General features: G+C 37.1%; 4 protein-coding genes across 4 annotated transcripts; 1 reads left to right on the plus strand and 3 right to left on the minus strand.

Moving 5' to 3' along the window:
- Positions 1-3,887: 3,887 nt before the first annotated feature.
- Positions 3,888-10,212, minus strand: LOC139142928 (uncharacterized). Its single transcript, XM_070713125.1, has 4 exons — positions 10,157-10,212; positions 9,238-9,403; positions 7,822-7,963; positions 3,888-5,317 (listed from the first exon to the last, which is right to left on the minus strand). Exons 1-4 carry the CDS (start codon positions 10,210-10,212, stop codon positions 5,175-5,177), a joined length of 507 nt encoding a protein of 168 aa, XP_070569226.1. The 3' UTR covers positions 3,888-5,174.
- A 12,733-nt stretch (positions 10,213-22,945) lies between these two features.
- Positions 22,946-54,854, minus strand: LOC139141967 (potassium channel subfamily K member 18-like). The gene is made up of 3 exons (XM_070711749.1): positions 54,559-54,854; positions 53,606-54,054; positions 22,946-26,732 (listed from the first exon to the last, which is right to left on the minus strand). Exons 2-3 carry the CDS (start codon positions 54,051-54,053, stop codon positions 25,546-25,548), a joined length of 1,635 nt encoding a protein of 544 aa, XP_070567850.1. The 5' UTR covers position 54,054; positions 54,559-54,854; the 3' UTR covers positions 22,946-25,545.
- An 11,510-nt stretch (positions 54,855-66,364) lies between these two features.
- LOC139141968 (TPR repeat-containing protein DDB_G0287407-like) lies at positions 66,365-108,552 on the minus strand. Its single transcript, XM_070711750.1, has 11 exons — positions 108,526-108,552; positions 107,233-107,344; positions 105,583-106,065; positions 104,473-104,575; positions 98,762-98,889; positions 93,826-94,038; positions 87,922-88,134; positions 87,159-87,359; positions 76,992-77,213; positions 76,184-76,358; positions 66,365-71,618 (listed from the first exon to the last, which is right to left on the minus strand). The coding sequence occupies exons 3-11, from the start codon at positions 106,060-106,062 to the stop codon at positions 71,431-71,433; spliced, it is 1,923 nt and encodes a 640-aa protein (XP_070567851.1). The 5' UTR covers positions 106,063-106,065; positions 107,233-107,344; positions 108,526-108,552; the 3' UTR covers positions 66,365-71,430.
- Positions 108,553-139,020: 30,468 nt separating this feature from the next.
- On the plus strand, positions 139,021-143,167 carry LOC139141419 (D-beta-hydroxybutyrate dehydrogenase, mitochondrial-like). The gene is made up of 5 exons (XM_070711045.1): positions 139,021-139,524; positions 139,980-140,114; positions 140,932-141,084; positions 141,795-141,928; positions 142,390-143,167. Exons 1-5 carry the CDS (start codon positions 139,128-139,130, stop codon positions 142,744-142,746), a joined length of 1,176 nt encoding a protein of 391 aa, XP_070567146.1. The 5' UTR covers positions 139,021-139,127; the 3' UTR covers positions 142,747-143,167.
- The last annotated feature ends 1,012 nt before the right edge of the window (positions 143,168-144,179 follow it).

Here is a 144,179-nt window from a genome sequence, read left to right on the forward strand (position 1 = left end):
ACTGTTTCGTCCCTCCAGGTAAAAACTTTACCAGATTCAAAATATGTGCTGCACATAAGTGAATACAGTGCAACGAGGACGGTCGCCAAACAGACGAGGTAGAAGAAAGTGACTTTGAATTTCGCCATGATGGCGGATGACGTGTGTCTGTACATGACACGCAGCATGTTAAATGTTCCGAGCTATATTAATCAAAATTTTTACTGAGAAAAACTTTCGACACTGGTACAGGGTTCGTCTTGTAAAGTGGCATCAAATACACAAAACATCGAACGTACAACATATATCCGTTGTTTTAGTAACAAAGAAAGCCCTTTCGACAGAAATGAGTAGACTTTATAGAGCAGATCACATCCGTTGAAACTGAATATTGTTGGCTCGTAGTAATGGTACACTCATTTATCTTCCTCGCTGATGAGAGTACTTTATCAGCATTTGGTTCGTGTTGAAATGCTATCTAGAATCAAACATGTACCCAAGCAGCTGACGATGTAATCCAGAGAACAAGCATATGGTAATCGAATGATTGATTAGTCGGCGTCCAATCTGCTACTGCCATAATGGTCCAACGGAATTCTACTGATCACTCGCCCATGGTTAAATGTTCTACACTGATAAAAATTGTGCAGTGGTAATTTCTAGAAAGCTGCTTTTAATTTTTATTTAGCTACAGTTTTGTTGTCTTTTGTGATATATGATATATCGTCAAGATAATGTGAAATTGACAGCATTAAAATAGAATGCTCTTCGGGAACAGATATGCTGACTCTCAAATATCCAAAATACTTCGTTGGTCTACCTTTATGGGGTCTCATCTTAAAGTTCTTTGAATAAGAGATATTTTCTTACTTACTTACTTTGTGGAAAATAGAAAACTATTTTTTCCCAAAGAGTTAACACAGTAATGGCGGCCATTTTGAATTTCACGTATGGGTAGATGTTGGGAAATTTGTTTCTCTAGTTCGAAACTCCGCGTGGGGACCCCTGATTTTTATTCTTGATTTGTTGAAATTGGTTAGAAAAGGACTTAAAGTTTCATTGGAGACAGTTTTGAGCAAACGTTTTGAGTCTTTCGCTTTCGAGGAGCGTACAAACTTAAAAGCCTTCCTCAAAAACATACCAGGATACGATGAAAAATAAGGCTACAAGTCTTGCATGGGTAAGCTAAACATGCAATAACCAACTCATATACCACGAAATATAAAAGCAAATTGCGAGAAATCTTCCATTAGGGTTGTTTTCAATCGTACACACTTCACGCTTTGGCGCCTATGTGGAGATTCAAAGAATAGAACAGACGACAGACGCCACACATATATTGGAAGTTTCGGGTATAGTAAACATCTATTACCTGGCCATGAGGGCTATAGCGCCCGTTTATTACCTCGTGTGTTAACAGGAACACATCGCTATTTCCCGTGGTCGTCGGTCGAGGGATATAGCAATGATTTTCTGGTAACACACGGCCACGAGGGGTAATAAACGGACGCTATAGCCCGAATAAACACACCACACGCTCATGTGGTATTATGTTATAGTTTTTAATGTGTTTTGTCCACAGTCCATTGTGACAAGTTAACTTGGCAATATTTCCACAGAGGTTACAGTTGTACGTAATACCACTTACTTTCAAAAAACATTCTAAGCATACCTTGCAACATCTTTGCTTGCACTTGAATCTGTTTCGTCGATGAGCTGTTCAAGTTCCTACGCTGTTGGAATGTTGGAAAATGTTTTAGAGAGAGGCTCGTCGCTCATCCCGGACGCACATCACGAACACGTTCTAGTCACCCGCCACTGTTGCAAAGCTGCAGACGACACTACGGTCACGTGACCGGACACTTTCCAAATTTGGTCAAAACTATTTCAATATATACCCTCTGACGTCACTTTTGTCGATTCAGTGGGCACTAGACGTATCTATTTTCTCGTCAAGTGACGTATTCTGGCGAATCGCGACATGGAATGAGCATGTGGCCTGTTATAAATAGCGCTAAGTGTTGTGACTGTGACCCTTATGACTGCACATCCATATCACGTCACTTGAAGTCGCATCAGCAAATTTTGGCAAACGTGAAATCCAACATGAATTTGAGTTCCGTGGAGTCTGCGATCAACAGAAAGGCGATGTTGACAATCTAAGATTCAGATTCCCGCTTGCTAGCGACGCAACTCACCTACCATGATCACTGTCGCCAAAACTTCATCAGTGGCACAAGACATAGTCTGTTAAGATCTATGCAGCCGGTTTTATGCATAGTTTCACCGAAAGCATTTCTGTGAACGTAGGAACGAACTTTATACTATAAGTCCTCTCCTTTATTCTAATCAGATTCAGCAAGATATATGTCAGAAAAATGCCATGGATGTATATGTTGTTATTTATATAGACAATGGTTACGTGCATATCTCCTTGTCTAGGGTTCTTGAGTATCACCATATATTGTAAGGGTTTATTAAACTAAATACATTTTGATTTTTACACACTGGCTACGCGCTTTATTGAACACGGCCCAGTGTCGACGTTCACGCGCAGGAATTTATTGCTCTAAGTGTTCAAAAATCAAGGTAGAAGACGGAAAGAGACAAAAATTTAAAGTCAAATGCTTGAGGGTGACAAAAAACAAACTCACTTTATTCTTGACTAAAAATTAAGAGTTCAAGTAGTATGTGCCTCGAAAGTGTGAAAGACATACTTTTGCTCTAAGTTTCCTCAATGAATCTTTTAACAATTCTCGTACCACATCAAGAATAATAGTTAGCGGCAAACGTGCAGAGTTTGGTACAAGAGAAACAAATAACCTTACATTTTTAAAGGGAAAAATACAATTTTTGATTTCCGACAAACGAAGACGGTGAAAATATATCTAACTATACTAAGAGTTTAAAAATTAGCCCATAAGTGGGATATCAGGAAAGTATGTACAAGATTGAAAGTCCAAATATCTGTCCCCGGGGTGCATTCTTCCTTAAAAATGAACCTTTCGAAATACGAAGTGAAGTTGTTTCCAAACATTCTATATCTAAGACCTTCAAGGAGGACACAGGAGCTTGATTCATATCCTACATGTAGGACCGGTACTTAATATGTGTCATTGCCACCGAACACGGTGAAGTGGAAGAGAATGCCATACATGTATTGCACATATGTTTGGTGTGTGCAACAGATGTTATAATTTTTTTATATTTCTCTCTCATTAACAGGCGGAAGGTTAATCTGGCGACCTCTTTTCTTTTATATCGTACCGTAAGTATTGAAACCTGTGACATGAATGGTACATTCTCATTGGATGTGTGGGCACAATTTTCGTATCATCAATCAAACACATACATTTTCTTTCATGCCAGTAAAGTGAGAGTAAACTCGTGTTTATTGTCAGAGATGTATGACACATTTTTCTTTCTGATTGAATTATTAGTATGTTGCATTATAAATGTATGCATCATCAATAAGAATACATAAAGATTTCCATTTAGAGGTTGAGGTTATCCAATCTTCAAACGATTTGCTAAATTTGAGAAATCGTCCTGCCATCTCCAAGACCATGAGACAGAAAATAAGGGCAGTTGACGGTTGTGAAACGATTTGAAGTTTTCAGCACTTAGGTCCCGGGGCAAGTATTGGGCCGTTCAAAACAATGAATTATCTGCGAAAATCTGAATTGGTTTATCATTAAAGTGTGTATATAATGTCCTGATATTGGCAAATGCTTTGACAGGAAATTTTAATAACGTTTATTCCCATACAAAGGCTGGGGTACTTTCGGTCGAAATTTGCATCAAAGATTGAAAACAATAAACTCGAGAAATATGCCTTAATGTTCTTTTATTGCAGATACTAAAGGTAGTTTTCGAATCGAAATTGAAAGATTTAACTTTTGGCCAGACGTTTCGCAGAGATACTTTAAATAATCCTTTTTAAAATAAAGAATAAAAATCAGGGGTCAAGCTGCATTTTCTCTACCAAATTACGGACCAATATTTACCAACTCTTCAAATTCAATATGGCCGCCATCCCTGTGCTATTTCCACGGGGAAAATAAACATTCTATTTCGACAAAAGTAAACCAGTAACACCTATATTGAATCCATAAGCGTCAAATGAGCTCCCCCCCCCCCCAACAAAAGTGGTAGACTAAAGAAATATTCAAATAATTTTAGAGGCCGAATTTCTGTTCATGAGGCAGATTCTCTAATTTTGGGGATCAATTTCTTTGCGACAAATGTGTCACTCTCAGGTAACCTTTAGCTTTCATATCAAGATATACTCTGTGAAACAAAGCCAAGATGTGTCTTCGCTAGCATGAAAATGCCATCATTGGGTTAAGAAATCACTCATCTAATAGAAAAACTCATTCCAATCTATCTTTGCTAACTTGCTTGCTCGCTCGACAGAAACCACATGTGGAAATACATACTACATCTAATCAATTACAAAAACAAATAGTATAAGGTATACGTGACTGTGTACCGCTATATACTTGCCACGTTATACGAACTCTTACATGATTATATACACACAGAAAAGATTTGCAAAACCATATGAGTCAAAATGAATATTGGAATACTATCGCCAGGAACTGTGCTGCAGATTCAGACGTCCTAAGTTACAACAGTATTAAGGAAGTACAATCTGTATATGGGACACCCACTCAATCTCGAGGCAGTGAACAGTACAGAAGGAGGCTAATACAAAGACACAAGGCAACAAATCACAGTGCTTTGAGGTGAATAGTATATCTATGAGACCTTAGGGAAAGGGTCTAGCCAATCAATGAGTTGTAAATGGACCTTGTACAATCACAAATACTGATCACCATGTGGAGGTATATTTGTCTAGGACATAAATGGTAAGTCATATTGAAACAGGATTGGGTAATGTTATATTTTCTCAGCCGTGTTGTGCCACCAAATACTAGTCAACAGCGGCACTCACACAAATACTGCTAGACAGTGTAGCATGCTCCCACTCTGGTGCTTTGGAGTTCTATTGAAGTATTAAGATTATTACGAAAATGTCATGTGTCCCTATTTATATACATTTCAACTCAGATTGCTTCAAACAAGACGTTTACAACGAAAGGGTCAAATATTATTGTTTTGGACTACTTATTTTACAACTGGAAGTGTGTCGGCGTCCTTCTTCGGATAGAATGCAATTAATGATTGCCATTCTAGCAGAATTTTTTAGCAATGTCTCTTATATCGGGGAAATCCTCCACGACGTCGAAATTCTTTCCTCTTTGAAATGCTCTTCTCTCGCGAAACACAAACGTCGACCAATTTGATTTCCCAATGCCGATGAATACTTTGCTTCCTTAAAAATAACAACAAACGATATCACTGTATGGCATATCTGGTAACAAAACAGTATTACAGCGGAAAGATCATATATACACACACACACACACACACACACACACAACACACACACACACACACATATATATATATATATATATATATATATATATATCAGTTATAGTCAAGTAATAGTGATGACCTCGTTCGGTAGTAAATCACAGTTTCACGCTGTTACACGATCATCAGACAACTGCTTGTGTTGCTCTTGTCAGCGCATATGGTAATTCACTGATGGATTGCATACCATCTATCCGCATACCATCTATCTATATATATACCATATATATATATATATATATATATATATATATCATATTTATGTATAGGATAAAGCCCGAGTACGAGGGCTCTTCTGCTATATAAAGTCCAACCTAACGATAAAATGTCGAGGCCGCAGGCCGAGACATTTTATCGTAGGGTTGGACTTTATATACCAGAAGAGCCCGAGTACGAGGGTTTTATCCGACTTAAAAACTATCGCCCCTAACTGATATATTTTCGTTTTCAATGTGTTTACGTCAACCGTCCCCTTTATCAATGTAACATGTTTAGGATATGAATTAAAACTTTTATTTGTGAAATAGCCTTCCAATGTAATGGAACATCCTATAAATGCCCTAGGGCACATTATATAAATGCCCTAGGGCACAGCAGATTTTGTGTTGCAGCTGGTTTCCGCTGTGTTACCAAATTTGAATATTAAAACGTACCAGATGTCTACAGAATATGACATGTTCACTTTTGATTGGACAGTACTTTACTACAGCGCTGTCATTCGTTTCTGGAATTTGGTGACCAAGGCTTTATGAGTAGATAAAACACCCTGAATTGAGCACTTTGATTGGTCAATCAACAGTAGATAGTTTTTAAATATATATATATATATATATATATATATATATATATATATATATATATATATATATATATATATATATATATATACCATATGCACTTAGAAGAGGAACACCAGCAATTATGTGATGATCGTGTAACAGAGAGTAACTCTGAGTCAAAACCGCAATTATCAGACACATATATACGGTTGATACGGTTTTACAGACAAAACATGTCGCAATGACAGTGAGACAATATATATATATATATATATATATATATATATATATATATATATATATATATATATGTGTGTGTGTGTGTGTGTGTGTGTGTGTGTGTGTGTGTGTGTGTGTGTTCGACTGTGGTTTTCAGGTTGGTTCAGGTTGTCCCGAGTGTTGTCGGTTACGTGGTTATGACATATTCTTTTATAGAGTATTACACACGTACTGATCTGCTGGTTCAAATAGTTTATTGTATTGGAAATCCAAATCCAAAGTAAATACATTGACAGCTGACGGCCTAAACATTCACAACTATAGCTGCTCCCATCGTCTTTATTCAAATTCCAACACTTGTGGCGCCTTTAATTTACAGTCACACTATAAAAAAACGTAAACCCATTCTCTCAGATTTGTGCGTGTGTACACAGACAAATAGAAGAAACAGACTAGCAACGCGGCATGGCTTTTGTTCCATGGTCGTCTCGGTAGACTAAGGCCTTTTAATATTAAAATGAGCATCACAGCTGTTAAATTTTTTTTTGAGACCTTTGTTCGTGATTGATAATTGCGTGAGATTATGCAAAAAGTTCGACGAGAGGGCATCGTGCTGCCAGTCGCGTAGCAACCATACTTACTTTGTGAGCTCTCAGGGCAGAAACACTGCTTCACGCCAATCAAAACATAACACGCCTGCTGTTTCATAAACATGTCCTTCAATGACCGACTTTTAATAGACGATATGACTGACCGTAAACCATTGAGTAAAACCAGACAGTATCGATAGAAGATTTTCAAATTTGGTTGAAACACACTCATTATATATTCATAAAAATGTGAGAGGAATTTTTAAAATGGTAAAACTCACTTTCCCGAAGCTCAAAACTTTCCCGTTTTCGCCAGCACGCCGATTCTACTCAGCACCACATGACAACAATAACACAAACTTTGCCGAACATACTTTAGCTTAAAAAATTGTCGAAAATCCGGAAACTACCGAAGGGTGCATGGTCGGCAGTCTTCGGAAAAGCGAGGCGAGAACTACCTGAGGCGAGGCGAACATGGATGACTTACGTAACCGCTTCACGCCTTGAACAATACCCGTTGCCAGTCTCTTTCTATTTGTCTGTGGTGTGTAATACTCTTTAAAGGAATATATATATATATATATATATATATATATATATATATATATATATATATATATATATATATATATATAATATATATATATATATATATATAATATATATACATATGTATATACATATTATATATATATATGTATATATATATATATACATATATATATATATAATATATATATATATATATATATATATATATATATATATATATATATATATATATATGTATTATACTTTGTTGGGTTACTTACTTGCGCAGATTTCCTGCTCGATCAGAGATATGAAATAATCATCGTCACCAAACGTATCAATATCAGCATTGTGTAGATTTATGACGTCATCAATTGTAATGATACTTGTCAAATTATGAGCAGCGAATTGGTTCAAAACATTCTGAATGAAAACAAAGGTTTGATAAATAATGCAGTTCCAAGTCACGTATAACAATATACTAGAAATGCCAGATGGTAACTGATAATGAGCGGCAAATTTGGTATTCCCCATGGGCTTTGGTGAAGAGGGTTGTGGTGGTAGATTGCGTGTAATTTATATTGGCAAGGTGTTCTTGGAGTTCTGTTGCATCTTCATTATAGAGGTCATCGATGGAAACATTTGTCTGTATCTTAATTTTTGACTCGCTACGATGGTTTTAGATATCTGTCTTTGGGGACAGGAAGATGAGGAAGATACGTGGGCTTGTCGGTTGTTTGCTGTAGACTTTGCCGTTGTTTTAAATGACTATAGTGATGGTAAGTGTTTGGTACTTGACAAAGTACGATGGTTTCTGTGCAGGAAGTAAGGAATTTTGTGAGGTCATGAGTTGTGTACGGCCAAGGGAATAGTCGTCAAGGGTGTGTCTCTAATTTCCCCTTAACGGTCTTTACGTATACAATAAATTTTACAGATTCAACTTTGGTTCCCATGGCTGTATAGCTTGAAGTTGGATGACGTTTTCACCGTTGAACTTGAAGTAATTTCTCGATAGAATGAATTCTAGCATTTCTACATTGAGATCTGCATGGGCAACTTAATTTAAGGTCTTCTTGTCATATTTAATTCCATAGTGATGTAACTGCATAAAGGACAAGTCAGTTTTGTTTTCCATTTGGTTACTAGGAAGGGTCAAAACACCTGGCGTTTCTATCCACACTTAAAATATTTTGAACTTGAATATGATAATAAACGATGTACCTGTCTTGATGACACACCCTTATCTTTAAAATAATAGTATATTCACATAACTTTGTTGATGCTTTCTTGATTTCTAAAGGCTTCCCTATGTCTCACAGCTACAAACAGCGTTTTCCATTTGCCTTGTCATTAAAATTTAACCAAATCACTCATATGTTGAACTCTAAATGCAGAAGCAGTCACATCTTATGTCTGGTCTAACATTCAAATCTGACTGATGGGTAGCTATCTAACTATCTAGCTATCTATCTAGCTAACCATCTGCACTAATTGTCGTAGTAATGAAACGTTAAATCTTGCCTTGTTCATATCTAAGAAACCTTCAAGTATAATAAGGTTATTTTAAGCAGCCGTTTCGTGTACAAAGTTATTTTTATAGTTACAGCTTGAGAGGTTGAAATAAAATTGACAGACTGCAGTGAAAATTTTGTGAAAGTGCCCGGAAGTCACACAAATAAATAACTTTCGAAACTTACCTCACGAGGTTCTCCTGGGGCACTGGCCATGAAAATGCAACCTGTTTTCTCTTGTGACATAATCGACGGAATGTGTAATGCTATGCACTCCAAAATTCTGTACTGCATCTGCAAAAGCTCACGGCACTTGGGATCAATGATACCCGATTGACTACCGACACGACAGCTACAACCGTAGAATGATAGAGAAATGGGAGCAAGTATAAAGCAAATAACTTAGTTAGAATTGTATTACTCAATACGTAGACGGAACATATGCTCTTCTTTAAAAGTCGATCGGAGCCATCATATGCAATGTTTAAACTTAAACACGATTGGAACTAATTTGGAAAAATTGGATCTTCAAATTTTTCAAATTTCTCAAAAGTGTTAAGTGCCATATTGCTGAATGTTGCAATATTACAAATTATTCATAAAAAACAAGTGTTGGGGAAACTTAAAAAGAAAAGCATATAGCTTACATTTGCAGGTTAACCATCCAATTATCCCAAATTAGTTCCAATCGTGTTACTTGGGTTACCGACTGTCGGGTGTAATTTTTCGGTTCTGAATACAACTTTAAAAAATTTGCACAGCAAACGATTTGAAATTTTTTTCAAGTTCAATTGCTTTGCACAAATGAGTAAATACCTACAAATTGTAAATTTTAGTGCTTTCTTTAACATTTAATTTCTGTATATCAACTGTGAAATTGCTTTTTCGTCTTGACGTATAACGACAAGAATAAAATCCCATACTTTGCCCAGGAAGTTGACAAATTCAGTTTGTGCATATGTTAATGATTGTAATGTAGCAGACGACAAAGGAAATAGAAAAGTCACACGAAAACCATCGTACAAAGGTTTCACATCTATCCCTTAGTGACATTTAGAATGGTAAGAATAACGCAACCTTGCATTGATAAAGGTGATATACTCACAATTCGCCCGTCTTGTTCCTCCAATGAAAACCTAATATGGGTTTCCCATCGCACATTCTCGGTAAGACGTCGACAACAGCTTTCTGCAAAAACGACGTTCTCACCAAACGTCGGTCGATAGCGCATGATATCATTGCTTCGTTTGGTAGGTGGACTCTTTCGAAACCTATAGGTAATACCATTACTACGCAACTCTCGTCAGCAGTTTCCTCCATCGCACGCCATGATTCCGGTATCGATTTCGGGAAAGTGACCAACTCAATATCAGGGATGTCAACATTTTGCCTTTTACGTAGCCAGTTTCTGCTCTCCTGGTAATACTGTGCGATTGGTTTATATGCATATCTCGCCCAATGATAAAATGTCCAAGCGGTTTTAATGTGCGAGCCGCATCTCTCTCTGAAATCCTCCATGCTTACAGCCGGTATAAATTGTCTGAGTACGCTTACATTGAATGTTTCCTCAAAAAGAACCTTTCCAATATGATATCTTGTACGATGATGCGTGAAATCCGATAAAACAATAGTTCTGTTTGTGTAAACTGCAAATGCTATGGCAATTTTAAGTTGTCTGTATTGAAAATTCGGTCCGCCTCCGCTATGCAGTATAGGTAGTAGGAAACGGTTTTGCATTGCTTGGCGTAATTTACGGGGTAGCGTGTACGAGTAATTAATTTGGTGAACATATTTCATAGATTTTGTTGTTGTTATTCCATCAGAATCCGTTGTGGCTGAGTAAGAAGTCCGCCCCGAAGTGAAAACTGATGAGAGAGCCTCAGGCATGGTTGTTGTCATGACGTCCGCTACAGGGATATGGAGTAAGGGGTGTGTAGTGACTATCTTACCGGTAGTAACCGAGGGCATGTACGTACTTGAAGATGCACCTTTCTTACTCCTCGCTGTCGAATTCCAGTTCTAAGATAAGAAAATTTCAGCATCGCTTTGTATGTAAACACTGTGATAAGATTACTCAAATCTACAAATGGCGACAGCCCGAAAATAGCGCGTATATCACTCTTGATCCCTGAGTGTTGACTTCGGAAATAAGTTCCATTTCAAAAGCGTCAAGAATTAAATGTAAAATATGACTGGAAATCATCAACAGTCCTTAAACTCTGTTCATCCCCATTTATGACGTTTTCTTTCAAAAACTCATAAAAAGGCTGTAGCATGCAGACGTTCATCTATTACAAGACACATGTTGCTGTAAAAATTTCACACAAATGGTGTTGGTGTGGTCACCTTGTCCATCAACTCTCTCTCTCTCTCTCTCTCTCTCTCTCTCTCTCTCTCTCTCTCTCTCTCTCTCTCTCTCAGAGTCTCTGAAAAGCAGCGAATGTAATCTCAAAGAGGGACTAAAATGGCAAATGAATCTACCTGACGTCACATGCAGTCTCGGCTCAAATCACTGTTACAGAAGGTCCCATTTACGGTAAATACCTTTCTTTACAGCAATCAGACAAATTTCAGACAATTCATTGAGAGAGGGTCAGTACAAACAGTCCGGTCCTTTCAAATACGCATATTTCAGAAATGTTCGGCCGTTCGCTGTTCAGGCGACTAGGGCGTTCCTAGCCAAGAAATATCTTTCGTCTCGAGGAGATTGTAAATAAAAAATCGTGGTTCATAGGGCAAAGTTACAGAACAGGTGAAAGTATCCAAGAATGTCACTTCAACCTTAAGATTCAACATGAGCTGAGCGATTCCTTCCGACCTGAAGATTAAGTACCCAATTACTTATAGGTATACAGTCACCTGTAATCTAAATATGCCCATATATGGTCAAAGGGGCGTATGAAAAAATAGCCAAAAGATACAGCTTTAAAGGCAATCGAATAAAACTGTCATAGCGGACACTATTTCAAAACGATTAGATGCTCTCTTCTTACCTTCTGCCGGTTGTTTGTCGCGACGGTTTCGTCCCTCCGGGTAAACACTTTACCAGATTCACAATATGTGCTGTATCGAAGTGAATACAATACAACGGGGACGGTCGCCAAACAGACGAGGAAGAAGAAAGTGAGTTTGAATTTCGCCAAGGCATGCAGCATATTAAATGTTCCGAGCTGTAATGGAAGTTTTAATTGACAAAAGCTTTCGGCACTAGTACAGGGTTCGTCTTGTAAAGTGGCGTCAAATAGAAGAAAACATTGAAAGTACAACATATATCCGTGGTTTTAGAAACGAAAACGCCTCTTTCGACAGAAATGAGTAGACTTTACAGAGCAGATCGCATCCGTTGAAACTGAATATTGTTGGCTCGTAGTAATGGTATACTCATTTATCTTCCTCACTGATGAGAGTACTTTATCAGCATTTGGTTCGTGTTGAAATGCTATCTAGAATCAAACATGTACCCCAGCAGCTGACGATGTAATCCAGAGAACAAGCATATGGTATTCATCGAATGATTGATTTGTCGGCGTCCAATCTGCTACTGCCATAATGGTCCAACGGAATTCTATTGATCACTCGCCCATGGTTAAATGTTCTTCACTGATAAAAATTGTGCAGTGGTAATTTCTAGAAAGCTGCTATTTATTTTTATTTAGCTACTTGTCTTTTGTGATATTTTTCGTCAAGATAATGTGAAATTGACGGCATTAAGATAGACTGCTCCTCGGGAACAGATATGCTGACTCTCAAATATTTCCAATACTTCGCTGGTCTACCCTTATGGTGTCTCATATTAAAGCTCTTTGAATAATAGATATTTTCTTAGTTATTTTGTGGAAAGTAGAAAATCATTTTTCCCAAAGAGTTAACACAGGGATGGCGGCCATGTCAAGTATGGGTAAATGCTTGGTAATTTGTTTCTCTGGTTCCAAACTCCGCGTGGTGATGACCCCTGATTTTTATTCTTGATTTGAAATTGGTTAGAGAATGACGTTTAAGTCGTCCACTTCCGAGGCGCGTACAAGCATAAAACCCTTCCTCCAAAAGCATAGAAGTGCATCATGAAAAATAATGTGACAAGTCTTGCATGGGTATAATAAGCTCAACATGTAAAAAACAACTCATATACCAAGGAATATGAAAGCCAATTGTGGAAGGTTCAAAGAGTAGAACAAACAGCGATGCTCTTCTGGTAGCATATGGCCACAAGGGGTAATAAACGGGCGCTATAGCCCGAATAAAGACCAGATTATAGGTGTTATGACATTTTGTGTCACAACAGTCCATTGTGACAAGTTTACTCGGCGATATTTCCACAGCTGTTACGGTTGTACGTGGTACCACTTTCTTTCAAAATATTCTTGGCATATATACCTAGCAACATCCTTGGTTGCACTTGAATCGTTTTGTCGTTGAGCTGTTCAAGTTCCTATGCTGTTGGAATGTAGGGAAATCTGTTTTAGAAAGAGGCTTGTCGCTAATCCCGGAAGCACATCACGTTCTAGTCACCCGCCATTGTTACAAGGCTGCAGACGACATAACGGTCATGTGACCGGATACTTTCCCAACTTTGGGCAAAACTGTTTCAAAAAATACCCTCTGATGTCACTTTTGTCGATTCAGTTGGGACTGGACGTATCTATTTTCTCGTTACGTGACGTATTCTGGCGAATCGCGACACGGAATGAGCAGGTGGCGAAGTGTTGTGACTAACACCCTCATGATTGCATCAGCAAATTTTGGTAAACGTGAAATCCAAGATGAATTGGAGTTCCGTGGACTATGCGATCAACAGGAGGGCAATGTTGACAATCTGAGTTTCAGATTCCCACTTGCCAACGACGCAAGTCGCCAACCATGATCACAGCAGTCGAAACTTTGGCAGTGGCGCAAGACATAGTCTGTTGAGATATATATACGGCCAGTTTTATGCTTTGATAGATAGATAGATAGATAGATTTATTGTATTTCTAGGCCTCCGGCCCCTATACAAAGGAGTTACATTCCAGATGAAATAATTACAAATGAACATTTTCAAATAATTATGGAAAAAAACCGCCAATATGCCAGGAACAAAACAAGATTAATTTACATAACATATCACTTCTTTACGTAAATGAAAAGCCTTATAAATGTATGTGTATATCTGACGTAATAATTCTTTATCAGATGTGCGTAAAAGGCGATAAAATTTACAAAGATTAGGATGTATAATAAAGTCACTGGGAAGATATCTTATTCGTAAATCTGTGTAAGCAGGGCATTCAAATAAAAATGGTATTCATCTTCAACCTTGTTTGATTTACAAATTTTACAAAATCTGACACTACATTGAGTACCACTTCGTCTGCCTTCTTCAACGTTTAATGGCAGACACGCACAACGAAAACATGCAAAAATTTGGCGGAATTTGAAATTACAATTCATAAACAAATATTTTTCAGGTTCTAAAGCACTCTTAAAACAAGTATACGAACGCATTTTTTGTTTTCTATTCAAATTTGCCCACCATTGCTGTTTAGCAACATCTTGGACTCTAGTAAAAAATTCATACAAAAACCTTTCCTTGTTACCCACTTCCTGGGCTAGCCATACGTAACCAAAACCGTATGAATACAAAATATGTTTTATTGAAGTTGCCCAGTTCTGCTTGCCAAGAGAATTTAAATTATATAGCATGACGTAAGCTTGGCGTGGCAACCTATTTTGTGGCAGTTCAGTTAACTTAAGCCAAAATTTCACACAGCGTTGCAGAGTTCTGACAAAAATGGGTAATCTACCACATTCTCCAAGCACTGCTTCATTCGTTGCACTGGAAGGCAGACCCAAAAATAACCTACACCATTTACGTTGTACCTTCTCAGCTTTGTCATAGTATTGATAACCCCATATTTCTGACCCATACATTAAAATGGGGAGAATCATTGAATCAAATAACTGAAAATGAATTTTAAAAGGAAAACCATTCAACTTTTTGGAAGAAGCATATAATGCCGTTAACGCTTTGTTGGCTTGGTCAGTAAGTGTCGATACTGCTTTCCCCAAGTATTTCTAGATGAAAGTAACAAACCCAGATACTTATAATAACTTACAACATCAAACATTTGACCGTTTAAAAACCACTTTTCAGAACGTGCTCTATGGCCACCTCTGCGGAAAACCATAACTTTGGTCTTATCAATGTTTACTTTCATTTCCCATTTTTTACAGAAAAGACTTAAAACATCAATTAACTTTTGTAGATTTACAACACTGTCTGCAAAAATGGCAACATCGTCAGCAAATAACAGAGCAAATAAATTATAAATGTCTTGTGTTAACTGAATCCCCAAATTACCAGAATTTACTAGCATGTCGTTCAGTTCTTCAATAAAAAAGGTAAAAAGTATTGGGCTCAGCATACAGCCTTGCCTAACCCCTACAGGACAATCAAAATATTGTGATACATAAGACCCTGATTTAACACAAGACTTGACATTTGAATACATAGAATGTAAGATATACAACATTTACCTGATACACCAAGAAGTGACAATTTATACATAGCAAGGAATGATTCACTCTATCAAAAGCCTTTGAAAAATCTACAAAAAGGCAATAAAATTTTCCACCAGGTCTACCAAGGTATTTTTGGGTAATCGCATGTAGAAACAAAAATGTTATCGACAGTGCTGTGGTTCTTACGAAAGCCTGCCTGATAGTCAGACCTTATGTTATTGGACTCTGCCCAGATAGATAATCTTTCGTTTAAAATTGATGTAAAAATTTTTCCAAAAACATTAAGCAGTGAGATTCCTCTGTAATTGTTAACTTCGTTTTTATTCCCTTTTTTGAAAAGAGGGATAATGACACCTATAGCCAGTCCTCAGGAAAATCTCCTGTGTCAAAGATACTATAAATAAAATGAGAAGGAAAGGAGTAATAACAGCGGATGAAAATTTGAAAAATTCACCCGGGATTCCGTCAACTCCTGGAGATTTAGCAGATTTTAATCTTTTTAAACTTAACAGTATTTCATCTTCTGTAATACATTTATTTAGTTCTCCGTCCTCGGCTTGCATTTGAGAAGGCGATGAAACTAAATTACTTATAGCATCTTCGACAGTTTCACGAAAAGACTGGTCACTTACATCAGTGTCACTACATTGTACATAAAGGTTTTTAAAATAATCATACCATTCATTTAAACTGATGACATTTGAAGTATGGCCTTTACGGTTCATACATGTCTTCAAAATCTGCCATATGTCTGAAGAACCACCTTCCTTGAAAGCTTGTAACAGTTTCTCCTTAATGGCATCTTGATAGTTTGTTTTTTTAACTCTACAAGTCGCTTTAAAAACTTTCTTTGCTGTCAAATACTCTTTAAGTGAAGAATATGAGCTTGTTTTCCGAAAGTCCAGTTTTATGCATAGTTTCAACAAAAGCATTTCTGTGAACATAAGAACGGACGGTAATACTACAAGTCTTCTCCTTTGTTCGAATCAGATTCAGTAAGATGTACGTCAGAAAAATGCCATGGATGTACATTTTGTTATCCGCTGCCACCAAATATGTCACGTAGCGTGGTTGTGAAATAACTATTGTCGGGGTACGTGCACTCTGTGGCGTAGGGGCAGTAGACGTATAAGAGACGGCAACAATACACCGAAATATACTCTAAGTCGTAGCACTTTATTCAGCTGAGTAACATAAAGTTACACGGTAAAACTTCTATGTCTCACACTAGTCTAATAATAGGCATCAGTCACAGTCAGTGTCGTCTCGAGCGTCGCAACAGGTTCCGAACAGGTTCTACTCTAACACACTAAAATGCAGAGTTTATATTGGGTGAATATCTGGCTTTGTCATGACTTTGGTATGCGTCTATAATGAGGAACGTCACTCAAATCTAAGTACAAGGTTAACAGGATGGAAGTATCTCTCCACGCCGAGTTTGGCTGAGACTATCTGTCAACATAACGCAGGAGGTCTTCCTTAAGTGTCCGGTCGGTGTTAATGACTTAAACAGTTGTCAAAACAATACGTTCACTAAGAGAGGATGGACTCTCCTTCAGAGGTCACGAAAATAAACAAGAGAGAGGATTCTCACGATGTACTGTGAGCAGGGGTCACTGTCGGTCATTCATTGTCAGTCATACAAACTAAATTCAAGTCATAAAATATCATATAATATTAACTATCGAGTGGCTACGTCACAATATGTATATCTGCTTGTCTACGGTTCCTATCTCTGCGAGAGTTTCACATAAAACTACATACATTCTGATATTTATTACATGCCTCGATGTGAGTGCAAATCAGTGAATTGATTTGAATAGAAACATCTGGGATGTTAGCGGACCGGTGAAAGATGTACTAACAGGTCTCCACGGTTACCCATTCCAGTGAAGCCTTTCGACGTTTTGGACGTCAAACTAGACGCTTAACGCTAGATGTAAAATATCCATGCGCGCACTGCTATTTTGACTTTCGTTAAAATCTGTTTGATGCAGGTCGATAATGGTAAAATTGTTTGAAAATGCCCTGCATGTAACTACATGTCATATAGAATTAACTGTGAAGGGGCATGTAATAAAATATTATTGCCTGAATACATGGGTTTATGTGCCCTCGAAGCGAGAGAAAATTTGCCCGACACCAGGAGGGCAAATTGTTACTTGCTCTCGGGCACATAAACCCGTGTATTCAGGCAATAATATATATATAGTACACACTGACTACACACATTGAACACGGCCGAGTGACGACGTTCACGCGCAGGAATGCATTGCTCTGACTATTCGAAAATCAAGATAGAAGACGGAAAGAGAAAAAAAAAATTAAGTCAAATGCTAAATGGTGACAAATGAACCAAATCCATTTTAGTCTTCACTAAAACAGTAAGAGTTGAGGTAGTATGTGCCTCGAAAGTGAAAGACAAACTTTTGCTCTAAGTTTCCTCAATGAATCGTTCAAGTACCATATCAGAATAATAGTTAGAGGTCACCGTGCAGAGTTGGTACAAGAGAAACAAAAACCCTGACATTTTAAAGGAAAAATACAATTTTTGATTACCGACAAACGAAGACGGTGAAAAGATGTCTCATTTTACCTCCCATAATTGAGATGTCAGGAAAGTAGATGTACAGTACAAGGTCGAGAGTCCGAATATCGGTCCTCGAGGCCCATTCTTCCTTGAAAAATAAACCTTTCGGTGATGTTGCTAACTTTGGTTGTTAACCACGATGCATGTCGTTACTTGAGCACCCTTGATATTACCGTATTCAGAGGATTGGCGTGTTTAGGGTATTTCACCAACAGTCGAGCAGTGGCATTAGACGTTGGCATGCAACGAGTAAACCTTGAAACCATATGCTACGAGAGAGAGAGAGAGAGAGAGAGAGAGAGAGAGAGAGAGAGAGAGAGAGAGAGAGAGAGAGGGGGGCAGACAGACAGACAGAGATAGACAGCGATAGACAGACGGACAGACAGATGGAGGCAGATACGCAGACACACAGACACGCATACGGAGGTGCAATTTTGTCGGACCAAGTAATGTTAAATTCGCCAATGTCATTTCAATCATGCTTCAATTATTGCTTTCACATCAGCGGAATTTCAATGGCCCCAAAGTACACACACGTACCACTATATGAGTTGCATTTCATAAGTCTACTGATGTGTCGTGATGTTTAACCTTACCCTTGTGGTAAGAAATTAAACAAACAACTACCTGAAGATGAAATGTACATAAAGACACACAAGAAACCCTGTGCGGAAAGACAGTGACAGAAATTGCAACATTGGGTATCTCACCTGCCTAATGGCCTGTTCTTGTGAATATTGTTGAGGGTAGCACACTGTAGATCAACTTTTTAGTATTACATTAGCTTTCGGAGACAACAGTCTCCTTCATCAAATGTACTAGTGGAATAGACAAAGAAGCAAAAGGCCTGTTGTGACACATGGATGAGAAGCCGGACAGGTATTGTAGATAATTTGAGGTATTTAACTGAAGAACAGTTAACCTCTCTACGAATCGCTATGGAAGGAAAATTTGTCAACGTAGAAAATAAAAGAGATACCAAAGAAATCAAAGAAGAACTCGGAAAGGTGAAAGAAACAACTAGAAGAGGCTAGTGTTTCTATTTAGGAACCGGAACAAAAGGACAATGAACTTCAGAAGAAGGTCCAAGGACGGATATTGAGCAGGACAGACAGGAGGGAAACACTTCACAGCAATAATAATCTGATTTTCCTCGGTATCTCATAGGTAATGAAAATTAAAACAGTGACGACATAAAGTTAAGGGTTGTGTAGTGAGCTTGACTTAAGGATTATATTATTATTTGCCACGACTTTACTTCAGAATGCTTTTGACTCATCCTCCGAGAAGGAATTGAAATATAAAATATAAAGACATATTCAATATATTTTTGGCGGGAGAAATGTACGAAGTTCCTCATATATATTTTTACGAAATGCATTGCTATTGGTAATGCATCAACGGCAGCAGTTACTATGCACAAGGGAAAAAGAAAACGATTAAAGAGGTTATTCAAACTTTTAGTTATGCGATCCTTATGTCAACATTTTAACACGATTGGAACTAATTTGGGATAGTTTGATGGTGAAGTAATGTCGGTTCAATCTGCAAATGTAAGCTCATCTGCTTTTCTTTTAAATTTATGCACTTGATTTTATGAGTAATTTGTAATATTGCAACATTCAGCTACAAGGCACCTAACACCCTTGAGAAATTTAAAAAAAATATGAAGATCATCAAATTATACCAAATTACTTCCAATCGTGTTAAATACAAAATACAAAGCGCAGTATTCACCAATATCTAGGCTTTCAGAAAATATGTACCACCATGGGCATCTTCGCAAGCCATGGTCTCTTGTCCGGGCAGCTGGTAGTTAGTGGAAAGTAACTGAGCCGTGCGAGCGGACGATGTTTCCATGGTTACGAGATCAGGTTTTTGCATAGAATCAATGTTTTGATACTTGCTGCCATAAAATGAGTCTTGATGCAAATATATGGAACTACAAGATCTTATGCTTTGTACTCATACTTGACTTTGAAACTTGTAGAGAAAATTAACCTTTCTTGTTTTCCTGAACGTCTCAAAATTAAATATTCCCTTGGAATTTATACAGTGACAATGGCAGCAACTTTTGATTTTCAAATATCTAAAAACGTTAATACAAGATTGGACCTAATTTGAAATGATTTGATCTTTATAGTTTTCGAATTTCTCAAAAGTGTTAGGTGCCCTATAGCTGAATGTTGCAATATTACAAATCACTCATAAAATCAAGTGTGTAACTTAAAAAGAAAAACAGATGAGCTTACATTTGCAGATTAAATCGACATTACTTCATGATCCAATTATCTCAAATTAGTTCCAATCTTGTTTTAAGTGACTATCTTCCCTAATGGAAACAATTAGATAAATGACACATAAGTTTTGAGGTGCCCAGTATCTGGGAAATATGCTGTGGTTAGCGATTTCCCAAATTATACCTCACTAGGATGACACGGTCGGTAAAGCGGAGGTCTATCTTGTTGACAATTTCCTTTTGATACCGTGACTGTGATCTTACCAGTACCTCTATCTCATGGCTGGAGGAACTGTGGTTGTACACGTGGTTGCCCATGTATTACTATGCTGCAATCGGGTTTTTTGTAGATAAAACCTTCAAAGGCCACTAGTTAGCCTTCCCATCATTACGATGGACGTAAGGTTCGATCAGCATACCGTAAAGTTAATGATTCAACTGATCACGGACGGACAGAAGATAGTCGTTCACAGTATCGCTAATATCTTGTGTACGGCAGATTTGGCCCGAAAGCTGTTGCATGGTGTAGAGAGAGTAGGTTGCCATGGCAATTGCACCGTGAAATAAGGCTCTTGTCGCAAGGAGCATAGCAGTTATGAGTGGAAGCCATCGATGCCGGTTTATTCATTAAAGAGTGTCTTTTTTCTGTCTCCGAACTCGGCTATACGAGTACATCGAAACCACTTTGTTTTCAAACTTACCTTTTTTGTATGCTACACTGGGCCTAGACTGGAAGACCCGTCGCTCGAAGGCGCTCTTTCAGTCTACACTGGGCCCTTCGCCGTGTACGACGAACCTACAAGCGACTGTGGTACGGTCAAACGACCGAGTAAATCATCATATACGTTCAATTATTTCCACTTTTTACACTTTCGGTGACAGCGCCAACATTCGATCAGAATGAAAGAGTACGAATACTATAAATTTAACAAGAGGATGTTCATTAAAGCAGGACCAAGATAACGTGTAGTCTGTATAGTCGTGAGAGTTACCGAACGTGAAGCAATTGAAAAGTCCAATAGTGCCATAATTAAAAATAAAGGCTTGAAAATAGCATTAAAAAAATTCTCACTGTCTCTGATACATGTACACTTAAGGCTTTTGAGAAAATCATTTTGATTGATTCAGATGTCCTCAGAGAAGTTGAATAAATTTTGGTGAGAAATGACACATCCATTTACTCAGTAAATCTAATGTAACATCAAAGTTCAAAATGGCTCATTGTCCAACTTGATATAACTCAATTTAAACAGAATTTATCGTAAACGCGAAATAGCCCTTTTTTGACAAATTCTCTTCATCTTAGTCCTTCTCACTCGGAACGTTATAAGTGAAATGCATTTTAACAATGTTATTAAAGTAAATGAAATTCAGGGAGAAACAAAACAGTTTCCATTTGAATGGCAGACTCGATCTGCCTAAGTCAGCATATAATGTAAAAACCGACACGAGCCACGACATCTGAGCAGCAGCAACAAGATCTTGCTATCTCTGTAACAACAGAAGCAACGGGGCATCATAATCATTGGCGGCGCTTTTGGCGATGAAAATCCAAGATACTGCAGTGCATTTACATCAACTGTTGTAAATATTATCCGAGTCGACAATATGCGTGTTAAGGTTCAGTTTGATCGCTTTACTCTACAATCTCAAAATTGGGCCATTTTTCTTGGTTTGCTATTTGTTGCCTGTTGTTTTTTTGTTCGTTTATTCTTATCCTTTACACTACGGACTATCTCTGAGTGCAGCCTTTGCCTGTACTTGCTCGTGCTATATTTCGCCCATTTCCAGTGTATCCTAATTTCCTGTCTAAACAGAAAAGTTGAATTAATTTTTGTGTTAAATGACACAGCCTGCGGCTAGGGCCGTTGCTTCAATAATATCAAAATACCTAGCACAAGCAGATGATAGTACATTTCTATTCTTAACGTTGCGGTAGTCAGCAACCAGCTGTTACGTGGCTTTGACAAAACAGGTTTTAATCTTCTCTTAAAATACACTTTGACAATCAATAACGAGGAATAGGGCAACAGTGTTGTCACCGCTGGTCACCATGTATGATTGTTACTTTTGTCAATCTCATTTGTTAAGAAAAAACCTAATTGTCTCTGTAATAGGAAGAAAGACTATTCTGTAAAATATAAAAACAGACTTTTTAATAACACATTTCGAAATAAACATTTTTCACACAATCAAAAAATATCCATTCTCTCTTTAAATATCGAAAAAAAAGATACAGAACGTTTTTTCTGAAAAAGTAGGATTGAAACTGTCTGCTTGAATTAAAACTTGTACCATGAATCGAACTGATTGATAGCTTGGCAAAGAATAGTGCTATGTTTAAACACAAACTGACTTCATGTTACGACCTGGTCGTTTACTTCGACTTCCTTCTTGCAACATAAGGTCGGAAAGCTGAGTGCCCACGTTCGCAGCCTGTCTGTTGATTACCTGCATATTTGAAAGTACGCATGTCTGAGTAAAAACAAGGTCAATCCTCTCTCTCTCTCTCTCTCTCTCTCTCTCTCTCTCTCTCTCTCTCTCTCTCTCTCTCTCTTATATATATATATATATATATATATATATATATATCGTTCAGTCACCTGATCTCTTTTCTGTCAAATATCCTCGTGTAATAAGTTTTTAACAGCACCATATAAACAACATCAAGGTCTTGTAAAAACCGATGACATCACGTATTTTTTAAATTTCTGCAGAATGAAAACAATCTGAATAAAGTCAAGAGTGTTTTAACTAAACAGATAAACAAAATTATATATCACAATTTCACAATGCAATTGCTTGACAGACTTTTTCAACGTTAATATTGTGACAAGAATCATTTTGACAACGTATGTTGTCGTAAATTGTCAGCCATTTATACGTGGTAAACTGTAGTTTAACGATATAAAACTCCTCGGTACAGAACATATTCAATAAATCAACCACTTTTGTTTTGGGAGAACGGAACCAATGCATTAGCCCGCAACACATTGGTTGGTACCACAAATGTTGTTTAAAGATCATGGCATCGGCGAGAATGGCTGCATCAAGGGCGCCTACACGAACAGTTGAGGTAGGTCCCTTATTTTGATCACAAGCGGAAGATATAGAGAAAGATATAGTCTACGTAAGCAACTGCAATGGCTATATGTTTCCAGTACTATTCTAACCTAAGCCCCTGTTTAAATACAACACACAGTCGCTACAAAGCGAAACACTAACCTAGCTAGTTAAAGTAGGTAATTTCGTTGAGCATATGGCATTCACAAAAGAAAACAGCATGCAATCTGTCTATGTGTGCATAATATACAATTAAGATATCTTTCTTCTGTTATTTTTAGCAAAACCAATCTACTTTCCATTTCAAAAATGTCAATAAGTGTAAGTTGTTTTCTTTCCACTAACAGAAAGTATACATTTCAAATGGCAAAATCAACAAGGCAGTGCCCCGCTAATAGAGGCAATAATATATGAGGCATACGGCAGCATTCTATATACCTTTTCCCGTTATCCCACAATGCATTGCAGTGGCTATATGAAACACCATATATACACTCAGAACAACGAAAACATACTGATTTGTGTTGTACTACGCATTTATACAGAATAATGACACAGATTTGCAATGCCAAATAATGCCCCTTGTATATTCCAACCATCAGCGACGAAAATATAGGTCGGGGTGTAATCTGCCATAGAGTTCAGTGAGTAACATACCCTGCGCGTACCATGTTTACCACACGGCTAAGAAGTTCATGGTGTAAACGTACGCTTTGTATACCCTAGCGCGCACTGCATCATTGAACCGGTAAAAGAACTATTGCGCAAAGGTACTTGCACACATGCCCTTTGAAGTCGTCGCCCTAACATATTCGAATTTGACAATGAAATGTCAGAAAAACATTTGCTCAAATATTGAACCAGCATATATCTATCCCTACCGACGACAAATACATCAAAAGCTTTAACTCAGCTCTTGTCGAGACTTTAAAATCATTCACAGCTAATTCACCGCTACTCGAGCGAAGAACTTTTGAGGGCAAAACACTCTATTGTTTCACAGAAGACATTTTAACATAAAATCGGATAACATATCTTAAAATTAGTAAATGACTCTTAGACTATCATCTTTAAAATTATTTAAGTTACAGTAATGTTAGTGCAATATTTGACCCCCACGGTCATATTTGCATAATGTTCGCAACCTGAGGCATCTTGGGATACAGGGCAAAGATAACAGATAACACGAGATCGGCTTGTAATGAGTGTTCCCCATCTTGAATTTTCGCTTGTTGGTTGAATATTGCATGGCGGAGAAGTTTGATTGGCGTAAGCCTACAATTTGACGAAACATTGTGGGTTAAATGAGTCCAGTGTTGATATGAGCCAAAAAAGTGACGTTCACTCGGAGCCTTTGCGGAAACCTAGTTCCATCAGTACTGCATAGTGCTGTCAACTTTCCATAAATAAACATCGCCGAAATCCGCCCCTTTATTGTACATGTAAATTTTACATAGATTTTAAGGAAGTGTAGCTATATGTATTAAAATGTTCCGTTCTGAGCCCTGCCATGATTCGCGGAGCTGTTTCCTCCACAAATGATTCGCAAACGAAAGGGGATAATATTCTAGGCTTAGACATTGCAAAGAGCTACGCGAAATCGTCGCTTTTTGCCTCGGTTCTTAGATCATGTTCGGTGTCGTCAGAATCATATGTTTTTCTGACCTTTTTCGCAACAGAAAATACACCACGTCAGCTAGAGTTTCGTACAAACAAGGTGTAAAAAGTCTGAGTGTGGAAAATCAGATTTCTAATCGGCATTTACTATGAATAATTGTTTGGGGTTTTGAGAACAGCTGTGACACTAATCTGGTGTTGTGACTAATTATACCACTTACGATGAAAATGTTTTCTCTAATACATACAAATAATGATGTAGTGTAAGCCTCACTGTAAACCCAGGAGACTTACGCACTGAATGATATGGATCGGCGTGAGTCCCTCTGGGATCCAAGGTCCCTGTAGACAGACAATCTGTTCATAAGGTAATATTTCTCACACATCCTGGCATATCATTTTGCTTAACAAGGCATCCCTTGCGGGTATTTATACTGACGTAATTGATAATGACCTATATATCTGTTGGCGCAAATAAAACGGAATCCTACGATTTTGTCTGCCTGACGCCCTCGTCCCTGCTGAACATCCTTCTTCCAAAGCCACGAATTCTGTCCTGGGAGAGACTAAGGCAGCTGGACATCATAACCATGCCTGTGATAATAAAGGCAGCAATCAATGCTTGCTGAGATATTGGATCTTTGACGTTGTAAACTGGTATCAGATCACCGAATCCTACCGTTGTAAAAGTGATGGTACAAAAATAAATAGCCTCCGTGTAGGACCAGTTTTCGGAGGAGGCAAACACAGCGGCTCCAATGCATATATAAAGTATGAGTAAGAGAACCAGAAAGGTCAAGGGTACATCCTCCTTCCCTTTCATGGTCCGAAACTTTACGCTTTTTACGCTCAAATGTGACGGGTCTTCTACGATGACAGACAGGCGCTGCTGTTTCAGATTGCTGTTTACGCCGGAATTCCCAGAATCGTTCTGCTCGTTCTGGACGGAGCGGCAACTCTCCGCCTCTGAGGCAACATCGTCGACGTCCTCCTCCTCCTCCTCCTCAGTCTTAGGAATGGACTTCAGTTTCTTCGTTTGAACTCCAATTGTTCTGGTGGCAGTGCACAAGTCATTGGTGACGGACTCGCCCGGGTCCCTTACCGATGAAGTGTTCCGAACATCGTCCAGGCTTTCCGCGGCGCTGTGATAAATATCGCCGTTGAGGTCTCCCAACACCACCTCGTCGTTGGAGATGTCACCCCTCTCCGTGTCGATGCTTTCGGAGATCGTCTCCACGGTGCTTCTCCGCTCCGTCCGCCGCCGCTGCGTCGGCACAGACTGGTCGACGACGAGGCCTTCATCCGCCATACAGACCTCATTTCGGTACACGATTTGCTTGTAGCGTAAGAGCGACAGATCATTGTCGAAGGTTGTAGGTTGGAGGCCGTCTTCGATCGCCTCCCTCATCATTTGATTTTCAAGTTGACCAGCGGCACTTGGTATGTCGTATGCCGAGTCATGTCTCTCCTCAAGACCATATGAGCGTCTTAGCTTGTTACGAAGTCGAGCCTTCCTAATGATCAGTACGCTCCGTTTATAAATGTTTCTTAGGGGCGTTGCTATTAGATCACCCAATTTCGCCAGGTATAAGAAATACAAAGGAATTCCAATCACCGCATAGAAGGTGCACAATAATCGACCAGCTGTAGTTCTTGGAGTCATATGACCATAGCCTGTAGAAAAAAGCACGATAACAATTATTGAAATGTTACGAACTGAGTAAATATTCTCCCAACAATATTAAAACTAGTACCCGAACTTTTATTTTATTTTGATAAGTTAGTGTATCTTTACAGTTTCCAGTGTAATGAACAGCCGGATTGAGTGTAACGCTGTACATCTTTGTTTTAATCTCTGGTCATTTTTGGTATTTTAGGATTACCAAATTGAAGGACAGTTGATATACAACGCGCGATCGGTATTTTCGCGTCATATGCATTTATTCTCCCCAGCCCCCGTCGCGGAAACGATCTCACAGACACGAATAACTTAAAACATTGGTCATGAATACGCAAACCCCTGGCACTTGGCTTGTCAATAGATGATTGTAGGATTGAGTTCCAGACAAGCCTGTTAATTGGCCAAGAGTTAGCTGCTTGCATGGCATAGTGAGAAAAATTCATTTCTCGCTTTGACCTACTTTTCCTTCTCAGCTTATCATCATCATATAGCCTCCAGCGGCTGATTACAAAATTGCCCAGCATGAAGACTGATTTCATTACCATTGATTTCTGAGGCAATTGAAAAAAACTGTGTCAGGTCTCCAAATTAGATTATATTGATTTTTCGGAAAGGCTGGTTGAAACGATTTTATTTGTTCTCGGGCGTGGAGTGAAATTTAATTATGTTAGATCCCATATCAGGCATTTCTATATCAAACCATTTTTAATATAACGACAATATAACGGCAACATATTTGGTTAAGGAACACGGTCTGTGTACTATTGTATCGGTTTACCTTCTCTCAGTAAACACTCCATATTCCGGGTAGTGGCGATGGGTACATTTTAGTTAAAATTATGCGCAGTGTCAAGGAAGCTTTAGGTCAATCGCTTTTTGAAACTTATTATTCTTATTTAATTAATGCAAAACAGCCAATCTTGTAGAAAATAGCCCTAGTTTCAAACTCCGAAAGTTGCCGTTAATAATGATAATCTACTAATTAGAATTAATCTTCCACGCCGCTACATATTACCTGTGACGTATTTGTTTTGCACAAAAACATTCTGTATTTTGTTTTGCACAGCAGGCTACGTACGTGGCAGGAAGCAATTATCCCGCGAGATGTCCGTCGCATTTCAGGGACAGCCAATATTAAATGTTCTATTGGCACCATGTCCACCTTGATACAATTAGTCTTCTTGCTAAAAGCCACAATTCAATTCAGATTAAATTTATTCCAATTTTCAAAATATTAAAAATGTATACCTGGTCAAGAAGAAAATCGTAGCGACACTGTTCTCAGTTGATTTGGCTCTCAAGGTAAATTATTTTATTTCGTTTTTTAACCTTTCGACGATCTATTAGATGGTAAATATCTAATTTCGAAATATATTTCCTTATAAATCAGATTTGCGTTAAACTGGCCATTTGTCGCTTCGGAGCATGCGCGACAGCTACTAGTATACTCTCTGACCAATGTAGGTTTCACCGTGACGTTCACCGCACCGTTTGCAGGACAGTCTGCTAAAGTCTATTGCTTGGGAACTTCAGACTGTACTCTCCAATATTTCTAGCAATGGCCATATCGAGATACAGGCTACTTTGACCCCTATCAAAGAAAAAAAGAGGACCTTGCTTCGCAGATAAACAACCGATGTATATATTGCCGCAAACCCAAGGACCTGGACAAAGCGAGAATCCTCTAAAGAACTTTCAAGCAAAATCCACAAAGACGCATTTTCGTTTAATGTAACAAGTGATCGAATAATTCTAATAGTTTATTACCTGCCTCGAATGCTTCAGTTTGCAAAGTAGGTCGCCTGCCATATGGCACAAGAAAGCTGTTGGAGCTATTTTGTTTATTATATCACGTTCAATGATATTCAATGTTATAACATTTTGTAGAGTTCAATAAACGCTCACGGTAATCCGCTTTGACATGCTTAGCTGCATATTCATAGCTGTTTGTTACTGTTAGAGGTTGGGAAAGGGTCATAAGGTAAATGAACTTTAAAGTCCTCGCTTTCCACGAAATCGGGGCATGGACACTGAATTTGCACATCTGTATACTAGGTAAATCGTCTGGTTGCGAGGGTGTTCTTATTCTTTTGATCACTGAGCTCAAATGATTGAAAGCTCTTTACTATATATGGCATGGAAAACTCGATAATTTTGAAGGACATTTCTTAACCTTTCACAACACATCGACTTGTTTTGAGTTGACCCCTTGAATTTATAAAAACACAACAAAACATGGAAGGGTATCTTCCATGAAGGAAGTGACTGAGACTGCGTGCTCTCATCTGATGAAATGTGTCGCTTGCCTCCACAAGTGAAAATCTATCAAACACGACACTGACTGTATCGTAGACAGCGACAAGTCAAAGGTTGAGGTGATTGGCATTTTGCTTTCAAGTTGTTGCGACGACTCCGATAACAAGCTGTGAAAAACCTGCCAAAGCCTGTACACCCACACACGCCAGTCAATCTCTTTTGAAATCTCTCCTCCAGTTGAAAGTGCCAAAAGCGATTGTAAAGGGAAGTGGTGAAACTTCAGACGCCGTGCCAGGCTTTAGAAAAAAAACTGTTGTAATCGGGAAATATTGTCAATTTTTCATCTATTTGTGTCACAAATTTCTTCAGGGAAATGCTCCTTGAACCCAAATTTCACTTGTGGCTGAAATCTTTTGTGGGTTTTAAATTCGAAGGCACATTTATCTGAAATGTGAAACGTTTTGTATACCTCACAGTCAAGTCAAAATAAATCTAAAATATTTTTGTAAGACTTCCTGACTTCCAGCTGAGATGAAATCAGCCAATGATGCTCAAAGGATACGTCGTTTTTTAGACGAGGGTGATCATGCATATTTGTAGATTTTTAAGGGACATAAGCTGTAACTTGTGGCAAGTTTTTCAGTATTCTGCTTCTGTATATCAGCTACCGTGTCTGACCCTAATCCGTTTGTCATGCTGAAATTCAAGTATTATTTTTTGTCAACACAGCTTGTATGAGTGTAGTGATCATTGTTTATTGTTTACAAATGAATTCTAGTCCGGACTTGAATACAATTTTCAATAATAACAATAGAGATTATAATCATATAGGTTGTGTTGATTTGCTAAATACTTGGCATTAAATTACAGTTTAGGGATTCAATGCAGAAAGTGCAAGGAAACCACAAAACAAAAGTTCTAAAAAATAGCCAAAAATACAGTTTATGGAGGTTTAAAAGTATACAGTCAGCTGTAATCTAAATATGCCCATATATGGTCAAAGGGGCTTTCCTTGGCATTCAAAATGACCGTGCAAGGGCGCTGTTTTTAAAGCGGCCACCCGCTTAAAAATCTGTAATTGGTTAGATTTTCTCTTTCCATGGTAACTGTGGCAAAATTGGAACAGGTGACACTGTACCTTAAAGTCAAGCGACAAGAACACTTTTGTGCACATATGCTAAACATTTCTTATAAACAATTTTATTAACTGCACTGATTAGTTCTTAATATTATTGAACATTTTATGAGATTTTATTTATATCTTGTTTTAAACGGTTTTGTATTTTTATTGACTATGTATACTTTTTATTGTTTTGTTTGTTGTAAAGCGCTTTTGAATATTATATTGTAGAAAAAGCGCTATAGAAATCTATTAAACATTAATCATAAAACACATTTGGCAGACCTTATGTATGTTGGTGAATAACTTCATTTAGTGCCATTTTCATTTCCTTTGAGGTAGAGTACGCCTGGAGATAGATATTAGAACTTTCAAACTTTTACAATGCATTTGGTCCACCGCCTGCGAGGGCTCCTTTTGAAGCTCAGGGATTAAAGAAAGTTTTCATTATCTTATTTTTGTGAAAAAATCGAAAATTATTTTTCCCTAAATTTTAAAACAAGGATGGCGGCCATTGGAAATTTTAAGTGTTAGTAAATTATTAGGTACTTTGTTAATGCCAATTTTTTTTGCGGTGATCCCTGATTGTTATTCTTAATGTCATGCGAAGATTTAGAGATTTTCATAGAAAGCGAAATTTAAATGTTTCGATTTCGAGGCGGGTAATGACCTTATTTGGTCTCATTTGGGTAAAGCGGTAACATCTGAACTTTGTTATTATTTTCGAATATTCTAGGCACTTTGGCCCTTGACATTCGACATTTCTGTGTCGGGTAAACCTACAGTCAATAATGATGGAACGAGCGCAATCAAGATTCTACAAACTTTCCCGCCATCAGACGGATGCACGTCATCGTGTAATTTGGAAATAATTGAAAAACTGTGTCACATTCTAACCAGTGTGCTATACCATTATTTTGGGGAAGAACTTTTTGTCGCCTCTTATTCAAGTGTGCCGCTGTAATAAGCGCCAAACAGGAGGAAACTTAAACTATTTCCTTCAATCCGATGCCAATTACAAAAGACTCTTAAAGGCCTTTCGGATTTAATCCAGTCTTTACCACGGGTGTCTTATATCCTGCAGCAAAACTCGTCAAACATTGAATTCATCCTGACGTTTTTCATTAAGTATGAGTCCCACCTGATTTGTAATACGCCAGGTGTCAAAATTTGAGTTATTACCTGAAGCTTGAATTAACTTTAATATGTCGAATCAATAGAATGATATAACAGTTATAGTCTATAGCGTTTGTGTCGATTTTACAACGTCTTTCCATAATCGGCTTATCCCAAAAAAGATTTTAACTCGATTTGATAGATTAAATGGCTTGCGTGTTTGTGCGAAATCCGATCCTATTTTCATTATGTCCGTTCGCAAAATCGGGATCTACGATATAACATTACGTTTAACAAGGATGTTTTCCCAGATATTAGAAAAATTGGCTGTTGAAATTTTCATATCAAAGAGGTTTAGTTACACGTAAATACGCATAGGTCTGACGGGGCGCAGTGGAATACGCGTATCCGTGCTAACGTGCGCATACTTTGGTTCAGTTGTACATTCCCGATAATTTCGCGGCAACTTAGCTTAGAAAATGCGAATTTTGTGTAATTTTAAAGAAACTTTACTGACTCGTTACTTGATGACTACACTTATACCTTATCTACCCTCAAATTAGATCGGCCGATTTTCTTACATACAGTTATTGATGAGGTTTAAAGAAATTTTGTCGAGGCGTCAGATAAAAAGTGGAATGAGACTTCAACATTTCGTTGACGTCATAAATCATAGCAAGTCCTTCTTTACTGGTGCAAAGTCTAGAAAATATATGATATCAAAGATATTTCCTTATTTTATAATGATATTTTATGAGGCTGCTCGTCTAAATTCACGGAAACGCTGAGATAACACAAAAAACACTGCACTTAATTATGACTGAGTGTAGAAATGTCGTTTTCCGGCGTTCTGTGCTACACGTACTGCTTATCACATGACAAGGACGCTACGCGTACTGATGGAACGTAATAACGTCTAACTAACCTAATAATATCACCGAGTAAAGTGGTTTCCGGCGTGGGCATTCGACAGAAATGTAATGCATGTACGAACGAGGGTGGTGTCGTTCTTCTGTTTCTTGGTGATGAATCACTAAAATCTAGTTTTCTGGAGATCTAAAACGTCTCAAGGAGCTTATGGGTAATCTTGAGTCATAAAAAGTAATCATACAATTAAGTCAAGAATGAGTCTTGAATTTCCCAATCAGGAAGAATATTATCTCGGTGTATGATATTACATCAATGCGTTGTGAAATCACTGTTATTAGATTATTTTTATTGCTTGAATTCGATGTCTCGCAAAAGAAGCGCTAATAGATATACTTTAGTTTCACTAAAATATTTAATATCGTCAATATTTAGTAGTTTGAACTCTTTTATGAAACAATTATATCACACAATCACCATCATATTCGATTTGGTTCATGGAAGGTATGCTGTGATCATTTCGCCTCCACGGGCCAAACATAGCTTGGATATTTGACTGCACAGAGGAAATCCTGTAAATGTCGGTGTACATAACAGTACTTTTCCTACATATTTAAGTACATGCAAGTATTACTTTTCTGCTATGTTTCTGTAGCACAGTCATGCATACGCATGCGTGTGTGTTTTTGACCTTTTATCAACTAGGTCAGCACAAAATATAGATAACGATTTACGTATCATGTATCTCCGCTTGATAGGACGTCATTATGCCATTTTTATGCGAGATCTAGATTTTATTGAACATTCAAGAACGAAGACACGTGTTCTTTTCTTCAAAGCTTTATCTGTGTATACCATAAGTTAACATTTGCACAAAGGTACATGCACTTCCCGTTACCAGCTGAGTCCAGAATGTTATTCTAAAATTCGGTTCGCAACTTTGAGTTTACGACCGACAGAGGCACCGCAAGAGGCACGTGTTAACCCGCAATGCATAATCTCTTTAGAGATATGCAAACTAATTCACTTGAATGTCAAACAAATATCTGCTTCTATTTTTTATACGAACAAATTATCGTGTCCTTTACAAAATTTTGTCATAATCTCAACCCTCCCCCTCCCATATTACCGTTTCATAGATAATGATATCTTACCTACAAGGCTTTGCGGATCCGATATCAAGGACAAGTGTATAATTCCGCTCGATTGACTCCCTTTCAAAATTATCCCCACAATCTTATATCTTTAAGTGAAGTTTCTAAGAACAAATCTTTAGACACATTTACAGGACTGTCATGATTTTGAACAGTGTCTCATACATGGCATTGCGCTTATTCATACCATCTTTCTCAATCGTTTCTCACCACTATGCTGCTATTTACCTCTTTCAGACATACGCTTTTCAAATGGAACTTTTCGGTGAAATTACAACAAGATCGCAAGAAATGGCAGTACGTTGGTTTTCTACTTTTTTGGAGACAGATATAACTTTTTTATGCCGCAGAACATGTCTTTTGTCCCAGAAAATTAAATTTCTATACTGATATCAAAAAGTAGCACGTCAAACACCTGTGCCTTCCGTTTAGTGTGAAAAGCCACTCGTGTCTGATAGCCAATGGAGCTAGGACGTGAATAAAACGAATATACCATTACTAGGAAATGCTACCAACCGTTTTGTAGGTGCTGTGTGCGATTCCAAAGTTGATTGAAAAGAACAGAATTAACATGTGGCACGTGCTAAGGGTAAAGGCACTTTTCTCGGAAAGGCCGTGATTCACACTTGTCTAAAGAACATTTGAATATCACTTGTTTTTTGTTATAGGCAGCGAAATGAACAATAGAAACCCCGACTTTCAGATGGAACTACATACATCTGATTATAATTACTCATGGAAGAACTCGTACTGCTGGGTGCGAGAGACAATTATTTTTGAACACCAGTGCATTTGCGGAATTCTATCATTTGCTTCACGGGCTGCTGTCATGTTTAAACACTGCGAATGCAGTGGAATATTTTATCTTAGTGACAAGAAATATAGATCATATCATATTTGTTCTAAGTAATTTCACTCCATACAATGTCTAACCGAAGTGTGTTCAAATGAAACTTCGATAACAACAATTCATCGTTGATAATGCAGTCCCCACTTGTTAATGGGAACTTTGATAACAAGTCCTTAGAGAGGATAGAGTCCTGTTCATTATTGGGTCTGTGATTAAGAATGAGTTCCATGGTGGTGGAAACGTTAAACCAATGTGGGCTGTCACCCATATTAAAAAGGGTCATTATATAAGTAACTGAGTATATAATTAATCGACAGGATGTTGCCAAACATTTTTTGCATTATGTTATAACATTGACAGATTATCACCTGTATCACATTTCATAAACATTACCGCTAAGTGTCAATAAATTGTATTATTAAACGTACTTCTGTACATATCACTCTAATTAGGAAAGGTCATTAAGAAATGTAAATTAATGATTAATTAACATGACACTTATAAGTGCCTTTATTCAATGTTAAAGAAATGTGAGCGCAACATCTGTACCAAGTTTCATGAAATTTGATGAACCATTTCTTGACATATCAGCCTAATTACGAAAATTCATTAACTATACAAATAAGCAGTAAATTGACATGATACTACTACATATCTTTGCATGCCACGACCTTACTTGAAGATCAACATCTGTATTACGTTTCATCAAATTTGATACATCATTTTCTAGACATACTACACGAAATATGAAAGTTCATCAAATATCGCTCAGTATTACAGTACTGAAAGATCAACATCTGTACCAAGTTTCATCATATTTGATGCAGTATTTCTTGACATATCCCACTAATTAGGAAAGTTCATGAAAAATACAAATTAGCAATTAATTCGACTGACACTGATAATATATCTTCATTCAAATTTTAAGCAATGTGAGCTCAACATCTCCACCAAGTTGCATGAAATTTGATAAACAATTTCTTGACATGTAAGCCTAATTACGTAAATTCATTAAATATGTAAATACGCTATTAATTCATGATGCTATTATATATCTATGCACGCCATTACACTTCCGAAAGTTCATTAAATATGCAAATTAGCAATTCATTGACATAACACTGCTAAGTGTCATTGTACACTATTATTAGACAGTGTGCTAAAGATCTGTACCAAGTTTCATTAAATTTGCTGCAGTATTTCTAGACATATTACCCAAAATACAAAACTTCGTCAAATATGCACATTAGCAATTATTTGATGTAATACTGACATTTCTCATTGTGTGCTGTCAGAGCCTGTGTGATAAACATCTTTACCAAGTTTCATCAAATTTAGTGCAGTCGCTCTAGGAACAGAGCTCTTTTTCAGAAAGTCATTGTCAATGACACAGTCCCCGCTTTTTAAATAAAATAGTCGTAACATGGCCATATTGGATCGGATAACAAAACAAATCAACGTGCATATGCATGACAGAGCGATTAATCCTTGTACCAATTTAGTTTGAATGAAATCGCTTTAGCATCTCTGAGATATCTTCGTGAACGGACGCACGCACGCACGCACGCACGCAAGCACGCATGCTCGCGCGGACATGACCAAGCCTATAAGTCCCCTCGGACGATGTCCGTGGCGACTAATAAACGTTTTAGAATTATCTTCAGTTACGATCAGAAATTTGCGCAGCCATCACAACGTTAGGTGGACATTTTCTAGGTTTGGTAGTACGAACTGCCTATGTTACATCCATTGGAAAATTTATAATTCTATTGTAAAAACACTAGCTAGCACCCGGCTTCCGCATTTTCGTGCTGGCAATTGTTCGTGACTGTATACAAAACTTCTTACAGTTTTTAATAATTTACAAAACTCTTCAGAAATTGCTGTACTCTTGCATAAAATTGCACATTTTTTCTTGAACATGCTCAATATTTTCTCGTTTATCCAAAGCTACAATGGCTTATCATAGCTGAATCTGTTACTAAAGTAAACAGAGTACAACAGAGCCAGTAATGTTAACTTTGCTGATTTTTTTAATATTTTTGTTTTTAATGTCAACTATAATTTCTTGTTCAACTCCAAAAGGCATGTTAATATATACAGTATTCAGCTTGTCAACTCAGCTTGTTCATGTGTAAACTGTGTTATTATTGTTGATAATTGAATTCTGGTCCGGACTTGAATTCATAAAGTAAACAATAACAGAGCATTACGCTATGTTGACAAGCTAAATAATAGTTGTTTCAACATTCTTTCGGGGGTTGAGTAAACATTTGCAATCGACATATAGAATAATGATAATCAAAAAACATCAAAAGTTAACATTACACTGGCCCTTTAAAGGAATTCGGAGAACATGTAATTTTGTTAGTTTCAAAAATGACATTTATGGTCACAAAGAACAGGGCTTGGTGACGGAAGCATCGATCGTGGTCTAGTGTCTAGCAAGACACACTATCCAATGGTGGCGAGCCCGAGCCCTGGTAAATCAAGAGTAATGTATGGGAGGATGGGAGACTCGAGCATGGCATTGTGCCCTTGAGAAAAGCACTTTGGTCATCATTGCTTCATTAGGAAAATGGCTAATTGCACTTCAGCCTGTAATTAGTATTTCGCCAATGGGATGATAGGTGGATAAAATAACAAAAAAACAGATACTTGTAATTTCTATAAGGCAACTTAAAGAAAATTCATTGTTTGCCATCCTTGGATTTTTGAAAAACCTACCAGCCAGCAAGGGGGAAAAACAGACAAAAACACAAGTGTATTAACATAAGCACAATTTGGTTTCTTTTCCAAAAATAATATTTTTATTTGTAAGTGTTAAAATTGTTGGGTTTTTCTTGATTTTCTCTGAAAACCAATTAACAAGTCGACGGCAAACAAAGAATTTTATTCAAAGCGCCTATTATAAGCGTTATTCCCGAAGCTCTAGTAAAATTTCTATATTTATTGAAATGACTATATTTCTTATTAAAATCAAACTTGGTCATGAATCGGATCCATGTTAAAGGGGGTCATAAACTTTCTAAAACCAAGAAAACTCTTCTATGGTTTATTGCCTACAGAGAAAGTTGTCTGACGTCCAGCAATCCAATTGAAATGAGAGATGTTTCAATTACTGCCTGACAGGTGGTGTACGACAGTAGACTCTATATCGTCATGTATTTGTTAGACTTGACCTGTTGGTATTCAGTATTCATGCAGTCCATGTATTTTATTCCTTCGTAAACTACAAGAATAACCCCCTAGCCGGCAAGAAATCCAGAGAAAAGTCTGACGACAAGTATGTGTTCACGTCAGTGCGATAATCTGAGGGTAGAAGGCGCCTCGGGGAGAGATATTCAGGCTTTAGCATTGTGTGGACTAATTTTGTAGCACAAGAAGTAAATTTAGTTTTCATCGTCTTGTGTGTTTTGCTTTGTTATTTGGTTGTGTGTGTGTGTGTGTGTGTGTGTGTGTGTGTGTGTGTAAAATCGAAAATTTAATTTCCCCCTATATATAAAATAAAGACAGTGGTCAATTGTCTGTAAATTTTAGATAATTTGTGACCTCTAGCACATAAATTTTCACAGTAACATCTTACTTTTATGCTTGACCTTGCAAGAAAATGGTTAAAAGTTTCCCAGGGGAAATTCAAAATTAAGTCTTTCAATATTGAAGCACAGCCTATACCCTATACCTGATATCGCAAATCGGATAGGGAAATTGCACCTGATGTTACAGGATATTTTTAGAAGTAAAGTAGTATAAAGACATCCTGGTTGAGCAGACAGATAAAATGCTCGGCGCCATGGACAGCGCAATATTCTTAATGTTTAATATGACACGACGTGAACGCACAGAAACACTACGAATGCGGCCTGTCGACGTTTTAGAAATGTGGGGCATAGTGTACTAGCACTGAAAGATACTTACGAATTCAAATGTTTAAAACAGTGGAGAGTTGATATGGATTCGGTGCGTTTCTGTAGATCACTCACATTTGATAAACATACCACGGGCAGGTTATAGGTTGACCTGCCGGTATAACACAGGAGAACACGTGATGCCACAGTCACTTTAATACGTTGAATATTGCCTACGCGAAAGTTCAGGGCATGAATCACTTTTTATTGCATAAGGTCATCGAGTGTTATCGATAATGTTAAAGAGAAGTTTAAAGCATGTTTAAACGGGCTTTGCAAAATTTGACCCTGATGGCATCACGCCTTTCGTTGGTTGATCACGATATCGGTAAAAATATGATTTGGCATTATCATTAGATTTTTGAATATTCTTAGAGTTTATCGATATGATTGCTGGTGCTGTATGTATATAAAAGGTGGGGAGAGGGCGAAATGGTCCGTCATCCTTTGTATCGCAAAACGTCTATCGTCTAATTACCCATACGTTTGCTTTTGGTGATTCTAAATCTTTGAAAAAAAAATAAACATTCGAAATCTCCTAGATGTTGTATGAAACAGGGAGCTTGCTTACTACCAAAGAGATTGTTTTGGATGAATTATTGTAAAGATTGAATGCGGAGTGCATAGTTATATGATGATAAAGATATTATTAGATGCCATTAGCCCACATGAAATATCGACAAATGTATTGTATTTTAATGTAAATAGATGAAGTCATAACAGTTACTTTACTTAACAAAATGAGACCCTATTCATTACTTAAACTGAGACTATCCTATGGTATGGTGGGTGGAAGCAGTGAGTTTGTAACGCAATTCTAAGTAACCGACAAGATGCCTAACTTTGCCCATTTACATGTCGATAATTGGACATCTGTAAAACAGTTATCTTCAAATACCAATATTTTATACATTTATTTTATGACCCATGCACGAAGTAAAAAAACGTGTCGGGGACTGTGCTTCTGATTACAGTGCTTGCGTCATTTACCAGTTACCCGCCGCGCTAGTTGCATTAGATTAGCTGCACAACGAAGCCACGTAATCTCAATCGTGCCATTGTTAATACTTTACCGAGAAATCAGACTCAGATGTTCGAATACTGTATGATGTTGTTTCTGAACCTTATTGCTCCGATTATAGAGTGTCTTGTCTTCTCAGTGTACATTCTTGAGTATATTTAATCAAATCTATTCAACGAACCAATTTTCTCAATTTCTTCGAACAAACGAGTCAATCACGTACAAAATCCCCGCGCGCGTTTCCTTTTATGGTCTTCGTTTCAATTCTCTCTAGTCCTCCGGTAGTTTTGCACTCTGAACATGACATTCAAAGCATCTGTGAAATATCCTGGCTTACATTATGTGTTACTTGGCAACACTTACTTACTTTTTTCCTCTCTTGGGGGACGCTGAAGACGATTTTGAAAAATGAAATCATTATATGCGGTCAATTATAACGTGGATAATGCGTCTGCCTCAGGAAACGATTTACGGACAAGAATGCTAATGATATCCCTCGATTCACGCTACCCTTTGATATTAAAATCTGAGTCGAATCTATTTGGGAAATGTGCAAGAAGGATAGAGCGTGCCTGTCCCAGATACTTGCTTACTTCATTTTCAACCGACTACACAGACCCAAAACGCTGCGGCCATGTTTCTTTTATTGATTAATTCAATTCTTAAATGATATCAGATTTAGAATCTGTTAAATGCAATCCCTCCGTTAGTTGTCACAAGTGTTGTATGCATGTTTTATTTTCTCTGTTCTGTTTTGAGAGCTACATGGTTGTTAGGATTTGAATTTTCAATTTTGGTTTAAAGCAGTTTTAAACCAAAATTGAAACTTCAGAGTCCCAGTAAAGTCTTCACTTAAAACTTACTTTAAACTTACTACATTATTCACCATTTACCTTACAGTTTTATTTTAAACCTTACATAGTTCTGGCAACATATTTATGATTGAATAGAACAAGATGGTGTTTTTAATTCAAGTTTCTAAATGTGTCAGGTGCCTGTCTATAGTTGTTGAAGTTCAGGTCAGGTCACATGGGAACTCCTTACGCAAAAGTATGGTTTATCAATGTTCTACGTTCAGTTTACATTAATTTGTATTTTCGGTCGTCTGAGTGACAGTATGTGTTATAATACCTTACATTTATCAATCCTTGTATGCCACAATAACAGTTAACCTCGATGATTGTAAAAGTTTCAGTCTTAGCACAGTTATTAGATCTATTTTCCGATCGACAACGCTCTGACTGGTTGACATGTATGCATGCATGTGTTGGATAGTGATTTGCATGAATAATATTATGGCATACAGTCCAATACAGAGAGACAGGCAGACAGACAGACAAGTATGTGTACGCAATTCTTCTTCAGCAACACCGTACAGTATCGCTGTCGAATTCTTTTCCATTTCAATATAACAACGATGGTGGTATTATTTCATGAAAAACGCAATATCCTCTTAAGTACGTCTCATCACTTTAATGTAAGACCTAGCAGAGTGAACTTAAGATAAACGCATAGAAATTGCACGAGGAATTGAAACTCTACCCTGATGCAATTTTCGGTTTCCCGTTCTCTACAAGGTTTCCTCATTACCGGTTTCCGTCTCCTACGTAACGGTTGTATAATATAACGCTGTTTGCAGTTTCTCGGAATGCGGAAAACTATTAGCCCTGATTGGCGTCGTAGTTTATTAACGCCGCAGAAATCGGCGAATGTATACACTGCCGATTAAAATCTCTCCGTAGTGAAAAAGGGAAATTAAAAAATAACTACTATCAGCATACAGTCCTTTATGCAATTGTATAAAGTATGTAATTCGATTCTTGAAAGAAATTTGCTAGGGGAAAAAGTCTGAAAATCATAAATCGCGTTTTTTCCCAATACGATGAGTGTGTAAACCCGTTGTATGCAAATCATACGAAAGCTAATCGCAGAGCTGATTAAGACATTTCTCAATTTCACTCGTCAGCTAACAGAATACTAGTTGTCACACTTTTTGCTAAGTCATCATCGATAAAGACGTAGAAGCCCTTGTTGTTTGCTATCGTGTTACGTAATTTTTTTCTGTTTGCCGTGCGTAAGCGAAGGGAGCGATAGATTAATCGAACACGTGAAATTTTCATCTCACGGATGAATGTGTAGACCCGTTGTATGCAAATCATACAAAAGCTAATCGCAGAGCTGATTAAGACATTTCTCAATTTTACTCGTCAGCTAACAGAATACTAGTTGTCACACTTTTGCTAAGTCATCATCGATAAAGACGTAGAAGCCTTTGTTGTTTGCTATCGTGTTACGTAATTTTTTTCTGTTTGCCGTGCGTAAGCGAAGGGAGCGATAGATTAATCGAACACGTGGAATTTTCATCTCATTACAACGATCCGATAGTACAAGGACAGATGTAGTTTAGTTTATTACAAGTAGAAATGAAATTTTACCATGAACTGTATCTTCTTATTCGGTCACATATACTGTGAGAATGCAATATTGTAATAGTGGTACATCATTTACATATTCAGAGCATGCTGTCAAATCTGCTTCTCTGTCTGTCTGTCTCTGTCAGCATCTCTCTCTCTTTTTCTCCCTGTCTGTCTCTGCCTGTTTGTCTGTGTCCTCCTATGCATGTCTCTCTCTCTCTCTCTCTCTCTCTCTCTCTCTCTCTCTCTCTCTCTCTCTCTCTCTCTCTCTCTCTCTCTGTATCATGTCCGCCTGTCTGTCTGTTTCTATGTCTCTCCTCTGCCCTAGGCTGTCTCTGTGTGTTTTTATCTCTCCCCCTGAATATGAGAGATGATTTTCTGCGTTGGCTCTGCTATGAAACCTCGCAACCCCCTTTTCAGGCACACAGTTTGTTCGGATATCTACTTTTAAAAATTCTAAAAATCTGATTTCATTTTATGCGCCTTTTGAACCAAGTGTATGTGTAGACTATAGCCTTACCCAGCTTTGATAGGAACCGCGCACACCTGGCCCGACAGGGTTTGCAAGAGAAATGCTTCCATTTACTGCAATCTTTTATAAAAATAGCAAGTTTTCTAGACTAGATTACGTATACGCGATACTGAAGACTCAAGTGCAGGTTTGCATCAACGCACAAAGTACATATGTTGTAACGAGGCCAATACACTTTCATCCGCTCCTCGGATGTATTTGTAATACGATCTCTAGTCTAGATTTTTCCACGTTGACAGCGCATGGGGGATGCTGTTCCTGCACTGGCGTTGTAATCTGATGGCAATTATCTGAAAATCTTTTCAGGCACTCAGTTTGTTCGGATATCTACGTTTTAAATACCTAGGGATCAGAATGCATGTTATGCATCTCTGAAACATGTATAGAATAAAGCCTTGCCAAGTTTCGAAAAGTAATCACATACTTGGCCCGAGAGAATGACACGAGAAGAGGGTATCATTTAGTGCAATCTTACATAGATAGTAAGGATTAGGTTAAGACTAGATTGCTTGATACTTTAGGCTAAAGTGAGGAATCTTAGGCAACCTTAAGGTTGGTACCTGTGCAAAGAGCACCTAGACTGTTGCATTTTGGCCGATGCATTTTCCCCGCTCGTCGGGTGTATTTGTAACTCGATCCCTAATCTGAATATTGCCTTATAGACAGGGTCAAGATTTGTATCACGATATCTGATTAAACTTCAGAGTATAAGATATACTGCTTGTGAGGGGATTTCGTTTGTTGATTTGTTTCTTTTGTGTGCTGAAGTTTGTATAGTAAAAGAACCTCAACCGATTTCCCCTATTATTGATATATTTGCGCATGTGAATGTGTAACATACTTGTGTCAAAATCTGCTACATCGCAGGTTCATCACCTGAAAAACCTGTTTGATGGAACTTTAGGGTGCGTCTTTCAACTGCTATTTCAAAGTTCTACACACCAGGTTATTGAGCAAAAACCGCACGTACGCGTTTTCACGTGGGAGTTATTCAGCTCATCCTAGACCATACGTTGCCTTTTGTGCTGCCTGGCAATAATGAGTATTTTTAAAAAGCGTGCTTGTCGCCATATTGACCCGTCAAAAATAAGTATGTCTGAATCATTTGGTTACAAAGGAAACTGTTATTTGGCAGACATTTACATTTTTACATTTTTACATATATATATATATATATATATATATATATATATATATATATATATATATATATATATATATATATATATATATATATATATGTGTGTGTGTGTGTGTGTGTGTGTGTGTTGGATCAAGTAACAACATGAACTCGTATATATTTAAATGCATATATATATATATATATATATATATATATATATATATATATATATATATATATATATATTCCCCTTTATCTGAGAAATTTTGATAAACGCCCATGCCAATCTTTTTTCCTCGATTGTAAGTCAAATCTTCCGTAGAATATTTCACTGTAGAAAGATATTTCTATTAAGACTAAGTACATACTTTTTGTATAAATTGCATGATGCCAGCGTTCCGATCATTTAGTTTTGTTATATGTAAGCTTTATATCTACACAGATTCGAGCATAAGTATGAGTGGCAACACTGATTCATCTTACCATGGATGTAACTCTCAAGTTCCATGGATGTACATCGTACATCGAAGACATTTGATCTTCCGAATGACGTTGGAGTTTTGAAGATGGCACGGGCAACTCTACTCTGTAGAGCTGGATTTGAAATGTGAAGCTACGTAAAATTCGAAAAACGCAGGGTAGTTCTTGGAGTTGATGTCAGTGTAGTGATGGATAAAATTGTCACAGAGTGACTGCGAACAAACCCACTACATGTGGTGGTCCTTGGCTTTACCAGATGCAATTCTCTTTTCTGTCGTTTAATTATCAACATTTCGTAGGGTGACCATCCTGCTTTTTAGACTTGTTCTGACTGCTTTAGGAATATTGTCAAGTGATGTCATACATTTTCCAGTTGATGTTTATGATGGCAGACGTTATTTCGGATGTTATGATTTATCCAGCCCGTGTCTCCTTGGAATATGTATGCAATGTAAGGCGCACACTTTCATACTAAAAGGGACACATTTGCCATCTTATGAAATACCTTAAAATGGGGATGATATGATTGTAAAATAAACTCTATATAGAGCGCATGCTCAGGTCTGCACTTTGTTCATGCAGCGGTCAAGCTTTGGGAGACATCAGAAATGTTGTCGCCGTTCTCCTGTTCGGTTCTGTGAATAAACTCGATCAAAGTCATGTGTGTCGACCACATTTCCTTCCCGTTTTAACTTACTCCTGTGATGAAAAAAAAATGCCCCAAGGACAGCGCCCCTGTTCCCTAAAACAGACATGTTTGAAAAAAAGTATTTTCCTGACACCACAAGCCCGTTTTAAACTCAACCGGTTAGTACAAAACAGTCTGTAAATATCAGAGATCTTTATCAGAAATAAAATGCATTGATCCGGCTGTCTAAAACGCTGTATATGAACTTTAAAACAGCTTGATGTATCTTCCTACATAAATATTGCATCATATTGTCAAGTAATACAGTTCATGATGCTTAAAAAAATTGGTACCTGGTGTTTCAATTGGCGACAATATATTGTCCATGTGGTATCAGCCACAAATATATGTTCTAAGCTACTCTACATGACCCATAAAGCGTCATTGAATTGGAACGAGGACTATGCAAATGTGCAAATGCTTTTAGCAGCTTCGTTTTGTAACGTCGCACACGCAGAATATGAGATCTATTGAAACCGAGCATTATTGTAAGAAATTACCATTTTGGAATTCAATACAGTGTATAGTTTGGAGTAAAATCTAATAACATATCGCACGTTTTTCTCATCGTATTCATCAGATCCTGGCTGAGGACACCTTTCATAGTGAATAAATACAAACATGTCCCCTAGGATAACTTCGAATTCTAATATAGCTTAGCTTTGGGCGATTGTTCGACAGTTTTGCCCTGAAGGGAGAGAGGTAATATGGGACACAACTCTCAACAGACAGAAACCCTAAACAGCTAGCGCAAAGCCTTTATATCATTAAGCATCAGACAGCTTCAGACTCGACTGATATCATATTGCATCTGGCGAGCAACATGTCCTTCATGATAAGCTTCAGAGTCTTTCGCTGACGTTATTATAATATTTATCACTTGCAATTCGTTTTAATCCCTCGCTTTAAGCCGAATGTTAGGTCATTTATTTATAAGACCGCTCGTTTTAGCATTCGCCGTTACAGATGGAATCACAAATGAGGCGATCAATTTCTGATCTGAAATGAATGGTGATGGATAAACATGCCAAGACCTATTAATAATGCGGCGATCAGGGTTACAGTGAGAATAAGCCAACTGGCTTCTATTGTTAGGGACATAACAACGTATAATTACCATAAGTTACAAAGTTAATTATTACAACTTATATAAACACTAATACCGGCATCAAGACACTTTAACATAAGCTTGTAATCCGTATGTACCAACCGAGACACTATCTCTTTTAAAGTATATATAAATATATATTATATATATTTATATATATATATATATATATATATATATATATATGTGTGTGTGTGTTAAAACTGAAACGTGTGATAATGAAAGTTAAAATGCTTAGTACGTACTTTCTTGTTATATTAAACATTTGTGTGTATATATATTAGTACACTTACAATATATATATTATTACACTTTATTATATATTTATTATAACACATTTATTATATATTTATATTACAACTTTATATATATATATATTTTTATATATTTATTATAACATATATATATATATATATATATATATATATATATATATATATATATATATATATATATATATATATATATATATATATATATATATTTGACTACCTCTTCAGAATATTGGCAGGTGGTTTCTGCTGTTATGAAAACGTCAGAAGAGTGAACTTGCGTTGTATCTTACAAAGCATTTTCGTTACATATTTGCGACCAGAAACCCGCTGTTTAACTTGGCAACACTAGACTGGGGTACAGTAAAAAAAAAGACAAAATATGATATATGAGGTAGTCATCCCTGATTTCTAATTGGAACGCTCCGAATTTACACGATGTTCCAACGCAGGAAACAGAATAGCTTTGACAAAACAGCACGCTGTATACACGAGGGCAGCGAATGCCCATTAACGTGTTAAACAGCTGATGTCCCATGGCAAGAAAAAGAAAAGCTTTGACAAAACAGTGCGCTGAACTATACCCGAGGGGGCCCGGTACTGAACACCCATTAACGTGTTAAAATGGAGGCGTTTACCGCAGCGTACGTGTTTAAGTATCAAACATCGCGTGAAAAACCTTTTGCGCACGCATTTTTTTGTGTTGATTGATCTAATGTAAGCTTTGAAGACAATTAGCTTGGGCTAAACCATCGCCATGGAAGGGATGACCCCCTTCTATGATGACTTAACGTCTCAATAGATATGTGTTTTCAATAGCCCGTATTGACTTGCTGCTGCATGCATCGACCGTCTTTTACGTTATGCATCTTGGTTTCAGTGCCATCGGGCAGACTGTCACCTATGAACGAGTAAAATCGTTAAAGCAAAATCTGTGGTGATAATATGACCTCAAAACAGGTCCGATAATCAGTATCATTCTAGGTATTTGTATAGATATGATTTACCAGGTCCAATAAACAAAACGAACATGGCAATAATCATAATGCCATATCGGACCAAGGCTTATTAGTGTTGGTAATAAAACATTGCCCAAAAGATTATACTCCTTTCACATAACTAAGTATTTGGAGACAATCTATTTTAACATGTATATCGTTTACCGCATTCAATGGTTTTCAGGAATTTTCGTGACAGATTTTACATGTCGGCATGAATACGAGGCTTTTTTAACAAAAGGAAACCGTACCTCTTCAAAGTGTAAAAACCGACAGTACTCTTTAGATTGGATTATGATGCAGAATATACTTCAGGCAATATATATATTATTCACCGCAATATATGAGTAAATTTATTGCGCTATCCTTCTTTTTTTCGGATCCACTCAATATTTGTATGTGGGGAAAGTGAGCAAAATCTTGTTCGTCATGGATGGCACATTAGGTATACCGACAATAAAGTTGAACGCATTTTATTTGCTCGGTATGGAGGGACCTTTACACATAGAAGCCACTAGTGAAACTGTGGATCTCTTATTTACTCAAATAGCCCTATTACACCAAAGCTGTTCGTATACAAATATAGAAATTTAGTATTCAGCCATATGTTCCGTCATGGTACGACCAATTCACAATATCGTCTGTGCGCCCCAGCTATTGTGAAATTGCGAGGCCATCGTTCCGAAGCCATGTTTATTTTCTACATTTTGAGTTTGCTTTCTGTGGATGAAAGTGGAATATTTCAGCTTCAGTTCAATGCGCTACTGCGGAGTAAATATATACAAAATGACTTGAAATTGCTTGGAACCTTTCTTTCCAATGTTCGACACGTAAGCCTCTCTTAAGTATATATGCTTTGAAAATTGTGGAAGTTTTTCCGTCATAGGGTGTGAACAGCGTTACATTCATTTAGTTTGGAAATAGTGCCAGTAGCCTGCCTGTCTAAGGACTCTTTCCGACAACACTCTGTGTACACCTATTGAACAAGAAAAATAATGCATACGTACATACCGTGTTGTCATTGAAACTATTTTACTACGCAGAAATTTGCGACACGCATACGGTTTGCACTCATTATTATTCATGCAATGCGGAAGGACATGCTCAGTACCGGGAAACATCAAGGCTATATTCAGTTGTAAACGAATTGTTATAATAATAAGCCATTCACATGCGCAGAAGGTTGATGTTAGAAAGTTGAGATCAAAACATGTTTGCTACCGTTTTTTGCGACTATACTGGTCTGTATCATTTGATGTTTCACATACATACGCCAACTTGGCTTATTGAAGATTACACTTTTTATACACAAATAAACTATTATTTTACATGTTTCTCTGACTTACAAATAACTTTTTCATACGAAAATATGAAGTAAACTGTATCACCACTGAAAATCAAGTGACACTATCATTTTGCTATGCTTTACATTGAGGCTCTGGATACGAAATACCATGTCACTCCTGACAGTCCTGAGCTTTCTTTTTATTATTTCACGTATCGGCTGGAGGAAAATAAAAACGTTGTATATCATTGTAATGTTTGAATAGTAAATTTAAATGACAATTTTCTCACCCATAAATCATACAGAACGGACATGAAGGGCGTAGCTGATGGATCATACAGATATTGGTGGCATGTTAACATGTCTATAGACATTTACACAGACACAGTGCAATTATTTGTCTAGCCGTACCGTGATGAATGTTTGAAGTGGATTTAGTGAACGAAAGGGTTAATAAAGTAATGAGTAAGATTAAATAGATACATACATACATACATACATACATACATACATACATACATACATACATACACACATACATACATACATACATACATACATACATACATACATACATACATACATACATACATACATACATACACGCGCATACATACATACATACATACATACATACATACATACATACATACATACATACATACATACATACATACATACATACATACATACATACATACGTATATTACATACGTACATCCGTACATCCATCCATCTATATATCCATCCATCTATACATACAGGGATAGACAGACAGACAGACAGACAGACAGACAGATTAACACAGGCAGACTGTCAGCCAAGTAGTCAGAAAAAACAGACAGACAGACAGACAGACAGACAGACAGACACACACACAGACAGACAGGGAAACAGAGAGAGAGACAGAGAGAGACAGAGAGAGACAGGGAGAGAGAGAGAGAGAGAGTTTTATGACTTTGAGGATTTCATGTGTAAATACGGAGAAATTATTCCATTATGATTGTCGCGAAAAACAATAAAAGCTTTCTTGCTAATTACAGTACTTAGATGAAATAAAGCAGCATTCTCAAGCTAGGCATTCTTGTTTCATTAATGTTGTTTAAGTTGTAAGGTTGAATTGTCTTTTGTATGTTTACAGACATTCCAACAGATCATATATTAATCAGATGGAGGTTCAAAATAGTTATTTTCTTTGCGTTAGAGTTGGCGAGAGAACATCAACGACTTCAAATTTCAGCGATTTTCCATGCCCGGATTCCTTATAGGCACTCCACCCTTTATAAATAGCTGGCTTCAAGTCAAACAGTGATCATTATATGACAGGCACAGCTACAAATATGTGCCGCTAAAACGAACGTTTCACAAAGTAATTTGTTCTTTGGTGGACGTGATTATTGCCTGCTATGTGATTAGATATGTACCATGGCAACGTTTTCCTTGACTCTTTATTACGTTTTCAAAGAGAAAAGACGTTTTTTTAATATTTGAGTATTTCTTTGTAATCGTTTTCATTTTTTCATTTAACCTTGTGCGAACTAAGACCTGTATCGACGTTTTTATATCTGAATTCACATAACTTTGTGGATTCATGATCGCTTTATATTCTCCACGAAATGTAAAATCAAAACGTCTGATTAGCCTAGCTTCTGATATGATTGAAGTTCCCTTTATCTGAGTTCGTTTGAAAATCATTTTCATGGTCTGTACGGGAGATGCCGCCTTCGATATCAGCAGAGCTATTCCTTCAGGTAAAAGATAATTCCATAAGTTCAGTTTTCCAGGGTTCGATTGTCTGCTATCTTGTCATCCCCGTTCAACGGCGACTCTCTGATAAGCAGGGAAATTCACCACAGAAATGAAACCGCTACTTGTGTGAACTCTGACCTGGAAATGTACACTGAAAGGAATTAACGTCATGGGCGTCTCCTGGCTGACATTCATCAGAAGTAATTTCACCGTATTGAAGCTATATTCAATGAAATAACACTGTGCAAAGGAGTTCAGTGAAGAAGACTGACTTCACATGAGCTGGCACTGACAAATGTCTGTGTGTAACCTAATAAAATGAGACAGCAAACATACTTTCGAGAGCAACAAACTTGATCGACAACGCTGTGTCCGTCTCTTCTGTGTATTACAAATCGAAACGAGCAACCACTGCCCGCCAAAACGTCGATACTTTGCAAGGCAGTGGCCCATCAAGTAATCAATTAAAATGTCATCACATGACTGATGTGTCCCTTGTATAAAACCAACCAGGTTGCAACCAATACCAACGTACAGGTACTTGAAGTCAGCATCGTGAAACGTTACTAACGGAAGATAAAGATATAAAAATTTCTATTTTTTTATTTTTTATTTTTTTATTTCTATTTTTTAGAAAGCGTTTTCAGTTTTGAATAACAAGGACTCGATTGTTTGATGGGAACTACACGAAGTTTATTGTGCAAAATCTTGTTTGATTTGCAATTTCTTTTTATACATTTGAAGCGCTTTATAAGATTATTGCAAATAGTTGCATAAGTTATATGGATCAAATCAATGTAGCGAATATTGTCTTTGTATGTCTGTCAATCGAAATAGTCTAGCATAATATGATAAATTGGATTATAGAGTTAACTTTCTCAAAAACGATAGAAACGTGTCTGCTTTGTTTGTTTTTTTCTATGACGTATAAACCAAATGAAGTGTAGTTGATCGCCGATATCAAACACATCATCAAATACAGAGACACCAAACAGTTTAAACGCACCAATTCACCCAAATGTTAGCAAAATATATAATATGTTTTTTTCTCCGCGGCCAGTAAGCTTCCTTTTCAATCGTTTTCTACAAGTAATAAATCACGAATTCGAAGGGTGCTTGCACTATGGTATTGCTGGCACTACTGTAACAATATTAAGATATCTGAAACATCTGGACATGCGCACTTTCACTCATGTGTCTCAGCATTGACTGTTTTGCAAAAAGTGAATGATCAGAGCATCGCACATTATAAAATTACATATTCACTTCCTGCTTAATTATTCTGCGAAACACAAGGTCATGTCCTTCTAAATATCTGACGTCCGTCTTTTTTATTATTTTTGCACAAATTAAAAATTCGTTTGATATTTTCATTCACAGTGTCTACAGTGCCATAAGTAAATAAACGATACTTTTATTTATATTTGAAGATGTTTTATCGGTGACAGTGTAAAGGGTTACTGTGTTTTCAGAAAGGAGTACAGTACACTTTCCGTTCTCAATTACAATTCATCGTTGGATATTTTAATCCATTTACAACAGTGTTTCTCGAATTCATCTTCCTCCAGAGCAATTTCGTACTCTGGATGATAATTGTCTCGGCACAACTAGTTTCAAATATCACTGATATAGATTAAAAACTAATAAATTTCACAGGCTACTACCAGTGGAAAATATTGACATCATGACTACTCCAACCACGGATGAATGCTTTTGGTTTACTTCAGTTGTTAAGTTTATGGGATTTTACCTCAATTCATGTCCGAACGACTAACATTTTTAGCGTTGGTCAAAGTTAATTGCCAGTGGTAACTATAGACATGATTGATATTTCCTTCAAATTATTCGCTAATTAAATATTCATAGTTTGCATTTTATGTAAACAGTTTCCATAAATATCATAATACTCTGGACGCCAGCAGGCTTTAGATCACCAAAATCAGGCTAAAAATGTCAAAATAGTGTACAGGGAGACTTGTTCTGAGCCACTCATATTAGAACACTCAAAATGACAGCGTCTGCATCAATCGTTATCCGCTAACTTTCAAATTCATTGTGATATCGATTGAGTGTACCCTTTCGAGGGAATGAAATAGGTCAACACCCTCAGTAGGAGATCGCTAGGTATGTGCGGAAATATCAAGAACGCAGAGTGACGCAGAGTGGGTGTTGGTGGTTGAGTGAGAAGGCTGACCACAGTGTTTTGGACCCATTTCAGGTCTACCTCACGATTCAATTACAAATTTAATATATTTGACGAAATATGCAAGTCGCTCATTAAAAAAAAAAAACCTCTAAACGCTTTACTCATAAGCTTTCAATTTTTGGCCTGTGAGCTCGCTTCGTCACTTAATGAGCAAAATTATACAAACGGTCCTCTGTATCTGTTGGACGATATATATCGCTAGTGATTCGATTTTTATGGATTAAGCTATTGATGACGGAAGTCAATTTAAAGCTGAACAAAGGTATTTGTTACGTAAACTTGATCAGATCAGTAATTAATTTCAAGCTTGTAGTTAGAGTAACAATTGTCCACTGTGTGACGTATTTACTTCATATCCCGCACCACTGTCGCTTTCACTACTTTTTCAAGACAGTTTGTCGTAACCATGGTAACAAACATCGCCCTCAGTGAAGCATGATGCTGCGTGTTAAATCTCTTTATGGCTGCTTTAGCTTCTAAGAGTATCACGCACAAGCTGCAGTTGATTGGTGAATGTACAGTGGGAGAGAAAGTCATTCTTGCAACGATCTTCCCAAATGCTGTTTCAAAATTTCCGCAATATTGATATAATCATAAAAACAGTTTCACTTGATTTCTTTTCATTTGATTCACGTTTTGTGTTTCACTAAAACACATTGGCGATGTGTCTGAAATGATTAATTAACGCATTTGTACTTTCCAACTCGTCAGTCATGACAGACTGCATAATTAAGTTCGCGGCAAAGGGTCGATTTCCGTCAAATGTACATCCATGCATGTCGTGCGCAGTGAATTACAAGCTGGGCTAGGAGAATTCAATGATCGAGCTTAATAATAGCAAATGAGAAAACTCATCGACACCATGGCATGACGGGAAATTAGAAACCTTTAAATGATAATGTACTTACAAACTAGTACAGCCTTGAATCGAGGCATAATAACTACAAATGTCCGAACGAGTTTGAAACATGTTTTCTATTCTCGTCTATTATCATGACAACGAAAATAGATTATGAAATATGTCGATTGCACGATGTTAACCAGCGCGGAACTTTTAATGAGAATGGTCTTTTGAATGCAATGGAACCGGGGACAAATTTTTGACAAAGAGGCAACGCTTGCACGTCCTTTTGACTACATTCAGTCATTAATTGGCTTGTATTGTAAATAATTCAACTTGCGTCAGACAATTTGCTGAGTGAAACGAAATACCAAGGCTATTCATTATATCGGTATTAGGCACATTTATGTAGCTGTCCGTCTGTCAGTGTTAATATTTGTCTGTCTACCTGCCTATCTATCAATCTTATCATTTCTTCTATCAAATCATAATTATATTAGTGTTTTGCGGACATCTATTCATCCATCTAGAAAGTACGTAAGCATTTTAACTTTAATTATCACACGTTTCACTTTATATATATATATATATATATATATATATATATATATATCAAAGTGACTAGTTGGATGAACTGATGTAATGTGGGAGTCAGCCTTACTTCAAATTCCGGGGACGATCGATCAGCAACTCTTCGGTACAACTAGCGTACCTTTTTCAAGCCGAAATGAGAGCAGTGCAGCACGAATGATTGGGCTTCTGATAATTGCAATGAGTAATAGGATGAAGATGCCCGTGTACACTTTTATTTTACCCATGTGCAAACACCAACCGTTCGGGCGTTCGACTGAGGGATTTCAAAAATCAAAACGCCTTACCTATGGTGCTGACAACTGTGAGACAGAAGAAACATGACGCGAAATAGTCCCAGGTGTAGCCGCGTCTTAGGCTCATGCCTTTATTAAACGCCTCTTCCATTTCGTCCTCGAATTCTTCCATCATTCCATTCACGTAAGACGTCCAGTTCTCGTTGTCAAGGGTGCAGGCGTTCCTGAATTTCTGCAAGAGCTGGCCTCTGATATATTCAACTCTATTCATGGTGTCTTGTTGATTGGGACTCTCCAGCACCTGAAAGGCGAGCGCTCCAAGGAATATGTACGCGGCGAGTACAAAGTAGATAATAATATACGGCTGTAGAGTCTTACGGCAGTACTTCGAGTGCATGCATCCTTGCTTCTTTTCAGACGACTGGTCAGATCTCGGTAAATCGGCAGTGACGCTGATTACTGTCGCTCTCCTATCCTGCAACGTCGAGATTTCATCCATCCTGAGGAAAAGAAAATTCTGTTCTTGGATTTTTTGTTAAAAATCAGACTTTGACGTCATCTAGAATTTTAAAGGTCCCATGAGAATGAACAGCGCGTCCTATATCAGGGGGAATGGAGACTAGCACTGGTGTATGCAGTGGCCGAACGTCGATGGAAAACCTAGGCCTGACAATAAAGTTTCCAAAAATCAGCAAATATGTCGAACGACGACCGTGCGTATGCCCAGCACGAGGGCGATGCGTACATTTTATCCGAGTGCTTTGCCTTCATCGATAAATCCAGGGCTAGCTCTGTTGCTCGCGAGTCGATTTTCAGCAACGCTGGACATTTTCATTATCATTCGTGCATGAGCGCGTCCTGGATGACTGACTCTTGTCGTTCTCTCATCATATCAACCAGCCGTATTGATTGCAACTCCGACGATTTCGTGTTTGTGCCTCCGGCGTAAGCCGCGACGCTTATGTGTCGACAAGCCTTATTTCGAGCCACTTTCACACACCTACCTGGTTGACCAATCTTTACTGGATCAGTCCACTAAAGTTCAAATATCATACGCTGCGGCTCACTCCCGTCATTCCTGATTCGCTGTGATGTAGCAGTGTCATTGCCTCGGCTATCAAACCACCTGACTGCATCAACGCACACGAAATTTCCCCCCAACGTTGGCGATATGATAATAATTCCATATCCCAATTGTTATGCAAAATAGCCGGTACACGTAAGCAACTGTGAGACGATGGCGAATTCTGCCATATTGCGGACTCAGTTTGTCATTGTTGATTTATCGCTCTATTGATTTAAACGACATTTTATAAAGAACTGACTTCAATTTGCCCCAGTTCGTTCCATTTTACCAGAGATATGTGTCATAAGATGCTGAGATACCCGCAATAACAAGCATGGCGTGTAGGGCTGTTCATACACTCCCGCCAGAATAGGGCGCCCGCATCACTCGCCCGGCAATACTTTCAACGATCTGTCCATTAAATTGCCACATTAACACCTCATGATCAGACTTGAAATTTTCTATGTAACGCGAAAGGACGAAAAAAATAAATTACTTTTTATTTTGTTTTGAATAAGTATTGAAGTATTGGCAATGTGGCAAAGGAATCGCATGAGCAGTTTCCGATCATATCCTCAGCCATTGCAACATTTCAACATTTCAGAAATCTTGTACAGGTATAACCTTACATGCTACAGATACACTGAAAAGATTCGCGGATAAGGAGCTGTTAATTATGCTAAAAGTAACCTGTCCATAAGAATAAACAAATAAATAAATAAAATATATCTGCTTCTAGACACAGCCCCGTCAGTTTGAGAATTGTGAGGCTTTTTGATCCTTTTGTGTCCAGCAAAATTCTCAGTATAAGCTTATATGAAATTCTCTAAATGGCGACCAGACTTTCCAAATGATTGGCAATAACATATCAGTTGCTTTCCTTTCAAAGCCATAAAACGCTCAAAAGGAAGAGAAATTTTCACTTTTCGGTCAGTAAAAATGAAATGAAACCGATTGTGTAAAAAGCAAAATCACTTGGCACACCATGTTTTGCCAATTTTGAAAGTCTAGAAACAGATCTTTGCTTTTTCGTGACTCATTGTTTTGCATATGGGATGAAATGCAAATAGCTTTGCTTAAATAGAAGTTAATTCTTCAAATGTTGTTAATAAATATGTCACGCATCACCAGTTCTCTGCAGCCCCATCATTGTTCGGAACTTCAGTCTGAATTATTTATCAAAGATGCGTAATTTGGTAATCGGCTTTGAATAAATTAGTCAACAATTTCAAGGCTGGGGAATTACTACTGTGCTTATTACTTTTCACGTCTTAAATGTACTTCTGTTTGCCTGTATCTCTCTCTCTCTCTCTCTCTCTCTCTCTCTCTCTCTCTCTCTCTCTGGGCTTGTACACAGCAATATAGGAACGGCAGTTGATAAATTTTGTGAATTACAAGTAAACAAGGTAGAGCTATTTTTTTCTCACGCCCCTGACACACCGGGAGCGTGAGATCACCACTGTTGAATCAATTTGTTATCACACGATGCATTAGGGCGACATTTTTTATTTTTGTGTTTCTCTTCTCCCGACCGACCGTAAATTTCAGCCCCGACATGAAAAAAAAAACTTTTTTATTTGCGCCGCCTCTGAGGCGATCATCCTAGCAACAGCACCACCATCATCAAATTGTGAGATTGCAGCGACTGAAAACAAATACAGATTTTTTTTTGGTACTTTTTTTTATTTCGACCGCACGCCCTGCCCGAGTATTCCTCTGGGGATGAGAAACCAAAAAAAATATGAGGGTCACCCTTATCCCGGGAGGGAAATGTATTTTGGTTTGACGAATGCTGATTGGTCTTTCAGTGTTGTTCCCCGCCCAATGCGTCTGTTGATGTTCGCCCACTACTGTACAGCGAGTGACCAGTGAACGGGTTTCGTGTACTGCCCGGACGGTCTGTCACAAATATTTGCAAATGGACCAAAGCACACTTTGATGCTGCTACTGTCACAGGCGCTTGGCACATTGCTGGGATAATAATCGTATTTAATATGTAGAATGTCTATATTGAACTTGATTATTAAATAAAAGAATCACCGTACGCGATATTAGTGTAGGCCTATAGGCCTACATGTTGCCTGGCGAATGGCTATGGCTGCCTGGCTCGGGCCCGGCGAACGCACTGCATAATCATCAATGTGTAGAATGTCTACATGACTTGATTATTATTAAAGAATAACCGTACGTGATATTACTGTACATGTCGGCTAGCTTAACCGAGTGGCTGTAGAGCTCTGCAGGGTTTGGGCCCGCTTTGGCCCGTTGTCCACTGCTGCACAGACAGGAAGGGAAGGTGTGAAAGCTTTTCACCGCCCGATTTCATAAATCAGCGAAATTCACGAACTCTGAGCGTTTCCGGTGATAAAAACTGGTCAACGGTCAGATGGTTGCATAAAAAATCGATCGACTGGCCTCTTTGCCTAAAATCGTACCTTACCCTATGCTACTGGCGAGAAATCGTCCTGAAATCGGCTGGGCACACCAACCCAGCGCCGGCCATTTTGAATAAGCTGCATGCAATGTATGCGCGCCTGCATACAACCTTTGCAGATGACGTCATTGCTCTTCTCTCATTGGACGCGTACATTGCATGCAGCTGATTCAAAATGGCTGGCGCTGGGTTGGTGTGCCCAGCCTATTTCAGGACGATTTCTCGCCAGTAGCATTATATAAGGTATGATTTTAGGCAAAAGATGTCAGTCGATCGATTGTTTATGCAACCATCTGACCATTGACCAGTTTTTATCACCGGAAATGCTCAGAGTTCATGAATTTCACCGATTTATGAAATCAGGCGGTGAAAAGCTTTCACACCTTCCCTTCCTGTCTGTGCAGCAGTGGACAACGGGCCAAAGCCGGGCCCAAGCCCTGCAGAGCTCTACAGCCGCTCGGTTAAGCTAGCCGACATGTACAGTAATATCACGTACGGTTATTCTTTAATAAATAATCAAGTCATGTAGACATTCTACACATTGATGATTATGCAGTGCGTTCGCCGGGCCCGAGCCAGGCAGCCATAGCCATTCGCCAGGCAACATGTAGGCCTATAGGCCTACACTAATATCGCGTACGGTGATTCTTTTATTTAATAATCAAGTTCAATATACGATTATTATCCCAGCAATGTGCCAAGCGCCTGTGGCTTCTGTGACTATTGATGCGTTTCAAAGTAATTATTACGCAATGCTTTTAGAGGGACATCAACGAGAAGAAAACGTATTCAACATATTTCGTACACCATTTGGTGTGGAAAAATGTTCCTAACAGAATATACCATAACTGCATTTTTTGCAAATTCGGAAGGGAAGAGAGGATGGACTGCCTCTTTCTCGTTGGAAAATTTCTGGCCTGGCCTTCTCAGAAAAATTCCATCTTAGGGTGTTGGGTTCTGTTAATCGAACAATAGATTTCCTGTTTTTCGCTGTTTCCAATGACATTAAAGCAATAAAGCACACCCAGCGACGGTATACCACGAGATTTTGACCAGTTCACTTCATATATGCACTCGCTATGGCTCGTGCATATATGTCGTGAACTGGTCAAAATCTCGTTGTATACCGTCGCTAGGTATGCTTTATTGCTTAAATATTTGACTGTCTTCGGTCTTGCGGTTGGTTAATATCTTATTTGCTGGTGCGTTGACTTTGTTGATGTTTTCACGGTAGGTGGCGTCTACGGATTAGTAACTTACCCTTGCTTGCTGAAGCTTTAGGCAATCTTCCTCATTAGATTATAGACGTAGTTTAGTCATAAAATTTAGCTTACAGCTATCATTGGACTGATTAAATCAGATGTAAAGTACGGCGACGTCTACTAACGCGTACGCGGTATTCTCTTGCTGTCGCGTAGTGACAGGCGACAGTAAGAGAATACAGAATAAGTATAAACGTCGCCGTACTCTACATCTGATTTTAATCCGATTGGACAAATACATGATACAGAAGTAGACATCTTTGCAAAGGCTAAGTAAAATAAGTTGCAATATCCAAAAATGTGCCAGCCTATACGTCACCTAAAAGTAGTGACAGATACAATATTGCCGGTCTCCAATGCAATATCGGAAGCGGAAGCAAAACGCTGGCATCAAAATTTTGCCGCGTTATCCATAGACCTGTGCGTAGTATTTAGGGATCGCTGTAAAAACGACAGCGCAGTATGGTTTTTTTTTTCTAAAATAAGAAATGCATATATAAGTTCTGTTTCCTTCCCATCGGCCCCATGTATCAGTACTGTTTCCTTCCCATCGGCCAATCTCAACTGGTCTGTCAATTCGTGCATGCCTGTCTGTCTGTCTGTCGTATCCATGACTCAATCCGCTTTCTTGTCCATCTCTGTTTGTCTTTCTGTATACCCCAGTACTTTCTGTCCCTGTACATCCTTCAAGACCAAAGTGGAGTTCCGTCTCTTACATATCTCGCTATTTTGCTTGTAAGTAACTACTTTTGCAAATCCTGTCAATGTGACGGTTAGTTTTCGTGATGTGAGCGGCCATGGAGTGTGTTCACATTCTCAATGGGAGACAAGAGGCCATTATAGCCGCGGACTTTAATTGTAAATCTCCCTTCTAAGGACAGTTTTTCAAAACCGAATTTAATTGGATTGAAGTATTTATAGTTCGACCTTACGCAAAACAAGTAGCTTGAACTTCCATTCAGCATTCTCATATTTAATTGGGCATTTTCATGAATTCCCAGAAGGCTAACTTTATATAATCTAAAGACAGCCTAAGTCAAAGACAAGGAGAAGTAATAGATTTTTTCATATATACCATTTATTCATACATATAACTTTTTCACATGTTTACAATGTATATGTCACAAATGTGGAGTGCTATTTGAAAACAAGTAAAATGAAACGACGAAGAATCATGATAAAGTGAAAACGGCATTGCTTTGTTTGCTTACTTGCATTTATTCTTCCGTGGCCAACATATTATTATATGGGTGTTTCATTTTTTAGTAGACTAAAAAGATATTTACCACACTGATTTACATTGGGTTTTTTCATTGGCCTTTTCTTATGGTTATACCACGCAATAGGGATGAAGGGTGGCACCGTTTGTTGGCGTTCAGTCTTAAGAACTAAAACTTAAGACAAACGCTTTCCTAAATCTTAAAGGGAAACAATCGTCGGAACTGCGCATGTACGAGTTTGTTTACAAACAATACATTGCGTGCTCAACATCCAGATGCACCTCATCATCTTAGCTGCAACATTTAAATTATACGTCGATGTTGATTATGACAGACATGTTTTAACTTTCATCAATGATCGTCGTACCTTGGATGCAGTGTTTTAATTGGTCGTATGCGTCCTTTGGGCGCAGTTCCGATGACTGTATCCCTTTTAGATGTATGGTTTGAAAATATCGCAAATGTACCCGTGTCATACCGTGTCTTACGATATGGTAGACTTTATTTTGGTTGTCCGTAAGCTCATTAGCATATTCGTGGTATGTAAATACCAAATTTATGCCATTGTGGTATCTGTCCATGGTTCAGACTAAAGCAAAGGTTTAAAATATGATTTATCAACAACAGGATAAAGTTCAAATTTTATGAATTCAGCAACATGCTTGGGTGCATTAACTTTGTCCGTAAATGGATTTTATCTTATTTCTGAATATGAATTAATAGCTCTTACATTAGTCGTCTACATTACTCCGAGACAAGATATTGTCGCCACGATGGCTGACTAAATCGTCATACACATTACACCCCTGCAAATACATTGATATGAGAAATTCCAAGTATTCCGCCTTATAGTTTAAAATCGAGGTTTTTCAATTTGCTAAGATATTGCCTGCGCTTGCGCAGATGAACGCACGTCTGAACGTCCCTGTTTGCTTTCTGCATAGTTTAACCTTTGTCTAAAGACCGTGATTAATAAGTATATGACCATTTACTTGTTTATCAGGCCGGACCCAAAATCCGTTTGTCAAACATACTGAAACGATATCCTATAGTGCAATTCTGTATAAGTGAGTAGCGAGCAACATTTGGTTCACAAGAACTGTTGAGCAATAGAACATTAGCATTTCTGTAGTTTTCATACATTTTAGGAATATCTTACAGCTGTTTGGTTAACCATTTTATCACTTCCATCTCTGATTATTTTCTTAACACCTATACGTCCTCTGTTGTCTTTCCTTGGCGACATGGAAGTAAATGAGCGAAAGCACGAGAAATAGGAAGGTGTCGTGCTTTAATATTTTTTTGAAAACAATTAAAGGCTAGAAGCAAATATTCTGAAGGAAATCGCTGGAAGCTCATTCACGCAGCGCTAACGGCTGTGGCTCGTCTAATTGAAAGAAGGGCCATGAAACGTATCGAGGTGAAATAAGTCGTGTGGGAATCGTGAGAGAAGAAAGACGAGCTTATGGAACATTGAAAAAGAATCTTGTGGGGAGGGCAAGAGAGAAATATTCAATGTACATTAATAGTAACCGCGACATGATGACAGTTTTTGATTTTTTCCAACTCTATTGGATACGAATGATGTGTCTGATATTTTTTGCGGATTCAACATTCATCAGAAAAACGTAACTGCCGGTAGATTTTGTACAGTGTATACTGTGTATATCGCATGCATCAGCATCACAATACCAGGTACTTGTTGTGGAAGGATTATCTCCGCGTTCATTCTAAATTTGAATATGCCGCCTTCTATAGTTGCTCTTATCAGCCTCACTAAAGACCCACCATTATGCCAGCAAGTGAGCCCAGCACTTAGCAAAACCGTTCACACACTCAATTTAGGTCCGGTTTCAAATGTGTGATGACTGCGACACAAATTAGACAGACCCAGAGCCGACATGGCTCCTTTTCATAGCCTTTTTAAAACCAGGGTTGACTCATAGGTGACCTAACTCTGTAGTATAAATGTATAAATCGTACGTTTTTCACAACCAAAATCCAGGTATTCAAGTGTACGTATTCTATTTAAATTATGCGAGGAACCTGCAAGAAAAGTTTTTGCTATCGACCATCTTTATGTCATATGAACTTTAATGGGTTTACCCTTATATTCAGCGTGATTACTTTAGTTTTCGAGACCCACGTATAACCTACACGCGATTTGAACTAATTTTGGAGAATTGGATCTTCATATTGTTCAAATTTCTCAATAGTGTTAGGTGCTCTATAGTTAAATGTTGCGATATCACAAATACTCATATAAACAAGTGTGTAACTTAAAAAGAAAAGCAGATGAGCTCACATTTGCATATTAAACCGACATTACTTCACTATCCAATCCCGATCGTAATTTTACGCCTGAGTGAGTAGGGTACTACTCTTAAACTTGACCGCACGAATAGAAACCTGCGCATGTGCACCGTTATAGAACGTGGCTGGCTTTGTAGAATTGAAGTCAACCCTATCTAGACTATTTTTTTCAAACTCTATGCAAGGTTGCAATATACATTTCTTTTTCATGAATGTCATTCCTTTCGTCGGCTGACTTTAAAATCCGCTTTTGTGACGTCAAAAATTGCCTCCAGTCTCGCATTTGTAGGTCTTCTGCCATTGACAGTAAGTTGTTAGCTTTACAAGAAGAAAGGTTTCCCTGCAAGGTTTTTCATAATGTACTGACCCCTTTCGCATATCGTTCGTAGAAAATGTATTTTTAGACCAAATTAATTCGATTGGATGTTGCTTTCATACAGAATTAATACGAGTCGATTAGCAATTACGGGTACGAGCCCGTTTTTCTATTAAAAGTGATAATCATCTAGGTTTTGCGAAACCACTCGAACGTTCTCCTGACAAGAGGATTTCTTGTTACCGAACATTTTCGCAGGCGGTCAGTGAAGTTCCTTGATTTCGAGACGATAAGAGAGTCAACAAAATGTTGTCACTTCAACAAAATTAATGAGAAAATATTAATAGCGCCCTTCATCTTTGTAGAACATTAAATGTAAACAAATGGTAAACAGCAATGTGATTTTGTTTATGATACCTCTTGAAAAAAATTATGTCTATCCTAAAAACAAATTTCACTTTTGTAATAGTTAGGAAATTGTCCCTCTATGACTGATAAACGTGTTCATTACTGGTACATGCATTAAGCATTTTTACCACTGTAATTTACATATGTATTGTAACTTCATCAGAGCTCTTGTACGGTGACAATTAGTGAAGATCTTGACGGCATTGTTGTATAATTATTTTAATGGTTAGGTAATATTATAATTGTCTGGAAATGATGTTCTTGCCATTAATGCTACGCGGCGTAGAAAGTGAGCTACTGGACTTCGAATTTCAACTGGAGAGTGTTCTTTGGCTGGACTGTTAGCAAGGGACAGAGAGAGAGAGAGAGAGAGAGAGAGAGAGAGAGAGAGAGAGAGAGAGAGAGAGAGAGAGAGAGAGAGGAGGACTGTCATGCTTGTTGTGGTGTGATTCAATGGATTTAAAGGGATACAGTCGTCAGAACTGCGCTCAAAGAACTAACGTAAACACTGTTTGTTATAATCTACATCGTATAATTGAAATGTTACAGCCATGATGATGAGGTGCATCAAGATATCGTGCACAAAATACATTGTAGAGAAGAAACTCGCACAGGCGCAGTTCCGACGACTATATCCGTGCTGCGCTTTGTTAAGTATGTTATAAGTTTTTGCAACCTTTTATCAGTTTACTTTAAGATCAGTTTTTTGTTAAATTTGCTCAACAAGAGATCTCTGACCCCACTCTCCATTCCTGTGGCAACAATGCAATATCATACATCTGCATGCTTTGCCTTCTTATTAAATCTTCATGATAAAAAGCCATACAGTTTAGCTACAGGAACCGTTTCCGCCAATTTTATGGGTGCCACATTTACAAGAAATACCATAGCCACACATGACTTACAATAAAGTCTTATACAGTGAGTGTTCAAAGCGACCACTGCACTACAAAGCTAGGAAAATGAATTTAAGACATAAAATATATGCTATACTCGAGTTACTGTATAACAAAGTAAGACAGGATTTAAATTCCGAATGTATGTCCTGTTCTGCCCAGTCAACAAGGATTCTTAGAGGAACACAATGATCGTGGACAGAACTATATCAAACTCAACTCCACTCTATATTTGTCTCTCTGGAAATTAAACTTTGAAGCTCTAGAGCAAACACGAAATCCAGATTTGCTTGCAAGCGCCTAGACCCAAAGGCATATCCACAAAGCCTTTAAATCGATTTACTCAGTAGGCATTCTGCAGTAAAGCACTGCAAAAATATCAGTGTCCGTGACTGTGGCCTTAAGTCTCCAGAAAGGGCGGAAGAGGCAAAGCGAAAATAGATTTTGGACTATCACACGACCTTTTGGAGGATATGACCTCTGAAACTCTCCTTGTCATAAAATGCTGTTTAGATGGCTTTTTTGGCTCGGAGGGTAAAACATTCTTTGTAATCCCAGATTAGCTTTCACGTAAATGTAAGAACTACAGAACAGCGCTTTACATGATTATCTCGCTACTGCGCCTCAAAACCTTGGCCGACTTCTCAAAAGGTAAATTTCTCCTTTGCCTATTAAAATAGTATATTCTGCAAAATGCCAATCATTTACAGAAAAGACAGATGCAACTATTGTTGCGTATAACTTTTTGATAGCAAAGCTGGCGTTGTCATCAGTTACAATGTTTTGATTTGCATATTTCCATAGAAAACACGGTCTAGCTCACGTTGAAGATTCTGTAATTTGCACACACCTTGTATGAAAAACGACTTTACTGTATGCCAGGTTCGAGGAACATGTCGATCAAAATACTGCCGAAAAAACCCATGCAATTTAAATATTGTGTGTCATTTATCTGTCCGGATATAATTATTTTGGATTTCGAGAATAATTTGAAACGGACGAATAATATAATGAACAAAACTACACATACATAATATACAAAACTACATGTTTCCCACGAACTTGACAATAATTCAGTACACGTCTAGCAAGTAATGTGCGTGATTATGAGACAGACAAAGATTTTATAAGTGTGGTTATCTGACGTTCTGCAACTTGAACAGCTTTACCTCGTTAGCTCAGAGAAAGCCAATCATGTTCTCAATTTATGTTGCGTAGGATTGGAGTCCGATCTACATCCGTTTGAAAAAAGATAATGGCCCAGCAACCTGACTGGCCAGGGTCATCTTTCTCATCCGGAAGGAAATCGACCATTATTTGTCAAACGAATATATTGATAAAAAACCACAGTGCAGGAAACCGTCTCAAATTAAATATTTGGCTCATCAATATCAAATTCTAAAGTCAGAAAGCACCATCAGGTTGCATGAAATGTGATTTTCTGGTTTCCAAAACTCGCCTAAGTAAAAGGGAAACAGTCGTCGAAACTGCGCCTGTGCGAGTTTCTTGTTTACAAACAATATTTCGTGCACAATATCTAGATGCACCTCATCATTTCCAGCCTTAGGATAGGCGAGGTTGATATTGCCCCGTCCACTTCAGTTCGAAATCTAGGTGTTAAGCTCAACAACGACGGTTCTGCTTCTGATCATATTAGCCATGTCTAAAGGTTTCTATGCACTATCTAGAATTGGCAAGATCCGCCCATTATTGGACAAACCTACAACGGAAAAGATGGTTCATGCATTCATTACGTCTCAGCTTGATTATTGCAATAGTCTCCTGTATGGTGTTAATAAGACTCAGCTGGATCGCCTACAATCACTTCAAAATGCTGCGGCTCGTCTCGTCTCCCGGACTCGGAAATTCGATCACATCACACCTGTCTCATTGATCTGCACTGGCTGCCGGTTGATGCTCGCATCAAATTCAAAATTTTGTTAACCACCTATAAAACCATTCATCGCTTCGCTCCACTTTATTTAATTGATTTACTTGAAATTTACACCCCAGTCAGAGATCTCAGATCAGCTGACTCTTTGCGGTTGGTGCCACCTCATGGAAACTTTAATAAGGCATACGGGCAGAGAGCATTCTCTGTTTGTGCACCTGCTCTGTGGAATTCGCTGCCGCCAGTGATTCGCAACGCCAGATCTGTGGACTGTTTTAAACGTCTTTTAAAAACTCATCTTTTTAATCAGTTCTATTGGTGATTGAGTTTTTAGGATCATCTTCTGTATGGTTTTTAACTGGGACTTTTTAACTGGGACTTTTTAACTGGGACTTTTTAATTTATTCTACTGCTTTCATAATTTTTTTATCACCGTCTTTTGTTTTATTTCATTTTTTATAATGAATTAACTTTTTAAATTTTTATCACCGTCTTTTGTTTATTGTACGAGAATGGTACAGGTGCTGACAGATTTTGACATTGTTTATTTTCGTTTTTCTTTTATTGCTTTTGCTGGTCTTTAGTATTTGTTTGTTTCTTTTAAAATATGTAAATCGCACTGAGACGTATGTGTAGTACGTGTAAGAAATAAATATTATTATTATCATCTTAGCTGTAACATTTAAATTATACGATGTACATTACGACATACATGTTTTAACTTTCATCAATCACCATCATACTTTGGATACAGTGTTTACATTGGTAGTATGGGTCCCATACGACCTTTGAGCGCAGTTTCAACCACTGTCTCTTTAAGGCTGTCGGCTATGCAAACAACCTGGGAAATGGGAAGTTTCCACTGAAATTATACCAGAGTAATAACCAGCCGATCTTGGTCAGTGTCCATATTGCTGATTTTATGATTATGAAATAAACCCTGAACTTTAGGGGAGTGTTCTAAATAACTACAGAATGAATGGGAATGAGAAATCAGCAGATAATGAGTTTGTGGTCTTATCTTTATTCAATATTTACATGAAACAGCAGCAATATACCACACATCGAGTCGAAAAAAATAAAAAGTATAACAAATTCTATGTGTATTTACATAATAATACAAGCTTATATACATGGTTAAATCAGCAAACATGACATGTAGGGTATGGCATTGTATTTCAATATTTCATCTTGTATCCACATAACTTAAATTACAGTTGCTATATAACTATTAAGATTCTATTTTCGTAACAGACTGACACTTTTCAAAGAGGATAATACAATGTGCATTCACTAGAAATTGTGCATAGTAAGCATACTGTATGAAACTCCTGAATTTTCAAGGCCAAATTTACTGTCCTTGAACTTTGTTTTCTTCAATTTATATAATTTAGGGAGTCAGTCTAATCTATCACATCTGGGCTGAAAGAATAGTTGACCTATGCACCCTTAACTTTGTATACATACTCAAAATGAATGAGAAGGAAGAAATACATGTACTTTCTGGTATCAACCTGAAATATTTGAAAATAAGCTAACTAGAGCAAACAATAAACCCTGTTGTACAGTAAAGACTGAAACATTTAAAAATAATCACATTTACTTCATCAATATGATCAAAAAGGGTTAAACCAGGACCATGGTATCAACCAAACCACATGCACAACTACGCTTTGAAATACGTTTATTTCCATGCGCATTTGTACACATTGGTTTGTTTGCATGATCATCACATAATCTATTGGGATACTGAGTCTGTAGGACACTGTGCATCCTGTTTATTATAGAGTAGAACCATTAATGCATTAATGATTGATCTTGGGGAGGTATGCAATATTTCGAAACATAAAAATTCTAATAGAACAGCATGCCTCTGCCCAATTAATAAATTTCAAGTACATATACCATCTATTTAAAGTACATCATCATCTATTGTGTATATATGATTTATTGCAAATTTTGTATTTTACAGCTGAGCTCTGCCCAAGAAGAGCAACACATCATTTGTACTATACATGTGGATCTTCTCTTTTGCCTTATGTATGCAATGTACACGCAAGATATATCAGGGTGTAACAGCGCATGCATGTGAGATTTTCCGGATAAGGAATAGAATGTGCCATATCGTAATAGATAGAACATTTTAGTCTTGTACACATGGGCAATTTACGTCTATCATCTCTTCACTGCAATGCCTTTGTTAACCTAATTGATAATTATTCAACAGTGGATTCAGTAAACCTGAAAAATTGTACAGAATGGTTCATGCCAATAGAAAGTGCATCCTCTATTTCTCACTCGAGTAATCTGCTTGTCCAGGGTTACCTTTTGAAATGAGTAAATAACAGAGCATACGCTACAAATAACATGAAGTCGTAGTACAGTGTATATTTGCCGATAGCATTAGCATATAGTATACCTAATTGGCTATCAAGGGGACAAAGAAGTTTGTGCAGACAAGGTGCAATGGATTTGAGTACTGCTGTATTCTAAACTTAACATCCCAATGAAACCAGGAAATATATCCTACATATTGCAAGAGAGCTAGACGAATTACCTTGAAATCAATCCTTGAATATTTAGGAAGTGAATCTTGAAAAGAACAATCTCGCAAAATGTTTTTTCAGAAGATCAACAATTTCAGAAAATCACTTGCTTAATAGCACCCCGCTTCCTATGTTTGTATTGATCACACGCTGTACTATCTACCCTGTGAACGCAGCAGATATTTTTTTTTTGTTCAGCCCATTACTTGTTGGAGGTAATGGCATGCTACAAGATTGTTTTGTCTGAGTACAGTTCTATGTTCGCTTTTATTTCAGGGTCTTACCAAAATCCAGGATATTACTGCTGTTAAACAGAAGTGTAAATATATCATGTGATGAAATTAGGGGCACTAAAATGCCTCCAAGTATTAATGGCTAGAGTTAAGTACTTTTTAATACAATTTTTGAATATTGATGGTTATGAGTAGTCTCATGAATTACCTTTTACAATGGTAATTGTTACGCCAAATGCTTGACATGAGATGCATTGCCATAATTATCAGTCGAATTAAGTGAATGATGCCCATGGGGTAAAGGCTGGTCAAATTCAATTACAGTATCTGTTTACATGCATATCACTTTAACTTGCTTGAAGGTTCTAATGTTCTCTTAGAATATTATAATTTATGGCAGATAAAATCAAAAGTTACTTATGGTACTACATTTTTTAAGATAATGCACCTGTGATGCCTGCTCTCTACTTTTCAAAACCAAATTAAAGAGAAAGCTGCTGACAGATAGTTAATATCAAAAGGTGGTGTAATCAGTGCCACTGAGATCAAGCAATTTATTAACATTTGTATATGTACAAAAGCAGGAACCCACAAAAATGCATTGTTGCAATAACACTTTCAGTGACTCTACCATAGATGGGAAGTACCGTATCTCCACATTAACATATTGTTCAAACAATATATATGATATTTGGCTATCAGAGTCACAATTTTAAGAGTATCAAAATGAAATACATTTGGTTGTTTTACATTTTTGATCATATCAAAACAGAAATGCACGAACACATTTTTCTTTCCTCAGTAATCTTCTTAGGAGAATTTGCTTATCTGCCATATTCTTTATGTCTGATTATGACTAGGATCCATATTAGAAAAAAATTCATAAAATAAATTGCTTGTTTTGCTTTTGAACCACATTTGTCTGGAATGTATAAACCATAGTTTTATCATTTTGTACATCAAATCTTTCAACCCTGACATCAAATACTATTCAATAGCCCATCATTCTTTGCAGTTTGAAAAAGAAATATGATAAAGTTAGCGTGCACTTTTTATGATTTTCAAGCTATACCTTAGTGAAAACAGCTCATGAAAATCAGTAAAACATAGATGGCTTAACTTCAGAATAACAAATATGAAATGCCAAAGTTCCCTTTCAAATCATCTGAAATTGGTATGATTTATGAAACCATTCCTAATTATGCCCTTCATAATGGCCAAGAGATTTCTCTCGATTTAATATCAAAGAACAGAGCAACTGATTAAGTCAGAATCCAATTTCTTTTGAAGAACAAGAGACCTATAAAATGCTTCTCCTTCACATTGTGATTGGCAGGGTGTAGTACTTAAAAGGGCATTGAGAGAAGCTACCACAGAGATTCATTACATTCTCTAGGATATTTCGGTGGCACGACACTTTCAAATACTCATTTTTTCACCATATATTTCTCATCAAAGATGACATGAAATCCCCCTAATTCTATATATTTCAATAAAGCAGAAACTCTGAAGTTAAGCATGGTAGCAACAGTTTACAAGAGGAATGAAGGGTTAATATTTGTAGTAAAAATCCTCAATTTTGGATTTATTAAATACAAATTAAGCTAAACAGCTTGGTAGTGCTTTGTGAAATTTAATGTCTCATTTTAAACTAGAATTTATGTTGAAAAACGGCAATTTTGTTTTGATTATGTATTCTCATTCTTAACGAGCAGGAATTGAAAGACTAACATGTAAAAAGTGACTGAATCACGATACGCAAAATTGTAATGAATGCCCAATGTAAGGATTTGCTGCCAAACGAAACTGTCTTTTTGTTGTGCAGTGTTTCAAGAATGAAATGTGAAAGTTTCTGAAAATTTGACCCAGGTAGAATGGAGTTATATCTCATTTGAAATGTTTAAAATAGGAGAAAAAAACATGCCAGGAAATCAGGTGATTAGCATATATTTGCATAAATTTACATTCCTTTGTCACCCAACTTAATATTTTTTGCATGCAAAAAAGTAATCTCTACCAATATTTCAATCTAGGGTTAGAAATTACAGAATATTGAAAGAATTTTTGCTAAACATTATCTTGGGCAAAAACCACATGTAACCACAAAACATTTTATGGCGATAGATATTAAACCTTTCATGGCCATCACTGTGGGCTGCCATACAATTCATTGCCTTTATTCAATTAGTTGCTGCCACTGCCTGTATGTGGAAATGGCAGTGTACAACAGTTGAAATATGCGAAGATCATAGAGAACAATAAATCAAATTACATAATTTACGGCCAAAAATAAACCATCAGTAGCAAGGTTATAATTTATTATTCGCAGCTGCTGGGTTAGAGAGGTATACAGCCATGAATTATTGTTAGTGGTGTCAGTGGCGAGGTTAAAGTTAATGAATGTTTAGTCCTGCTGTGTTATCAAACCATATGACAGATAACTCTTGGATCAAAGCATGCCTGTATCCTGTCAACGGTTCTGCTCTAGAATAGAAAGGATGTTCTGTGTTCTACAGACTCAAGAGACAACATGATGGTAGTGCAAGGAAACCACTGTGTACAAAAGCATGTGGAGATACACACATTTCTATGTTTGTGCACATAGTTTTGTTTGTACCATGGTTCCCCGTTTGAATTCCACATTTAACCCACTGATTCCACTGTGATTATTTTCAGACTTGTATTCAATCATATAATATGCGACAAGAAAGGAAACCATAATTTTCTCCCATCCTTCCACCCCCCATTAATGGTTAATGGTTCCATGGAATATCATGCTACACAACTGGAAGAGACCATAGCCTGGCAGGTCATAGGGTTGCTAGAAAGTATCAGTGGTGACATATTCAGCAAACAGAAGTAGACTGTTGGCCCACAGAAAACAGTCTATTGCATCTGTACAATATTTATCAAACTGAAAATGTAAAAAGAAATTCAATAACTCATCTTCACTAAGAGAATACCCAAATATATAATGATCTTTTTCATCAATATTGGGACTCTCTGAGTCGAAATAATTATTTTGCAGTTTGTCCTGAAAAGAAAAATATTGACTCATATGTACATCAAAATTTGCTGCCAACAAATGAACAAGAAATTCAATTTTAACTTATAATAAGTCTTGGTATTTTCTGGACGGTTGGATGTTGTGCTGCTGTAAAATGGAAAACACCAACATTAACAATAATCCCTGATGTGACGTATCTCTGTTAAAAAATATTCAATATACCATTACATACAACAAGATGATTTCACAATCTGAAAAGAACTTGCTTGGGTGCGGTCAGCAACTCAGTTGTCTGTTTCAGTCATCACTTTGACGCAGATTGGCTGGAGTCCTCCATATTTACACCATACACAGATGTAGCCAGGGACAGGACCATGGGGGCCTCCTCCGGGGAAAATCTTGTTGCAGACACAACAAACCTCACAGGATGGAGGTGGAGGTGGTCTTGGCATGTGGAACTGACAGAGGTATGCTGAGGATAAAATACAAATAAAAAAACACTAATGAATGATAAAGCACTATTTCTGAAATAAATGAAAGAAATAATTTTGTTTACTGTATATACCGTCTCAGGTTGAGGCTTGCTGTACTGACTGCATTAGATTTTCTTCTTTTTGGTTTTCTAGCAAAATTGAACAATTCAAATGAAAAAGTATGAAACTGCATATTCAATGCACGTGTGCAGTTGCCTAGAGAGATAATTACAAATGTCTGCCTATCGATATCAGCACTCTAAAATCATTCATCCATGAAGAAATTAGCTTGAAGCAACAGTCACTGTGTTTTTAAGGCATGACAGAAAAACATGCAATCAGTACGTGACAAGCAAACAATAACACTGTAAGAGAAGATTGACCAATTGTAAGTGTTTCATGTGACAATGAGGCACAGCTTCTTGACATTTACAGGAGTGTAATGAGAGGGACTGACATAACAACAACAAGAGGGAAGCCCACAGCCACTCTTGCTTCTTCCTCATTCAAGCGAGAACTAAATTGCCTCCTTTATAAAAGACAAACCCAGACAATTTTCTTTCATTTTTTTTTGAAAAATTGGGATCCAAAACTGTAGCAATGTCCCTTTGGTCCAAAAGTGTCAAAAAATTACAAAAAAATTCATAAGAAATTGGTCAAATTTCGCACAAAAATTTTGGCAGGAAAATTTAAAGCACTCAAAGGGTTAAAGTCGCACAATTCTTCTCTGTGAAAATTGCCAAAATTCTCAATGGCTGAAGTTGATAAAATACATCATGTATTGTAACAGATAGTTTAATTGCTAATGACTATTTATTTTGGTAACCAACTTTCCATGAACTCCATATTTATTGAATTATTCTGAGCTTACCCATTTAGAAACTTGATAAAAACATCAACCTAACTTCCATTTAAGGTAGAAAGTGCCTTTGGGACAGATTGTCAAACTCTGATTTACTATAATTTTTTTCAGATCTACCACTCATTTCAAAGCTTTTGGAGAGAGAAAGACTTTTACCGTCTTGGTTGAGTTATCGCAAAATGTTGGGTAATTTGTTTCACTAAAGCCAAACTTTGCATGGTGACCACAATTCTTTATTGCTGATTCGGTAAGACAATGGTTGAAAGTTTCATTCAGGAAAGTTTGATCATACTGCATGTACCTTGAGTCAAATATACCTAGAAGGACAAAAGTTACACACTTGAGTATAATCAGCACTCAGAAATCAATCATCCATAAAGAAATTAGCTTGAATACAGACTCCATGGGATATTTTTTGGCCCTAATCTGAGTTTTGAGACATACAGACAAGTGTCATAACTTTTGAAGCACATGTATTTTAGAGTTAGCAACAATATAAAACAGTTTATAGTCTCTGTAATTTGCTGACAACATTTTTTGCTGACAAAGCATTTTACTATTGATGTGAACAGATAGACAAAAATGCCAACTTTTAGCTTTTCATTGCAGAATGTTCACACATAGGATTCTATTTCATTTCAGCAAAAAACAAAGCAAAACAAGATATGTTGTAGCTACAGGATATTTGGCAACTATCTATAAAAAATAGTGACAATAATCACTGTTCGCTCCCATACAGTTATCAAAAACAAACCAACAATTGTATGAACATGGACATACACATACAGACAGACTGACATTCACAGACTGGCACAGAGTGATGACATTGACCCCAAGTGTGCCTTGGCCCATGAAGAGTGATAAAGATATAACAAAAAGCTGAATGTAATGATAAAATAGTTAAGTATAGGCTACAGACACTGAGGGTGAATATGTTACAGCAATTTGATTAGTTTCTTTTCGTTTTCTACTTCTGTGATAATGTTTAAGACAATCAAACTGCAAGGCAGTTTTAATATGTATTGACAAACATGTTATCTTTTACAAGCACACAGCAAACTGTTCATGATTTTTCATTTACAATATTTGACATAGACTGAAATACATAACATGCAACCAGTATTTACATTTTGCCCATGCACCAGATACATGGAGAGATTTCAACATATAATCATCAACTCAGAAACCCTACAGGGAAAAGTAAACATTGTTTTCTTCCAGAACAGCTGGTACATCCACATCTGGAGCAACATACAAACTTAACCAATTACACAAGGATGATGACACAAGAGATAAAGTTAAGAAATTTAACTGTGGTGAACTTGACTATTCCTTTCAAATCCTTACCTAATTTGATTGACATCTTAAACTAAAATACACTGCATGGTTAATTGCACACAAAAATACATCAGGGGTGTACCATTTGATAAAAGGGGGTTGTCTGGAAGATTGATGAGGAACATTATCTTTTTATCCGATACATTGTACATTCTTTTTTCCCACTATCCCACCTTTTCTTTTTGACAAACCTTCTGTGGCTGATTTTTTTATTGACATTTGTTTGGATTTTTTTCAAAATCTGCCAGGACTCTTTAACATTGAAAAAAACTTTGAATATATTTGTTGGAAACCAAACCTGCTGAAATCACCTCAGCTATGTTTTCTCATTATTTTTTACCGCATTTCAACACCAAATACAGTTTACCATTTCAAATGCTTACTGAATCACCGCATTATCTTGAACATAGGGCAATGTCCCTGAAGCTACTATAGACATGGATACAAAATTAAGTATTTCCTGACTGTATGAAATCATCTCACTAAGGTCATCCTAGGGACCTGTTAGCCAAATATTAAAGCTGTCTGACCAGCGGTTTTGAAAAAAACAAGCGACCCAATAGTCGACAGAGCTCTGCTGTGTTATGTAGAGAGCAACTTTTCGTGACATGTATTGATGAAGAAGGTTGAGATCTTTGATAGCTCATTGCAGGATGGCCTGACCTAAAATGGCAAAATTAGCTGCAAAAATACAAAATTGATGATTTCATCATAATTATGTATAAAAATGTATACCAAATATCAAAGCTATCACATGACTAACTTTTGAGAAACAAATATTTGACCAAAAACGGCAAAAATTGACTCAAAAATACAAAAATTGAAGATTTCATCAAATTTCACTATATCACACTAAGAGAACCCCTAGGAACCTGTATACCAAATATCAAAGGCATCAGACAAGTAGTTTTTGAGAAACACATTTTTTGACCAAAAACGGCAAAAATTGCACCAAAAATACAAAATTGCAGATTTCATCATATATTCTATATATCATATTAAGTTTATCTGTAGGAACCTGTATACCAAATATCAAAGCTGTCAGACGAGCGGTTTTGATGAAATAAATTTTTGACCAAAAATGACAAAAAATTCCTTAAAAATACAGATTTGCATATTTCATCACAATTTGAACAAATCCAAGTTGGGTTATCCCTAGGGATCTGTATACCAAATATCAAAGCTGTCTGACCAGCGGTTATGAAGAAGAAGATTTTTACCAAAAACGCCTTTTTTGGCACTAATTTGCATATTTTTGGCAATGACAACTTCATTTGAACAAAATCTCATCTACAGCCCATCATCCATGTACACACCAAATATCAAGATGAAATGTGCAGCGGTTTTGGAGTTTTTGATGTTGACGGACAGACATACAGACATACAGACATACAGACATACAGACACACAGACATACAGACATACAGACATACATACATACAGACATTTCCCTAGCCTATAAGAATAGCTTCCATTGCCATATATACATATGGCTATGGGAGCTAAAAAGAACAAGTATTTTTTTCTATTTGATTTGAACTAGCAACCTAATTAGAGGTCAACAATGAAACTCATTGGGCTACATGCTGAACACTTGAAATAAGTGGTTATATTTAACAACTTTGAGTTGTTGCAGAGTTGAACCTGACCCAAACACACAACAATGTTCAAAGAAGCACACACAAATACACATACTTTAGCTTATTACAGAGACTATAAACTGTTTTATATTGTTGCTAACTCTAAAATACATGTGCTTCAAAAGTTATGACACTTGTCTGTATGTCTCAAAACTCAGATTAGGGCAAAAATTTCACATGGAGTGTGTATTCAACCCCATGTCTGTATCTTTTGTCCTTGTTAATATATTTGACTTAAGGTAGTATATTTCACTTAGCGTAGTATGATCAACACAGACTGTTTCAAAGTGGTAAGTAATTTACTCAACTATGCCTCAGATGGCCTTAGGCAGAATGTACCTTGGGGACAGATATTTAAATTTTCAAACTTTTACAATTCTTTTCTGATCTACCACTTGCTGGGGGCTCCTTTTGAAGCCCTGGGAGTAAGAAAAACTTTTACCATCTTAGTTTTTTTCAAAATGGAGATTTTTATTTTCTCCATAGAGTTAACACAGAGCTAGACGGTGGCCATTCTGAATTTCACATATCAGTAAACATTGGGTAATTTGTTTCTCTGGTACCAAAATTTGCCGGGTGACCCCTAATTTTCATTCTTGATTTTGAAAGAGAGTGGTTGAAATAGTCCCTGAGAAAAGTTTAAGCAAAAGTTTAAAAGTCTTTTAGTTTTGAGGTGCATACTACATTATGATCGAAAAGATAGTTTCTTTGGAAAATGACTCACCCATGTTCTGTTCTCTCTTGAAATGCACCCAACCACCACAGAGTACGCATGAGTCTTTGTTCTGTATCGGACTGGGACTGAATGCACTAAATTTCAACTGACAAAAATGGCACATCATAACCTTGCTGCATAGTCTGGACTTGGGGTTATGGATCATTCTCTTACACCTAAACTCCTATTCAAAATAAATAAGCCATTAAGTGAAAAAATGAATAGGTGATTGCTTAATCTACAAATAAACATTTCATTAACCATGTAACCATAACATCAACATGATTTGAAAACTATTGTCTTTATTGACTATAGGTATAATGTTCAATCAAACAATTGAATAACCTACCAATTAGTCAATTTTTCACTTTGTCTAGTAAGCGATCAAATACACCACTTATCAATATATTTATCTAATAATTTAACTTGTCAATCTACATGTTGAGAAAAAGATTGAATTAGAAGTACCTATTGATTGATCACTCTAGCAGACCACCTGTCTGTCTGTTTCTCTGTTTGTCTGTCTCTGTGTCGACCTGTCACTGTCTGTCTGCCTTTCTGTTTGTCTCTGTCTGTGCATCTCTCTCTCTCTCTTTCTAATTTGCATACAGATTCTTAGTCCTTTTACTATGAGTGATAGCATAAAAAAATCGCACAAGGAGAATTAAGTAACATATTGTGAGGACAAATTTAACACTAAGGATTCCACTAAGATTGTTAATGGCACCAAATAAATAATGTTAGAATCAACAAACATGATAACACAATTTAAGAAACAGACAGCACAAAATCTTTTGATTATGTTATGAATGCTTACCCCAATGTACCATGCCTTCTTGGAAGTACTGACATGGATGGCCCTTTTATCAGTGCGGAGGAAGTCCATTAACCGTTGAACACTTCTGGCTTGTTGCAGCTGGTACGGCAATTCACGCACAACTGTTGTCGTGTCACAGCCATGGTACTGATAGAAGTCAGCTAGCTCCAGATGGAGGGATTTCTTGTGGTCGCCATCTTTCACCCATTTGCTCTTGACAGCCTGGGAGTAGAGTAGAAGGATCGGAGTTGAGTAAGGTTGGGAAAAAACAGGTACAGGAGACAAAAAAAGAATAACAACAGAATGCGATTGCAATTGTTCCAACCTACTACGGATTAAAAAGAATGCGCTATACAGTATGTTCTCCAGACATGGTTCACCCAAGAAATCACGTGATGATGGTACATATAATACAACGTCATGTAAATGTGTGTGGAAATATAAGTATATCTATATGCATTTGCATTAATCTTTATTTGTACAACCTTTTGTGAATCTGTTTTAGCCCCCATTTGATGAGGAATAATATATTTAATGACAGTCAAATATACACCCACTACTGTGTACCAAGCGTTTCAGCACTCATTTTAACTCTAACGACAGACCTTTGGCCCAATTGTTCAAATTTGTAGTATATGTGTGTTATTACTGGGTGAAGCTGATGAACACTGGGTAAAACATCCTTTAATATTGTATTAATCAGTGCTGGTCTAGGGGCACCTTTTGTAATGAAAACATACTGAGAATCCCCTAGGATAGTGTTTGACTTTTCTGTAGCTTAAAGCGCAGTGGTCGTCGCGCTGCGCATCCTCCTGAGGGGGTCCCCCTCTGTTGTAAACAAATCCAAGAACGCCGCACATGTTACGGGTTGATTGTAATGTTTGCGATATTGCCGCTTGTTAAAATGGCGGCTGATCTGTCACAAGCATACCAACTAACCAAATGTAACACGCAATAAAAGGTCAATTATAATCTAAGTTAAATATCTGCTGAATATTGAACAATAATTGCACGCTGGATTGAGATCACATTTGCTCATGATTTTCTTGAATCAGTTGAATGGGGCTCGGCTACTGTTATCGCTCGAGCCATAGAGCTAGACGTACGCATGTACGCATGTATACGCCAACAGACTATCAACGACCGGGCTCTAGTTTTCGACATCGCTAGCAAGGACGAGAGCTTTCATTTCAAGAGGCCCGACAGGAGTACAAAGACAACAACCCAAACTACAGAAATCTACAGCTCGCAGAGCAATGCCCGCTGCAGCAAGAAGCATCTCTGCATCTGTTCCGTTCCGTGGTCTGTATGAACGTCCGTGTCAAACGGGTATATGGCGCGCTACACTCGGCTGTGGAGAATCCAACTCAACTACAAAGTTACCCGTTTGGGGTGCAAACGAGAATTCCGAGTACGGGTATCAAGTCAAGCGAAGGACCTTTCATAGGTCTTCTTGTTATGTGGGGGTTATCTCACTTGAAAGAGGATTCAGACCTACCCGGCAATCAGGAGGTACAACAACGAAGTTTGCCCAGCACCGGTAGGCCTACACCAGCTAGCGGTTGGATCACTGCCATGACCGTGCACAGGACCGGGGCACAGGATCTCTCGATACGTCTATGCACGGTGTAGCCGTGCAATTTTCCTGCCAAATGCCGCGAAAACCCTCTCGTTTTGTCTATTGTTTCCTGTCATTTTACTATTTCTTACCACGTAATACTAGGAGAAGTAAGACATGGTGATCAACAGTTGGTTGTGGGCCAAGTCGTCGCGGGCCGGTACGTTGTGGGACCGGATTCTCTATATCCGTGTACGTCAACGCGGTGACCGTCTCCCAACAACATCTCCCGTGTCCTGCTCTGGCTTGCCGATCATGGTCTTGAGTGTAATTTTTGTGTTAGGCATTGTGCTTGTTGCTGGTCTACATATATAGGCAATGTTGATCATTTTAGTTATGTATTTTCACTGTACTGTACATAGCATTGTGTACAACCAGCGTGATCGCGCGCGATCAAAGCTTTTTGTCACTGTGTCTGCTGCAGTAAACTCAGCGACATAATGTGCTGAGTGTAGTGTCCCAATGTTCGTAGCTCTACTCGAGTTTATAGATAGAAATACACCACTGAAGTTCGTTTCCGATCTTAATATTTTACTATTGCATGATGTTGAGTCTTACAAAGGCCTTAACAAAGTGGGGGACTGCTCCCATCTCACTCCTATTGAAGTTGAGAAGACTTATGTTTACAAAAATTATGTTTATCAACAAAAATTTATCAACAAAAAATCACGCACGCGCAGCGCGACGACCACTGCGCTTTAATTAGCATGGTTCCATTAGGTAGGGGAAATGCCCAGAAGGTGCATCACTCTCAAAGGGTGGGGAAAAAAATTTAAAAGATTAGAGAGTCAGCAAAACCTCCTGAATTGAGAAAATAAAGTCAGCTAAAATTAAATTAGAGCCTGTAAATTAGTCTGGAATCTCACAACAAATGAGTAAAATGCTCACAGAAAAAGTGAAATGATAAGGAAAAATTTCCATAGTTAGTATTGAAAGATAATGATTATGTACAGTTTATAAATAACATCACCATACCCGTACATAAGTACACAGGCGGTCACAACACTGCTAAACTTAATGCCAGGACACATGAACAGAAAATTTTGGTTGTAAACTTTACACCCACATGCATTTTTCAAAATCATCCCTGGGAGTGCAAAGCAAAGATACAACAACATTTTGTGATGTAAAGAAAAATATTTTTTTTTATTTTCCTTGAAAAATTGCAATATTTCAGGGGAATTTCTTCATTATTAAAAGTTTAATACACAAGAATTAATTTAAATAAATCATAAATTAACATGTCTTTCTGTTCCCTAGCCCTACTCTGGATGAATATGCTACAACACTGTTATGCTAGGATATTTTGTCGACATTTCAGAAAAAAAGAATTATAACAGCATTACAAATCATACAAAGACAAAATAATGAAATATTTGCTGAAATGTGGGAATACACATTTGCTTAACACTTTTTTGATAAACACTTCATGCTTTTCCTTTCATCAAAATGAGCAATGCCCTACAGCCAAGTCACCATGACAATCATAGATTCACCAAAGACTACCCAAAAAGAGCGTGATGACGCAGACAGTTGCTAGAACACCACAGATACCGAACAGTGTTATTGACTTTTGTGCTTGATTGAAAAAGCAAGTCATTAAAAAATAAGGGTTGCATGAAGATTTGTGATGACACTGGGTTGTGATGGCGATTCACTGATTTGACTGTTCAATGCAAAATTTTTGTGGCAAAGCAGTTGGAATACAATCATTGTGCCGATGAAGTGAAAGTCAAGTGTCTGTATTGATGTGGCAGGAATGAAAGGACTTTTTACCATTGTTGACGAGCTCACCAGATCAGAAAAGGTGAACGGTAACATCACTGACTGATACCTTGACTCCAAAAGAAGTGTGAATTACATTTTTGAACTTCTTTCAAAGTAAAGTAGAGAAGCTGAGACAGCTATACCAGTCATGTATGAATGAGTCATACAGTCACCAGGCTATTCACTTTGTCTATCACTCCTTTCACAGATGGTGAAATGTTGAAATTGATTATGAATGCTCCTACTAAATCTTGTAGAGTAGATACTTACACTACCAACCAATTGAATGAGTGCATCCATGTAGCACATGCATTGTGCACTTTATCACTCACTTGTTTAAAGCTTCACTCTTGACAGGTGTCTTTCCACAGAGTTTTAAGTCTACGTGATTAGATCTTAATTAAAACATAGGGCCATTGTCCCTGAAGCTACTATAGACATGGATACAAAATTAAGTATTTCCTGACTGTATGAAATTATCTCACTAAGGTCATCCTAGGGACATGTAAACCAAATATTAAAGCTGTCTGACCAGCAGTTTTGAAAAAACAAGCGGCTCAACAGTTGACAGAGCTAAGCTCTGCTGTGTTATGTAGAGAATAACCTTTTGTGACACATGTATTGATGAAGAAGGTGGATATCTTTGATAGCTCATTTCAGGATGGCCTGACCAAAAATGGAAAAAATTCCGTAAAAATACAGATTTGCATATTTCATCAGACTATATTAGTCTATAATAGCAAATAAACGAGAGTTAATTACATTCTAATTAAAGTAAACAAGACTTGCTTAAATCAAGATTTACGTCATAAAAAAACAGCATATCTGTCAGGTTATAAAGAATCTTGAGCTGATTATCTTTTAATATCAGTATTTTCATCCTATTAACTAAGCACATTTTAACTTTCAAATTAACATTGTAAGTAAGTTCTGTTGAATAATTTGAGACTGTACGTACTCAGAGAAAGCACACTGAAAAGACAAATGTTTGAAACTCAAGAAGTTCAAGGTCATCAAAAGCATTATAAGGAATCATGTTACACTTTCATTGCACTGTTTACACAGATTGCATAATTGCTATAAATAGCACATGAGGAATCTTACAGCCCAGCTTTACCATAAAAACCTATCACTTTGACCACTCTTTTAATTGACCACTCTATTTTTTTCCTCAAAAAGTAATCTTATTTTATCCTTACCAAGTCAACCATAAATGGAAATTAGAACTTTCTCTATCTCTATTTATTTGACCACCCTATCATGACAAACTATTATGAGCAATTTCTTTAGATAACATAAATGGTGGTTCAGAATATATCAAAGTTGGGATTCAGGAAAGTTGCCTTTACATGTTTTAATCCTCAATTCACTATGAACTGTCAAAAAAAGTTGAACTTTCTGATAATTCCACACTATAATTATTTTGGCTTTGATGATTCCTAATTAATTCAATTATTTAAAATCATATTCATTATTTTTTCTGGGTGAATTGATAGGGTTTATACAGTACAAGAATTACATACAATGTAAGTCAAACTTTGACCAAAAATGACAAAAAAATTCCTTAAAAATACACATTTGCATATTTCATCAAAATTTGAACAAATCTAAGTTGGGTTATCCCTAGGGACCTGTATACCAAATAACAAAGCTGTCTGACCAGCGGTTATGAAGAAGATTTTTTACCAAAAACACCTTTTTGGCATTAATTTGCCTATTTTCAACAATATCAAAAAATTAAAAAAATAGTTTCTCAAAATCATATTTTTCATCTACACAACAAATATCAAATCAGTAAGTACTGCGGTTCTCAAGATATTTGAGTGGACGGACGCCTCACAAACAGACATACATACATACATACATACATACATACATACAGACTGACGCCGGACGCCGGACGGATACCCATCCCAATAGCTTCTATAGACTATAGTCTATAGTAGCTAAAAACCAAATCTTGATCACCATGTACTCAGGAACTACTGACCTGTATCAAATCTGCCATTTTTATCCAAGTGTCTATAGAAAGAATAATAGCTGAGCGACAGAAATCCTACCAATCCGAGCATCATGCAATTACATGCAAAATGTCAATGGGTCAATTATACTTGGCACAGAGCTGAGACTGCTTTGCTTTGTGTACATAATGAGAAACAGTTAACTTTAGACTTTTGCAAGGATGTGGTTTTGGTAATGCTGGAACTGTCAGCAGCATTTGACACTCTGGATCAACGAATTTTACTACATATGTAAAGAACAGCGATATGGAGTCACAGGTTCAGCCCTTCAGTGGTTTCATTCATATATGTCAAATCGTCTGCAGCGCATTACCATTGAAGGCACAACCGGTACATCATCCACAGGGTTTTGTGTTTGGACCAGTACTTATTTTCATTATATACAGCACTGCTCACATCATTAGATACATGTATCAAGGTTTTATGAACAATGTATGTAGATGATTCCAGAAGCTACACAGTGTGATAAACACCACTGATGATGTTATATTACAGAGAATTATGTGTTGTGGATTTATGTGGATCGATAATAGCAAAGAGTTTGGTATTGAATGATGACAAAACAGAAACACTACATTTCTCATCATGATTAAAGAAAGATACAGTTGCCTAGAAAGTCTCAAAATCAGAGAGTCAGAAATAATTCCATCAAGTGTGATACACAATGTTTGATTCAGATGGTTTTATGATGATCGAGTCACATAAACACCAATATGTAAATCTGCGTATCTGCCTGCACAGAATAAAGAGAATTCATTCCCTGATAGACACATACACCGACAACCAAGAAACAACCTTCATTTATTTGTAACATGGCATTTAGACTATTGCAAAAGCTTGCTATATGGAATCATGATCAGTAGCTACCAACTACAAAAGTTAAAATCCATGCAGAATGCCGCAGCTCGACTGATTACCGGTATCAGAAAGTTTGATCATAATTCATATAAAACCTGTCTTATATAGGCGCCATTGACTAGCAATCGAGCAAAGAATTAGTTAAAATTGAAGATTATTTTCATAACATTTAAAATCATCTCCAGTAAGTGCCTAGATTAACTTCATCCACTGATAGAAACAAATGTTTCCCGTTATTCCCTTCATTCATCAGACAAATTAGTTTTATTGAGGCGTTTACAACAACACAACAACTAGAAACCTACGGCTACAACGCCTTTTCAATCGCAGTGCCGATAACATAGAATTAACTCCTTTTTAATTCCCACATAAACTGCATGATTGATTCTTTTAAGCATGGTGATACGATATACCTTTTTACCGATTATTACAAAGTGTAACAGTTACTTCGCCTGGATTTTGTCTGACAGACATTTTAGTTTGTATCCTTTCTTATATGCGATTTTAGCCTTGTAAAGAGCACTGAGATGAAGTATAGTGCACTGTTACAAAAAATCATGATTATAATAATAAGAAGCATCAATTGAAACATACATGTGAGCTAGAGTTTGTGAGGTGGGAATGCAAAGGATAATGTGAGAAGATAAACACATGGTGAACAAAGCGATTGGACTGGGCAGGAAGTCACGTTGGCACTGGATGCACGACACGCTTACAAAGCTTTTCAATGCATCCTGCTGGCAACTTACTGAAATGAGTCATTAAGACCTTGGAAATCAAAACCACTAGCTAATGAGCTGTCCACTCCAAAAGCTGAAATGATTAGCCCCCTAGAGATCAGAAAATTACAATTCACTGTGTAAAATGCACACTGAATCCACAGTCAAGCAGAGCACCTCTAAACAACTTTCGTAAATCACGTTTCGTTTTCAATTATGCGACCTCAATATGCAGTTGTTTTTTTGCTGTTTTTTGCCTTTTACAAAACAACTGGCATCATTGTCAACCTTCTCGATGATTGCAGTTTTGAGAATGACAGAGCATGGCTTGAGGGTTAGCATATAAATATCAAGTCAACCTTAAACCGTCAGTGCATTAGCGCATTTCAATCAGGAACCCTAAAGGCCGAGCGAAAGCAATTGGCAAAGAGGCTATTGAATAGGATGCCCCCGTTTAAGACCAATCTTGCATTTCTATTCTGACTATTTCAGGTCAGTCTTTGAAACGTCTTCCCTGAATGAGACGTAGTGTGACTTGACAATCTCTGAGATGTATCAGTGCATTTATTTCTGTCACAGTGACGTTAAATGTCAAATACTTCTGAATGTCAATCATGTCCGATTTTTTTAAGGATATAATTTACAAATACATTTCATATACATTATGTATGTGGCTACATGGCATCTATTTTTTTTTCTGAACTGTCAATCTGTTTGCTGGCTCGGCGTAATTGTCTGCGTGTTCCAGCAGATCAGTCAATCTGTCTGTCTGTCTGTCTGCTTGCCTGCCCATTAAAGGGACAAAGTCGGCCAATTTCCATGAAATTTGTTTGATATGAGATACTACTTATTTTGTTTGACATGTTGAAAGATAATGAATGGTTGACCATGCATATATTTGACCCCGGTTTTAGACACGACACACGAAACCATCATGAAAATGAATTACCGGTAATGGTCATGACCGTTAATACATTTTCGCAATGGTTTCATTTAATTTGTCTAAAACCAGGGTCGAATATATGCATGGTCACCAATTCATTCAGTATCTTTCAACATGTCAAACAATATAAGAAGTATCTTGCATCAAACAAAATGCATGAAAATGGCCGACTTTGTACCTTTAATCACTCCCATACCGGTACATGTACTTACATCTTTGTCTTCATCTGAAATGTCTTTTCAGTCAGTTTATCTATTACTGACCCTGTATTTATATTTTCAGAATTTCTGTCCCTCTACAGTCCTCAAGTCTATGGAATAGCCTCTCTATGGTTTCAAATTCATAAACTTAAATCACATTACATTACTCAATTGACTTCACCATCAGCTAGAACATCTTGTACAGATTTTCGGAGTTTCAAATTCTAATTGTTACAGTTCTTTATTGGTTTTCAGCCTTCAAAGATTGATTTTGAAAATAGAACAGTAAGTTGAATTATAACTTTCCTTTTTTGCGTGAATTGGAAAATAGTTTCTTCCATGGAGCTAGCCCATTCGATGTTGGCTATTTTGAATAGCACTACAAAGTAAGGAAATTTGATTTACTAAAATAAAAATATTATGACCCCTTGTGTATTTTCTTGTGACAAAAAAGGAAAATTTATTTTAGCAAAAATTCAACGTATTTCAAAGCTTTCTATGTTAAAGTGTTAACTTAATATCAGTTTTAATACAATGATAACAAATTCTTCCCACGACGATATTGAAAACAAGTGTCAATGACACAACATTCCAGCTGGAATGGAATCTGAATTATGCACCAAAAATTCAATATGCTTCTATTATTATCATTTGAAGAGCAAGAATGAAATTATTGCAAGAAATTTGCTAAAACAAAGTGCTATTGCAATAGCTACCGGTACTTCTATTCCAGAGAAAGAAATATTTTTGACAAAAATGGAAAAATCAGTCCTACATATTCACATATCAACAACATCAACATTTAGAAAGAAATTGAATAAACATTTGACTGACGACTTAGACAACATTGGACTGAAGACTTAGACAAATTATGAAGATATTAAGAAATAAATTCATTGAAGTTTACATATGCAAAGTTAATGTTAATCTGAACATATGTGAAGTGGGGCATTCCAAAGAATATATGTGCTAAATATCAAAGCAATTGTTCTACTCCGGAATAAAAAGGACGCGATGCGTTCTACAGACTCACTACGCCCAAATAATCACGTGATCCCGGTATAAACAAGCCCACATGTGTACTAAAGCGCATGGAAATACACGTACGTTTATGCGCGTTTGCGCACATGGCTTTGTTTGTACCGTGGTCGATTCGAATTCCGGGTTTGGCCTATTATGAGGTTATTACGAAAATACCGCAAAGGATGCACAAGGACATTGGCACAGCGTATCGCCCGACACGAAGCGGAGGGCGATGCGCGGCACCAATGTCCGAGTGCATCCTTTGCGGTATTGTCGTAATACCCTTATTATTATACATCTTACATTCCTGATCATCAAAATGTCGGAGTAGTGACCGTTTTCGTGCAATGTCAACAATTTTTCTTCCGATTTTATCGCGCCAGTGTGGAACGCTACCTCGGGCGCGCTTCTGCAAGTTTTGGAGTGTGCACTACACACATACCGTGACTTGTTCTGGCACTCGTCCAAGGGGTCTCTTGAAACTGTTCTACAGTGAACGCGCAGATACAGCCGCAGGGAATGGGGCGCCTTGAAATCGTACGTGTTACGGAACGGGCGCGCGTTCCGTACGGCTTTTTTAGCGCACGCTAAATTCTATTGTTCTCGATGGTAGATGTATAATAATGAAGTTTATTCTGAATCTCTTATTTATTTGTGACCAATTTTGCATAAATATGCTAATTAGCATATTTCAAAGACCAGCAGGATGATTTAAATCTCATCAATAACTTATGATGCATCTTCACATCAAATACAAATTAAAAGTGATTAATACGGCAGCTATGAAGTCTGTCTGTCCGTCCATCCATCCATATGGACATACCTACATGTACAGTATGGACATACCAGTATATACATGTGTACACATAAGTACAGGCATATACAGGCAACAGATACAAACTGCCACCAGCTTCCACGCAATACATATGTATGGGAAATGAGTGCTAGCTACCAACCTCAATACAGTTACTATAAAAACCAAGCAGCAATCATAATATACATGTAGTTGAAGCCTTACCTTGGCGATCGCTTGATGAAAGAAGTCCAACCACTCAACATTTCCAACCAGGCCAATGTTTCTGAGGAAGGGTTTGAGTGTCCTACGAACTTGACCCCAGGTAAGCATGGGTAGTGCAGTATCACTGTCAACATCTCCGAGCAGCTGTTGGAGTTCTGTCTCAGGAAGACCATTTTGGGAACAATAGAGCAGGCAGAGAGTCTGGAAAAATGCACAAATTTCAGATTTTTATGACTTATAACATAAAAGAGAAAGCATGCCACTTTCTGTTCAATCAAAAGACATGCAAGATACTGTGGAGATATTCCATATTTCTTGTACAAATTCAGGGCACTGATTTCATGACAAGGTACTCAAATTACACATTGACACAAAAATTTGGCAAGGAGTTTTGAAATTATGGGTTTTTTTTAAAGTATGGTAAACAAGCCATGATACCAGTACATATTAATCATCTAAATGTTCTAATCATACCTGTTTTTGCATAATTAAACAAATTATAAAAACACAAATCTGACAATATAAAATGCAAAATACAGAAGCAAAATCAAGAAAGATTGATTAAATGAACTTCTTGAAAAGAGTGAGCACATTTCAGCATACATGTAATGTATGGATTAACTTCTGGTGAAATAATATGACAAATTTGTTTGTTTTATAGGCATATGGTACATGTAAATTTTACATTTATGTTGAACATTGGTGTTTTGGACTTTACTTTAGAGGAGGAGAAGTCAAAAAATATTCCCCTCTGTCACAATACCTTTTCAACACAGCCAGTGTCATCCTCCTTCACCAGCCTATCCAGTATTTCTGCCAGTAATCCATCTAGATCCTCCGGCAAAGATTTGATCCGATCGGTTACTTTCTCAAAGATTCCAAACACTCTGAGCTCCTCACACGATAGTGTCAGCCACAGTGCATTCTGGGCTCCCTCTGATTTGGTCAACAAGGCTAACTGATGGGGATCGAGCCTCTATTTGATTTCAAAAAAAAAAATAGTTAAAATCAAAATCAGAATTAAACAGCGAGAGGAAAGATGATTTGAAAATTTAATACTGAGGTGAACTACATTTACCATGATACAAGGATTACGTTCTTTCCACCAGGATTTAATCTTCTTGTGAAATCTGCAACAGATTTCACCTACATGTATGGCTGTGCTTTGAGAATAGGAAACCAGGGTAATCAGCTTACATTAGAAGCCTCTTTACCAAACACAAACACTTTGTTTCTCGTCTCATGATAAATGAGGAACGAAAAACCAGAGAAATACATGTACATGTACAGCTTAGGTTATGACTTGCATGGTCCGAGAGCCACTTAGATATTTTATCAGTTAAAAACAGGCCACGTACTCTTGAAGTGTTGTCAATCTTTCCGAGTTTTACCCTGGGACAGCTGTCTGTATCAGATTACCTAGCAAGAAATTAGTTGTGATATTCAATCGCACAGACTGACTCTTACATAAATCATTTTCCCTCACTTTACACAGAAAAATCACCGTCTACCTTTCTAAGGATTGAGCATTAACTGAATTTTCTAAAACCTTTAATACATGTACCTCTGTGAAAAAGTTAAGTCTTGCTAAACAGCCTGTGATAGATTAATGCAATAAAATACGAAAATTAAACCTAGAATCCCATAAATAATTACAGATGAACATGGCTGAAGCAGTTAATAGCATACATTCATTTTTCAATTCTTTTCATTTCAACATAATTGGGTAATATTCTGTAACATCCCTAGAATCAGTATTTTCCGAGAGTCAGTCAATATTAACCCATCTGGTACACATCCCTGGAGGTTGTTACCCTTTTGATATAATTACTATTGCACGACTAGTATCTGCTATGTGTCATTTCAAATCATAGATTTTTCATGTACATCCAAAGATGGACACAAAGGCAGTACATTAGGACTGTCTGTTATAGTATCTACACAGAACTACTGTACAGTGACCCTGTTTCTAACATGACAAACAACTGCTTCTTAACTGTGTTGATGACAGCTATGGCTGAAAACTCAAAACGTAAAATACTCTTGGATAAAACCTGGAAAATTTATTCTTCACTGGATAATAATGCATTTTTCTACATAAATTCTGCGGCATGTAAAAGGGGTAAATGCTCTTTTGTATTTTGGTTTGGTCTTATCATACATTATGTAGAGGCATAATCATTTTCAATAAAAAATAATACCAGCTGCGTTGATTTCATCTAACTCATATTGTTGTACTTGGGCCTCAGCCCAAGTACATTTGTTTTCATTCCGTGGGAAAAAACTGTAAGGTATAACCATTTCTGGCTGAGACCAGGGAGGGCAAAATGTATTGGCTTCATCTTTCTTGGCATAATAAATGGCGTAATGATGTTAACTGAATGGAAGTGCTGCTCTCAGCCAGTCTTGAATAAGTGAGATGTGAATATAAATGCTTCTCTATCTGAGTTCTGGCCACAAAATCTTCTGAATATAATCAAAATGTGCATCGAAATGCAACAATTAATGCACCCTCCGTTTCCTAGGCGATGGCACGACCCTTGCTACACCCACTGGACGAGCCAAAGTGGGAGGGGTAATTTCGGTTTGGTCGAACAGGAGGGCTCGAGACCAGAATTTAACATTTAAACTTGAAACATGTTTAATCACTGACAAGATGTGGATTAGTGTTAATCAAAGAGAAAGTTTGAAAAGGAAAGGTTTTATATCCCGGACACAATGAAAAACATTACGACTGGAAACTGTACCCCCGGTTGAGAATAGTAATGCCCACAGCGATGGAGAACACTTATCCTTGAGCTGAGAAAACCAGACCATCATTTCGAAATAGAGCTGCAGATTCGAGAAGCTCGTTAAAAATAGCTAGGTACACCCCAAAAGGGGTGGTTTCGCGTCTTGAGGGCAAATTTCGCCTCCTTCATTTAGAAATCGTACGTTTGTTTTTCCAGGGGAACACATCATTTGACACAAATTTGCATGAAAAGGGGTCGCCAGTAAGCACGTGGTCAAATCTGGCATAAGAAACAATATGAAATGTTGGGTAAAGCCAGTCCAAAATAAACTGATTTGAACTTTTGTGTTTTGTAATTTATACCACTGCAGTAACATGACTTTTTTTGACAACATCACACAATGTAATACGTTTTGAAACTGAATACTCCGACGTATTCTGTGTCCCCTTTGCTAAAAAATACGGTATGCCGATTACCATGTAAGGAGATGATGACGTCAAGACAGATTTGTAGTGCGTTTGGTCTTGGATGGTGCACGAAGTTTTGTCGAGGTAGCTTGTGTATTTATTTCCTAAATGGGAGATATTAGGGTCGATCTAAAAGAAGGCCGAAAAATGTTATGATACTCTAAGCGAGCTGAACTCCAATGCGAATGGTTGGATAATTTGGAGGATGTCTAGACTGATCTCGTCTCATTGTAAGATTATTTGGCGGTCAGTATTGAATTTCAACTGCGTCACAAGTTTGCGTCGAACGGTCAACGAACGATATTTTAGAAATCTGGAGACATGGCACATCGCAGTTTTATTTTAGTATTTTATATTTTACAAAAGATGTAAGAAGCAATGATTTTGTTGAAAATTCTGAAAAAAATATAGGAAGATTTGATCGCGAACACATTTTCACTTGGGGGTCAACTAGCCCTGCGTACGATGCTGTGTGTTCCGCTACAGCTAACCGCCCCGCTCACCACAGCTGTGCAGCCCTGCAAAGACCCGTACGTTGGGTCGGTGACTTCAAATCCATTTTGGGACTTGACGTAAAAAGCCAAATTACTGCCGAAATTCAGCGTTCTTGGGCCCAGTCGTATCCCAGCCTACCTCAGCTACTCGATCGCTTCCAAAAATGACAGTCTTTTATTCACTTCTCGTAAATAACCGTCGATGTCGGCAACTCTCTCGCTGGCCCTGCGTACGATGCTGTGTGTTAGCTGTAGCACATAGCATCGTACGCAGGGCTAGGGGTCAACATGGGGTCGCAGCCATGTTGCCTCAAAACTTATTTCTGTCTGCACTCAAAACTCAAAAATGTCGCATATGAACCTGAAAAATCGATGTAATTTTGTCAAACTTCGGCGAAATTTCAGCCTATAGACAAAATTTCATCTAGGTAAGGTAAATTTACTGAAATTTGATCGACAAATAATCCTGAGCTCGAACGTGACAGCTCGCCTTCTCCGAGAAGTCATGCATCCGGCCAGCTGCCCATATGGCCGGGTGCATGAGATTGTTTTCAAGCGACGGCGGCAGACCGTATGGGGCTCTGGATATGAACCTACCGCCGGTGTAGCTGTAATAACTGTTGCGTTGTTTTTAATCACCACGGACGAAGTCAGAGGGGACTTATAGGTTTGGTCATGTCCGTGCGTCCGTTCACGCCTAGTACCCAACCCCATACAGATGCACGTCGATTTGTTTCACAATGCTTTCAAATTTGGCCGTGTTAGAGGACTTTTTAGTTTACACCTCCATAGACTCCCATGTATAAGGCAGTTCTCCATAGATCGCATGTATGATGCCAAGAAAAATAGAAATTTAGTTTCTCATCGTATTCATATTGCCTAAAGGATGCAGTGACACAGTTTTTTGTCCCCACGGATAAAGTCCAGGGGGCTTATAGATTGGCTCATATCCGTCCGTGAGTCCATCGGTTCACGCAGATATCTCAGACATTTTGACAAAATATCATGTGACCTTGGTGACCTTTGACCTCAAATATACATTATTGTCCATAACTCAGTAACCACAAGTGCTAAACCTTTCATATTTGGTATGATGGGACACCTTATGACGCCACATATTGTACTCCATTAATTATGTGCATATCTAATTATGAGCGAGCCAATAGAGCAAGAGGTCTGATTTCTGGTATATAGGGATAAGTTAACAATATAATTTGTTTGACAAAACTTCACATGACCTCAATGACCTTTGACCTAAAATATACATATTTGTCCACAACTCAGTAACCACAAGTGCTACACCCTTCATATTTGGTATGAAAGGACACCTTATGACACCATATATTGTACCTCATTAATTATGTGCATATCTTATTTTGAGCGAGCCAATAGAGCTAGAGGTCTGATTTTTGGTATGTAGGAATAACTTAGCAATACAATTATTTTGACAAAATGTCACGAGACCTCGATGACCTTTGACCTCAAATATATATATTTGTCCACAACTCAGTAACCACAAGTGCTACACCCTTCATAAATGGTATGATGGGACACCTTATGACACCACATATTGTACCTCATTAATTATGCGCATATCTAATTCTGAGCAAGCCAATAGAGCTGGATGTCCGATTTTTGGTATATAGGGATAACTATAGGGTAGAAATCTAAATATGCCCATCTAAATATTAGACATCTACCATCGAGAACAAAAGAAATTTGCTGTAATTTGAATATTTAAGGAGTTTAAGCAATTCCCGCTATAAATAAAGAACCCCTGCCTCAAACTCCACAAAAGTTGCTAGACATATTTTGCCGTTGCCATGCCATTGCTTCGTTTAATAACCAGTTAATCAAATGCCTCATTGACAGGAGGAAATTCAAGACCATATTTGAATAGTAGTATATATTGTCCTCAAAATTACTCTATCACGGCCCAAGTACTCATTGCCTTCAGCAATACTGCCTTGTTATTGTTATTGTTATTGTTTATCCTATTGTTTGCAACTACACTCAGCAGTATATATGGAAATACAGTAGGATTAGAATTATGAAATAATTTCAAAGATTAATATTATGACCTGTTATTTCACCACAGGTTTTCAAAATTTTTGTTTTCTTTTTCAGGCAGAACTAAAATTGGGTCTCTTTTAAAATTTCCATTCCTTTTCCCCAGCCTTTTTTATCAGATGTATAATTTTGGTCTTGGAAATCATGCACTGCATCATGCATTTTAAATTGAAACAGTTGGACAATGCTTCATCAGAAAGATAAATATCTCCCCTGAGCTACTTAAACTAAGATTAACCCTTTCACCCCAGTTCCCTGTATACAGGTCCAACTTTACCATAGAAAACAATGAATTTGGGACAAACCATGGTGGTGAAAGGGTTAAACATGGCAAAACAAATATTTTCTTGCAGTTTGTCTAGTCATAATGTTTTATTTGCACATTGTACCCCTGTGAGACAATGAATTGGCAGACTACCTAACTCAGCAAAAAAAATTATACAAATGTTATAATCCTATGTTCCCTAAGGATACTAAATAACGTAAATGTAGGCAATATACACTTTCAAAATTACATTTTTCAACTTTTGCTATATCACTCTGCTCAACAAAATATTCTCCTTTTTGTTTTTGATCAAGACTAAAAATCCAGGGTTGCTGCGTAAATTTTTTGTTTTAAAAAAGGAAAATAACCTTTAATTCAGCAGTACATGCGTATGTGAATAAAAAGGTTACTTTTCTCAGTTTCACCACTGGTTTTTTGTGAACACAGAATATTTAATTTTTTTTTCAAAGTGTAAAAATTAAACATTGCTGTGAAATTCATATTTCTGTACAAGATTCAAAATTAGCAAACAGAATTGGTTGTGTAATGAAGAATATCATCCATGATTTTCATGAGTTTTATAATAAAACACTGTTTTAAGACAATTTCTTACTATTGGTATGTGTCCAAATTTCTTACCTTGCTGTACCTGCCAAGATAGTGCTGGACAATATCAATCTTTGTGGACGTGTTTAGCTGGCTGACCATAAGTTCATAAGGTTGCGGTGTAAAGTCTCGTAGCACAGATAAACAGCCTGCATCCTTAACTACGCTGACAATACAGCGAACGCTGTGCCCGGACACCTCAGCTGGAAGCCAGTCAAGTTGGGCAATTTTGTTATCATCTGTCAACTGTAAGAAGAGATAAAATACTGAAGTCTGGATAGCCATGATGATGGCAGAATTATAAAGAATGCATGTATGTGCCCATTTAATCTGTAATTTTTCCAATCAAAGGTTTACGCAACATTTTATCAATTTTTATGAATGTTTCCATCGTTTTTCAAATTTTGGACCACATGGATATCTCATTTTATTGGCTACAATTTTCTATCAAAATTTTAGCAAATGTGAAAAAAGTTGACTGAGAGGTATATTTTATGATGGTGAAAAATATTGACTTTTGTGCTTATAGGGTTGAAGGGATACAAAGCTTTTGGCAACAGCCATTGTTGTCATCAATGTTGACTGTTGGCCTATTCAATTCTATAGGAAACAGTGGGAGAGCAGGTCACAAACATCGAAGGCATGACAACTAAACCTCTTGTTAGCTCTTTCCGACCAAAAACCCCTATGTATACGATAACTCTGGTAATTAAGTTATCAGAAAGTCACGCCTGCAAGTTTTTAATAGTAATGTGTACCTAAAAATTTAAAATTTAAAATTTTTGCTCAAACTTTCCTCTGTGAAAGTTTGAGCAATACTTTTCCATATTTTGAACATGTTTAAAGGTCAAAATATCATATCCTGTTTAAAGAAACAAATTTACTAAATTTTACCACTATTTTAAATATAAAATGGCCGCCATTTCATCAAAAATTTCTTATGGTGTCTGAGGTATAGATGAGTCAGTCCTCAGCAAGATAGATGAGTTAATGTAGGATTAATTTCCAAAATATACATGTAAGTAACCATACTTATTTCAAGTCAATTTTCCCAAAGACAAAATCCAATTCTCTGAAATATTAGTACACAGGTTTAGGAAAACCATAATTTGATTACTCTGTGCGTAATACTGCTTTAATCTTGTGATTAAAGACTTAGTTATGAATAGAATGCAAAAGAGATTTTTTTTCCTTTCAAAAGAGAGAATGTCCTTACAGATCATGGATAAAAGTGAAAAATATCACAATTATCTAGGATTAATCGCCAAAAAATATATTAACAACACAGTCTACATGATTTTATTTTTAAATACTGCAACAGGAAGCATTGCAGGACAAAAATACTCATTGCCACATTGAAATAAAACTTAAGAAATTTAGTGACCAAAGTAAGGCCTATCACGTTCAGAACACCAATCTGTAGTCAGACAGATAGTGAGCTGAAAAATATGCAGGCATTGGAGTCTTGTATCAAAACATGAAAACTGGCCACTATACAAACAGAGAAAGTGACGATTATGAATATGAAATTGATTCCTTACAATGTCACATACACAGTTCTATGAGTAAATAGACATTTTCAGCAAGATCTACTAGGCCAGAGTAATTAAATTCTTGTTTTGCACCGACTCTAAATTTTGGAAGTAAGCTGTTGTAAGCAGTTAAAAAACATGCGCAGAAAATTTTACATGACGTGCAAATTTCATATTTATTTGATTGTTTCCAAGTAATGTATGAGTGTCCGTTCAAGAATCAAGGCAGTAACTTCTTACACTTACCCTACAAAATGACATTCTACAATTATGAAGGTGTTTTATTAGAAGTACATTTTACAAAATTTGTAAACAAAGATTTGTTGGTGGTAAAGCAGTATGAGTCCTATTCGAAATACAATGTGTTTTTATTTTTATGAAACCTCCAAAAACTTATGCAAATTACTTTGGCCAATGATGTATATAAAAACAAATATTGTTCAAGCAGTTGACACAAATTTAGGAAATTTCCAAGAGATGTAAAATTGGTTCGTTGTGACGATGATCAAGTGCGATAAAAAACACACCTCATGGCACTGGAGCAAATACTTTGGGAACAAATATACAGAGTTGCATAAGAGAAGTAATTGTCTGGACTCCTGGCTGCAGCAGATGATAATATACCAGCACAAAAGTGAGAATAATAAATGTAATATAATTTATTTTATAGAATCTACAATCCACTGAGACAGTTATCTAACATGCATAAAATACAGGACAATTCCCGATTAAAAGAAGGCAATATTAACCCATTCAGGCATGACTTTTCGGTAAAATACTGAAATTGCTTTTACAAATAGAATTCAGGCGGTAGAAGATTAAATGTGTATTTTCATCATATTTAAAGAACATTGAAATTATTGCAACATCTGATAGATTTTGCAAGGCATAGCTGTTCTTAAAACTGGGGAACCAACACTGAAAACTGAATCGCAATTTTTTCCTAGCTGTAATGATATTAAGTTTAAATTGATCACTGGAACGTAGATTGTACAACCTACGTCAGGACAAAGAGACTAATCAACTCATGAAGATATGGCAGACCAGAATTGTGGAGACATTTCTTGACCCTTTAAGTGCTGTAAATTTTCCCATAAAAAGTTAAATGTAAAATTTTACCAATTTTCATAAAATTTTCTGTAATTTTTTCAATAATTTTGTACCAAATGCATATAACTTTTCAATGACTACAATTTTTGACCAAAATTTGGGGCAAATTTTTAAAATAAATTGTCTAAATCTAAAAGAGTTGCTGGCTATGTTATATTCTGTAAAGGCAACAACAGTTTAATTTGGCACTTAAAAGGTAACAAACCAACAACTGTGATTAACCCTTTGAGCAGCAAAGTCAATTTCTGTTACCTATATAAAATATACCCCAGTAAATTTTTATTTCATTTCTGCAAAAATTTTGATAAAAAGCTCTAGCAAATGAAATGTGATGTCCCCTTCAGTCCAAAATTATCAGAAAAATCACAGAAAAATTCATAATACTTGGTCAAATGTTGTACTGAAATTTTGGTGGGAAAAAAATACAGCGCTCAAAGGGTTAATAAATTTGTTGAGATGGATGGTGTCCTGATCAGGAGAGCTATAAAACTTGCTGAAATAAGGACATACACAAATTCTTCAGGAGCGAGAGAATTTAATCATCATTAAATTTATTTGCTCTCGAAAAAGATAATACAAGTGTTACACTCTACTGATGAACAGTAAGGTACAGCACATCAATCATTCAGAATTGAAAAAAGATAAAATGAAACCCAGCATGTCCCGTGTCTAAATGATCTGCATGGCTGCTGAACAATTTGTCAGTAAGCAATTGTAGAATGTGCCTTAGCTATAGATATTTTGGACTCTCATACTTTCACAATAGTGTTTTAGGTTTACCACTTATTGTGGGGGGTTGAAGCTCGCCGAATGTAAAACAAGTCATCGCTGATGACACAGTCCCTGCTCGCACCATTAATTGACATGCAAATGCACACTACAATACAATGTTTATGTGCCAAGTTTGAATGAAATCTGTTCAGGGATAGTAGAGTTATGGTTCAAAAACATGAAAAAATCGCAACAAAATGGCCGCCCAGTGGCCATATTGGATCATATTGCGAAATAAATTGATGTGCGTATGTATGCCACAGTACTTTATCTGTGTACCAACATTAAACGCAATCGGTTCAGGGATATTATGGTTCAAAAACATGAAAAAATTGCAACAAAATGGCCGCCTAGGGATCATATTGGATCGTATCGCAAAATAAATTGATGTGCATATGTTTGCCACAGCACTTTATCCCTGCACATAGTTTGAAAAAAATCGGCTAGGGGGTGACAGAGAAATGGCTGCTGACAGACGGACAAAGGGATGCACGGACAGACGGACAGGACCCAATTTATAAGTCCCCGCCGGACAACATCCATGGGGACTAAAAAATATTCATTGGCTTTTATTTGTGAAAATTTAAATTTTTCCACATGGAGTTCAAACAGGGATGGCGGCTATTTTGAATAGCAAGTGTTGGTAAATTTTTGGCAATTTCTCTAGTACCAAAGTTTACAAGATTATCTCCAATTGTTTCTGCTAAGAAATATGGAAAGATTCCATAACAAGGAGTTTCAGCTAACCAACGGTTCTTCTCTCAAATAAATACTGCGCGCTGCTGTGTTTGACAGACTCAGTATGCCCAAGACAACATATGATAGTGGTACAAAGAAACCACCATGTATAAAAATGTATGGAAATACACATAATTCTGTGAGTATTTTATTTGTGTATGTAGTTTTGTTTGAACTGAGAAGGTCCATTTTAATTCCGCGTTTAGCCCACTGGCTTATCTTCTGAAATGCTGCACATTGTAGCTAGTTCACGCTTTGTAAGATCTGCAATTTGTCCAAGCATCGTTCATTGATTGCCTTTACATTCATGATCGAATACTGCAAAGAGTTTTGACTGACAGACATGGAAAACACAGCAGGGCAAGAGAGCTATATACATGTACGGGTACATGTATGTGCATGTACATCACAACCAATGCTGACCAGCTGCACTTAACAAAAAAAATCACTATAAACCTATTTCCATTTGCCCTGTTCATGTAAGATAAAAGCCATTTGCTGATTAAATATTGAATTTCATTTGATCAATAGTTGATGATCATGACAGCCGTGGGCTGCATTTATTATCCAGAGAGCCTTGCTCTCCATCAATAAAAGTAAATGTAATCCCAAGCCCCTAACCGATAAAACAAACAACAAAAATACAACAAAAACCAGACTGTACATGCATAATGAAAATTGTTGTCATTAATTTGCTCCAAAGATGAAATATGAAAATACCTCCAATTCACACACACACATATTCTCTCTTTCTCTCTCTCTCTCTCTCTCTCTCTCTCTCTCTCTCTCTCTCTGAGGAACTGTATGTCTTCACTTACTTGATTGACAGCGTCAATGATGATGAGGAGCTGTTCCAGCATATTGGCTTTCTCTTTCATCAATTGATGCACCAGTTTTGTCACGTCCTCAGAGGAATACTCATCCTGTAGTTTTTGCAGTCTCTCGTCTGAAGGACAGAAAAGTATGAGTCTATAAGAAGTGCATGTTTAATTGTTTCTACAATCAAAGTCCTGTAAATTTCTGACTTCAGGTAGAATGCCCCTCCATGACTGATATTTGGACTCCCAATCCTTTCACCCCCAGTTCCCTGTATACAGGTCCAAGATCACCATTGATAACAATGGGTTTGGTTGGAACCATGGTGGTGGAAGGGTTTAAGATACGTTTTTGGCCTACCACTTGTGAGACGGTTCATTTTGAAGTTCATGGAGCAAAACAAAGTTTTCACTGGCTTATTTTGTGAAAATCGAAAATTAAATATTCCTACAGAGTGAATACAGATTTTATAGTCATTTGGAATTTCAAGAGGCCCAAGTTTGTACAGCGACCCCTGATTTTTATTCTTTATTTCAAAATGGAAGGGGTAAAAGTTTCCTTATGGAAAAATTGAGCAAAAGTTTGAGTCTTTCATTGTCAAGGTGCACACAACCCTAAGTAATGAAAGAAATGAAACTGCAGATTTCATATGTTTGCAGTCAGGTGACAAAAAAAAACAATTTTTGAAAAATCAATTCACTGCTGTTGAAAAAACTCAACCAGAGGTAGTTATAATCACTTTTTCACAATGGCCGCTTCTCCTTTTCTACTCTTGAATTTTTTTCCCCAAAAAGCGACAAAAATCAACAGTAAATAAATGTCCCGTAATGGGTATTTTACTCACAACTTAAACAGTGACTGTGCTGCTTCGCTACAAAGTGAATAACTTTGTTGGCAACACTGACTATTTAGCATTTAAGTTTATTTTGTGTACACCTGAAAAAATTAAAATTAAAGAGAGAAATTCATTGGTTGTGACTTTGATGTCTCGACGAGGAAACTTGATGTAATCATTTTTCTAGACCTTATTCAAAGAGTATTTTTACTCCTGACATCCAAGTCACCTTTCAACTTCTCTGAATAAAACTGTAACCATGGTATAGAAATAGGTGAGATGTACCTATGCCTGCCTGTTATACAAATTAATATCGAAAATATAAGTTATATTTTTCAGACATCGAGCATTTAAGTTTGGTCACTGGGATTGTCAACTTTGTCACACACAGTACATGGGGGTGACAAATGAAGTTGACAATTGAAAGCTTTTCTTGAAGACTACCCTGTCCCAAACATTTTAGTTGTATGCCCAATATACGGTATACTTTGTAAAGGGATCTTGCAGGATAACATATCAAAAAAATAGGCACTCCTCTATGCAGGTGTCTGGCTTAGAGAAAACAGTTAACTGGGATTCCTGTCAGGCTGTTGTGTGAATCTCACGACTTCTTCCCTCCTACACAATTCACTTCACACGACTATAGTGTTTGAGATATCACGTGTATCAATGCTCATCTCGTGTTCCGACAAATTCTCCGAAACTGTCAATAACTCGATCCCCCCGTACGCAGAAATCCCCATGAAAAGGGACGGCAAAGAGGTTCAATTTTCAGAATCAGAAATAAAAACCCATACAAATAGATCCACAAGCCAGACTTTTGATGCGCATGGTACATGGGAGCCAATAAATGCACTTGGTAAACCCTTCATGATTAGGCTATACATAGACAATTTTCCCAGTAAATATAGAAAAAAGGATAGACGTATATTTCTTATTATTACCCTTACTATATGAACTCAAGGAACTGACAAGCTGAGACATGCTGTTGCCATAGTAACATCTATGGAAAGGTGCGTCACATAGCATTTCAAATCAACATGTCCTTGAATTTTTCACACCTGTACCCCGCTTATCAAATTGCAATGGTGTTCAATAACACTACGCCTTTTATTTAATTGTTTTGTTTCTGTTTTTATGATGTCCGGTATTCAAGTCATACAAACATCTAGTTGTCACGTGTCGTCAACATATGTTTATAAGTGCACATTTCTGTCACACATTAAATATCAGATCATAAAAATACATTTTATACTTTTGAAAAAAACCTGAAATGTGTTAATTTTCTTTTATTTGAAATTTGGCAGAATATATGTGGAGGAAATTTTTCATGGAGAAAGCACTTACCACGCACAAAATTGTTTTGGAAACTGACTTATTTACATCTGTTAAATTTAGTTCTTTTAACTACATTGCTGGTAGCAAAAAATTTCAGTTCATCTTTTCTCTGGACGGAATTTATTCAAAACTTTGAGGTTGTAGACATTATTTACACATATTATTCATATTTTGAGGAGGTATAAAATAGCTGAACTTCACGCATGTTTCCCTATACATAGACCGATCCACCCAGCCTACTGATAACAGTGATTAACCAATTCTGTACCTTGGTTTGACCCAAACTCATTGTTATCAATGATGAGTCTGGATCTGTTTAAACCCTTGAGTGCCAACGTCATTTTGTTGCCTATATCCAATATACGCCAGTCGATCGATTTTCCTAATCTTTGCTAAAATTTTGATAAAAATCTGAAGCCAATACAGTGCCATGTTCATTTGGTCCAAAATTGTCAAAAAATTACAGAAAAATTCACAAAATTGGTAAAATGTTGCACACTATAATTTTGGTGGGAAAAATTGCAGTGCTCAAAGGGTTAAAGAGAAAATGGGATGAATAGGTTAAAGGTCCCTTCTTCTTGATGACTGAAATATCCGTTCACCTGATGACATTCAAGGCTACACAATTTTAGATTTATCTGCTGTGAAGATTATTTTGTACCTTCTTGTAGTTTTTTGCAGAAAGAGACTTTTATTATCACCACTTGTACTACAGCCAAATGAAAAAATATTTGTGTTTCTGGAAACCCAACCTTAGTAACCGTTAAAAAAAATCCGACCTGAGACATTTTGTTTGCATTTTTCAAAAAATTTTGAGTAAATTCTCTAAATTTCACTTTATTTTATGGGTCTCAGCCCATAAAAATGAAAATAACATTTTCCTCTGTCCAACCTACACTTATTTTAGGAAGCACATTACAAGAAACACAATTTTGTGAAGTATTTAGCCTAATGTGATATTCTAATTATTTTTAAATGTGTCAACTATGCTTTTACTTTAATTGCTTTTATTCATATTGAGAAAATATCAGGAACTGCAGAAGGCTTGTGAGTGTTTTTAGGCTAAAAGTGTTTTATTTACTAGACCCTAACAACAGTTCCTCTTTAGCACTTTTCACTCAGTCATTTGGTGTTTTCACCAGTCTGAATGAAAGCATGTTCTGTTTATGGCAGAACCTAACATTTATACTTTGAAATCAGTCTGGCCTCTGTCCCCATTAGCCTGTGGCCTCAATATCTACTTGGAACAAATGCTCAGGAACAGTATCACCTAGTAATATGGCGCCCTCAGGTGGTAGAACTGGCAAAGCTCACACACAGCCGGCATTGATGAGATATTTTGTAGTGTTCCATCAATGACACATATTATATTATGAATATGAGTCAGTGTCTATTAATCGAAGATTATTCCACAATAAACTTGTCACATGCAGATTGTTCTATCAAATATAAAATATAAACCATAAGTTTTCTTTAATTACCCTTATTTGAAGCCATATAAGGCTAATGTCTTTCTTCACAACTGATCACAACAACTCTACCTGAAATTAATAATTGATTGACAAGGTTTCTTTATAACATTAATTGATGGGTAGATGTATTATATTTCATTATTTTAAAGTTTCTTTTGCAGAAAACATTACTTTTTCAAGGGGAAAAACTCGGATTGAGGCATTCTGTGTAGGCTGCATAAAGCTACCTACATTCTGATGTCAATTATCAGTCAGATCATTATGCTTGGGAAAAGATTTATAAAATTACTGAAGGCAAGGTTACTCAATTCCCTAGTACACCTACAATTTTCATCATTAAAAATATATCTGACCCAAATGGCTAGTTTGCGAAAATTGGGGGAGCATCTTACTGGCACAATCTGGGAAAGAAAACTGAAACACTGCGACTTCTGGCACTGTGGGATGCCACTAGAGAATATGGATATGCAATTTAACCCTTTGAGTGCTGTACATTTTCCCGCCAAAATTTTAGTGTGAAATTTTACCCGATTTTTATGAATATTTTGGTAATTTTTTGACAATCTTGGACCAAATGGACATTATTTTTCATCAGCTACAGTTTTTGATCAAAATTTTGGAAGAAATCTTAAAAAATTGTGAGGATTACATTTTATAAAGGCAGCAATAATTGACTTTGGCGCTCAACGGGTTTTAGTGCAGGACAGGTTTATAATGATACGTTCTCACACTAAGCATTAGTCAAACTCGTCTCCTTATGAACTGACACACATGGAAGCAATTAAGAAGCCCCTTGGCAACTTGACATTTACAGCAGTGGTGCCCAACACATTACAGAATAGGCTGGAGTAGGTAAATTCTCGTTTCGCATCTGTACGTACGTAGGTTCTGGAAGTTTTTTAAGGAAAAAAATAAAAACCTTTCATGCAGAAGTTTCCACTGTTAACGATATTCTATCACACAATAAAGCTGTGACGTGTACAAAATGCTTCCTTCCTTCTTACAGCAGTCATATTACAACCATTAAACCATGCGGTGAAAGTAAAATTGTATTCTTTTAGAAGCATGTAGTTATAGGAACGAGCAGACTGTATGAGAAAACTTTCAAATAATAGCATGTTGATTTTGTGGTAATTTTTTGAATGCAGTTTTTGCCTTCTTTTGGTTGGACGCAAAACAAAGAATTTACTTACTTTGGCCTTATCAATAAGCCACAAGGATGACACTGTTAACAGATAAGACTCTGCATATATTTTTAGACAGAATATTGTCTCTTTTAACCCATAACCACCATGGTTTGCCCCAAAGCAATTGTTATCAACAGTAATTGTGGACCTATTTACAGGGACTTGGGGGTGTACAGACTCCATCTTACAAAGCCATCACCCGTAACTAGCTAAAATGTGGAACTTTCTTACAAAGATAAAATGCATTTCCCAGCATTTTTCTCCAGTCTGCAAAATGGCTTCTCACTCTACTCCAAAAAGCATATCCAATGCCTAGTGCTCAAACTGTCCTATCAGCGTGTATGCCTCAAAGTGTTGACAACTAAATTGCAGTCAGGACCAGAATTCATTTGTGAGCAAAAACTTTGAATTTCAACATAACTTAGGGAGAAGAAGGGACAAAAATAATGAAATAATTATTACACGTACTGTTCTTTTAAGGTAGAATTCACCGATCAATATTTCTCTGATCTACCACTTGTGGGGGCTAATTTTGAAGGTCTTCGAATAAGAAAGATTTTCAAAACCTTAATTTTTTTGAAAATCAAACACTTTATTTGTTCCCATGGAATTAACAAGGGGATGGCAGCCATTTTGAATTTCAAATATTAGTTAAAGTTACGTGATTTGTTTATAGTACGGTAACCAAACTTTAAAATGTGATCCTTGATTTTTATTATCTTTTGGCAAAAGAATCTTAATATTTGAAAATTTCACTCAGGAAAGTTTGAGCAGAAATTTAAGTCTTTCACTTCCGGGGCTCATATTACCTTAAAACAGTTTCCTCTGACATATGTGGTAAAGTATTTCATTTCTCAAAAAAAAGCAAAACAGGAACTCACCATTCTCAGGCAGTAGGTACCTACAGAGCCTCTTGACGATATTGTCAGAGTAAATGGAGGTTGGACATGAGCCAACAAAATGATAGAAAACATTGAAACCAGCCTGTTTAACAAAAATGAAATGAAAGATGAAAATTAATTTCACTCCCATATAAAATTCTTTGGATAAAGGGTATCGCAGGAAGGAATGAAAACTAAGTGTTTCAGTATTCTGAATTCTTCTCACAGCAAGTATACACTAATAGAAACAAATTTCATGGGAGGATTAATAAGTAAATAAATAAATAAATATTATATATAAATTTATTCATTCATATGTTAGATAACTAATCAATCATACTAGGGCTAAGAAAATGACCTATTTCTGACCCTTGATATTTGCATTTAAGGCATGCAATATACCAGTATATAATTATATCATTATACAGCGATCTGATTGGTCAAGAAGTGAAAAGAGCTATGGTATATTCGCGATATACCACAGCTGGCACATGCATGAGCTCTCGGCTTAGCAAAAATCCTTTGTTGACATTCCATACCTGAATTTCAATATACTGTTGTAATATATTAGCAATAAATCACACCCACTCGATTTTGATCAGTTCACTTCAAACATGCACTCACTAACGCTCGTGCATGTATGTCATGAACTGGTCAAAATCTCATTGTATACCATCATTGGGTGTGCTTTATTGCTTAATTACTTAAGGTAGAACGCACCTCGGGGACAGATATTCAAACTCTCAAACTTTTACAATTCTTTTCTTTTCTAGTATACCACTTGTCAGGGTTCATTTTAAAGCTCTTGGTGAAAGAAAACTTTTCACTGGTTTAGTTTTACAAAATTCGAAAATTTATTTTTCTCCATAGAGTTAACACAGGGATGATTGCCATTTTGAATTTTAAAGATCGGTAAATCTTGGGTTATTTGTTTCTCTAGAACTGAAATTTCATGGTGACCCCAAATTTCTACTCTTGATTTTGAAAGTGAAAGGCTGAAAGATTTTTAAGGAAAGTTCGAGTAAAAGTTTAAGTCTGTCACTGTCGAGGCACATACTACCTTAAATAATATAAATTTTCCAAACTGAATTTATAAAAACCTTTACTTACTTTTCTGGCCTCTGAGACAGTCTTTGCCATGACGGCTGACTTTCCAGTCCCAGGGTCACCGGCCACAACCAGCATCCAATTCTCCACTTGACCCTTAACACTTGTGACTCGCTTAGACGACCTCTGACCCCTACCACTCCTGGGCTGCTCGCTACTCCTGCTATTGTAAATGTTTGTTCCACTGACAGGCGGGGTGGATTCAGTTTGCATGTGAGACATATTGTCCTTTGCCAAGTCTGAGTCACTTTTGCCATTCATAGAAACCTCCCCATTTAGTAAATGGTTTGTCTCGATTCCATTGCTGTTGGACATGAGTTCCTGTGGTGACTCCGCAATACCTTTGTTGATAGAGTTCTGCTTTGTGTTTTCATAGAGTACTGAGCTGTCTCCCTGAGCAAATTCGGAGTAATGTTTGGATGAGACGCTCTTGTCCAAAAACTGTGCTTCCTTTTTGCAACATGTAATTCCTGTGTTGTTCATTTTCTGGGGGGAAAAAAAGCAAATTTGCAAGCATTCATGATTAAATACCAACACAAAGGATAGCACTGATGGATTCAATTATCTTTTCTGATGAAGTCACTTTCTGATCAGATATCTCATCCATTAAAGAGCCAGTGGCTGTAACTCTTGATGACGTTTTTCACTATTTTTGTCAATTGCAGTTTCTTGTTTTATTTCCCAAAGCATATCAGCACAGTTTTCAGTATTATTATTGTTGACAAGTGAATATAGGTGTACAAAGTATCAGTGTATGTTAAGCATACACATACTGTGTTGGAAAGCTAAACAGTCTGAGAAGTGTTTCAATGTGCTGTGAGAAGTGCAGCTGACGTACAAAACAAAAATAGTGAAAAAATCATCAAAAGTTATGGCTACTGGGCCTTTAAAGCATAATACACCTTCTTTTTTTTCCAGATATAAATAATACTTTAGACACTTTACAGAGTTCATTAAATCAGCTTGCAATACAATCTGTTGGATTTCATTAACATTTTGAGTTCTGTTCTTTTCCTGGCACTGTAATTTTAGTGCATCAATTTTGCCAACTTTTATGAATCTTTGTGCAATTTTTTGATAATTTTGGACCAATTGGATATAACATTCCATTGCCTATGGTTTTTTATCAACATTTTGGTGAAAAATTTGAAAAAATCTGACTTGGTTATATTTTATAAAGGCATCAAAATTGACTTTGGCAATCAAAGGGTTAAAGTACAGTACATAGAGAGGGCAAACACTCAAAATTATGATCTATGCTCTGTGATATATACAAAATGAAAATGTAGACTTTCTAGGCTATACAGCAAAATGAATATGTCTGTGAGTGCATCTACACCAGTATATGCACATGTGAGTGTGTCCCTAGCCTGTACGTGTGTCCACAAGGTCTGTCATTCCAATATCTTCCAATATCTGTCCTTGCTAGTTAATCTCACTCATGTTACTATTTGAAATAATTTTCTGCTGGAAAAAGAATAGATACTGCGTTCCTAGCGTAGCAAGACATTTGATAAGTTACAAAACAAGCTCCTTGCATGTACATGTATGAAGATCATTGACTCTACGCATTGTTTACTTTGAAAAACTACCCAAAACGTAAAGTTATTAAAATTACAGTAACTCATATATTGCTTTGTATGAATTTCATACCTTGATCTTCCAGTGTCAATGGCTGACCACTGTTAGGGTATTTCCTCTCAATGCTGGCTTTGAAGGACTTGAGCACATGTTGGCAAAAGTCATTTAGTTCAGTAAGTCTTACCTGTAGAGATAAAATGATAAAACTCAGTGCATTTAATACTCACTAATGAAATTTTCATTGACCCTTAAAAGCTCTAGAAGCAGAAAAGAATGATGTTTAAGGTGCAGATGTGTTTCAAAGACAAATGTCTTGTAAATTTTACAATCATCTTGTCTTTTTTTTTTATTTAAAGGTAGAACGCACCTTCGGGACAGATATTCAGACTGAAATTTTCACAATTCTTTTTCTGATCTACCACTTGTGGGGCTCACTTTAAAGCTCTTGGAGTAAGAAAATTTTCCAAGTCTTAGTTTTAAAAGAAATCAAATTTTTTTCCCCATAGAGTTAACACATGGATGGTGGCCATTTTAAATTTCAAATATAGTTTAATGTTAGGCAATTTAGGTTTTTCTGGTGCCAAACTTTGCATGGTGACACCTAATTTTTATAATTGATTCAAATGGTATTAAGAGAATGAGGAAATTTAACTAAAGCAAAAGTTCAGGTTTTTCACTTTCAAGGCACATACTACCTTAACAATCTTTATTACTGTGATCACAGTCCCTCCACAAGGGCTGTACAGTGATATAAATAAAAGTAGGTAATTTTTTTCTGATTATAAAACACTAGTGCAAGATCTTGGACAGTTTGGCAGTAAACCCTGTCTGACTATACAACTTACTTAATCATATTCCATCCATCTTCAAATTTATAATTACCATCAATGACAAAATAGAAAAGTACACTAAAGGGCTAGTAGCTGCAACTATTGATGTTACTAATTTTGCATTTTTAATATCGAATACAGTTTCTTATTCTAGCCTCAAAGTATGTTGATATTAAACACAGTAGTCAGCTTGCCGATGTCAACTCTCCCTGTATGTGTAAATTGCATTGTTTTTGTTGACAAGTAAATTCTGATCTGGACTAGAATTCAAATCAAAACTGCAGCAGTGCATTTTACATGTGTAGATGCTGTGTTGACAAGATAAATAGTGACTGTTTTCACCATACTTTGGGAGGAGAAAATACATTTGAAATTAAAGACAACAATATTGTCATTGTCACAAGTTAGTTTCTTGCCCTTTAACAGAAATACAATGTATATGGACAAAATAAATGCAAGGGGTAAGAATTCAACTTCTGATTCTCATGATTTAGGGTTTTACACTGGCCAATGAATAAAAATATGCTAAACTTACAAGTTCCTTTCCAGTACTGTTGTCAACACCCTCTACTTGGCATCTGTAATCAAACACTTGATCAGGAAAATTCTCTCTGATATACCTCTTTAATTCCTGTGAATAAAAGAACACCATCCATGGTAAGGCTACTTGGATACCGTACACTACATGCCATACAGTAATTGGTGGTTTTCATTATTGTGCTTAGCGCCCCCAACAATCATACACTTAATGCCTTTGTTCTTCAGATATAAAAAACAGCAGAGGGGTAAATGATTATTGCGAGTACACTGAACACTGAGATTTAACATTGATAAGAAATCTGGAAAAGACTTGATATAAGGATTTATCAACAACGCTAAACTAAAAACATTCAGGATTTATACAGTACTTAAAGGACAGCAGTCTTCAATGCTTGTCAACATGGGATATTTATGTGACGTCTGTCCCTTCATTCTCCTTTGAGAATTCTCCTTTGAGAGTCGTGCCTATGTAATTTGAAATTTGTATTATAACTTTGCCTACATAATTTGTTCAGAGCTAAAGCTGATAATCTTGTTCCTTTAATGTGAAAAAGCTATGCTGATTATGTGCATAGGCTCAACTGCTGAGGGCGGTATTATAGTCTGAGGTGAAGCCAGCGAGGGGCTGTGAGAGAGTCTAGTGCATAGGCTGTCCTTTTCAAATAATATCTCACATATAAGACCACACCCTCAACTCAAAGCTGTTGAAGAGAGAAAGGTGTGATTTCACTACAGTCCAAATGTTTTCTTATATAACACAGTTTCATTGTGGTGATGGTCCATTTCTGTGGATATTTTTTGATCAGGGGGCCTTTCATAGGGCTATAGCGGAGAATGAAATACACATATACAACGTTTACACTAGATTGCTCACAACATTGGTTGGCAGTACCAAGTCTGCGGCCAGCCATATAGCAAATTGACCAGCAAGACAGCCAATCATTTGACAAAATTGTGGAATAATGCATATATCTGTATACTGGCATTTTGGAAGATTTCATTCTCCAAAATGTGTTATTTTCACCAACCCTTATTTTTAATAGGAATGAATTTGAATTAGTTTGAAAGGCCTAACAACAGAAGTAATAGGTTTCCTTTGCTTTCTTGATGTGTTCCTTCTTGAGTCGCCTTCAAGTGTGTGGACATCCTGACAGCCAGGTCTCAGCTATTCTGTGCTACATTGTCATACCTCCATTGTACATTGTCCATGGTTTCATCTTGACACAGTGACTTGCCATGCAAACACATCTAGTGCTTAAACTTTTCCATTTGTTTCAGTTCACGGCTTTTGTATGAAGCAGTTGAAATGCCACTTATCAAGCACTCCACCCAACCCCGATTCAAAAGCTTATTGGTATTTGTTTTACATTTGCAGTTTGTCTTCACCGAATGAATTCAGTCCCCTGTTTTGCAAGCACACCTGTTGCTGTGTCAACAAAAAAAGACTGTTGAAACCGTATATCTCTAAAGTCAGAGTCATCAAGTGTGAAAATCCATTCAGCTGGGTTCTTGTCGTGATTGAAATGCCCAATGCATCTCATTTGTATGTCTGTAATGCCTGGAGGCAATTGCCCTCGGCTTACTATATTCTTGTGTTCTGGCTGTATCTACCAACGTGTACATTTATTGTAAAGCAATTTGAATAAGTTGCATGCTTTTTGAAAGTCTGCTGATTTTCACTGCAATCAGCAGGTTTTGATTTTGGCAAAAAAAACAGCAAAACCATAGTAATTTTGCTAAACTTTTCACTTGAGTTGGCGTCACTTGGAGGCATTTTAGATTAGCAATGTGACAGAGCTAGCTAAATTTGCTGGAAATACTACCAACCTGATATCAAAAGACAAGCAGTAATGTAGGTCTGTATGTACAGTGTATTCAAACACAGAGATTTCAGATGGTAACATGAACTTCACAAGTTTCTCAAAGGTAAATTTACAGCAAAAATGATAGCATTATTGTCATGGGACCACACCAATTTGGTGACTAAACATAACAATCATCACCAAACAGCTCAAGGAACTTTTGCTTTGAAATCTGAACTTCTGGGTTGAAATAGGGAGATAATAAATGTAATACAAAACTCAAACAGCTAATTACTTTATTCAGATTCTAAACTAAAAACATATTTCTATGCAAACTAAACAAGCGGTTGACTTCAGGACATGAATAGGATTGAAAAACACATGCCATGGAATCATGAAAACAGATTTGAATTGAAAATACTTGTACGGTACAATACACTAACTAGCCTAATTTCCAATTAACTGTATGACTTAAGATTTGTTCCAGTCTGTTAAGGACTTTTTCCAGTCTGCTAAATCCTGTCTGTGAAAGCTAAACAGACTTAATTTATAAATGGGGAAAAATTGTCATCTTATTGCATATAAAAAGGTAGGAATTTTTCAGTAATCCTTTCACCCCTTTTATTTAATGTGGAAATCCAACCTATCAATTGAAAACTATAGGATCAGACCAAACCTTTTGTGGCAGAAGGGTTAGAACTTCTGATGTCACATATTTGCCTTCACACTTTGTTATGAATGTAGTGACTGAGAAAAAGCGGTGACAATAAGGTGAATACCTGCATGTATCACAGAGACCTTTAATAACTGGGTGTTAGTCAGAAATGTTACTAATCAAAAGCTAATGTTGCATGTACTTTGTACAGAACAGGCAATCTTGTCAAAGGTAAATAAAATGCTTGATACACTTTGTACACTGAATTAGCCAATTTCACATACCTATATCTATTACAACAATGCTTTATATTCTCAGAAAATTTGCATACTTTGATTTAAATGTGGATTTTAGAATTCAATATAAATTTGTAAAATATACAATATTTTCAAATCAAGAAAAAAATTATTTTATGAATGTTTTTCATACTTATTAACCCTAAAGTTTAAGTGCTGTAATTTATCTAGCCAAAAATTTCTTGAGACATTTACCGATTTCTATGTTTTTCATAATTTTTTAATAATTTCAGACCAAATGGACATCACATTTCATTGCAACAATTCTTCATCAAAATTTGGCAAAAATCTAAAAAAAATTGACTGGGGTATATTTTATAAAGGTGGCAAAATTGACTTTGGCACTCAAAGGGTTAATTACCAAAGACAATATGTTATACTAAGCGGCTTCCACATCTGCTTTATATGCCGTTCATACACAGGCCATTGAAACGTCTCTGAAACGGTTCTGGGCCAATACTGACACAGAAAGTTATGTGTGGACACTCCGAAGTGGTTCTGAAGCGTTTCAGATTTGAGACGGTTTAGTCGGCCCGACCAGAGCCGTTGTAGGGATTAACTCTATCCGCAAATCGCTGTGTGGACAGACTGAGCCGCTTCAGAAGCGTTTCAAACGCCCTCACGCGACAGGTATTTGTAACATAAAACAAACAACAACCAATATACAATATTCACTTTCGCCATTGCTGCCGAACACAGTACTACATCTCGGTATACTGGTCCGACGAAGAGATAAGCTTGCTACCAAAACCCTATCAATTCGACCAGAAAAAAATATTTACGATTTGAAAAACGTCGAATTAATAGGAAATTGAAACTGCCGAAATAATTTAGTGGTCGAATTTAATTTGGAATGACGAGGATGAAATTTAAGCGAGACATGTTTGCCATGTTTAGACTGCTTCAAAGCATGGACTGAAATTTTGTGAGGTCGACAAATTAGGTAACAAAAAAAACCTCAAACGCACGTTGGTGTCACATCAAAATCAAAGTGGCCGCGATTACAAACGGAACAATCTGTGAGACTGCCACCGACCGCTCGACGGACGACACCTAAGTTGACATCGTGTGCCAGCCCTTGGAAATATATTGTAACTCCTTGACAGGCAGATGAGATAGTCTTATAGCGTTTGATGCATTGAAAGTTTGTAAAAATAATAAAAAATGACATCACCGATCATAAGAAACGTGGTGTTGAAGATAATAGTTTTTAAAAGAAGACTATGACGACCATATTTCTGTAAGTATATCTATCTAACTTTAGAAAACTAACATCTGAATATTTACTTCAACCAACACTTTTGGATTTGTTCTACTCTTTATTATAAGATTAGTCGAATTTCTGGAAAGTAGGTGTACATTTTCGATGTCTGTGTATCGTCTACACCGAAGTCATATCCGAAAGAGTATAATCAGTTCGCGACAGCGTAAACCTCTCTCTCCCTCTCTCTCTCCGGCATTTCAATGTTTTATATTGTCGACATTTATATATCAGTCTGAAGTTTCAGGTCACTGCTCATTGCAAGTAGTTGATGTCATTTTTTCCGTATCGGGCATGGTCTCTATCGTCACTCTAATCGTTAGTGTTTTCCTATTATATTCCATATCAAACTCAAAACACAACGTGAACAACGCTGATAATATATTGCATCTTTCGTATCGAAAAACCGGTAAAGTTCGTAACTGGTGACATGTCACGGCCTGGAGAAAGTTCATCACCATCGATCGAATGTCCGTGGCGCTTTTGCTTCCAAATAGACATATTGAAATGCACAGGGAACTTTGCGGTATGGCAATTATATGAATTTTACTGTGAAGAAAGTCTGTGACTTTAAATTGGCCGTACAGCCAACAATAAACATGGCGGAGCAATGATACCGATTTCAGAGACTTCGATTTTTTTTTCATTGCGACCTCGACCGCTGGTGAGAGCGAGTCGTCTATTTTTCCCACTGGCTATTTGGCTTTGAATTTTCAATTGCCATCATGTGCTAAGTTAAAGCTAAAAACAAGACGGGCGTTCTCTGTAAATCAATAAGCCTTTTGAATATGAAAAAATCGGACATCTGAACCTCAACACGCAGCTTGAAAGTTGTTCTCCGAATCAGGACAGGGACATCGGCCCGGGACATCGGTGAGGCCGGATTTCACGTAGTAGCTATGGAAAACCGACGGCTCGTTCGTTGTAAGAAACCATGCGATGTACGCTCCCTTGGGCCGTGGAATTTCGCCGTATCGCCTCTACAGACTACACCGTCTATTACCTAACCATGCTATTAAACAATCACACGATAGTTCAGTAACATATATCTTCATTAATCTACCGATCATCGACCGTCGAACACTTCGAAAACAATGGTCGCGGTCACGGATTCAAGGACGTTCACAAGAAGAAACTATCAATAAGTGGCGCGCAGAATTATTTTTACTGGTTTTGAGAACTTCTAAAATAACTTGTAATCTGTATATCTTCGCACATCGAACCGATATTGTATCACCGTCGAAGTTTATGTCTTTCACTGTAGAGTAACACATATTCAGAAGAGTCCCACAGAGCAGTCAAATGAAAGGATAATTGCTTCAAACGAATGAAATTGCACGAAAGAATGAAAATCAACAGCACACCCTGGACGTGATTTAAAACAATAGCGCTTGTGAATAGGACTATTCTATTTGAGTAAAAAGTGCCGTTTTTCTCGCAATTTTAGCAACTGTAACGACCCTTTATTCTTTAATACCTTTCCATAATTGAATTAAACTAGGTTTAGGGCTTATACACACAGTGTACACTGATGTACAGAACTTTAAAAAGTATTCTGCTAGTAACGAGCAGGGTTTACACTCTAATGGGCGCAGTAAAACAATGGTCACGTCCATAGGTTCAAGGACGTTCACGGGGAGACACGATGGCAAATAGTGCAGTGTCGTAAAATTGCTTAGACTAGTTTTAAGAACGGTACAATATCTGGTCATCGGTGTACTGCTACCTGTGAATCGAAACGACAAGTGTAGACCTATAGCTTCGAAATTTTATGGGAGAGACACCACGACTGAGACCGACAGTAGCACAACAAACTATTCCCAATTGTGCGTCCGTGTTTAATACAGACATCTCTGTAGGTGATTCTGGTTTCTCAATCGAATCAAAAGTCCGACATTGACAAAATTGACATAAAATAAGTCCGAAAAGTTATGTTTTATTCAACTAACTGATTCATCTCCTTTGATATCCCCTAAGCTACATGTAAACAGTCCGGAAAGACTGACATCGATGTCTCCCGGGCCCCCATTTCTTCACCGTTTTGCAAAACATCTCATCAGCCGGACGCATGGGCAATGTCTTTGTACGTTGGTCAAAACTAATGACAGTATAGGTCAGGATGTAACATCGGTCAAAGTAATATTGAATATGGAAGACGAAAATGCTTTCATCGATTGACAAAAGTGAGAGGGAACGAGTCAGTATATATCGAACCATAAAGGGGAGATCGAGACTGCCATCCCCCATGATTTATCAACTGGGAACAAAATATATATTTCGATCAACAGACTTACACAACCAGAGACAGCATTTTATTCTGCTTTAAAATAAGTCACCGCCTTTCCTATAATAACATCCCCGTTTGCGTTTCGATCTACTCTGCTCTGTCCCCAATCGTATGGCCGTCCGGGTTTTGCCTGCCGTACTGACTGACACATGGTTATTTCTTCACATATTTTTTCATCGTTTTGCATAAAATACAGCATCTCTTTGGTGCACAAGGCAAATCAACGTTTAGAAGGAAAGTCACAGGAGGTTAGGATATTATATACCGTAAGTGAAATTAGAATGGAATGTTGGAGATGAAAAGACTTTTATCGGTCGACAAAAATTGCCATAAACCGAGAATTGAGATTGTTATGATTTATAATTGGGAACAAATATCGATTGAGTCATTAAGTTTGTGTTTGATTCGTTTCAAAGATGTGTTTCACATTCTTATCCGATTGTTTGTGTTAATGAAAATTTTTGTTTCGCTTCGGATATTTGTAGGGAAGTTTGGATTAGTGTGGACGGTAATGTTTTGTTTGTGTGGGGAAGCTTATGGCGAGGCGAAACAAACATTTTTATTAACACAAACAATCGGATAAGAATGTAGGAACACATTTTAGAAACGAATAAAACACAAACTCGACACAAAAACATTTTGGATAGTTAGGTGGGGAGCCTCTTTCACATTCTTTACAGCCAGTACGACGTCGTCCATTTCAGCCATCTTGTTACAAACAATGCTTGGCCATACACACCTTTTGAACTCGAGAGGGCGCATTAAGACGTCTTAAACATCAAAACAATGGCTTAATTTTGTGTATGTGGACGCAAGCGGACTCAATCTATTAATCCCCTGTGTTTACAAATCACAAATAGTGTTGCAGAAGCGTTTCAATTTTTCCCTGTCTGAACATAGTATTAGTTAAAGGTTTCAATGCTGTATGCAGAGAATTAGAACACTAATATTAGCTTTTAAATATTGGCTGTGAATAAGCTTATTATTATGCTAAAACAGCAACTATCTTTACTCAAATCACTGTGTGAGATTTATTTTGCACAGTCCTTTTTCACTATGTACCCATTCATGAGCCTGAATTTCAAAAGCACCCCACACAATACGGCAACTCTCAAATCAACGACTTCAGTTTACTGTGCCCTCACAGTTGGCATGGCAACAAATGCAGCATGCCTTGGCAGGTCAGGGGGTCAACTCCTGAAAGCGGCGCCCCGTTTCTGTTTTCAAAACTCAATGAGTGTGACTAGCAGCGTTGTAGAACTCTTAGGCATAGTTTTCAATGACACTGTCGCCTAGCAACAGCACTTGAACTGACCCCGGCTTTATTCTGTGCCATAGATTAACAGATGATATTCTTGTATTTTATCATGATTTTGAACAGTTATCCAGTGGCTGAAGACAAGAATTAAGGATGTACTTGATAAGTTGCTGTTGTTGAACTACTTGAAATCAATTGAAGCATGCCAATGCAGAGATGATAATACCAATTTATTTTTTTTAAGTTTGCAAAGTACCCCAGAGTAGTGCTGAAGTTTATTTCGAGAGCTTACATAGCTTGTAAAACAAGCCAAGAAATAAAGAAATCAAATATTATCACTGAGTTGAATTTGCCATTCTGATAAACTTCTGATAAATTGTAACTTTTGGTATTGATTTTATGCATTTTTTGAAAGACATTAGTGATTCTCATGCAGGGTTTTGTACTTTGAAGCGATTACCAGTGTGTACCTTTCGAATGTTAGTCTGTACAGCCAACCAACATACCAGGTATATGTAATGGTATTTTGAAACTCTTCCAATAACATACCTCATTGTGAATTTTTGTTTTTACAATTTCCAAAAAAGAACTCTGATAAATTAGGAAAACTATCAGAGCAAGAAATATTGAGTTTAAAGGTGAAAATAAAATTAAACAAACGTAGAAGAAAAGTTTTTGTTTCAAACCAGAATGATGGCAAAGTACACCATAAACCATTACAAGATGAAGAATACTTGAGAAAAAATAAAAGGCATCTAATACCAAAATGTAAGCCGTACATACATATTAAAGTTCAGTCTGCTTATTTTGGAATCTGTCACTATCTCTGTTAAAGGATCAGTGTAGTTGTAACTTTTGATTATTTTTTCACTATTTTTATTGTGTATGTCAACTGCTGGTTCTTGTTCTACTGCAGAAAGCTCATTGAAACACCAACTATTTAGCTTGTCAAAATAGCATTTATACATTGAAATGCATTGTTATTGTTTACATCTGAATGCTATCCAAGACAAGAATTTACTTGTCAACAATAACAATGCAGTTTACACATGTACAGACTAGGTTGACAAGGTGAAACTGTGTATCTCAACATGCTTTCATGAGTAGAACTAGACACAGCAGTTGACAAAAATCATCAAAATCTGCAGAACTACTGGCCCTCATTACACCTTCTTTGTACATGGGCTGAAGGCCATCAAATGCAAATACCGGTATGTAACAGTGCCTTAATGTGAGCATGTTCCATTCCATTCCATTCCATTCCAAATTCCATTCCAAATAAAACAGAACCATACTTATAGAATGAAAATATGGAAACAGTTACAGTGGTTGTCTCAAGACATACCAGCAATCATCTTACCCCATGGAACTTCCTACACCTAGAAAACATAAGATTATTTTAAAGTAGGGTTTAGAAGAGGGTTAAATACCTTGAGTTGCAATTTGGGTAGTTCATCCTCATCCAGGAATTTTGTAACGTGTTCCATTGGCACATCGGAAAGGTAGCTTGGATCACGGATCATGAACAAGGCATTGGGATTATCATTGAGCAGAGCTCCCCGGAGGATTTCCATGTGAGTGATGGATAGATTGGGAACCCACTCATATTGGTGGATGACATCTTTTGACACCTCTCTGGACGTAGGAATCCAGCCATATCTAAATGAAGGAAAGAAAGCATGAGTTTAGTCCTGACGGTGGGGCTAGGTTTTAATTTGTCCACCCAACTGTTTGTGAGTGATGTGTGATAGCGAGTATGTGAATGCGAGTGCTTCATGAACTCTACAGCGAGGAAAAATTGTAACAATGTGTAGCTTGGTTATGAACCACTATTTTTTAAGGATGTCTTCACTATAGGTGACTGGGTGCTGTACGATGTGAGTTTGAATACCATTGAATATCTACTCATGAATTTCAAGGACAGTAGGAATACATACATGTGTAAAACACACATTATGGCAAACTTGCAGAATGCAGGGCCCGATCTCCTTCATAAAAACAATCAGGTTTTCTTAGGTAGCCTTGATTATACAACTGGACCCTCTTGGCTTATGTTTGTTTGTAAAATTTGTTTTCATCAGTCTTGCGAACAAGACCACAGGTAACAATAACATTACAGACCACGTTATGTGAAAATTGTGACTTGTTCACTCATTACAGCTCTTGTAGAACTGACCTTTGACTATGATTTTTGTTCTCTGTATCAACTACGGTTTCTTGGTCTATTCTGTAAAACTTGTTGAAATGCTAGGTATTGAGCTAATCGACACAGCTTGGGGATATGTATGTACATGTAGCGTGTAATGACTACGAGTATTGCCAAATGTATTTGCATGTGTCACTTACACATGAATTGATATGTCAGCAATAACAACCCTTCCTAGACATCTACAGGCTGTGTTGACAAGCTGAATACATGTACCTGGTATTTCAACGGGCCATACAAAGTAGAACAAACATTAACCATACTTGATACACTGTCTGATACACTGAACAAGAACAAAATACTGAGAAGCGGTTAAAAGGGTGTATCTATGAAGTTGTGAACAGATTTTAAAGCTGTAACATTCTTATAAAAGATCTACATGTACAGAAACAGGTAATAATCAATATTGCAGAAACACATTCTAATTAGTTACATTATTTTTTGCTGTTAGTTACTAATCTCACATTATTTTGAGATGAAGAGGTGACACATGAGTTGGTCACATCCCTCATTATAACAGAGGGGTGTCTGTCTTGTTAAGGCTCCATTACTGGTAACTTTTGATGTCAAGTATTTCATTTTATTATGTTTGTAAAATAGTTCATTTTTTCTGTTCAGAAAATCATGTTGTTAATACCTATAGTGTTCCACTTGTCAATATAGCCTGTATGTGTGTTACATTATTGACAACCAATTTCAAATCCAGACTAGTACAGTCTGTACCAGAAATAAATTGCAAACAGTAGCACAGCATGCTATTCACATGTGTTAGCACAGTTAAAGCTTCATATCATATTTTAACAATTTCCTGGGAAGCGAACAAGAAAATATATTTGCTAACATGAACAACTATTATCAAATGTTGATAAACATCACAACTTTATGCAGAAATTTTAAACTATTATGCAGTTTTAAACACTATAAATTATATCCAGCATCATGAAGTACTGTAAAACAAAACTTTTCAGCTAGCATCCTTTTTTAGCTAATTTAGAGAAGTGATCAAATTTGTTAATTTAGGATGCCACTAATTTAAACTTTCCTCCGTATTTACTTTGCCTAAGACGTCTTTTCAGCTAAATTAAAAACCTGCTAATTGCTGCATGAAAATCCAAAATCACTAAAAAAGCATGCAGCTAATTCACAGTGTTCCACAAGTAGTGTCCCACAAACATTACTGCCATGCAAGATCTCACACACTATTTTCAGTCCAGAGAATGGTGTTTAATGCAAGATCTTTTGTTTTTGTCTGCATGCATGCAAGCAAGACACACATGCCGACTATTTCAATGCCTAATTGCTCTAATTACCTCTCTCCAAGCAAAGTAAGGAAGAATGGTTCACCATCCGTCTCGTCATGGCAACGCTCTATTTCCTCCAGGCAAGTACATATCGTTGCCTCTGTGGTAGAATCTTTTGGAACGCCCCACCTTAAGTCACACTCTATCACTTGCAGATTCCGTGATTCACACCATTCCTTCAATTCCGGAAAAACCTGTCAAGATAAGTGTTCCTTCCAATATTAAGTGAAATGCACCTCAGGGACAAATATCTGGACTCAACTTTTTGCAATACTGTTTGGATCTATCACATGGGTGCAGGGCTCTTGACGTAAATATAACTTTCACTGTCTTATTTTGTCCAAAATTTAAAATTATTTTTTTTATTGTAGAGTTGACATAATAGTACATGTACTCCAAAAATCTAGAGCATGATAACTTATTTCTCTAGCAGCAAAGTTTGCCCAGTGACCCCTGACATTTATTCTGATTTGGAAGAGAACTGTTGAAAGCTTAAAGAAAGTTTTAGCAAAAGGAAGTCTTTAATTTTCAAGGTGCATCCTGGTATCTTAATATATGGATTTTCTTCATAGAACAATTTTCTTTAAAAAATCTAAATTTCACTAGCCCTTAAAGGAAATTCAAACTGATTTACAAGAGCTAGTATTTCTCTTAATTATTTCTTATAAATCTAAACAAAATTTAAATGACTGTACAGAAGACCAGTAGTAACCCCACTTCCATGAATAGCATTTGTACATGTTTGTTTATTCAGTTTTTAAAATATTTTCCTACTATTTACAATGATTACACATATAATTACACTCTCACCTTTTTCACAAGAAGTTCTCTTTCTGAGAAAAAATCTGCAAAAGTGGATGACACAAATATCCTGACAGCCCTTAAACCAGTGACGGTGCTGTCACCTTTTTTCCTCATCGGTAAGAATTTGCTGTGTTGTTTATCAATCCGGCTCCAGCATCTGCGAACAATGTCTGCACCTTCCTCACTTGTGATTGGCTCTCCATCCTGCCATTCCACCTTCAAGGCAGCCTCAGCATCAGCTTCAGAAATGAAAAAAAACGGAGGCAATTATGATACAGCAAATCTGACAATAATTTGAGAGCTGGCAACAGTCATGAGTGGCTGTGAGTTCTCACATAATATGGATCCTGAGTAAAAGAGGCATTCTGTTAACCTGGGTCAGCCAACTAGTAGTAAAAGTAGTTAAGTCTGATGACATCTATGGTTATTAGGTTAAAACGCTCCTCTGGGACACATGTTCAAAATCTCAAATTTTAAAAAATACTGCAATTATACGGTGTCGCTCAAATTTGATCAGAATTGGTACATACCAGTATGGGTACCAAAGATCAACAATAAATGTTGTTTCTATCTGTTCAGTGCAGGAAAATTCTACGTTGATGTTATGACAATGATTTCTGCACAGTACAACCAGAAAAACAACAAGAAATATTTAAACCAGAAAAACAAGAATGACAAAAGTAATTAAGGTCTGAAACTTTAGGTACTGGAGGTCAACTTTAGCAACATGCATAGCAGAAAGGCAGCTAGCCCCCTTACTGCCTTAGTTTGACCATAGACGGTCTTCCTCCCCTCTACTGACGGTCTTCCTCCCCTCTACTGTCTATGGTTTGAGCAGGTCTGTTAATATGTAACAGTTCAATGACAATGACAGGAAATGACTCAAGTCAGTGGAGTAAGCCTGTTTCAAGCCTGTTTCAGAATTTCGCTTTTTCTTACCTCATTTGCACATTTTTGACACTGATGTGTTCATTTGAACAAATTCACATCTCAACCCCTACATCTACCTGTACACCAAATACTGAGACGGTAGCTTTGGCGGTATGGAAGCCTTTGTGTGTGACGGACATACATCCGCACATACCCACAAATATACAGACATTTAGACTCATCATATAAGCTCTTTTTGGTATTTGTATATAAAACTAAATATGAGCTAAAAGTCTTTTCTGGTCTACTGCTTGTTGGAGCTCACTTTGACAGCTCTTGGGAGTCCATAGTGAGCCATTCATGAAACCATGCCACCAAAATAAGTTTGTTTAGATCCTCATTGTTTTCATTACATGATCTGATACTGTTGCTAGCAAGTTTGGGGAAATAAAATGGGGCTGCTTTCATCTCCATGTGAATTTTGACAACCTGAGCTGAAAATGACTTCTAATAATGTTTATCCTTGCTAATACTGCCAAACAAGTTTGCACAGAGTACAAGTATTTCACATACATGACAACCATGTTACTCAAAGCTCACAATTTTAGTCATATTTTTCCTCCTACATAGATTACATGTAATCTTTACAAGAGGGATGTAAGAAATTTGTACTTTACAATCAATACTGGACATGCATGCTTAAATGAAATATTTTGGCATAATCCTGTCTCTTTCATGTAATCAATAATGTCAAAAGTTCAACAGGTATACCAGTTGCCATACACCCTCGGGTGATGACTTGGGTCATTTTTTCTGAAAAGCACTGTATATATATATGTATATATATACATTGTAGAATTGGCCGACACAGACATGCAGCATGTACAGACAAAGAACCTGCTTGACAAGGAAGTATGCCAACTTCTGTATGATAAGCACTGCAATTGTTAAATGTTTTACAATCATGAACTAAAAATAAGTTCATCTCTTTTGTCTCATAGAGTGTTTCACTTCACTTCAGTGGAGATAAAGACACAAAATTTGTGTTCACCACATCCTTTTGTTGACCCCTTTGATCCAAGATACTCTGTACACATAGGTTAACCCTTTTAGGGCTGCAATTTTTCTTACCAAAATTTTAGTTCAACATTTTGCCAATTTTGGATTTTTCTGTAATTTTTTGATAAGTTTGGAAAAAATGGACACCATATTTCATTGGCTACAGTTTTTTAGCAAAATTTTGGCAAAAATCTGAAAGAAAAACTTACTGGAAATATTTTATAAAGGCAACAAAAACTGACAATGGCACTCGAAGGGTTTGTGTAGGATTGACATTGATTGTGGTCTCATCAAAAGGTTTCTCAATACTAAACTCTCTTCTTTTGTTGTAAATTATCATAAAGTAAAAAGCAATAAGAACACACTGACGTCCATCCATTTGTAACCAAAATCAAATACCATCCATTGCAAGTCATTTTTTCATTAAAATTCCAATAAGCAATGCTCACAAAGTTAATTAAATCAACAGAGCCATCCAAAAACTGATTTCACCTGTTACAGTTGATTTGGGGTTTTTTTTCAAAAGTGTTTGCTGCTTATCAATAGTACATCAGCTTTGAACATCACACCTGTAACCTGCAGGATAAACTTTCTTTGTTTATTTTATGACCACCCTGCAGCACAAACACAGAAAGACAATTTGTGCTTTCTCAGAAGTATCAAAGAGTTGACTGAAGAATATGATAAAGATGCAATCCTTTTATGACCTTGGCGTACCCTTGGCCATGCTGAATGCCAGATGATGGTGAAGTTCCAGTACCGATAATGAACTTGACCACATTTTTACTGAGGAGTTCATGAAACCCTGGCACCAAAATTTGTTTTCTTTTTAGATATCTTCATTGTTGTCATTCTTTGATCAGATCATGGTGCCCTTATGCTTTTGGAAACAAAATGGGGCTGCTTTCATCTCCATGTGAATTTTGACAACCTGAAAATGACCTTACAGTTACCTGTATGTGCAATAATAGTGTCAAACAACTTTGTGCAAAATACAAGCATTCTACATAACTATATTGACAACCACATTTCTCAGTTTTTATCCCAAAAGTTTACAATTTTTGCCACATTTTTTTCTCCTCTATAGATTACATGTGTCTTCACAAAAGGGATCTAAGAATTTTGTACTTTTATGATCAATACTGGACATGGATGCTTGAATGAAATATTTTGACATAATCCGGTCTCTTTTGTATAATCAATAATGTCATTGTAAATGTACTGTACTAAGGGATTAGAGTATTATCAGGCATTGAGAATGCATTAGCATAAACATACGGTGACATATTTTGCTAATCCCCTACTTCTTGTCTGTTTATCCACCACCATATGACTTCTCCTGTTTCTGCTGATAAATGAACAACTGTCATGTCCCTTGACTTCACGTGCAAAAGTCAATTTTTGTTGTCTTTATAAAATTTACCCAAGTCAATTTTTTTCAGATTCCTGCCAAAATTTTGATAAAAAACTTTAGCCAATTAAATGTAATGTCTATTTGGTCCAAAATTATCAACGAAATTACAGGAAAATTCATAAAAGTTGGTAAAATGTTGCACTAAAATTTGATGGGAAAAAATTACAGCAATCAAAGGGTTCATTTTTGTAATATTGTTACCTTATGGTTTTCAATGGAAAGAATTGAACTGTAGAACCTGAACCTGTAGAATTGGCACAGACAATTGCTGCACCTACAGACAAACATCCAAAACGCTTGACAGGGAAGTTTGCCAACTTCTGTATGTGTGATTGCCACTGCACATGTTAATGTTGTACAATAGTGAGCTAAAAATAAGTTCATCTCTTTTGTCTCGTACTATCGAGAGTTTCGCTTTGCTTCACTGCAGATAAAGACACAAAATTTGTGATCAATCTTTAGTCGACCCCTTTGACTCAAAATTCTGTACATTATCCAAAATGTTCACCGATTGTCATCTCATCAAAAGGTTTCAAAAAACTAATTCCTCTTTTTTTTTTTGGTCTTAAATCATCCTGAATAACACGGTACGATTTGAAAGACTGCAGTACATTTACTTGTTTTGTAATAGGCTGTTCAAATTTAATGAGGAAGACTGAGACATGACAATAATTTAAACTATTTGTTCTGCCCATTCTGTTCTTCTTCATGGTACGGCCAATCTTCCAGAGAATAAATAAAATTGAAACATTTATACCAGTCTCTCATTCTTAGGGCTTATGACATAGCAACCTGATAACCTACATGTAACTGTAATCACAATCAAATACCATCCACACCATCTTTTCATTAAAATTCTAATCCAGCCAACGCTGGCAAAGTTAATTGAATCGCCGGCGCCATACAAAACTGATTTCATCCATCACGGTTGATTTGTTTTTAATTAAAATCTGTTGCTGCTTATCAATATTACATCAGCGTCGTACATCACCTGTCCCCTGCAGGACATATTTTCTTTGTGTTTTGTATGATCACCCTGCAGCGCAAACACGGCAAGACTATTATTTCTGCATTCCGGGGAGTATTAAATCAATATTTAAATAGTTGCTGTAACACTAGGCATGCACCCCAGGACCTTGATGTAATTTTTTATTATTGACAGTTCAATGGAAAGATGCCACACTGGATGCCACACTCTACTGACACTATTTACTTCATAAAATTCGCACGCAAACTTTTTTCTGGAATTAAGTGTTGCTATTGGCTTCTTGACTTCTGCACACAGTAACCAAATCACTAGTTGACTGTCATGTGTACTACTGTACTACTCAAGCTGAAACATGGCTCAGAGATCCTGTGCCGTTCTAAACTTAACAGGTAGTCCCCTATGAGTACACATTTCATAAATTTAAGATACAATGAAGGCAGTTTTTCAGACACTCAAAGTCTTTTACAGTACTTTAATGACATCTAGCCTCTTGGTTAAGGTGAACTTATTTTGAATCATGTTAAATAAATAAAGATTTAGTGGTGCATTTTTCTAACAGCAATATGGAATAATCTACCTTAGGCATCACAGACAATCAAGTTAATGCTCTCATTTAACATGGCAATAAAAGAAATGGCATCGGGACAAATCTAACTATCATTCAATAACTATCGTTCATTTGGTCCTGAAAACACTTGTACTATAGTTCATTTGGTCCTAAAAACACTTGTACACAGATAAATCTGTTGCTTTTTTTATAAAATCAGATCTCCATGTATTAGTTTTCATTTTTATTTTATTTTTCAAATTTTGTGCTTTAAATGTCAGTTTTCTGTTTGATTGTTGTGTAATAAGTTGTCAGGCAATGACTGATTCACAACAGAACATGAAATGAGCTTGTTGTATGGAATTATAATGATGGAAAATGATGTCAAAGGTTAATTGTCCCATTAAATTAATTTACCTTGCCTAAATATTTAATTTGTGAACAATCATAATACAAATTAATGCATTTAATGTTTTCACAGCTAATTCCCTATACTGGTGTAGTACAGAAGGTCAAAGCTTCCATTTTGTTTTATTGATTGGGAGTAGACTGAGTTTCCATGGGTGAAATGGAGAGACAGTGTACTGTACCAGTATAGCCATGCTAAAAAGCTAGGACTGCTCAGTGTCTGAAATTCAATACTTTTGAAAACATCTCTTCCGAAATATTTCAAAAGACAGACTAGCGACTCGGGCATGCGTTAGCCAGAGTGATAAACGTGAACAGCCTGCATCTAGCAATTAACATCAACTGTCATCATTGTTTGTTTGACATTTGCTGAAAAGATTCAAGGAGATGCATTAGTCTGTGCAAATGACAAAGGTTCACCTGTACACATGATATTCAGTAACTAACAACATCTGTCTGTCTCAGGCTTTCTAATTCTCTCTCTGTCTCTTGCATTTTTTATTGACCATCAGTGACTGTCTCGACTGCGTCTAAACATGTGCTTCTCTCACCAGTCACTGTATATGTCTTTGTCTCTTATTCTGAGTCTGTATCTCTCAGTATCTCTCCCTTCATCTCTCCTTGTATCTTTCCCCTGTCTGTCTCTGTATTTCTCCCTGCATTTCAATAATTCTGCCTCTCTCTATGTCTCTGTTACTTCGAATCCTGCTTCTTACTTAGTCCAACCTTCCCCCACTCCATCACAATCCCCCACTCCGTTGCAACCCCTACTCACCCACAACCCCATCCCTCCTCAAACCCTATCTTACCTAGTTCTTTAATCCTGTTCTCACGGCGTGACTGTAGCAAACTCTCACAAGCGCTGAACACATGCCTCTGCTCCTGCGCGACAGAGTGCGGCCCATTTTCGATGACGCGCGACTGATCAAGCTGCTTCGGTCCAGCTTGCCCTCCATCACCAGCTGTCTCTCGATGGGACTCATCTTTGGAAGAGAAACGACAGTGCCCATGATGTTGTGTAGTGCCTTCTCTGTCAGGCCTACGAAACAAGTCTGAGTTATTGGTGTACCACAACAGTTCAATATCGACTCTCCTCTGGGTCAAATGTTATGTGACAGGAACTGTTTGTATATGATTTCATATCAGCACTTGAAATTACAGATGTGACAAGTCATACTAACATCTTCTTTCAAGATGACGTCATTCAAAAGTCCTTCATCTGGGCAGTTCCACTCACTCTAATTCTGTAAAATAAATGACAGTATCATTATCAATAATTTCATTTAAAAAACATTCTTTTTTTTCAAAAATGCAATAAAAATAAACAGTGTGCCTTCTTTATCTTCCTGCAGTTTAAAGAACCAGTAGCTGTAACTTTGGTGATTTTTTTTTTCACTACTTTTGTTTTTCTACCTCCCAAAGCACGTTGAGATACACGGTATTCAGCTTGTCAACTAAGCTTGTACTTGACAATGTGTAGACTGCATTGTTATTGTTGACAAGTGATTTTTGGTATGCAGAACAAGAATTTTCAATTGACATACACAACAAAACTTAACGTTGAAGAAATCATCAAAAGTTACAGCAACTGGTTCTTTAAATATTCAGGACGGCACATCCTAGTTTGACCTGTGACCCCTGTCTGGTCACTGAGGTGACTCAGAATACAATAGATGTGGTTTACCACATTCACAACAAACAGGGGTGTGTCACTTGCTATTTGGGAAGACAAGTGCACATAAGTAAAGACAGCTTTGAGTGTAATGGCTCAGTTATGAAACATAAAAGAGCTTATGAAACTTCTTGGACAGAAATTCTTGCATGTGTTGAGTGTTGATGATACCAGTGTGTGCACAGCTGTAAAATGTATGACACAACAAACTTTTCACTTGAGATGTATATTTGAAGAATTTTGCTGTTTTGCCTTCGGAAAACCAGTTGGCATTATTGTATTTATTGTATGCTCCATTGATAATGAAGGCATCAGGCTTCGCAATGGGTACTGGCTACCTCAGACATCTAATGCTGTAGGTATTGTACACTGCACAGTGCAAAGCCAGAGACTAAAAGAATGACTAATTGAAGTGGTAAACATGGATGTCTAACAAACTAAGGAACAATAAACAAACCAAAACCTGTCTACCCCATACACCCAGCAGTATGCAAATGAGACCTAAAAACATTCAGTTTGCAGAGATCTAGCTAGTTTGACTCTCCATTGGCTGATATTTTCAAGTGTTTGTGATATTTGTGAAACAGTTTCTCGTACTACTCCTAAAATCATGTCAAAAGGTCTATGCATTCAATATATTGACATGAAATGTGTGTAATGTCTGATGTAAATGACTGACACAGAATTTGAGTTCAGACTAGAATTAATTTGTCAAAAATAAATTTGCATACTTGACACAAAGCAAACTGTGTTTGCGGGGCTAATGCACTGTATTTTGATTCATGCAGGGAGTGGAACAAATATGCTCTTTTGACAATAAAATAATAAGGAATTATGTCAAAAAACCCTTTATAAACATTTCAAACATACAAACTGTTAGGTAAAGGTACAGTATCTAACTAGATTTAAAGCATTTAGTCACTGATAAGATAAAGAAATTCCATTACCAAATTAATGATTCCAAAGTACTTCAGCTAAAATGCACTCGTGAAAGAAAAAATATTTAAAAAAGACTAAGATTTTTTAACAACACGAAATAAGTACTGTAATTTTTCTTTGCCCATGTTTATATTGAGTCTGCATTGTAAATATCAGCTGTTATGTCTCCTTAAATATGAGCTTCTGTCGTGACAAAACAGATATGACATACGCACTACATTGATTTTATTCCTGTAGGTTGTCTTTGGTCACATCCTGGTAATATTAGCAGCAACTTCAGTACATTCTGTACTTTAAATCTAGGCTTATATTGATTGCAATCAGTTGCCATGGCAAATGCCCATAAATAATAAAAATTCTTTTTATTTACTGGAAAATTGAATTAAGTATTCTTTCCTTCTCCTCAATCAACATACATGTAACCCAACTCCTTGATAGAGCTAGATTTAATTTCAGGCAATGAGGCTACAGACTTACAAGGCACCTGCAGGCTTGCATCTGTAGTGGCAGGGGCTATAACGAAACATATCGCATCCCTGCAGCAACTGTCTGTTCTGCTGTATAGTATTAGCAGGCTGTGCACAATACATTCTAATAGGTTTAGTCAAGCATCGCCTTTCCACTCTCCTTTGTCTAACAAAACCACAACATTTTAAGAAAGAGAAACTTTGAGGATAGAGACATGCCCCATTGTGTTTCAAGGAAAGTTTATCCAGTGTGTTGGATAAACCGCAGTGTTTAGGACCAGCTTATTATCTCACTGGGAGCAAAACAGTACCCAGCACTGTGGGATCTAAACACAATGGGACAGTCCAGTGTTAAGAACCATGACTGCACTAACAGAAAAGATCTATTGTTGGTAATGACATCTCGATTGTTGTGAACTTGCGCAATGCCCTGCAAACAAAAGAGTATTATGAAACGAGACATACTGTGTAAAGTGTACTGAAATAACCCGTGCCTGCTGTACACACATTTGTCTGCTCTACACACATTCACCAATTGTGTTTTTGTACTAATCTAGAAACGTCTTCTTTGAAGTCCCTGACTATGTTATGCTTCTTAACACTCCTACAATGAAAGTGATTCATTAATTATGAATCACCGTCTCCCTCCAAGTGGTATGCAACTTTGCCACAGATCACTGTCTCCAACAATCTGGGCCTTGGCTCTATAAGGCAATCCCAATCCAATCTGTACAAGCATCAACAAAATATTTCACGGGTATTTGAACAAACTTCTGAAAGATATTTTCCAACTTTGAAAAATAAAAGATGACAATTTTCATATTCACCAAATTATCTTATTTCTTATTGATCAATTAATCTGTTTTTCTACTTTAATCCATCTAATATTATTTGTTTTTTAAGCTGGAATGCTAATCGCAACAGTATGTATTGATGTTGGCTTTAGATACCACTATGTACTGACTGATATAGACTTATTGCATAAGAGCAGTTATACTGCCAGGTACACAGGAACTTGTAATTTTGTTTGCTTTCAAGTGATTTCTTGTTTACCTACCCAAATTTAGTTGCTCATGGCTCATGACAATGCTGACAATTTCTGGTGGGCGAATATGCTCTACCTGAAGAAGAATATTAAAAGGGATGACCCATACAATCTGTTGGGGGGGGGGTATTCACAATGCTGATCTATGCATTATTTTTAACATTAAAAAATGGATGGTTCGTCAGAATTTGTATGATTACACACATTTTTTCTCCAAATTCACACTTTTAGTCTGCCTAACTTCACATGCATATTTTTGGCAAACAGATTGGTTCAAAATACTTTTTTTGATAAAATATGCTCTCCACATTTTTGATATTTTCCTATTTTTACTAGCTCCATCCCAAGTGATGGTGGATCTCTCAGTAATGTTGTATGTAGCCCTGCGTACAATGCTATGTGTTCCCAGCGTTGCACAGCCTCGTGGTGGGAGGCTGTACAAGACACAGCATCATACACAGGGCTGCATGTATGTTGTATCACAGTCCCAGATTCTGTAGATGTATGTTGGTTTAATAGACACCTGCTGGCATTTTGATTTGCATGCACTGCAGTGATTGGAACTCACTGGATATATGAAAAGCATGATTGCAGCTGGAACAGATTAGAGAAATCAGATTAACACATCCCTATACCAGTAAACGACATGATAATACATATTGGGTACACAGAACACCTGGCATGGAATACTGTTTGCAACAACAGGTTTCGATGAACAAGAGTATGGCCAGCAAAATACAAATGCATGGGAAAACTCGAACTCTCAGTGTCTAACATATTATCATGTGCAGTGTTGCTATTTAGGCAGAGAGTTAATGAGACACAATCTTCATAAATAACTGTCCTAACTCATAATAAATACAAGCAAGCGACGTCACATAAATTTACGACTTTTCAAAAGTTTTAAAGATTTTAAAAGGTTCATATTCAAACTAGGGTAGCTTTTTTTACCATATTAACTAAGTGAAGGAGGTTTGTTTTTCGTAGTATTTATTGTCCAGCAGACTGTGACGTTCTTTAAAGAAACCGAAAACTTCACATACGCTACAGGAGTGGAAACAAAATTAAATTCATAAGCAGTAGTATTTGTTCATATTTTTGTGGCTCAAAGTAGTTACAAATGTCACTCTATAGCTAGGGTTATGAGGCCAAGCACATAAACTGTACGTCAAGGGTTTCTTCGCCCGTAAAAATGTAATACCGGGGACTACACAAAAAAATCTTTGTTTACGGGTGAGGGTGAGCTCGTAAAAATTGACGTACACAACAAAGTTTCATCGCTGGGCATGAGTTTAACATCACAAAGCTGGGTAAAATCGACGTTCACTTTCTTGGCGTGAAATTAACTGACAAAAATATTAATGCAGAGAACGGTTATCACCCCCTCGACGAAGATTAAACATGATGCCAGTGATCAAAGTCTAGTCTACATGCATATAGCCTGAGTTCCTCAGACAGGAGCTGTGGTGAGTGAAAAAGTTTTAAAGAATCGGCATACCTCGACAACCTAGACGTAATATACCACATTGGTTATGAACTCTGTTGTTCTATTTCATCGTCAAATGGCAAAACCTGCTTGATGTCAGATTTTTTCAGTCTGTAAGTTAATTGAGGCATTTGCATATAACTGCTGACAGCAATCAAACTGTGTACTTGACTTGAGACAAGTATTGAAGCCAATGAATGGGCCACTGTTCTCGCGGTAATGGGAATCTGGCATGAGCCGCTGAATAAACTATTTGTTCAACGCAACGTCAATTCATGAAAGATTAACCATATTTGACAATCAACTTACCCTAGTCGAAGGGACGATGGATCGTTCAGCTTTGTTCCGCCAGACAATGAATGCAAGGATGACAACGACCAAATCAAATGAAGTTTGACAGAACTTACAGAAGCCGAAATGCAACCTCGACCCCCGGGCCGGCCCCGTCGCGCCGCAGGGAACTGCAAACATTCAACACCTCGTTTGTTGTAGGCCACGTTGTGATGGTCTCGCTGAAAAGTATGAATTTGCTACCAAAGGTACCTATGTCCGAACAAGTTCAACACTACCGCGGCATCTGTGGATCGAAAGCTTGGGGATTACGCGAGCCGCAACTACACGCTACTTCACGGCTACTGAGTTTGTATTTCTCAGTTTACAGTGTTGGTCTGGAGGAAATATTTATCACACAAACACACAGGGACTTCCTTTGAGGTCATCTAACCTCGTACACAGATGTATCACTACATAAAGAGAGCGTTTCACCAATTTGTTTAATAATTCTCTATTTTGTATCATCTTTGAAGGTATTTTTCTATTTTAACAAAATTCAGGGGCTTAAAAGGATATTTATAGTCACTAAACCAAATTAATATCAGCACACATACAGAGTTATAGAAGAAGGATGTCTGGTAAACAATGCTGTTGCTAAGCATGAATCGTTCATTGCTTTTGTGCTTTGGGTCGATACAACATATCTCGGGTCGATATACATGTACTTGAACGGACACTTTCTGTGATTTTTAGTCGCAACTGTCATTGATTCACGATATCTTTTCTTTTCTTTCATCAGGCGAGATTCTGCAACAGTTCGTTCTTAAAATTCTAAAATTAAAGGTAGAGTAGGCACTCACTCACGATCAAATGACATAAACTTATAGCCTAATGTGAAATTTCTGAACATAAGATAGTTTTGAAAATCACGGCACAATATCAAAACACAGTACCGATAAATTTCGAAAAACTACCCTTTCCCCAAGTTCGAAAAAAATGTGGTCAGATTACCTATAGAGGGCGCCCTTGCTGCCAACATATTACTCGACTCAAGAATAGTGTAATTTTAGCTCATTGGGAGCACTTTGTTTTTTTTTTCCTCTTTTCAAAGTTTTTTTTATTTTTATGTTTTCAGATCTTTCCTCAGTGTATTTGACGTTTACTATATCACTCCCCTAATATAGGCATGATTTTACATGTCGATGGATATGGTGGCTATTGGTTATCACAGATTCATTTCAAAACTAAGCTAACCCTCAAATAAAGACGGATAGGCCTAAAGGCTTCAAAGAGTAACAATCAGAATTAATAAAAGAATTTAAAATATTCGCATTAAATAGTATTGACTTAACAAAAAATACCCTACAAGCTTTTTAAGCACCCCTGAAGCAATTTGAAATATGACAATGGGAAAATCATTTGGTCCCTTTCTTTTACTTATCAACTTAGCTATCACACGCGATTGTGCAATACCTTAGTCCATGGAGTTAGTCCAAGCTTAGTCAAAGCTTATATGAAGCTTGGCGCCGAAGCTCAGTACAATGGTTTGCGTGCCGACCTTAATTTAAGACTGGTTCGCCCAAGATTCGTTGAAGCTTATTCTTGCAAACCTTTGTTGAACCTTAGGCAACTAACCTTTATAAAAGCTTAAACTTCCAAATCTTGTTCCAAGCTCGGGCAGTAAACCTTGGGCCGAACTTTACGGATAAGCTTATTAGGCCTATCATCCTCGTTTCTACTGTAGCTTTTGGGTCCCTTGACCCAGCATTTGACCTAAAGGGTTATTTTTTGCTCAGTTTAGGGAGGCGATTTTGCTGCCGAGTCTTGGCAAATGACCCGTTTGAAAGTTATGATCCACATTTAAGTAAAAATATAGACCAGTAAGCGGGCTTTGGATAAAATAAACACGAACGTGTAACCGTTGAAATATGTTTGCGTTGAGACCGACATCGCGACAGGAACACTTACGCGTTACGCCCGGTGCTTTCAATTTCATGTCGTCTGCACAGCGGAAGAAGAGTGCGGCTTGATCGACTGCATCACGACTTTTATCAATTAACCACTATATGACAAGTTTCTTGTTGACAAGTTTTAATACCGATGTACTGAATTATATCGAGTATAGCCTTAAATGAGCCACAAAAATCCGACTACACTTCTGAAAATACACGACGGCGAAGAGATGCACACACCACACCTTACGATTCGTACTCGTAGTGACTCAGAAAGTTCGTGATCCTGTTCCTTGTAAGATTTTGACACATAGGATAGGATAGGTAAAGGATACCTTCAGGTAGGTATAGGATGTTGCATATTGATAGGTAGGTATTTGAGTCTATTAAATGTCCTTTGTCGCGCCTTTTCACCTTGCTCCACTTCCAGTTATTTCCACTGCCATTTCGGATCACCTGTGAATAAAGATGTCAATCGTCTTCGATCTAGGCGTGTGAATTGGTCTTCAGTACAAAAAGAAGTAACTGCGTGCAACACCTGGCACTATTGCGAACTTCTCTAAGTGCCGAGTAGGCCTATCCTTTCATCAAAAGGGAGTTAACGTGTTTGAACGCTTTTGATTGTGGGTCGTGGCTATATCACTAAGTGACATTTTGTCCATCGAACAGAATTCTGTTCTGTGTTCCCAGCCATATGAAGATATTCGTCTCTGCCCCTTAACAGCCACCACCTCGTTGCAACTCAGCTCATGCGAGATCGAAGAGTTTCTACTTTCTTTGAATGATTTATTATTCAAGTTTAACGCACAAGAACAAAGTTGGAACCTTGTAGCCGACCGTGCTGAAACGCTGAAACATGTGAAAGGTTTCTTATAATGCTATGCTGATTCAAGGTTAAATTTTTTCACTGCTGTGGATTTGAAAATGGTACTACTGAATTAATGTTGTCAGTAGGATATCTTTGAATTAAATGAGATCGAACAAGTTATATTTTATTGTATTTGTTCAATAATTTTATAGTGCCGTTTCCTTATTTTGTTTTGTTTTGTCTTTAAAGTTTCATCAACATCGACTGAAACTAAAGGAACGCTGATTGTTACACATCTTAAGTTGATGAATTTGACCAAAAGCTTTTTTCTAGCGTTTGGTTAAGAATGGTTCACTTCTAGTTCTTCGATTTTGCTCGCGCGTGTGTGTGCAGTAAAGCGTGTTTCCGATACGATGAGTTATACTTAACTCTGTCATCATAAGAATTCCTAACTAACGATATAACTCTGACAGTAACTGTTCAGTGTGGAAGATTTTATAGATAGGCACACTGCAAACCAAATTAAAACCGACCACGATACTCTAAGATATGTACACTGCCCCCGAACTCAAACCTTCATCAAGCGGGGAACTATCTGGTGAATTTGCCATGTTAAAGATCACAGTGGCATAAGCACACGTTCAGTTATTATGGCCGGGGGTGGGCCGGCAAATTCTTCCTGCGCATCAGTCAAAATAAGTGAATCCCCCTACCCATTGTACCAAAAAATTGATGACCCCCCTTTCAAGATGACAAAAATTTCATGACCCCCCCCCCCCCCCCCCCATTGCTTGAGTAAATTTAGCTGCACACACAAACACCTCAGGGGTATGGAGCGATAGAATCCCCCAAAAAAGAGCTTAGATTTTTCAAATGACCTTCCTTACAAACTCAAAAGGTGTTAATGCTCAGATTTCCCATTCTGACTTGCTATAATTTGAAATTACCCCTCAAAGGGGTTGGACAGAAATTACTGGTGGATCGCAATATTTTTGCGCAAGCGTGTGTGTACATATTTTGATATTTGGATTTAATTAAAAATCAGCTGTTGATAATGTTGATTCACTATACATGGTATACATATATTTTCTCATACATGTATGAGGAATCTATGTAATACTTTCTCAATGCAAAACTATATCTATGCATTTATAGATATTTGATAATTTACATAAATGTACTTAAATGAAATAGGGTTGTTACAACTGGCATGTGGACAAAAAGTTTGACATTAGAATTTCACCAAAAATGTTCATCCACTATACATTGGAGTCAATGATAAAATTGTGAATAATTTTTTTTCCAATGAAAAACTTGGTATACTTGTGCATATACAGACGTTCAATAATTAACATAATTGTACTTGATTAGAATATGATGGTTAAAGGTGCATATTATGTGTACAAGAAATCTGATTGTGGAATTTCACTGAAAATGTTCATCCACTATACATGGGAGTCTATGAGGAAAGTATGAATATTTTTTTCCAATACAAAAATAGGTAAACCCATGTATTTATGTACTCTCGATTATTGATATTAATGTACTTGATTAGATTAGGGTGGTAACAAATGGATGTGTTCGTCAGAAATTGGATTTCGGAATTATACCAAAATGTCGATTCACTGTTCATGGGAGTCTATGAGGAAAATATGAATAATTTTTTTCCAATACAAAACTATCAAAATCTGTGTATTTATAGACATTTGATAATTCATTTTAAAGTACTTAGTTAGCCTAGGATGGTTAAAGGTTGATATGTGTGCAAGAAATTAGATTTTGGAATTTCACCGAAATGCTGATTCACTATACACTTTAGTCTATGAGAAACTAAGAATTTTTTTTTACAATGCTAAACTAAATTAATTTGTGCTTTTATAGGTGTTTGATAATTGATACAAATGTACTTGATTCAAATAGGGTATTTAAAAGTTCAGATGTGAACAACAATTATGATATTGGAATTTCACCTAAAAGTATTATTTAACTTTTCATGGTACTAGTAGTCTCAGTACAGGTAACTGTTAAATAATTTCCCTGACAAAACTTGCTATATCTCTAATATGTAAGTAGTAGGAATTGTTCATTGCCCTCAGTGCAGTGAGCTTGATTTACAATAAGACAAGCCTCAGAGTTGTCAAGTCAAGATGTTCATGTGACAGATAATCATACTTTTGTTCAGATTTACAGGTGAATAACTTCAGAGAATGAAATCATGCAACGAATCATTTTTATCTCCCAGAATATTTCTGAACACTGAAACTGCTTTTTGACGGGACGGATACTTATGAAAATTACTTATGAAAATTAAGTGACCCCCCCCCCCCCTTCTGAGCTGTTTGAAAAATACATGACCCCCCCCCTTTGCAGTTTTCAAATTTGAGGTGACCCCCCCCCCTGGATTTTGCCGGCCCACCCCCGGCCATAATAACTGAACGCTCCCCAAGCACACTTAACTTTATATGTTTGCTTTTCAAGCTTTTTTTATCCATTCACTCTTATCTGTTTTAAAAGACTTGATAGACGAGCATTATTCTTGTTTATGCCTTCATTTATTATTTTACAGAACGATTTTCGTTTTTCCAAAATACGTTTACATCATCATAATATAGTCTTATCGATAAAGTGCTGTACATATTAAAAATATTTGTCTTTGTCTTCTGTGGTATAACGAAGGACCATAGGCTGCCAGGATAGCGGGAAAATCTGAATGTTGACAAGTGATCACGTGAATACTGATCAATGTTCTCAATCGACCAAGCCCTGCATAAAATTACACAATATTTGTAAGAATGGATGAATGAGAGAGTGAGTGAATGAGTGAGTTGAACAAGAGACAAGAAGGAGTCGGCTGTCTTTCAAGTCTACATATAGTTGTTATCACCATGCACAGACAAGGATAAAAACTCCTTGCCGGTGAACTACGTACACAATCGACCATTTTGTTCGAGCTTCCTTTATGCCTGTGCTTAGACAATCAGTGTCAAAATGATGCTGAACTATTCACGTTATTTTATCACCTGCTACCACTGGTTAGAGCCAGAGAGTTCTTTGAAGACATAAGTGTACCCTTTCATCAACTTCTGTCTATCCTGTTATGAGGTTATTTGTGATAAGGGAGCCGTCATTATTTATGGCCTGGGGGGTCGGAGGAATCTGAGGGGGGTCACTCAAAAAATCGAAAGCTACAAGGGGGGTTGCTCAAAAGTGGAGAACAAGAAAGGGGGGCTACTCAATTTTGTTGACATGTATTGAAGCATTTAGTGGAGTTACGAATTAATACAACAATAATAGTAAAGATATGTATATTCATACCCGGTATTTGTGTACACACACACACACACACACACACACACACACACACACACACACACACACACACACACACACACACACACACATATATATATATATATATATATATATATATATATATATATATATATATAATATATATATCATAATACAGGTGGTTTCAAGTAGAAACTAAAATCTCATTACACTATGTGTTTCACGTTATTGTGATCTTCAGACGAGAATGATCAGCTATTCGACGTGGCAAGCCTTATGTTAGAGGCTAGTACTGAGTACATTTTTCAGTATTTCCTGATTAAAGATTGATATACTTGCCTGATCATTAATGAGAAACGTCTGCTTTCTATATTCTACATTGTATAGATTACCGATAGGGGAAAATGTGTAAAGCAAGCTTATTCTGATGCTATAAAGTTTAAAACCAGTTGAATGCCTTGACAACAAACCCATCTTTTATTGCAGGAAAATAATAATAAATAATAAATGTGAATAAATAAATGTGAATAAATGTATGTCTGTCGCTGTTTTTTCGGTTTCAAAAAATATAGTTGAAATCAGTGAACTGAAATATAAGTTTTGGAATACTGTCTCAGATTTATTTTCCTTTGAGTTTTTTATACGAAAAAATACTCCCCAAGTGCCACCAAATAACACCATTTTAATCTCTATTTTTCAAAAGCTCCAATGGCATCCCCCCGCGACCGCTTATGCGGTCTCTTGTGGTGCTTTCGCACCACATCTTCCCCCTCTTGAAAAAAAATCCTACAGAATAACTGCATGTCACCAGAGCACTGGATACAGACCTGTACATCAGCCCCTGCCACAGCAATTGGAACCTCCTTCCGACAAAGACCTATACCACAGGGTTTAATCAGGGTCTGTACAGGGCCTGTCGCAGCAGCAATCCATTTTACTGTATAGATATTTAACTTTCCCAATTTTTTTTGGGGGGGAGGGGGGGTCACTCAAATTTTCTGTAGCAGAGAGGGGGGTTACTCAAACACGTCATGGTTGGCAGGGGGGGGGGTTTACTCGAAATTTTGGAGTTTCGAAAGCAATTCCTCCGACCCCCCCCCAGGCCGTAAATAATGACGGCTCGATAATAGCTTAGGGGGCGCATAGTCCACTGACCGTGAGTTCAACCAAAACGACCACATGGCAAAACCACTGTAATACCAGTTCTGCACAAACTTTGTAACTCAGATGTGCAAATTAAAACGGTTTAGTAGTGTGTATGATACTTTACCGAAACTCTTAAACTAGTAATCATCTTTAGATATATATCTCCCTCGCATCCCTTTCCATCAACATTTATGTCTGATAAATTCACAATCGCATTAACTCTTCATGTCAACAAACTTTTCTGACCGTGCGACCCTTGAACTGGGACACGACTTTGTCCCGGGGCGTGCATTGATGGAAGCAATTTACTTTGCAGCTAGTGTTCAGTCCCAAGAACAGGTAACGAGTGTTGTGGATGAAATATGGATATATTGAATGACCCAGCGCGGGTGCAGGAGGTACAGAAACAGGAACGGATTCGAAAGCAACAGGAATCACGATTCAGTGCTAAATTCAACGAATGTGTTGGTATCTATCTCCTGCTTTTGGGATCAGCGATAGCCGTAGCAGCGTTATACGGTCAATGGCTGACGGGACAGACAAACGGTTGGTCGGTTTACGTTAGCGGTGCAGCCGGATGGCTGTGTATGTACACCTTGCTGCACAAGTATTTCCCTCGCTGGACATGGGGTGGCTACGGACCGCTCACCCCCATCAAGAAAGCGATGCTGGTCACGAGCTGCGACACGATGCTCGGGTACTACATGGTGAAACGACTTGACTGGATATGTACCATTTTTGCCGGCACGAAAAACCCAGGTAACTATTGAGTTGTGTTGACGTCTTTATAAAGGAGCGTCGGACTCTTCACTTTAATAAGCTTTTGGTATTTTTTCAAAATAGCGAGTTTCACCCCTGCGATACATGATATTCGTATGTATGTATGTATGTATGTATGTATGTATGTATGTATGTATGTATGTATGTATGTATGTATGTATGTATGTATGTATGTATGTACTTACATGTCTGTATATGTCTATGTCTATGTATCCAGACATATATATTGTATTATTTTAATTGAACTGTGAAGTTGATTTTACTGCCCTCCCTCCCATTCCCTGTCTGTCTGTCTGTCTGTCTGTCTGTCTGTCTCTCTCTCTCTCTCTCTCTCTCTCTCTCTCTCTCTCTCTCTCTCTCTCTCCTCTCTCTCTCCTCTCTCTCTCTCTCTCTCTCTCTCTCTCTCTCTCTCTCTCTCTCTCTCTCTCTCTCAGATGGGGAATTGCCAAAAAGGTTGTTGAAAGAATGCTCGAACCGCATTGTCATCTTGCCTCTTGATGTCACTTCCGATGAATCGGTTACCCAGGCGACAAAAATAATGGAGCAACACTTAATAAGGCGTAACCATGGTAAGCAATTAATATTAATGTCGGCTGTACATAAAGACAGAATATTGAATATGGTCCGTAACATTTTTAAAATATTAAGGTATGTTTCAAATTCACAAGAACATATGGGGTTTTAGGCCTACTAAAACAATTCCATCATTGCATCATTAAAAGATTATCAAAAAGCCGTAAGCCTGAGTTAAACTTTTAGTCATCAGTTAGCCCAAAAGCAACATTAACAGTCTAGCGGACATTACTAATGAAAATTATTCCGCCTTAGGTTCAAACATGGCCTCATGACCGCATGTGTCCTAATTGATGTCACGTTCCAAATAAAGTTACTTTTGCAGTCGGCAGTTTTGGAACACGGCCATGATTCTGTTCTCTTTAGAGAGGTTTAGTTATAAGTAATTTACTATACGCCTACTGTTCTGTTGTTTTGATTTGTTTGTTTCAGTAATCTGTTTCAATTCATTTATTGGATCTGGGCCGCAATACCTTACAGACCTTCTTCAACAGTACTGTCCCTCAAGACATTGCGTTCTTCCTTTGATACTCGTGTACTCAAAGTACCTCGTGCTGTCACGAAAAGCTTCGGCGAAAGATCATTTTCCTATACTGGTCCTACGACTTGGAATAGTTTACCTGCAAATCTCCGTCATACTCAATCTTTAGCATCATTTCGTTCTACTCTTAAAACACACCTTTTTAAATCTCACACCTGATGAGAGTTCTTTTGTAGCCATGCGCCTAGAGCTCTGCGAGATTAGGCGCACAATAAATATCCTTTATTATTATTATTGTTATTATTACTGTTTCGTTTGATATTCTTGTTCAGATTTGTGGGGAATTTTCAACAATGCCAGTGTCACTGTCCGAGGTGAAGTCGAGTGGACACCTGTTGACATCTTCAAACAATTGGCCGAAGTCAACATATACGGCATGGTGCGAATAACGAAAGCGTGTTTGCCGTTGATAAGGAAAAATCAAGGTATGATATTTGAAGGGACATTAGCTGTAACTTTTGATTAATTTTACACTACTTTGTTTCAATGTATCAACTACAGAATTTTACTATAATCCGATCATCATGACCAATGTCCGGTGTCCTGCTTGCCAACACGGCTTGTATATGTGAAATGGCTATTGTTACTGTTAATAAATGTATTCTATTCCGGACCTGAATACAAACTTTAAACAATAACAATGCAGATTATACTCCCATAGGGTATATTTATGAGCTAAATATTAGGAATTTCCCAATGGTTTAGGGATGCAAACTAGAAACTGCAGATGATACACAAAACAAACAAAATTTTAAAAATGACCAAAGTTACAGCTAATGGATCTTTAACTTGATTTAATTTGGATCTTTGTGAAGTAAACATTCGTCCGGGTGTAAATTACGTGCAAAAATGCAAATGTATTGCTCGGTAAACATAGAAAGACGCAAGTAGATTGATAGAGAAGGTAATTGTAAGTAAGCATGTATCGCACAAAGTGACAAAAAGGGAATCCGTGCTGACAAGAAATATATAATTCGCCTCCTAGCCTTAGACCATTCATGTAGGCACGTGGCTTTCACAGTCTTTTGTACCGTTTTACGGCAGAATCTTAAACAGGATATTACACTATCCCGTAATCTTTCATCACTCAGTCCCTATGAAAATAAGCGATGACGTCATGTCGTTTCATCCACAGGCCGTATCGTGAACATGCATGATAGGCACGGTCGTTTCACAGTACCCGGATGTGCAGCGTATGGCATGACCAAGTACGCAGCCGAGAGTTTCTCAGATGCTCTGCGTTACGAAATGCACCAGTGGGGAGTTAAGGTAATTCGTGCGTCATTGCTATTGAATTGACCGCATTGGGTATTTCATTCGAAGATAGTAATTATGAAATAATGAATCACTGAAGTAAACTCAATGTGAAAATAATGATCATTGTTTTTTGTATCGAAATTATTGAGTTTTAGGTCTGATGTAAACGATCTTAGCTATCATATATATATACACATATATATATATATATATATATATATATATATATATATATATATATGTATGTATATAACATGAATTACTTTATGTAATGGCTTACTTTGTACTTGAAGTAATTATTTTCGAAAGCGCCGTAATGATTTTTGTTGATGTTTCAAGTATCCATTGATATAAGAGAGAGAGAGAGAGAGAGAGAGAGAGAGAGAGAGAGAGAGAGAGAGAGAGAGAGAGAGAGAGAGAGAGAGAGTACACGTACAACGTATTCCGGATCATAACGGTTTGCATTCCATCAGGTATGTGCCCTTGAAATAAACAAGAACTTCAACGGTATCCATGATGTCATCAAAGGCGGTGATTTGTGGGATAGCCTTGATGAGAAGTCCATGCGACATTATGGAAGAACATACTACGACAATCGCACCTCATCCTGGGAAAGAGAGAGGGAGTCCGGCGACTCAGACCTGCGGGAGATAGTGACTGCTGCCTTTGATGGCCTGTTGTCTAGGGTTCCAAGACAGAGATACTACATTGGCGGAATTGGACCAATGATTAAAACTTACCTGTACAGTACAATGCCATCTGGGTTACTTGACAAACTTATCGGGAAGCAGTACTCGTCTGGGACAATACCACTTGCCTTAGATCGTTAGACAGCGAAACATTTTTTCTCGGACCCGCAATAACATAGCAATACAGTGACGAAGCGACCAAAAGTAAATTGCATGTCTTCAACTTTGATCATTTTTGTCGTGCAGACTTCAGTTCTTCACAAATGTTGCGGTAGACTCCTTAGTTTGGCGATTCAAGCGTTAAAAAAGAAAAGTTATGTAGGATTCTGAATATATCTTTAAGCTAGTTAACTTACAATAGACTCAGGACAGTATACACAGAGTTACAAGTAAGGTACAAACATACACATACATACATACACATATACGCACATACATACATACATACATACATACATACATACATACATACATACATACATACATACATACATACATACATACATACATACATACATACATACATACATACATACATACATACATACATACATACATACACACACACATACTCATGCATGTATATATAAATGTATATATATAACTAACAAACTAATTATATATATATATATATATATATATATATATATATATATATATATATATATATATATATATATATATATATAATTAGTTTGTTAGTTAGTAAGTCAACTCTAGACAAGATGATATTTTCCCTTTCCCAATTGCTGTCCAGTGATAAATAAACATGACCAATATTCACAACTCAAAGGAAAACTGCTATCCTTCTCTGCATAAAAAGCGCCGCAATCAAGGTCTTGGCCTTCATATCAATCCCGATCTCATTCCTTTGAAATTCTGCGACGTTCCCTCGCTTTGGGCCTTGAAGGATGAATCAACACTCTTGGTTACTGCTCCACCTTGGTTGAAGGTTAGCAACGACCCTCCCTTTGGCTGTTTGACTGGAGGACCCTCTCGCAAATAATCATAGTATTTACCTTCAGTTCAAGCGGGGTGTTTTTCCAAATATGTCTAATAGGTTTTTCAATGGAATGTAGATTGCTTCATTTGAGAATTTCGCACTATCTTTATCTCTCATAACAAAATCTTGCACGAGGTCCAAACTTTACATAATGTGTATCTTCAGAAGTGCACAGTGAAGTTGTGTAAACTGAACTTGATTTATTTTTCTTAAAGACCGTAAAATATGTCTCTGAATGTCTGTCTGGCTGCAGGCAGAGTAGCAGCGCATTTCTACAAGTCAGCACAACTTTTCATCATGGTAACATTCATGAAAAAAAACCAACAAAAAAGAATGACTTTGTCCCCTTAAGGTAGAACGCACCTCGGGGACAGACATTCGGACTCTCAAACTTTTACAGTTCTCTTCTGATATACTACATGTGGGGGTTCATTTTAAAGCTCTTGGTGAAAGAAAACTTTTCACCGGCTTATTTTTTTGAAATTCGAAAATTTTCATTTTTCGCCATAGAGTTAACACAGGGATGGCGGCCATTTTGAATTTCTAATATCAGTAAATCTTGGGTTATTTG

Source organism: Ptychodera flava, chromosome 10 (assembly GCF_041260155.1).
Source record: "Ptychodera flava strain L36383 chromosome 10, AS_Pfla_20210202, whole genome shotgun sequence".
In the NCBI taxonomy this organism is placed as follows: Eukaryota; Metazoa; Hemichordata; class Enteropneusta; family Ptychoderidae; genus Ptychodera; species Ptychodera flava.

Excerpts from the sequence above, each read along its gene's own strand:
- LOC139142928 (XM_070713125.1), bottom strand. The coding sequence starts at position 10,212 with ATGTGCGATGGGAAACCCATATTAGGTTTTCATTGGAGGAACAAGACG. Across the intron at positions 9,404-10,156 it reads AGGAACAAGACGGGCGAATT|CTGTCGTGTCGGTAGTCAAT; the intron begins GTGAGTATATCA and ends CTACGGTTGTAG. Across the intron at positions 5,318-7,821 it reads CGAGCAGGAAATCTGCGCAA|GAAGCAAAGTATTCATCGGC; the intron begins GTAAGTAACCCA and ends GTTATTTTTAAG.
- LOC139141419 (XM_070711045.1), top strand. The coding sequence starts at position 139,128 with ATGGATATATTGAATGACCCAGCGCGGGTGCAGGAGGTACAGAAACAG. Across the intron at positions 140,115-140,931 it reads CTTAATAAGGCGTAACCATG|ATTTGTGGGGAATTTTCAAC; the intron begins GTAAGCAATTAA and ends ATTCTTGTTCAG. Across the intron at positions 141,929-142,389 it reads TGCACCAGTGGGGAGTTAAG|GTATGTGCCCTTGAAATAAA; the intron begins GTAATTCGTGCG and ends GCATTCCATCAG.
- LOC139141967 (XM_070711749.1), bottom strand. The coding sequence starts at position 54,053 with ATGGATGAAATCTCGACGTTGCAGGATAGGAGAGCGACAGTAATCAGC. Across the intron at positions 26,733-53,605 it reads CACAGTTGTCAGCACCATAG|GCTATGGTCATATGACTCCA; the intron begins GTAAGGCGTTTT and ends TTTTTTCTACAG.
- LOC139141968 (XM_070711750.1), bottom strand. The coding sequence starts at position 106,062 with ATGAACAACACAGGAATTACATGTTGCAAAAAGGAAGCACAGTTTTTG. Across the intron at positions 88,135-93,825 it reads ATCTTGGCAGGTACAGCAAG|AGGCTCGATCCCCATCAGTT; the intron begins GTAAGAAATTTG and ends GAAATCAAATAG. Across the intron at positions 76,359-76,991 it reads AGAAGGCATGGTACATTGGG|GAGTTTAGGTGTAAGAGAAT; the intron begins GTAAGCATTCAT and ends TATTTTGAATAG.